Raw genomic sequence first — 144,179 nt, forward strand, 5'->3', positions numbered from 1 at the left:
CCATGGGGTTTCAAGAGTCGGACATGACTTAGCAAGGGAACAACCAACCAACATGATGAGAACCATCATCCAGCCATCTCTTAGGGAGGCAACCACATTTACCTTTTTTCTCTCATTCCTTTTAAATATGAATGGTACAATACATATGGTTGACCCCCCCATATCTGTGGGTTCCACATCCACAAAATTCAACCAACAGTGGATGAAAAATATTACAGTAAGTTCTAGAAATTTCCAAAAAGCAAAACTCGAATTTGCCACACTCTGGCAATTATTTGCATAGCATTTACATTGTACTTGCAACTATTTACATAGCATTTACATTGTATTAGGTATTATAAGTAATCTAGAGATGATTTAAAACATACAGGAGGATGTACATAAGTTACAAGCAAATATTACATCATTTTATATAAGGGATTTGAGCATCTGTGGATTTTGGTACCTACAGGGGTCCCAAAAGCACTCCCCCTTGGATACCAAAGGATGATTATTTAATACAAAATTTGCTGATTCAGCCACTTTTGAGTATACAGTTCAGTGGCATTTAATGCATTCACATTATGTGCAACCTCCACCACTATTAATCTCTGTAACTCTCAACATCTCATTTCACTCAGCATAATGTCTTCAAGATTGATCTACATTATAGATGGTCTGATTTTCATGTCTTATTAAGGTTAAATAAAATTCTATTGTGTATCAGTACACCAGATTTTCTTTATTCATTCATCCATCGTTGAACATTCGGGTTATTTCCACCTTTTGGCTACTGTGAAATGCTTTATGGACATGGATGTATAAATGTCTTTCCCTGAAGAAGTTCTGTTAATATTTTTTGCAATGTATTCTTCATTTCAGTTACAATATTTTTGACTTTTAGCATTTCCTTTTCACTCTTTGTGAGAGTTCCCATCTCTCTACTTATATTACCCAGCTTCCCAGGTGGCTCAGTGGTAAAGAATCTGCTGCATTGCAGGAAACACAAGAGACACTGGTTCAATCCCTGGACCAGGGAGATCCCCTGGAGAAGGAAATGGTAACTCACTCCAGCATTCCTTCCTGCGAAATCCCATGGACAAAAGGAGCCTGGTGTGCCACTGTCCAGAGGATCGCAAAGAGTCAGACACAACTAAGCATGCCTGCTCATTTAGTTTGTTTTCCAATTTCCCCATCTCTTCTGGGGTTTTTTTATTGTTGTTTGTTGATGTTCTTTATCAAGCCTTTATCAAGTGTTGTAAAGTTTTTGTATACATATATAAAAATAGTATGTATATTTTAGAAAATTTATGAATTTTTGCTTAACTAAAAAATTTATGACATTTTGATTCCACTTGTTTGACTTAATGTGAATAGAATGCTAGATTTCTAATTTTAAAAAGCAAATGTGCAACAAGCAACAAAGATTTACAGTATAGCATAGGAAACTATAGTCAATATATCGTAATAACCTGTAACAGAAAATAATCTGAAAAATAATATATATATTGATATATATTTTAATATTATATATATAATAAAATATATGCATCTGTAACTGAATCTCCTTCTGGTGCACCTGAAACATTGTAAGTCAATATACTTCAAACATATATATATATTAAGAAAAAAACCAGGGACTTCTCTGGTGGTCCAGTGATTAAGAATCCGCCTTGCAGTACAGGGAACATGGGTTTGATCCCTGGTCAGAGGGCTAGGATTCCATGTGCTACAGAGCAACTAAGCCTGGGCCACCACCACTGAGCCCACTGCCATAAGTAGAGTCCATGCACTACAACAAAAGATCCCACATGATGCAATGAAGATTGCCGTCCCACAACTAAGGCCCGATACAGTCAAATAAATAAATCTTTTTTAAAAAAACCAAAAACCCCCCAAATAATAAAATGGAATATTATTTAACCATTCAATGTCAATGTAGACTTATATTTATTGATGTGTGGAGAAAAGTACAGTATATTGCTCCATTAAAAAAAATACAGAGAATAAAAAGTATTCATAGTGTAAAAAAAAAAAAAAAAAAACTCAGAAAGGTTAGAAGGGGTTGGAAGGCTCTGGTAAAGTCTTCTCTCCTGGAAAGTAAACTCTTGTAATGGAGAATGTTCTGGGCATATTTCACAATGGCTGCTCTTCCTCTGTCTCTTCCAGAATCATAAGAGTATCTTCTTGGCTCTTTATTATGAAAACTTGGTGAGATTTTTGGAGGTAAAACTCTCTGTGGTGTGGGAGCACAACTAAAACTGAGGCCCAGAAGAGCTTCTCACCCTCTAGATAGTCGCCCCTCAGTCATTAGCGATTGTCAAAATGGCCACTGAAATGAGTGTTCCAGCCATTTAAGGCTCCAGAGTCTTCTGCTCCTCGCAGTCACCTCTTTGCTATGACTCTCTGCACCTGCCAGTCTTTTCAGACTTCAGGGTGGCAGTTTACCCTGCAACCTTAGTGTTCTAATGGTTTCAATAAAAGCCAATGGCTTTCCATTTGTTCAGCTTTTTCTTCTAAGAACTGTAGTGATAATGTCTAAGCTCTTCACATGGTGGTGGTTTAGATGGAAATTCCTCCCCAGGTTGTTTTTTATCTAGTACCTTATCTGAGGTGGGGGGTGTGGTTTCATAAGCTTTTACTTTGGTGTTCCTCACTATGATAGTTCTTACTCCTTACAGGCCAAAAATTCAGCATGGAAGGCTGTGCAAATACCAAGGACATCTACTCTTAAGTGTACATTTGTAGAGTGGGGACATGACAAGTGGTGTGTTTGAAAATCCAGTCAAACCACTACAAGCTGGACCTGGGCTAGACCTCCATCCCAGGCCCCTCTCTGCCCCCAGTCTAACAAAGTCCATAGAGACTGAGTCTCTCAGGATCAATGTCAGTTCAAGTTCTGCATCCAATTGTCCTTGAAATGTTAGGGTACTCTTTTCCCCCAAACATTAGGTACTCTTTCCCCAGCCATAAACAAATGGCTATAGATCCCTTGAGGAGAGGACTTGATTACTGGGGAATTATTACTGTGTATACTCTTATGGTGTTGTAGTCCTTTCCCCCAGGGACATGTTTCTCCTTTAACTAATGTACTCCAGGTCCAAAAATTGGTTGTAAATGCAAAACTAAAATGGAGCCACTTATGTTAGGGACAAAATGGAGCTGGCTAATTCAGGTGTGTTAAAGAAAACTGAAACTTATCTAACTTCACCTTACCTAACTTAACATGCAGGAATTCACAGCTCTTCTCAGAAATCAGCAGAGGATGCCAGCCAATCCTCAAATGCCAAGTGTGTTCATGCTATCTTCAGATTTCCTTATTCCTTGGACTCAGCTACCCTGAGCTAAGGCAGAAGACCACCAGGCAACCAGTCCACTAAAAGTGTCAAATAACTTCTGTACTTATTCTCCCCAACACCCCACCAAAAAATAAAACCTTTAATCTGAGCAACTTGAACTCATTTCTTGGTAACCTTGAGTGTCCCAGCTTGCAGGTCAAAAGCCTTTCAATAAACTCATCTTTCTGCTTTGCTTTACTCATTGTGAAGAATTTGGGTTTTGACATAGTTCAGGTCCAGAAACTGGGCAAGTTTTCACTGGGGCAACTTTCTTCAACTTCTTGATCTTCCATCCTTGATTTATTTGAGTTGTTCAGATTGAGGACTTCGTTTGATGGTTGTCCATCTATTTTGCCCTAGATGCTTTGTTCTATTTACCATCTCTATAATTTTGTGGGTCAGGCCCCTTTAACTGCACTCCTGCCTTGTAGCATCCACTTGGTTTCAGATATTTAAATGTCACCATAAGATCTCTGTATTACAGGGTCCTATTGTCTCTACCTTCCTCAGGAAGCCTAGTTCTGAAATGTCATCTTCTACCTGCAGTCCTGGACTCCAAAGAGTCACCACTGAATTTATGAGTGATGTTGTTGCCTCTCACTAGAAAATTCCTTTTTGATTTGATAAGTGGTTTATCCTCTGGACTTTTCTGTGAAATAAATTCTTCTTCTCAGTTTCTAGCTCTATATAAGGATTTTTGCTCTAGCATGTTCACTTATCTGAGCTGTTTAATCCCCCCCTTACACTGTCAACCACAGCAGTTCCAGCATTTCTACCTTATTTGGTATAGCGTGGGCCATTGTTTTTTCCCTGCTTCTAGATGACATCTTGAGTGTGTTCACGCCATCACCTGGGGTTCTTGCCTGAGTGTTAAAGCCTGTATCCTGGGAAGGTAACCCCAAATGTATAAAATTCCCCCTCATCTGACTTTACGTTCCACCTCTCTCTTCTCTTTTTATCCAGAACCTCCAGAATTCAATCCCATGCATACTTCCTTGGCTTCTGTTGGTAGTTGTCACCTAACTTCTACAACTTCTTTGGGATTGTTTTCCAATATTATCAGCCTTAGAATGTCTGTTACTTAACTCTAATCATTGTCTAGTGGTCAGCAGGGAGTGTGGGGGTGCATCTTGAGGGATATACATGTTATCTTGCACAGAAGGCCTCTCAGTATCTCACAAGGCAGGAACACTAGCTTTTAATAGACACAATGGAGCATTTTGCCAGGCCAGAAAGTTGTAGAGAATTTAAGATTTTTCATGTGTATTGAACTAAATGTCCTCATCCCATGTGTCAGGGTCCCACTCTTTCCCAAGCTTGAAATGGACTTAACCTGCCCAAGTGGAGAGTTAAATCTTCTTTGGAAGTTTCCACTTGGCCTTCTATGAGTATTACAGTTAAGTCCTGGGATGATCCTCAGTTTTCTCTGTCTTCCCACTGCAGGAGATGAGAACTTCTTTATATACTTCCAGAAGGTCTTCTGGGTTTCACACTGAGCTTTGAATTACAGATTAATCATCCTCAGCCTTTCATAATCTCTCTTCAAAGTATCAAGTCCACTTAGCAATAGCCAATCAAATCCCAAGGGTCTTATAGATACTATTTCTTCTATACTTTGGCAACAGTGCCTGATCTTCCCCTGTACACTGTGATTGAAAGCTTTAACAATTGTCCTGCTTTCTTGCAGTAGCTCTGTTTTACCTGCCATCATTGATTCATTGCCAGCCAGTGAAATTGGTGTCCAACTCCAAAATTCATTCATTGTATCTGCTTTCTTGGACCATTTCTGGTACCAAAGCTTATAGATCAATTTTCATGAAAAGTAAACTCTAAAGCAAAGATTAGTGTTCTGGAAGTTTATTAAGAAAACTAGTGCAAGGAAAGGCATAAGAGTAGGATCAGACAGGGCGAAAAATTAGGTTATGAGGCGGTTGCATAATAATTTGACTGGCTTTTTTCCCTGGTTCCTGGAAGATAACTTCTAAACCACTGGAATTTCCTATGGGACAGGAGTGCTGCTGCTGCTGCGTCACTTCAGTCATGTCCGACTCTGTGTGACCCCATAGACGGCAGCCCACCAGGCTCCCCTGTCCCTGGGATTCTCCAGGCAAGAACACTGGAGTGGGTTGCCATTTCCTTCTCTAATGCATGAAAGTGAAAAGTGAAAGTGAAGTCGCTCAGTCGTGTCTGACCCTTAGCAACCCCATGAACCCCCTACCAGGCTCCTCCGTCCATGGAATTTTCCAGGCAAGAGTACTGGAGTGGGTTGCCATTGCCTTCTCCGATGGGACAGGAGTGAGTTTGTTATTTATAGTGGGTCCTTGGACCACACCTGAGTTTATGTTAATGAAATGATTCAGGATGAAGGCTGGTCATGCCAAGAAAGACCAACCATGTGATTAAAGAGTTGAGACTTTTAGCTATGTCATATCAATCCAAGTTCTGGACGTCTAGGGAGGTGAAGGGAACTGGAGCCTGAGTTCCATCATGGGGCCAGTGATTCAATCAGTTATGGTTGTGTAATGAAACCCCAATAAAAAGTCAGGACACTGAAGTTCAGTGGAGCTTCCTGCTTTATGAACAACACATTGATGTGTCAGGATGGTGAGATGTCCTGACTCCACAGAGAGAGGGCACAGAGGCTCTGTGTTCAGGACCGTTCCAGACTTCACCCTAGGTATCTCTTTATTTAGCTGGTTCTGATGTGTACTCTTTATAATAAAATCATAATCATTAAGTGTAGCACTTTCTTGAGCCCTGTGAATCATTATTCCCTCAAATTACTGAACCTGAGAAGGCTGTGGGAAATCCCAAATTCGTAGCTTGTCAGTCAGAAGTGCCGGTGGCCTATGGGTCTGTGAGCCTGTGGATAACATCTGGAGTACGGGCAGTCTTATTGGACACTGTGACCTTAAATCGTGGGTTTTGAGCTAACTCTGGGTGCTTAGTGGCCAAAATAAACGGCAGTACAAGAGATAACATTCTAAATGATACCAGCCTCAGCTGATCCCACAGGGAGTTCTGATGCTCTGAAGCTCACTGTTGTTCCAAGTTGGGCAGGGGATCAGACGTTTATGCTTCCACAATGTCTTCAAGCTGCCCTTGGGCAGCTCTCTTTAACCAAGGAAATTCCTAAGAGAGCAGATAGCTGAGGGTTATCGCCAGGTAGCACTCCTAGAAACTGAGGGATGTTGTTCAATCTTGAAGCAGAATTACCAGGCAAGTCACAGTGCCCACTACACTTTGTAACTCTTTCTACTAAATGGTAGAGAGAGGACAGAGTGATTAAACAAAGTACTGAAGATTCTTTTGGATTTGTAAGCATTTTGCAGCTAAAGAGAATTCAAAGAGTCAAAGAGTGAGATTGGCTGGTTGATCCTGGCAAACCTCACAAGTGATCATATCGTTTTCCTAATTAAATCTTTTTGATGTCTTCCTATTGCCCTGGGGATGGATAGTCTTAACATCCTTAGCACAACAACTTAGGCTCTGTGTGAAACGGCCCCTTCTTGAATCTGCAGGATCATGTCTTTCTTATCTCATTGCACTCATGTTCTGTCTGTCTGTGGATTATGCTCAGTCATTAAGTCACGTCCGACTCTATGTGTCCCCAGGGACTGTAGCACACAGGCTTCCCTGTCCTTCACTATCCCCTGGAGTTTGCTCAAATTCATGTCCATTGAGTCAGCGATGCTATCTAACCATCTCATCCTCTGTCACCCCCTTCTCCTTCTGCCTTTAATCTTTCCTGGCATCAGGGTCTTTTCCAGTGAGTCGGCTTTTTGCATCAGGTGGCCGAAGTATTAGTATTTCAGCTTCAGCAACAGTCCTTTGAATATTCAAGGCTGATTTCATTTAGGATTGATTGGTTTGATCTTGCTGTCAAAAGGACTTTCAAGAGTCTTCTCCAGCACCATAATTCAAAAGCATTAATTCTTTGGCACTCACCCTTCCTTATGGCCCAACTCTCATATCTGTACATGACTACTAGAAAAACTATAGCTTTGATTATACAGACCTTTGTCGACAGAGTGATGTCTCTGCTTTTTAATATGCTAGGTTTGTCATAGCTTTCCTTCCAAGAAGCATGTGTCTTAATTTCATGGCTGCAGTCACCATCTGCAGTGATTTTGAAGCTCAAGAAAATAAAATCCGTCACTGCTTCTACTTTTCCCCCTTCTGTTTGCCATGAAGTGATGGGACCAGATATCATGATCTTAGTTTTCTGAATGTTGAGTTTTAAGCCAGCTTTTTCACTCTCCTCTTTAGAGTGGTATCCTCTGCATATCTGAGGTTGCTGATATTTCTCCCAGCAGTATTGATTCCAGCTTGTGATTCATCCAGCCCAGCAGTTTGCATGATGTACTCTGCATATAAGTTAAATAAGCAGGGTGACAATATACAGCTTTGATGTACTCTTTCCCAATTTTGAACCAGTTCATTTGTCCATGTCCTGCTCTAACTGTTGCTTCTTGACCTGCATACAGCTTTCTCAGGAAGCAGTAAGGTGGTCTGGTTATTCCCTTTTCTTTAAGAATTTTCCAGTTTGTTGTGATCCACACAGTCAAAGGCTTTAGTGTAGTCGATGAAGCAGATGTCTTTCTGGAATTCTCTTGCTTTTTCTATGATCCACTGGATGTTGACAATTTGATCTCTGCTTCCTCTGCCTTTTCTAAACCCAGCTTGAACATCTGGAAGTTGTCACTTCATGTACTGCTGAGGCCTAACTTGAAGGATTTTGAGCATAAACTTGCTAGCATGTGAAATAAGTGCGATTATTTGGCATTGCCTTTCTGTGGATTGCACCTGACTTTTTAAAGGTTTGGAGTCTTTTCACAAGCTGCTTCCTCTGCCTGCGAATGCTTCCCTATCTCTTTACCTGGCCAATTTTTACTGATTTTTAGGTCTTTAAATGTCTGTTTCTCAGAGAGGTCTTCCCTAACCTTCACTCTAGATAAGGGCCACCTGTTATATGCTCTCACAGTACTTGTTCCCTTTAGATGGCCTAAAAATACTTACTAGATATAGTTACCTGTGTGTTTAGCTGTTTAATGCCTACCTCTCTCCTTCTGGTAAGTGTCATGAAGGCAGGAACTATGGCTATTTTGTTCTTCCCCTTTTCCCAGCACTTAATTCAATGCGACATGGGAGTTTAATAAATATTTGTTGAGTGAATAAGTAAATGAAGTAATTAAGGATAGACAATATTGATGCAGGTTAGTGGCTAAAATCATATGGCTCTGGGAGCAGATGGGGTTCAAGTGTTTTAAATCCTGATCCCTCTATCAAGAGCTCTGTAAATAAGTTCTTACTTTCAACAATATAGAAACTTCAGATTATCAGTTCACATTGAGTTTGTCTGACTTGGGAAACCTAACTCAATAACCAAACTCTAGGAGAATAATGTGAGATAAGAATATCTATTTATTAGCAGCAGTACTGCATAGCCCTGAAGCACATGGACTGTCCTGGGGTGAATCCAAAACTGTCATCTTGGTCACAATATTCAGCCTCTTGATACATAAGTTTCCTCACCTGTAAAAAAAAGCACCTGTGTTTAACCTGTCAAGCCTGTCTAATTCACAGCATCCAGTTTAATGTTGCTGTAAGGATCCAATGGAATCTGATAAGTGCTTCATATGTGTTGGCTAACATTACTTATTAATTTAGGTTGAGAGACACCTCTGGCTTGACAGCTGGAGCTGGTTAGCTGCAGAAGACATTCCCTCTGGGTGAGTAAATTCAGGCCATAGACCAAATAGACTAGAGTTGTTTGGTAGAGTAAAAGCAATGGAAATATCCTCTGGCAACATTTCCAGAAAGCTGGAAGGGAGCTAGAGGACAGATCTTCTCCATCCCAAGGACTGTTTTGCCTGAAAATCCATGGCAAATCACTCAGACCCAGAATTCTACTCCCTTACAGAGAGTGTAAACACCCTGGGAGATTTTAGTCCTTTGCTCCCCTTGTAGATTCCAGAAAGGCCATTATCCTTAGGGAAATATGGCCTCTCTCCAGTCATTCAGATCACAACACCACTGATTAGTTTTCTTTAAACACACTAGACCTAAGGAAGAAGTCTTATCACCATGATTTCAGTTCCTCCTTTGCCAAATTTCCTTGCACATTCATGAGAGGCTGATGCCTCTTTTGGTGGAACATTTCTGCAGGTAGAATTCTAACTTTTCCCTCATCATTTCTGCAAAATTTTAGAGCACTTATATAGTAGCCCTCAAACTGGGAAACTGGAGACCTGAGCCTGGAATTGTGAGAGTGAGATGTGGGTTTTAATTCTGACTTTAACACTAACTAGTGAACTTGGTCATAACCTATGGCTTAGGCTTCTTCATTTGAAAAATGAAGCAGAAAGAGAAAATAAGCTAGATACCCTTTTAGGTTTGCAATTCAGAGATTTTGCACCATGCTCTCCAGCAAAACTCAACATATTGTTAATGTACTTTCAGGATAGAAATTTGTACTGAATATTTTGTAAATGAAGATATTAACTTTGTGCTGACCTTGGAAAGTAGATTTGGTACCAAAAAAAAAGATTACAATTCTGAGGATTGGATAAGAACCCAAATATGGTCTTCCAGGGCATCCATATGACCATTGCACAAAATATTGGGTTGGCCAAAAGGTTCATTCATTTTCTTCTGTAAGATGGCTCTAATAGTGCTTAGTTGTCTTTAGCATCACTCAAAACAGTTTTGTTAGATTGTATTGTGTCAGATCAGCATGGATTTTAAAAAAACTTATCAAAACTGATGAATTTTTGTGTAGCCATTTTAATATTGCAGATGGAAGAAAAAAGGCAACATTTTGGGCATATTATATTTTGTTATTTCAAGAAAAGTAAAAACACAACTGAAATGCAAAAATGATTTGTACAGTATATGAAGAAAAATGTGTTGAAGTGGCTTGTGAAGTTATTTATCACTGGACTATGCTCCATGGTTAGTTAGACCAGTTGAAGTTGATGGAGATCGAAACATTGAGAAGAATCAACACTATACCAAGCAGGAGGAAGCCAACATACTCAAAATATTCAAATTAAATATTGAAAATCATTTGTATCAGCTTAGTTATGCTCAATGCTTTGATGTTTGGGTTCCACATAAGTTAAGCAGGGGGGAAAAAACCTTCTTGATCGTATTTCTGCAAACGATTCTTTACATAAACATAATGAAAATGTTCTATTTTTAAAACAGATTGTGATGGGAGATGAAAAGTGGATACTGTACAATCATACTGAAAGGAAGAAATCGTTGGGCAAGCAAAATAAACCACCAACAACCACATCAAAGGCTGGTCTTCATCCAAAGAAGGTGATGTTGTGTATTCAGTAGGATTGAGAAGGGGTCCTCTATTATCAGCTCTTTCTGGAAAACCAAATTATGATTTCCAACAAGTACTGCTCCCAATTAGACCGACTTAAAGCAGCACTCCACTTAGTCAACAGAAGATGCATAATCTTCCATTAGGATAATGCAAGACCGCATATTTCTTTGATGACAGGCAAAACTGTTACAGCTTGGTTGGGGAGTTCTGATTCACCTGCCATATTCACCAGCCACTGTACCTTTGGATTTCCATTTATTTTGGCCTTTACAAAATTCTCCTAATGGAAAAATTTTCAATTCCCTAGAAGACTGTACAAGGCACCTGGAACAGTTTCTGCTCAAAAAGATAAAAAGTTTTGGGAAGATGGAATCATGAAGTTGCCTGGAAAATGGAAGAAAGTAGTGGAACAAAACAGTGAATACATTGTTTAATACAGGTCTGGGTGAAAATGAAAAATATGTCTTTTATTTATACTCACCTGGCTTGGGTTGGTTTACAGATCTTTTCCTTGTGCACATCTTCTGGGAATGAATGTAACTGAGCAAGCAGATAAGTTCTTGAGGGGGAGAGAGTCACAAAAGTCATAGTCATTCTACCCCAAAAGTTTGCCATGGCTTCAGAGACAGCTGTAATAGCTGTGTGACAAAACCTCTCTCAGCCTTAGTGCTATGTCTATATAACAACACCTACTTTGCAGGGTTACTGTAAGAATGAGAATAGCGGTAGAGTTAATACTGCAGAAGCACATAATAGTGCAGTTCAGTTCAGTCGCTCAGTCATGTCCGACTCTTTGTGACCCCATGGACTGCAGCACGCCAGGCTTCCCTGTCTATCACCAACTCCTGGAGTTTACTCAAACTCACATCCTTTGCTTCTCCTCCCACCTTCAATCTTTCCCAGCATCAGGGTCTTTTCAAATGAGTCAGTTCTTCACATAAGGTGGCCAAAGTATTGGGGTTTCAGCTTCGACATCAGTCCTTCCAATGAATATTCAGGACTGATTTCCTTTAGGATGGCTGATTGGATCTTCTTGTAGTCCAAGGGACTCTCAAAAGTCTTCTCCAACACCACAGTTCAAAAGCACCAATTCTTTGGTGCTCAGCTTTCTTTAGAGTCCAACTCTCACATCCATACATGACTATGGAAAAAACCATAGCTTTGATTAGACAGACCTTTGTCAAGGTTGTATATTGTCACCCTGCTTATTTAACTTATATGCAGAGTACATCATGAGAAACGCTGGGCTGGAAGAAACACAAGCTGGAATCAAGATTGCCGGGAGAAATATCAATAACCTCAGGTATGCAGATGACACCACCCTTATGGCAGAAAGCGAAGAAGAACTAAAGAGCACTTGATGAAAGTGAAAGAGGAGAGTGAAAAAGTTGGCTTAAATTTCAACATTCAGAAAACTAAGATTATGGCATCTGGTCCCATTACGTCATGGCAAATAGATGGGGAAACAGTGGAAACAGTGACAGACTTTATTTTTTTGGGCTCCAAAATCACTGCTGATCGTGATTGCAGCCATGAAATTAAAAGACGCTTACTCCTTGGAAGGAAGGTTATGACCAAGCTAGATAGCATATTGAAAAGCAAAGACATTACTCTGCCAACAAATGTCCATCTAGTCAAGGCTATGGTTTTTCCAGTAGTCATGTATGGATGTGAGAGTTGGACAGTGAAGAAAGCTGAGCGCCGAAGAATTGATGCTTTTGAACTGTGGTGTTGGAGAAGACTCTTGAGAGTCCCTTGGACTGCAAGGAGATCCAACCAGTCCATCCCAAAGGAGATCAGTCCTGGGTGTTCATTGGAAGGACTGATGTTGAAGCTGAAACTCCAATACTTTGGCCACCTCATGCAAAGAGTTGACTCATTGGAAAAGACCCTAATGCACGGAAGGATTGGGGGCAGGAGGAGAAGGGGACGACAGAGGATGAGATGGTTGGATGGCATCACCGACTCGATGGACATGGGTTTGGGTAGAATCCAGGAGTTGGTGATGGACAGGGAGGCCTGGCGTGCTGCGATTCATGGGGTCACAAAGAGTCGGACACGACTGAGCGACTGAACTGAGCTAAACTGTTGGCAAAGTAATGTCCCTGCTTTTTAATATGCTGTCTAGGTTGGTCATAACTTTTCGTTCAAGGAACAAGCATCTTTTAATTTCATGGCTGCAATCACGATCAGCAGTGATTTTGGAGCCCCCCAAAAATAAAGTCTGTCACTGTTTCCACTGTTTCCCCATCTATTTGCCATGAAGTGATGGGACCAGATGCCATGATCTTAGTTTTCTGAACGTTCAGTTTTAAGCCAACTTTTTCACTCTCCTCTTTTACTTTCATCAAGAGGCTCTTTAGTTTTTCTTCGCTTTCTGCCATAAGGGTGGTCATCTGTGTATCTGAGGTTATTGATATTTCTCCCAGCAATCTTGATTCCAGCTTGTGCTTCATCCAGCCCAGTGTTTCTCATGATGTACTCTGCATATAAGTTAAATAAGCAGGGTGACAATATACAGCCTTGATGTACTCCTTTTCTGATTTGGAAACAACAACCAGTCTGTTGTTCCATGTCCAGTTCTAACTGTTGCTTCTTGACCTGCATACAGATTTCTCAGGAGGCAGGTCAGGTGGTCTAGTATACCCATCTCTTTCAGAATTTTTCACAGTTTGTTGTGATCCACATAGTCAAAGGTTTGGCATAGTCAATAAAGCAGAAGTAGATGTTTTTCTGCAACCCTCTTGCTTTTTTGATGATCCAGCAGATGTTGGCAATTTGTTCTCTGGTTCCTCTGCCTTTTCTAAAACCAGCTTGAATATCTGGAAGTTCATGGTTCACATACTGTTGAAGCCTGGCTTGGAGAATTTTGAGCATTACTTTACTAGCATATGAGATGAGTGCAATTGTGTGGCAGTTTAAACATTCTTTGGCATTGCCTTTTTTTGGGATTGGAATGAAAACTGACCTTTTCCAGTCCTGTGGCCACTGCTGAGTTTTCCAGATTTGCTGGCATATTGAGTGCAGCACTTTCACAGCACCATCTTTTAGGATTTGAAATAGCTCACCTGGACTTCCATCACCTCCACTAGCTTTGTTCATAGTGATGCTTCCTAAGGCCCACTTGACATCGCATTCCAAGATGTCTGGCTCTAGGTGAGTGATCACATCATCATGATTATGTGGGTCATGAAGATCTTTTTTGTATAGTTCTTCTGTGTATTCTTGCCACCTCTTCTTAAAGTTTTCTGCTTCTGTTAGGTCCATACCTTTTCTGTCCTTTATTGTGCCCATCTTTGCATGAAAAGTTCCCTTGGTATCTCTAATTTTGTTGAAGAGATCTCTAGTCTTTCCCATTCTATTGTTTTCCTTTATTTCTTTGGATTGATCACTGAGGAAGTCTTTCTTATCTCTCCCTGTTATTCTTTGAAACTCTGCATTGACAATAGAGGATGAGCTAGTTGGATGGCATCACCGACTCAATGGACATGAGTTTGAGTAAACTCCAGGAATTGGTGATGGGCAGGGAGACCTGGCATGCTGCAGTCCTTGGGGTTGCAAAGAGTTGGACACAACTGAGCGACTGAACTGAACTTATTCAAATGGGTATACCTTTCCTTTTCTCCTTTGCCTTTCACTTCTCTTCTTTTCATAGCTATTTGTAAGGCCTCCTCAGACAATCATTTTGCCTTTTTGCATTTTTCTTGGTTATGGTCTTGATTACTGCTTCCTGTACAATATCGTGAACCTCAGTCCATAGTTCTTCAGGCACACTGTCTATCAGATCTAGTCCTTTGAATCTATTTGTCACTTCCACTGTATAATCGTAAGGGATTTGGTTTAGGTCATATCTGAATGGACTAGTGGTTTTCCATACTTTCTTCAAATTAAGTCTGAATTTGGCAATAAGGAGTTCATGATCTGAGCCACAGTCAGCTCCTGGTCTTGTTTTTGCTGACTGTAGAGAGCTTCTCCATCTCCATTTCTTCTCCGCAAAGAATATAATCAATTTGATTTCAGTATTGACCACCTGGTGATGTCCATGTGTAGAGTCTTCTGTTGTGTTATTGGAAGAGGGTGTTTGCTATGACCAGTGTGTTTTCTTGCCAAAACTCTTTAAGCCTTTGCCGTGCTTCATTCTGTAATCCAAGGCCAAATTTGTCTGTTACTTCAGGTAGTTTTTGACTTCCTACTTTTGCATTTCAGTCCCCTATAAGGACATCTTTTTTGGGTGTTAGTTGTAGAAGGTCTTCACAGAACTGTTCAACTTCAGCTTCTTCAGCATTACTGGTCAGGGTATAGACTTGGATTACTGTGATATTGAATTGTTTGCCTTGGAAATGAACAGAGATCATTCTGCCATTTTTGAGACTGCATCCAAGTACTGCATTTTGGACTCTTTTGTTGACTATGGACCTACAAGACCTAGAACTAAACACAATCACATAAAACTAACCAATCTGATCACATGGACCACAGCCTTGTCTAACTCAATGAAACTATGAGCCATGCCATGTAGGGCTACCCAAGACAGATGGGTCATGGTGCAGAGTTCTGACAAAACATGGCCCACTGGAGAAGGGAATGGCAAACCACTTCATTATTCTTGCCTTGAGAACCCCATGAACAGTAGGAAAAGGCAAAAAGACAGGACACTGAAAGATGAACTCCCCAGGTTGGTAGGTGCCCAATATGCTACTGGAGATCAGTAAACTAACTCCACAAAGAAGGAAGAGACGGAACCAAGGCAAAAACAACATCCAGTTGTGGATGTGACTGGTGATGGATGTAATGTCCAATGCTGTAAAGAGCAATATTGCATAGGAACCTGGAATGTTAGGTCCACGAATCAAGGCAAATTGGAAGCAGTCAAACAGGAGCTGGCAAGTGAACATGGACATTTTAGGAATCAGCTAACTAAAATGGACTGGAATGGGTGAATTTAACTCAGATGACCATTATATCTATTACTGTGGGCAAGAATCCCTTAGAAGCACATAACAGGCGCTCAGGAAAAAGTTAGGCTTTTACTGTCAACTTTCTCTCCCTATTCCAGTAAAAACATCAATAGACTGAATGCATATTTTCCTTTTCTTGTTTAAAAAAAAAAAAAGACAAAATGTTAACTCAACTATACTCTGATACAAATTTTTTTTTTTTTAATGGCAAAACTAATTAGGGTAAGTCTTGACATTTTCTCTCCGCAGCTGAGCTCAGCGGTGTCAAGTTCCAGATCTGGAGTTATAACTGGGTTCCAGTCCTAGCGCTGCCCCACCAGTGCCAGGGTAATACAGATAGATAGAACCACCTACCCAGGATTAGACTTTCTCTTTTCTCAATTTCCAAAATCAGAGGGGCATGAAAGACCCAAGGGCCCAACCCGCATAGCACCCACCAAGAGGGCGAAAAGTGGTGGCAAGAAGGAGGAGGCAGGCACGGAGGAAGAAGGGCGGGCCTACGAGGCAGCGGGCGGGGCTAGAGTTTCCGCCTCCACTGCGTGCGCGCGCACTACAGACGCACGCACGCACCACGCACATCATGCCGCGGAAGCGCGCGCGTAGGCCCAGCCCTCGTCGCCGCCGCCATTTTAGCTCCTGGTTCCGGCCGCACGGTGTAGGCTGTTGTAGCGGGAGGGGTGGGGGTCCTCCAGAGTTTAGTAGGTGCCCTCGACTGCGCCGATAGAAACGCCAGGGTTTCCTTTTTTCTTCCTTCATAACCGCCTGCTCGAAGAGTTCGAAAATGTCTAAGCGACACCGGTTGGACCTGGGGGAGGATTACCCCTCCGGCAAGAAGCGTGCGGGGACCGATGGGTAAGCCAGGCCGGGGGCGCGAGGCAAGGGTTCGGGCTTTGTTGGGGTCCTGGCGGCGGACGGGCAAGGGAGGGCCACGCCGAGCGGACCCCGGGGCCCGACGCTTTGTTTCTCTTTCGGCTCGGGTCATTGGCGGCGGGGCGCGGGAGAGCGGTGCCACTCCCGGCGTTTGGCCCGGCAAGGGCGCGGGGAGCTGAGTGGCGCGGCCGCCGCCCGGCCCAGTCGGGAGAGCGGAGAGGCCTGGCGTGGTCACTGGGGCGCCTCCTCCCCGGGCGGAGGCGAGCGAGAGTCACTTCGAGGGGAGCGGACGGGAGGGAAGCGCGGACCTCGTGGTCTGGGCTCCCGGTAAGGCCTGGATCCGGAGGAGAGAGTGGGGGAGGGCGCGGCAGGAGTAGTCGCTTCCAAGGGCGCTAGGTACTTGTCGGGCAGCGGGGTCTGGGAGAGGGCATTGGGGGGGAGGCTGAGTGCCCAGCAAGGGGAGAAGCGGAGGCCGAAAAGTGAGAGAAGCGCGTGGATTCTGGTGTAGGCGGGGGTGGGGGTGGTGGAAGTTGAGTGAGGCTTGCAGACGAGGAGTTACCGGGGGATGGGAGAGTAGAGGGCCAGCCGTGAGAAAAGAAACTGTGGAATATACCTTATGGGCAGCAGCTGGTGATTTGGGGCCGCTGAGTTTCTACTTTGGCGGGAGAGCGCGTGCCTCGGTCCATTCAAACACTTCAAAGTAGATACTAGGCAAACTTCCGCTCTCTGCCCATGCTCCCGCCATCTCCTTTATTTCCTGCTTTGGCCGAAACAGTAGTTACAGGGTTATCCCTGGGATAGATATTAGAAGATATTCTCTCTCTCTCTTTTTTTTTTTTTTTTACCTCCTGTGAGTTCTTGTTTTCTGTCCCTTTCTGCCCTCATTCGTAAGTAGCTTTTGAAACAAGAAGACCCTTTTCAAAAGTGTCTAGTACTTAAAACGGCAAAATGTCGCCCTTGGGGAGATTGCTAGGGAGTTGAAATACACAGGTTTTCAGATTTCTTTCTACTCAGCCTTTTCTTAAAGATTGAGAGGAATTTAACAGTTGACTTTCGCAATTGCATGAAAATAAGTTCTTGTCCAGTGTTTACTTTCTTTCCTGACGTACAGAGATTTATTCGAATAATTCAGGCAGAGATTTGAAAGTCTGGATATCTTCAATACTTTGCATAATTTTGCATATTGCGTGAATACTTGTGCAGAATCGCTGTGTCAAGTCTGTGTAACTTTTTTGAATTTCTTTTCACTCAAAGTCCTTCCTTCGTGTTGATTGAGGTGTCTGGGGAGTAAAAGCCAGGATAAGGTGTACTTTTTGATATCTTTTCATGTATTGAATACGGAAAGTATTAAGTATGTAAGATTTTAATCTTGTAAATTTTTTAGTTTGCAGTGTTACATGTCAGCTTTGTCTTTTTCGGCGGTGGACCCTCTCTCTCCCAACACACCCAGCAAAATTTTAGCTCCTTTGAACTACAAGTCACAAACTCTTTAGACCTGCAAGTGACTTGAAAGAGAGTATAATTGTTTACACTCAAGGGATGAGGAATGGAGACCCAGAGTTGTTAAGGTGGCTTGTGCAACCTTTCAGTTTACAGCTGAATTTAGAACCTTGATCTGTTGATTTTCACTTTGCCTCTTTTTCCAATACAGCACACAGACTATGATTAGTTCAGAGTCACTACAGCCTATTTTAATGACATTTATATTGGGTTAGTAAAGGAGGAAACACTTGGTTCTTTGTTCCTGGGAAGCAAAAATAAGTTGCTTGTCATCTGGCTAAGGTGCAACTTATCATCTTAATATCTCTTACAGAGTTGAAATTGGAAAAAAAAATACACTGTAAGTGAATGAATTCACTTACTCATATTAGGCTGTATGTGCACCATTCAAATGCTTGGGATTAGTGGTCCCATGATAGGGACATGGATTTGTGCCCCTTTTCTTGTAAATCTGGCATCTTGAGTAAAAAAATAAACTTTTCATGTCTTTGGTGGTGAACTTATGAGTCTCTTGGGTATTATATATGACATCTCCCTGTAGATGAAGGAGAGTTCATCTTTGAAATAAAGCTCAAGTTCTGAGATATTTTGGTGGGGCATTTGTATGGTAATTACTATGTCACCTGAATGTCATTTCTCATAGAACTTTCTCTAGCAGTGAGTTTACAGTGTTTATAAGTGCTTGGGATTCCCACCCCTGCCCCATTTAATAATTTTAAAAGTTACTTTTGTTGACTGTTACGCAGCTTTTTTTTTTTTAAGCCCTGCTAGTTATAGTTAACAGGTGGTTTTACCTGAGAGAGTGGGCCTGTCAGTCATTTGAACTCCACGGCCGAACAGGGATGTCCCATTTTCCCCATTCCTGAGAAGTGAAGGTAATTTCAGTGAGAGATTATACTCAGATTCATGCTCCTAAACTATATTTGGCTTTGTTTACTCGTACTATATTTTAGTTTTGGAGTCAGGTAGAGATGTTGAAGGTTTCTGTTACATATTGATTTTCTTTTTTCCATTATTCACAACCTTTTCTGTGTAAAATTATTAACGAAGAGACAACTTACTGTTGAAGTATGGGAAAAAATTTTGAAAATAGAGACTTTTTCATTTTGATATTTGTTTTTGTTATTACTACCTGATAAGTTTTTTTCTGTTAAAAATGTGAAGCAAATGTAGTGATAAAATAATATGTGTAGTTCCCAAAATATTTTAGGTACTATATGTGCATGTGTATATTTTTTTCACTGAAGTTCTGTGATGTAGGTGAGGTTAAGTAACTTGCCCCAAGGAACCCAAATGTCCATTCATAAAAATGTAAAGTAAAAGGCAAAAAATTCTCAGATGCCTTCATCCGCTTCTTTATTTAATCTCTTGATGAAAATTTGTTTTACTTATATCTCTGCATATTTATTCTCAGGTATGAACTATAATATTTGATAACAGTAGGATCTTTTTCTTTTTTATATTTTATTGGGAGATACTTGCTTTACAATATTGTGCTGGTTTCTGTCATGCATCAACATGAATCAGCCGCAGGTATACGTATGTCCCCTCCCTCTTGAACCTCCCTCCCATCTCCCACCCCATCCCACCCCTCTAGGTTGTCACAGAGCACTGGGTTGAGTTCTTTCTGTCACAGCAAATACCTACTGGTTGGCTATTTTACATAGGGTAATGTATATGTTTTCATGCTACTCTCAATTAATCCCAACTTTTCCCTCCCACACTGTATCCACAAGCCTGATTTCTATGTCTGCTTCTCCATTGCTGCCTTTTAATATGTATTATTTAGGCTTTGATTTTTTTTTTGATTCACCCAGAAATGTGTCATAAGCTGTGGAATAGATATACATTATTCTTTTCATTGGCTGCATAGTGTTCCACTTGTAAAGGAGTATCATAATTTATTTAACCAATTTCCTGTTCACTGATTTTTTGGGTAGTTTTCCAACCTTATAAGTAAAAAGTGTGATGAACATCCTTATGTGTACTTAGTAATATATCTTAGAAGTCAAATATATCCTTGGAAAGTGAGAATGCCAGATTAAAAGCAGTGCTTATTTAAAATACTTGGATAAACAGTTTACATCTTTAGAGTGTTTCTGTTACTCCATGTAGAATTTTAACCTGGTATTTTAAATTAAAAATATGATAACCAATGTTTATTGGATATTTATTATGTTCCAGGCACTATTTTAAGCACATTATATATATCAACTTATTCAGTCCTTGCATTACCCCATGAGATCTTTATCGATGAAGAGAGAAATGACTGGTTATATAGTTAGCGTAAGTGCTGGGGCTGAGGATTAAGCTGAGATAGAATACTGAATCCTGTGCTTAACAACTGTGTCCTGTTGTGTCTCTTCCTGTCAGTATTGTGGCTAAGTGATTGTAGTGCACTGCTTTGATAATTGGTTTTTTAAGCATTAGACCTCAACTAGTAAATCTTATAAATAACAAACTCCTTTATAGTAAAAGTACCTGTTTTAAAAAAGAAAACATGCATATATACAATATCCTACATATATTTATGAAGTGGTGAGTTTGAGCTCTCCTTAACTGGCCCTTTTATCTTCCCTGTCCTGTTGAAGGTAGAGAGTTAGAATCATAGGCAACATTTCAAGGTGATTGAATTTGCTTTCTTGTTTTAATCTAAGAGACTGTTAATACTATTCGCTTTGCAGTGAGGCTTATTCCTTTCCAGTGGATATGCAACTGTGATCTCGGTGCTCCTTTTACACTTATATCAGAGTTAAACCCCGGTATGTGGTCAGCAGTTAATCTTTGTGTCTTCAGAAGGTATTTTATCCTTCCTCTGTCGTGGTTGTTTTTGGTAATGAAGTTTCTGGTGAAGTAGGCCCCTGAAAAACACACCAGGCTTCCCTGTCCATCACCAACTCCCGGAGTTTACGCAAACTCATGTCCATTGAGTCGGTGATGCCATCCAACCATCTCATCCTCTGTTGTCCCCTTCTTTCTCCTCCTGCCCTCAATCTTTCCCAGCATCAGAGTCATTCAAATGAGTTGGTTCTTCACATCAGGTGGCCAAAGTATTGGAGTTTCAGCTTCAACATCAGTCCTTCCAATGAACACCCAGGACTGACTTCCTTTGGGATGGACTGGTTGGATCTCCTTGTAGTCCAAGGGACTCTCAAGAGTCTTCTCCAACACCACAGTTCAAAAGCATCAATTCTTCTGTGCTCAGCTTTCTTTATAGTCCAACTCTCACATCCATACATGACTACTGGAAAGACCATGGCCTTGACTAGACGGGCCTTTGTTGACAAAGTAAATGTAAATGTCTCTGCTTTTTAATATGCTGTCGAGGTTGGTCATAACTTTCCTTCCAAGGAGTAAGCGTCTCTTAATTTCATGACCGCAGTCACCATCTGCAGTGATTTTGGAGCCCCTCAAAATAAAGTCAGCCACTGTTTCCACTGTTTCCCCGTCTATTTGCCATGAAGTGATGGGACCAGATACAAATAAATGGCTGTCTGAGGAGGCCTGACAAATAGCTGTGAAAAGAAGAGAAGGGAAAAGCAAAGGAGAAAAGGAAAGATATACCCATTTGAATGCAGAGTTCCAAAGAAAGGATGATTGATGGTTTATTTCGAAGATAGGCCAGGAAGCTTAAATTCTGAACTGATGGGCCTTCATTTGTATGCTAGGTAGATTATCCTTTAGGCTCCTATGATTTCTTTCTCTTCATGCCAGATGGGATGAGAAGTTTCAATCTTAGCTTGTATATCTTATAGTTCTGTGAAAGGTGAACACTGGGATGGGAGAAGGGAGAAATCACTTTTTATAGATAAACACGTATGAAAAGATTTTATGTGAAAAGCATGTGTGTGTGAATATTTGTGTACGTATAGTAGGATTTTTCTCTCTAGGCAAGTTTCTGTAGAATAGAATTTTATCTTCAAAAGGACAAGAACAAATAAAATTGGTCAGCCTATCATTTTTTGTAATTGGGGAACCATCCTAACTCATACTGGGTTCAGCATTTTAGCTGTATTCTCCTAAGGGGAGTAACTGTTGCCCAGCCGATATGGTATTACAGAGAATGAATGGTCTTCCTTTGTCTGCTGCCGATAATTGGGGCATTGGAAATTCATGACTTTTGTGTGTTGTGGATAAGGAACAGTGACATATTTAGCAGCTTGTTTCATGATTCCATATTGCCTCACTGTTTCAAGTCTGAGTCCAAATACCTTGTACATTTGTCTGCTGTAGAATTTGGTCTGAAGTAAACTAGATTAGTTCCCAAGAGTTGGAGATGGCAACCCACTGCAGTATTTTTGCCTGGAAAATTCCATGGACAGAGGAGTCTGGTGGGCTACAGTCCATGGAGTCTCAAAGAGAGGGACATGACTGAGAACACACGCACACACTAGATTAGTAGAATGAATAAACACAGATAATTTTAAAATTCTTACTGTATTAGGGATCGTCTCTAGTCAAAGAGTTGGACCCAAATTAGCAACTAAGACACAACAGTTAGTAATTAAAAGTAGATAATATAATTGACTAAATGACCTAAGAAAAATATAGTGGTCATCTGCGTAATTTGAAAATTTTAAATAACTTAATAGTAACCAGTGATTTTTTTTTTTTTAATGGGCTACTTTTCACTTTATGGATGATTAACGTATACATAGGTTTTAGGGTACGTCCAATGTTTTACTATTGCTGTTAATGATAGATGCAAGAGTAAACAGTGAAAACCAGAGTAAAAAGTTCTAGTTTTTCTTATAGAGTAATATATGCTTTTTGAACAAAATTTGGAAACTATAATTTAAGAAAGCAAACTTACTAGTTCTTCAACTCATATTTGTGTGACTGTAATGTGAGGTGGAATTATCTTTGATGCAGAAGCAATAAAAGATTTATTTCTTGTTAAGTTTTGAATACACTTGTAGTGCAAAAATACATTTTCACATAACCTGAAGGAGAGTTTGGGAAGGACTGATGCCATTCTCTGCCTCATTTGTCCCTGCCTTTTTCCCACACTGCCTTTAGTCTTTAACTTCTAAGAAGGAAAGGAAAAAAACGAATTCTTGTGTTATTTCAGCTGATGGGTAAAGGTGGAGAGAGACTGTTCTTACCAGAATTTGAATCATCATCAAAGAAGGGAAAGATGGTTATGAACGAGGCATGGAGAATGCTTGATTAAAAGTTCTTTTTCGTTGTTTCTAATACTTTTGAATTTTATATCAGTTTATTTATTTGGTTGTTGGATGTTTACTTTCTTGTGACTATAATGCTGCTGTGAACATTTTGTGTAGAATTCGGAATCTGAATTGTAAGATATTTTTTTCTGTTTCTAGGAAGGATCGAGATCGTGACCGTGACCGTGAAGATCGGTCTAAAGATCGAGACCGAGAACGAGATAGAGGAGATAGAGAGCGGGAAAGGGAAAAAGAAAAGGAGAAGGAATTGCGAGCTTCAACAAATGCTATGCTTATCAGTGCTGGATTACCACCTTTAAAAGCTTCCCATTCAGCTCACTCAACCCACTCGGCACATTCAACACATTCGACACATTCTGCACATTCAACACACACTGGACATGCAGGACACACATCACTTCCACAGTGCATTAATCCATTTACCAACTTACCCCATACGCCTCGATACTATGATATTCTGAAGAAACGACTTCAGCTCCCTGTTTGGGAATACAAGGATAGGTTTACAGATATTCTGGTTAGACATCAGTCCTTTGTACTTGTTGGTGAGACTGGGTCTGGTAAAACAACACAGGTGAGTTACTGCATACCATGGTACGTACTTTATTAATGTTTGTGTTTACTAAATGTTGTAAATTTGGTCCTGGCAGTCGTTCTCATTGGCTGGGCTGTCAGAATATTTTGAGGCGTAGCTGCTTTCTGTATTTAGCACTTTTTATTGACTTACAGGGTTGAGATTCTGTAGGAAGTACATATTTTCCTGAGTCTCTTTGGGAAAACAGCAGTGCTGGTTTTGATTCCCCGCCCCCCCTTTTATTATGTAAATTATGGCGTTGATACTCTCCCACCCACTTTGAATTTGGGGTGATACATATTTGGCGGTGCCGAGGTGACGAGATCTGAACCATTGGAGTGATTTTTGTTTTTGTCATTTTCATTTGTTTTTGTTTTTATAATTGTTTTGAACTATGTGAATATCTATTCTTGTAAAAAAGTAGAAGAGCTAAGTAAAATCTCTTTACTTATGACTTCCATCAAGTAGTATCCCCATCCTCCCCACCCCTGAACTAAACACACATATTAGTGTTGTGTTAGTAATATACTTAGGATAGTTCTCAAACATGGATGAGCCCTTGTTTGCTAGGCCCATGTCATAGACATCTAGGCTATTTATGATGGTTGTTTTGCATGGGCAAGTATACATTTAGGATAAATTTCCAGACATTGCTGGGTCAAAGGAGGATTAATTGTAATTTTGGTACATACAGCCAAATAGCTTTCCATAGGCAATAGGCAACATATCAGTTTACCCTTCCATGAGCATATATTAGAACAGATGTGGGAAACCACTAGAGTGTACTACTGAACTTTTGCAAATCTGATAGGTGGAAAGTGGTATTTCAGTGTAATTTTTAACTTGCATTCTCTTGAGAAGTGAGATAACCATATTTTCAGATGCTTGATCCTGACCTATCAGAAAATTTCTTAGATTTTACAAAAGTAGCAGTCCTTGGCTATTGTAGAAAATTTGGAAAATTCAGGTAAATGTTGGAATGAGTTTTATTATTATTCGTCATGCTGAAATAATTACATTGTTTCCTACTGGCCTGTTTTTCCATATTTATTTATCTGTGATAGGTGTTCAGATTTGAGTGTACTGCATTTACAAGATAACCTTTTTTTAAGGTTACATAATGACAAATTATTATTTCTTGGAAACATTTTGAAGACTACAATAGCAACCTAAATTGGAAGTTTTTGTTATTTAAAAGACTGAGCTTTTGTGAATATGATATTTCTTTTAAAGTGGAGAACATGTAGTGTTGATAGACACTAAAACTGTTGGTTTATTTTTATCACCTTATGGAAATTTAAAGAATTAAATACATGAAAAGATATAACTCTGAACTTATTAGTTTCATGTTTTTAATAATTATTCAGTGGTTTATGTAGTTTGTTTGATAGCACTTGTTTAATCAGCAGTTGGGTAAAGCCAGGCACTGTGTACTTTGTATTATCTCATTTTTTTCAGCAGCCATGCAAGGAAGTTGTTAATTACCATTTTACAGATAAGCAAAAGGAGATTTAGATTTGTGAGAGGTTTAGTAGGTTGCCCTAGACTACATAGTAAATATAGTTGGGTTCAGTATTTAAAACTTTGTACCTTTGTCTCATAGCCAAAGTTACTTCATATTGCTCTTCTAGGGTCTTATATGGTTAACATTATTTCAGAGATGAGCTTATTTAGAAGCAGTTAGTGGAGAAGAAGGTCAAGTGAATTTAAAACAAGAGGCTTGTGATTATTTGGATTGGTATTTGGGATTTTTTGTTTGTTTTTAATACTTAAGATACTTGGATACTTAGGGTTACAGGGCATTTGGGGGATTTGAAGGGAACCCTTCAAATAATGAATTTCATGCAAATACTTTTTTTGGCATACTCCTACTAAATTTTGACTCAAAACCATTAAGAATTTTCAGCCATTTTGAGTAATTTTTGTGTGTGTATGCCTATCAGAAAATGAAGTTCTCCAAACAAAATCTACCGTAGTTTTAACTCTTGACAGAGATTCATAGTGAAGACATTGCAATTTGGTATGCATATACTATAGCCAAATAAAAAACTAAAGCTAATTCAGCCAAAGGGACAGCATAAGCAAGGGCATACTTTTAGAGAAAGTATATCCCCTGGCCAGAGTGTAGAGTGTGTGTTTGGAGAGGGAGGTGGGGCTGGGGAGACCGAAACAGTAGCTTTCTTGCTGTAGATGAAGGGGCCAGCAGAACCTTTAGGTTGAAGGGAAATGACAAGGAATTTTACAGAAGTGTCCTATCTAGTGAGAATGTTGATGACAGGCTTTGTAGGAAGTCATAAAAGTTTGATTTTGTATAGGGTGGTAGAATGGAGAATAAAGGACAGATTGATGACTTCTCTGTCAGTCCAGTGGTTAAGACCCCATGCTTCCACTGCAGGGAGCATTGGTTCAGTTCTGCTTACGGAACTAAGACCTCCCATGCAGTGTAGCCAGAAAAAAAAAGACAGGTTGGAGTTAAGATGTTACTATTGTTGAGTAGGAGACATGGAAGGGATTTTTAAGTATTTGGAGGAAGGTAAGAAGCGGTTTTGGTTTTAAACTTGTTGGATTCAGGATACCAAAAAATTAGCCATTCTTCAAGTGAAATGATAAAGTCATGTGTATGACTAGGGTTGGGATTGGCATTGGATGTATGTCAGAAGAATAAATAAATAAAATCACTCAGAATGATGTATAAAACAAGAAGACTGAGGGCTATGGATCAGTTTTTAGGTAGATGGTCACAAATGGAGGAAGGGAAGAAGCTGAGGGAAGGGATAGCTTAGAACTAATATCTGGCTTGAGCAAGTCAGTAGCATATTTCATGATGTACTTCCCTTCTTGATGCTATTCTTAGAAATATGGATAGGTATATTGATGGAGCCAGGCTCCAAATCTTGTCTAGAAACCCTTGGAAGTCCTGAAATCCTTTCAAAGTTCCTGAGATTTTTTTCATATACTTCAAACAAAACAAATATTGTAGCATATTCAAAATAGAAGCAGTTAGATTCTATCTTCTGTTAAGCCAGACATTAGAAATAAGCAGATCTAAAACAGTGTAATCTCTTGCTAAATTTTTTTTTTTAGGATGTACTTTCTTCATAGAAACTGATGAATTAGCCAAAGTTGTTCCTATCTTATTTTTAAAGTGGGAGTAAGCTATTTGTTTCACTAGAGTGAATTTAAAAATCTGTGAATGTTCTTGCCTTGAGAGTTCTGAATTAATTTTTAATAACTTTAATTGACCAATGAATGTTTATTTGAATTTCATTTTGTATCGTATGAAGTACATTTTGCCTTTGTAGGCGGTTTGCTGAAATGAAGATACATATAAAACTTTTCTGGAAAGCCACATAAACTTTGCTCTGTTGGTTTACAGGCCCAGAGATGCCCTTCTATTTTAGTTTAGTATTTTTGTTCATTTTAAGTCCTTTAAAGATATGTGTATTTACATTCCTAGAGAAGCAGCATAATCTCTCCTTTTCCCTTTCAGATACTTGTCAATGACAGCGGTTATCCCCAAATTGCAGAAAACCTGTCTACAATGCAATAATAGTACAACAACCAGTGTTCTTCAAATATCACTGTACAAATTCTATACCAAAAAACCTCCCATGTTTCCTGTAGCATTAAAACCAGATAGACTTCAGGGCTTTGATGGAGACCCATTGTGTCTTTGTAGCAGTGGGTTCCAGATTAATGTAGTAAGCAGTTAGATTTTTCCCATGGTTCTTTTTCAGGTAAATAGGTAGAGAAAAAAAACCATTAAATTAGAGGATCTCTGAGCTTCTGTTGATAATGAAACAGCCAGGAAATGCACTGTCATCATGTCAACAACCAGCTACTTGTACCTGTTGGTCTCCCCCTGCCCCTTCTGTACCCTTCATTGCACTCCTTCAGGGAAGTGCTGTTGCTGCTTCTCTAGGTTCTGTTGAGTTTGAGATTGACAATTAACTTTTAAGATCTTCCTAAAATTAACCTTTAGGACGTTACCGTTGTGTATACTTCTGAGGGGGAAAGGATAGGAGTTAGAGATTCTCTTGACTTAGCTTTTTTTTTTCTTTTTTTTAACCTTTTGAATGCTCTCCACAGCATGTAGGATCTTAGTTCCCCAACCAGAAATAGAGCTTGTGCTCCCTGCATTGGAAGAGTGGAGTCTTAACCACTTGGCTGCCAGGGAAATCCCTAACATAACAAATTTGAATTGAATTGAATATACGGCTTTATAACTACAAATAGATATGATTTCTACTTTTATGTGCGTTACTTTGTAACTTAAATTGTGTAAGAATTTAACAGTTTCTTAGAATATTTCTGGGAACTAACATTTGTTATAAACTAAGATTTGTTACAAACAGAATTTTCCTAAGTTGAATTTTTTCCCCCCATGTATAGAAAAATGCTTGGTGGTGGAACATTGATACCATACAGCATATTCAGCTCAATGTACCTAGCTCACTGAGGTGTGGTTTACATCATATCAGTGTTCTCTGTGACCTTTCCTTGCCTTGGAGAGCTCATGCTATTAAGTTTGAGTTGTAAATAATAATTGTGGTGTGCCTAAGTTGAATTTTGTCTTAAATTATTAGAATGAGATACAACACTTCATGTTAAACATACTCGATGTGTAGGCAGAGTAGAATTAATTTAAATGTGAAATTATTTGATAGATTCCACAGTGGTGTGTGGAGTACATGCGATCATTACCAGGACCCAAAAGAGGAGTTGCCTGTACCCAACCCAGGAGAGTGGCTGCAATGAGTGTGGCTCAGAGAGTTGCTGATGAAATGGATGTGATGTTGGGCCAGGAAGTTGGTTACTCCATTCGATTTGAAGACTGCAGTAGTGCAAAAACCATTCTTAAGTAAGTACTGTCTTTAAAAATGGACACTATTTCCCCTCTGCTTTTAGTTTTCTGCCACCAGATAGCAGACGTTGCTAGTGGAGTCTCAAGTTATCCAGATTTAGAATAGTCCAGATTAAACTTTCTTATGCTTACTAGATGACTTTTAATATGGATTCTTTTTTTTTTTATAGTAATGTATATAGCTGTTCAGTAGACATTGAAGTTCATAGGTCAGATTTTAGTTACTTGGTGCTATATCTTAGGTGAAGTGTATCATTTAAATATGACAGAAAGGTAGATGATATATCTTAGTAAAGGAAAAATATTTTTAGAAGGATGTGTGGGAAGGGATATGATTTATTTGGGGTACAGGGCTTTTAATACTAATTACACAGGTGTTACCATGAATCTGTTTTGAACTAAAAGGAGCAATCTTTTGTTCTGTAATATACTCTTATTAGAGTCTCCTCAAAAACCTCTTTGTTACACCGTGTTGAAACTTCTTTGTAATATGATTGACAACCATATTGAGCTTCTTTCTAATACTTTAACTTCCCTGATTTCTAACCTTCATCTTCACACTTGTATTCAGCATAAGTAGTGTGATGTTTGCTGCCTGATGGTAGTTCTTTTGAAAATCTTTTGTTTATTCCATGTGTATGTGTGTGATAATCCATTCATTTTTTTAAAATGAGTTTGTCTTGATACAGTCTTCTCCTTGAGGTTGTTTTTAAAAGAGTGGTGGGTAACATGTTACATAGACAGTGACAGGAGTCTTTGATGGCAGAGATACATACAGCATTACAGGGGAAGCTATGTATTTTACAGAAAACTTCGAATGTTATGTAAAAGTAGAATAATGCTGTAATGAACTCATATTTATTTGTCTTGCATCTTAAAACTTGACTCATCTTGTTTCATCCATACCTCAACCCATTTCTGTGTCCCCAAAATATGAAGCAAATCCTAGGCATCATACACTTGATCTGTGAATACTTCAGTACATCTGCCTGAAAAATAAGATTTCTCTAAATGTAACTGGGCTATCACAACTTAAAATTTTTTTCCATAATCAAAATCTTGTTACCTTTCGAATTCCATCTCAATTTCTTCTAGTTTCTTTGATGTATTGTTTTATTATAATTTCCAATTAATTGGTTTATTAATTAGTTAATAGCAATTGAACTTAAGCGTTTACTTCAGTCAGCTTGTCTTTATGACTTTATGAGGTGTGTTTTTGACTTAAACCTTAATCTTTATTGAATAAATCTTTAGTGACAGTCATGGTATTTATCCAGTTGTAAATACAGTATAATTGATAAGAGCGTGACATAAAATCTAAACTTATTTTTTATTACTTTAAGATTAGATAATGTCACGGAATTGAGGATAATAAAGTGCAGATTTTGCTCACCTTTAGGAGCAACAATAATACATTTGATTTACTGTGCATTGAATTTTTTTTTTTTTTTTTTAAGTAAGCCATAGTTGAGCAGGGAGAGCAGAATTTAGGAATTGGGAGATGAGAAAGTTACATGCAATGTTAGGGCAAAATGTGTAAATGTTTATATTAGGAAGTGGTAGGCTTTCAAAAGATGCATGCTTGTGAAAGATTTTGGTGCAGTTAATAGGGAAGGAATGACAACAGATTTGAGAGCTCTATCTTTGGCGTTGTGAAGTTTTCTATGGAATGGTTTCTAGAGGCTTTATTTAAATTTAAAAAGAAACCTTAATTCTTATAGGGTAAGCTTATTGGAATTTCTTCTGGAATCTTTTGAAGAGCTAGAAGATAACCTAGTATTGTCTTTTAAGTGATATCACATCCTATTAGTATGGAGTAAGTGGTAGTTTTAACTAATGGGAGTGCTTTATTAAGTGCAGTGTCTTATGAATCCCTAGATAAATTTTGTGTAGTCATCTATCAACTCGTTTCTTGAGAACCCAGATGTTCAAAATAGCTAAAGCTTTAACTTAATGAGACTTAGTTATGTAGTTAATTGGGTAGGAAGAGGGAATACATCAGACAACTATTTGATCCCTCCATTAACTGTTTTCATGTGTAGATATAAAATGCCTATGGATCTACTTTGTAGCCAGAAGAAGTCTGTAATTTTCACCTTAGAAGGATGGTAAAGAGAACTAACTCATAAAGATTCTGTTTGAGGAGCCGAGAATTTAACCATATCCTACCTGATTCATTGTGTACACTACATAAATACTGGTTTACTAATTAATTTGTTTGAGACTACTTTAGCTTCATTTTTATACAGCTAATGGTCCAAAGATAGTTTCTCCAGTGTTTGGGACGCAAGTGTGTCGACCTTCTAGGTCTTAATATTACTTTATTTAGAGAATTGGATCTAGTGTAAATTTGTGCACACTATGTTAGACTAGCCTTAAATAGCTATACAGTCTCAGTAGGCAAGTTACTTTTCAAAACCACCACTGCTAAATGGTTTCTATAATTCGTTGTGTGTTTGCCTGCTCCCGTCTTTTTTTTCTCCTAAAATATTGCTTTTGCAATGTATGTATGTTCCTTTGGCCATCTTGGAATGGAAATTATTGGGGGGGGTACCTCAATGAGATAGTTAAAATATTTAATATTTACATTATTATTTTAGTAGCTAATTTCACTATTATTTTAGGTGATATGCTTCCTTTTTGTTTTTTCCTCAGACTACAGAATTACTGCGAGATTGTGATACTGAGGGAACCTAGTAACTTTAACTTAGGCAAGTGATGCTTAGTCATTCATTCAGTCAGCTAATAACTGAGTACCTTCTGTGTGTTGGGCAGTTTTAATAGTAAAACTGGCCCCGTCCACATAAAACAAATACACAGTAAATATAAAATTTCAAATTGTGATTAGGCTCTGAGAGAATTTTGGAGTGTATTTGAAAGCATGATTTGAGAATTCACTTGAGGCTGGAAAAGAGAAGGCAGAATTTCAATCAAGAACTGAAATAAAAGTAATGGTTTGCCAGGCGCAGCAATAGGGGTACAGACTTTAGGCACGTGGAACATAATTTTTAAAAACCCTTTTTTCTGAAGAAAAAAAGCATACTTTTTGCTTGAAGGCACTGTAGTCTTCATGTTACTTCATGTTACTTCTACTGATTTGTGTAAGTCAGAATTTCTAAGGCAGATCAGTTTTGAGATGGTTCAGGACTAGTTTATAGACAGTATGGATAATCAAAGATTGGTTTCTTTTTCTTAACTTGATTGGAACATAAACCCATTGGAAAGGGAGTTTGTATACTTGTCTTGTGCCTGGATCCTTTTTTAAAAAAAGTGACATGGAAGGGGCAGCAGAGGAGTGTGAAAATTAGTCACTACAGTGTAGACTCTCAGTAAACATAATTGTGGAAGAGGTAGAGTTTTCACAGAAAGACATTTTCCCTGATTGTTTAAACTTGCCTTGGTGGAGAAGGTACAGTCATAGGTTGATTTGGTGTATGTGATTTGCCTTTTATTCTGAATCGTTTGCTTTTGAGTATCAGTTTCATTTCAGTTTTGGAATTTGTCAGAAGGCTAAGAACTCAATCTGGGATAATGTGTATGAAGCAGAAAGTGTTGCAGCTCTTTACTTGGACGACACATGATGTTAGCTCTGTAAGAGTAGGTAAGCATCTTGAGATGTTTATCTTGTATATAACTTAAGGACAAGCTGCTGGAAAATCAAGAACAGTTAAGATAGGACATAGTCTAAATCTAATTGAGTGATGGGGAGAAATAAACAGCCTGGGTTTTAAGATGTGATAAACCCTTTGTAAAACCTGAGGAAGAGATGTTTTGAAAAAACCAGCTAAAGAAGTACTATTTCACAGAACATGGTTCAGAAACTTGGGGAATTTTTTAATTTCCAAAAGGCAGTCGAGGTGAGAAGATGAAAGAGAAATCTAAAAAAGTACATAACAAATATAAGAGCCTAGTATAACAGAACCTTTAAAGTTGCTACTTGGGGAGGATTTACCAGCCATTGCCCTAGCTTTTGGACCTCAGGAAACAGTTCGAAGGACCAGCTGCATGACTACTTAGAGTTTCCAGAGTGGATTTCTAACAAGGCAGTCTTGTTCTAAAAACTTGACTTGAGAAAAGAATCAAAATAGATTGTAGAGCACAGACTCTAGGATCATAGTGCCTAGTTGTGTCCTAGTTCTGCCACTTACTGGCTGTGATTTTGTCCATGTTAATTAACCTCCTTGAGCTTACTGCTTTTTCAGAAGATGGAGCTGATAGTAACAGCTACAGCTTAGGATTGTTCTCAGATCAAATGTGTAATTTGTGTGTGTCCCTTAGAATAATACCTGTAACACAGCAAGTGCTAAGTCAACATTTCTTCTCTTGCTGCTGCTGATAGTGGTGGTAGATTTTCACTGTGAGAAATTACTGTATTTTATTAACCAGTTAACCCGGTTAATTTAAAATGGGCTTACAAAGCTAATTTAATAAAGTCCCTTTTAATACAGTATTTGAATTACAATTTGGGGGTTTTAGCTTGAACTAACATTGATATTACTTGTCAATATGAAATGAATGAATGAATCCAAATATTCTTTTAGGGCTGAAGGTAAGATGTGGAAACAAATCTGGTCTTTAGAGATTGTTAATTATATAAACATCAATTATAAATAATTTATCGAGCATCTGTTGTATGGTGGGCTTTGTTCTAATTCAAGTGTATCTCTGAATTAGGGAAAGGTAGTTTTACTGGATCTTCAGAAAGGAGTAGGTCTAAAGAATAAATGTGGTTATTTACCACTTCAGCAGTTCCTGTCATAGAAACTAAAAAAATCACTGTTGTCACCTTAGACAAAATTCTGTTGACTTTTAATTCATACAAAGCTAACTTGATTTCCTAAAGGTCTGTATATAGTATTACATTTGACCTTTTGTTTTATTTAAAGCACTTGCAAGGGATTAGTTATAGACGTCTCTCTTTGTTTATGGTGCCAGCATCTTTTAAGAAAATACTAAGAACATACATGTTCATCCTAGCTTTCTCTAAATTCTGTTATAAAGATAAGAGATCATTTCCTTCAAAAGTTATGAAAATTTGAGGAATAAGCAGTATATTTTGAAAAAATGATTTAATTTCCTTGTGTGCTCGGTGGCTCAGTCGTGTCCAACTCTTTGCAACCCCGTGAACTGTAGCCTGCCAGGCTCCTCTGTCCATGGGATTTTCCAGGCAGGGATTGTAGAGTGGGTTGCCATTATCATTTCCTCATTTCTCGTTAATTTCTTAGGTGTTTCTTTTGCTTAGATCTCTAACTCTGAAACACATACCAAGTGTATTTTGGCTATTTGCCAAAATAAAGCTGTATGCTTAGGCTGCTGATCTTCAGCATGTAAGTTAATAAATAGGAGGCTATGTATTTGATAAATAGATGTGATGTTTTTCTGCTTGGCTTTTTTTAAGTATTAGAATTGCATTAAAGCATTTTAGATTGCAAATTATTTGGAGTACTATATGGTACCTTTCCATGCGACTGTTTACATCTAGTAGTAGTTTGTTCTCATTGTAACCAATATAATGCTATATATAGTGTTGTGGTTATAGTTAGATTAGTGTTAATCATACTGGGTAATGCTTTTGCTGAGAATGTCAAATTAAACTTGAACCTATATAAATCTTTATCCCTTTACAAATGAAAGGAGCATTGTGTATATTAAGGAACTATGTCAGTGTTGTTGCCTCTTTCCTGACTTGATAGAGGAGGTATGCTGTGAAGCCGTTAAGGTAGTTAGAATGTCACATGAATCGTGTAGATGATTTCACAGAAGAGAAAGTGCCTCATTTGAGCTGAGAATGATGGAGAGACCTAGATAGGCAAGTTAACTAGGTGGATAAGTTGGATATTAAGTAGAGTAGACATTCTCATGCTGCTTTGGTTTGTAACATGCTTAATGTCAGGAGTTTTTCATAGCACTCTAGGCCTAAAGAAATAACTCAAAATTCTAATAAGAATTTATGTTCTAACAACTTAATAGCCCATTAAACAAATTTTGGACATTGAAAGAAAAAGCTCAGTAATTGATTTCATTCTTGTTCACCATTATTTAATAACGTGATGTCTTTGCTGTTGGAACACAGCAGTTTCTTACACCTTCGAATCAGATTGGATGCTGCCACCTTTATTTTTCTACACAGTAGTGTAAACCTAGATTGTGCTAAGGGATTGTATGTGAGCTCTGTAAGTTAGAGATGAGTCCGGAAATAGCTAGATCACTTGAAAGAGGTGTGTTAGTTGCTCAGTCGTGTCAAGCTCTGTGACCCCATGGACTGTAGTCCACCAGGCTCTGTCCATGAGATTCTCCAGGCAGAAGAATACTGGAGTGGATTGCCAGTCCCTTCTTTAGGGATCTTCCCAATCTAGGGATTGAACCCAGGTCTCCCACGTGGCAGGCAGATTCTTTACCATCTGAGCCACCAGGGAAGCCCTCTGAAAGAGGTAAAAAAAACTTTATTTTTTAAACTGACTTCTATATATACTTAAAATATATTCTCAACTCTTTGTACCCATGTCATATGGAAGTACTAATTGATACAAGAAAACAGTCGTTTTGATGGATGAAGGTAATTTGATGAGTTTTATCAGTAGCTGTTTAGTAAGTATAACAGCTTTCACTCTAAACATGTTTAAAAATTGTTAGCTTTTGTGGGGATGATCAACCATTTCATAGTGTTGACATTGTGAAGGATGGGTAGGGTGTTTAGACTCATCATATTTGGTGGTGAAAGGAACAATATTTTATAAAATCACTATATGTGGTTCTGTCTTCTAGTATTATCCCTGATAAATGCAAGCTGTTCTAGCCTTGTCATCTGTCTGTTCCTTACTGTTGTCATTCAGAGAAGTATTCTGCTGATAGGGGCTTTAAACAAAAGTAAGTTACATGTAGAAAATTGCATTAAGTGCTATGTTTGGTCATGGTCTCTTTCAGAAGTCTTGATCCATTATAAGTTTGAAGAAATTACCACACACAAACCTGTATAAGTAGACGTTTTATTGTGGGTAGCTTTTCTTTAATAGAGACGTCACTTGACTGGATTATAGTGGATTAGTCTAAAAACTTAATGGTAAATAGGAATTTTATGTGAACTTTAAACATTTTATTTTAACCTAAAACTTACACATTCATTTATCAATCTGTTAATGTAGAACCAACACCATTTCCTTGAGTATGGGCCCTTTGTAGTTCCATTACTTAGTAAAATGTCTAGTTCTTAAAGTGAGATTAAACTGAGACACTTGCAAAATACACGGGTGTTGCTTTTCTGGAATTTTAAGAGTTCAGTCTTCTGGAATTCCCCTTTCGCTCCCCTATAGTTATCTCACATTTGATGGGTTTTTTGTGTGTGATTTATCTTTTTCAAGCTTTTCTGAAGCATATCACTCAGGATACGTACATACAACTCTCTTTTCTGCCCTAAAAGGTTATCATTGTGTAACATAAGATTATGTTGGTCTAGTTGGTAGGGACAGAAGTGTGGTTATATTCTAATATGTTTGTATAGTAAGGTTGATTTTCCCAAGGATTCATTCTTTAGGTGAAGATTAGTTAAGAGTGTAGCGTACAGTTCTACTATATTGAATACTCCAAGTGCCAGGCAGTTGGTGCACTTAGGTGGTTTATATATATTGTTTTATTTAATTTGAACGATAGCCACCGTATTCTCATTTTTCAAATGGAGTGTTAGAGAAGTTGAACTTGTTTAAGGTAGAACACCAGTAAGAAAGCAGGGACTATAAGGTTTGTCTTGCCAAAAGGATATGTCCTTAACCACTGTATATGTTGTTATTCCTCTCTATCCTCATTCTTCAGCTCCATATAATTATTTCTGTGTAAGTATTTGTAAGGGAGTAAATCTAATTACTCAGGTTGTACTAGATCTGTGAAATAGATACCAGGAATTTCTTTTGGTCATGCTGAGCAAATTTTGGATCCTCTAGAAATAGTTTTGATTTATCTGCATGTTTAGTCATGCCAGAGTAAAGCCTATACTTTGAAAGGTAACCAAAACCCTAACAGGATTGGAATAGCAGCACATAACTAGGATTTTCAGAACATGTTAAATTTCAGCTTTAATAGTAGGGCTGGTTCAAGACATATGGCTGCTAATTTCACTTATATTTTTCTTGGAGATTGTTCTAGAACAGTGTAAAGTTGCTTCATTTGTTTTGATGACTGCATCATTTAATTCCTTAGATGGACATTCAGAATTTACAGTTTCTTTTATTAAAATCAGTTGGTGTCCTTAGTATTCTCTTATAATCTTGTACACACATTTTTTCATACATGTTCAGGTGAGTATATCTGTGAAATGAGTTTCTTAAAAATGAAACTGGTTGGGTGAAAGGGTGTGTTGGAATTTTATTAGCTGTTGCTGTATTTTAGCTACTCTGACTAAGGGATGAGCAAATGAGTATCTGTTTCTATGGCCTTGCCAGCACTTTGTTGTGGAACCTTTTTATGATTGTCTGTATTGTAAGTTAAAAAGTGAAATCTCATTATGATTTTAATATGCATTTCTTTTATATGAAATTGAGCATCTTTACATGTACTTATGAGCCATTTGTATTTCTTTTTGGAATCGAAGATGCTTTTCTCAGCTTTCCAGACATATTGCTACCTGGTTGACAGTCATTTTTATGATACTGTTTTCAAATGCATATCTTAAACAAGGTCCTACTGTATGGCACAGAGAACTATATTCAATATCTTGCGGTAAACCATAATGGAGAATATATATTTTAAAAGTATGTATAAGTGAATCACTTTACTATGCAGCAGAAATAAACATAACATTGTAAATCAGCTATGTGTCTGTCAGTCTCTCAGTCGTGTCTGACTCTTGGCAATCCCATGGACTGTAGCCCGCCAGGCTCCTCTGTCATTGAAATTCTCCAGGCAAGAATACTGAAGTGGGAAACTATTTCCTTCTTCAGGAGATCTTCCCAATCCAGGGATTGAACCTAGGTCTCCTGCAATGCAGGTGGATGCTTTTACCATCTGAGCTCCTTCAGTTCAGCTCAGGTCAGTCGCTCAGTCATGTCCGACTGTTTGCGACCCCATGAACCTCTGCACGCCAGGCCTCCCTGTCCATCACCAACTCCCGGAGTTTACCCAAACCCACGTCCATTGAGTCGGTGATGCCCTTTAACCATCTCATCCTCTGTTGTCCCCTTCTCCTCCTGCCTTCAATCTTTCCCAACATCAGGGTCTTTTCAAATGAGTCAGCTCTTCGCATCAGATGGCCAAAATATTGGAGTTTCAGCTTCAACATCAGTCCTTCCAATGAACACCCAGGACTGATTTCCTTTAGGATGGACTGGTTGGATCTCCTTGCAGTCCAAGAGACTCTGAAGAGTCTTCTCCAACACTACAGTTCAAAAGCATAAATTCCTCGGTGCTCAGCTTTCTTTATAGTCCAACTCTCACATCCATACATGACTACTGGAAAAACCATAGCCTTGACTAGACAGACATTTGTTGACAAAGTAGTGTCTCTGCTTTTTAATACGCTGTCTAGGTTGGTCATAACTTTCCTTGCAAGGAGTAAGCGTCTTTTAATTTCATGGCTGGAATTACCATCTGCAGTGATTTTGGAACCCCCCAAAATAAAGTCTGCCACTGTTTCCACATCTATTTGCCATGAAGTGATGAGCTAGGGAAGCCCTAAATCGACTATACTTCAATTTAAAGGATCATGAGTGGAAAAAATAATTTTAAAAATACCATTGCAGTTTCCGACAATGAATTTTAAATCATTGCAACTAGGCTCAAACACATCTTTATTAATAAATTTTCGCCTACAAGAAGTAAGTTTGTTTATTCAAATTTGGCTTTGGGAAGTGCTTTGGAGCTGCTTCTTGGTCTAACCACTGAGCTAGTCGGTGGTTGTAGTATAAAATCCACTTTTTGTCGCATGTCACAATATGATTGAGAACTGGTTCTCTGTTGTGTAGAATAAGAGAAGACAACACTTGAGAACGACAATTTTTTTCATTTGTGGTCAGCTCACGAGGTACTCATTTACCAAGCTTTTTCAGCAAACCTTTCCAGTTTGCTTCAAATGCTGAACGATCATAAAATGGTCGTAGTTGAGTTCTTTGACAGTTTCTCATGTAGTTATGAAAGGATCAGCTTCAGTGATTACTCTCATTTGGTCGTTGTCAACTTCCAGTGGCTGGCCACTGTGCTCCTCATCTTCAAGGCTTGTCTCCTTTGCAAAACTACTTGAACCACTACTGCACTATATGTTGTTCAGCGGTTCCTGAGTGAAACACATTGTTGATGTTGCAGGTTGTCTTTGCAGCTTTACAACCCATTTTGAGGTTGAATAAAAAATTGCTCGAATTTGCTTTTTGTCTAACTTCATTTCTGTAGTCTAAAGTAAATATAAACAGCAAGTAATAAGTCAGATGGTAAAGAATCTGCCTGCAATGCAGGAGACTCTGGTTGGATACCTGGGTCAGGAAGGTCCCCTGGAGAAGGGAATGGCTACCCACTCCAGTATTCTTGCCTAGAGAAATCCATGGATGGGAGAGGCTGGTGTGCTGTAGTTCATGGGGTCACAAAGTGTCACGACAGTGACTTAACACTTTTCCGCAGCTTAGCAAGCATCAAAATGTGAAAATGTGAAAGCAAACACAGGTTGCTATCTATGCAAATTTTTTGATCAAGTAGATCCCAAGTGAGGCCAGTTCTGTATTTCTAACAAGTTCCTAGATGATACTGATGACCTTTTAAGCTAGTATTTTCCCAAGACGGTTAGAGAAACATTGTGGATAATAGGATGCCCAGTAAAATGTAGAGTTTGGCTGTCCTGGGAAAGTTTGGTTGCTAGTCCATTACTAAAACTTCAAAATTATGTAATTGAAGCTTATTATTGTGGCACCCTATTTTTATGGCTCACCCCTTAGTCTGGGTAAATATTTAATTGCTACTATGAAAGGTAGTCTCCAGTACTCTTGCCTGGAAAATCCCATGGACGGAGGAGCCTGGTAGGCTACAGTCCATGGGGTCGCTAAGAGTCGGACACGACTGAGCGACTTCACTTTCACTTGTCCCTTTCATGCACTGGAGAAGGAAATGGTGACCCACTCCAGTGTTCTTGCCTGGAGAATCCCAGGGACGGGGGAGCCTGGTGGGTTGCCGTCTGTGGGGTCGCACTGAGTCGGACACGACTGAAGCGACTTAGCAGCATGAAAGGTGGTAAAACTTGAACTAGATGAAATAGTTAGGGTCTTTATAGGGGTATCAGAACCTGGTTCTGTCTTTTTTGTATTCTATCAGATTACTTTGGCTTTTTGGGAAAGGGTTTCATATATCTAGCAAATTATCAGGTGATAGCTTTCTCCTTTTTTTTCTGTGCTTGTTTAAAATTTTTCTTCGTTGTGCACGAGAGCTTTCTCTAGTTGTGGTGAGCGAGGGCTACTCTTTGTTGTGGTGCTCTGGCTTCTCATTGCAGTTGCTTCTCGTTGTGGAACAAGGGCTCTAGGGTGTTCAGGCTTCAGTAGTTGCAGTTTATGGGCTCTGGAGCACAGACCCACTAGTTGTACTTGGGTTTATTTGCCCCTGGGCATATGGAATCCTCCCGGACCAGAAATCAAACCTGTGTTTCTGCGTTGGCAGGCGAATTCTCAATCTTTGGATCACCAGGGAAGTCGTGGGACTTTGAGGAGAGTATGTCAGTGTCTGAGGGGCCTGGGATTGGGAATCGGTATACTGATACCTAGTCTTAGTAGGCTATTCCATTGGTTTTAAAGCCCTGGAAAAGTTAACTGCTAATACTCCCTGGGAAAGCAGCAAATTTAATTATGTTAATTCTCATTCTAGAATCTGGAAGTCCGAGGATTTGGGTTTAGTTGACCATTTAACTTGGTTCAGGTGATAATGCATAATTGTTAATAAAAGAGCAAATAATAGTTCATTAATCTAATTATAACTGTAAGCTGCCATTTGTAACTGTTCCCCTCTTAGAAAAATAGGAAAGAATGAGTATTTGGGTCAGCTCTGCTTTTGGATGCCATCATCATGTTGTGGTGGTCTGAAACTTGTTGAAGAAAGATCAAAATAAAGGGGTATTGTTTTTAAAAGGAGTTTTCAAGTGAAAGTTCGATACTTAGTGACTTTTTAATCACAATTTAATATGTGACATTAGAATGCATTTTACAGTCTGTTGAGGGTCTTACAGGTGGAAGTTAGGTGGTTGTTAGTGATTGAACTTGATCTAGCTGTACATGTCGTCACTTCACATAAGAAATACGTATTTCTGGAACTACATATGTTGAGTTTATTTGTTAATTAACAGTATTTTCAAAAATACTACACTAAAATTCCATGTTGAATTGAGTAGGCTTGGAAACTGAGCAACATGGTATAAATTTGATAGTGTTTAAGAAGATATTGTTCAAAGAGCGACCAATCCATGTTTTATGCCTTGCAAAGCAAAAGACAGTATTGTTGAAACTAAGGAAATTATCCACAAGTAGATGAAACTGTATTAATGTTTTGCTACTGAGATAATGTGCAAAAGGACTGCCTAGCTTGTGTCAGTAATAACACCTGCAGGCAGGAGAGATTACCAAGTGTCCTGATAGATCAAGATATTTCAAAACATCTAGAGACTAGAGTAGCTGATTCATGCACTGTGGTTAAGGCATTGAGTCATAGTTTAATTGGCTCTGTTTTTGCTTTCATGGTCTTAATATAAAATAGTCTTGCAAAAAAAAAAAAAATCTTGCAGGTAGTGCTGTGCCAATGTCAAGAATGTGATCATTTCCTATTTAAAATAGGACCAAAGAAGAAAGAAGCATAAAATATATCAAGTGAAGATGTATTTCTTTGCCAAAAGTCTTAATTTACAACTAAGTTTAGACAGAATAAAGACAAGGCTTCACTTGGGTTGTACACTGTCATTTTGTTGAACTTAGTGCTTCAACAGATGGTTTTGGCTAAAAATACAAAGTTGGTCCTTGAAAGATTAATTTGTGAAAAATAGAGCCAGAATAGTGAAGTCATAAATGATGACTTCAGATTTTTATACTTGTTTTAATTATGTAAATAAAACCATGGATTTGTATTTAACTGAATGGCCTGTGACTTCAGCATTTGAAAGCAGACTTCCTTTTGTCCAAGTGCCAAATGCAGGATGTTTTGTATTAGTGACAGTAGCAGCCAGAATGGAATAGACAGGAGATTCACTGACCCATACAAATCATTCTTCAAACCACCCTTCATCTGAGTGTCTGGATTCTGTATTAGCTGTCTTCTCTTAAACCATCCCTAAACCTAGTTTTCCTCTTTGGTTCAGTGATACAGATAATGCTATATGCCTTGTCCATAATTTATCAGCATTTCCGCAGTGTAATGTTGCTCTTCATTCCATGAATGTATTCCTTTTTCTGATTCTTTACCATCATTTTATTGATTTAGATGGGGCTGAGGAAGAAAAGATGGTAGACTCATGCTCTCTCAGCCCTTTTGAACCTGTTAGCTTAAGTGGGAAGTTAGTGCAGTTTTAAAGAAATACAACATTTTAGTGCTGTAATGTGATAAAGCAATTTAAAATGGTTTCTTGGTTTTGTTTTGCAAGTTGAATATTTAAAATTTTATTTTGTTTTTAAGAAATTTATTTGAGTGACCATTTTCACTTTGGCATTTGTGTGAAATGTGTTTAATTCTGTCATCATCAGATTAACATTGTTTCTCAGTGCATTTTGGTATTACAGTCTCATTTGACAGAATTTGATAATGTATAACTTGTTTGACACATTCACTAAAAAGGTTTTCTGGAAGCTTAATTTTGTAATTGATTATGAAATAATAATTGTTTTGAACAAGGGTTTAATTTATATTTATCTGATGTCTTTGCATTTCATATTTATGTCTTGAACTTTAAATGCACTAAATAACCAACATGTTATTTGTCAATATAGGTACATGACTGATGGGATGCTACTTCGTGAAGCAATGAATGACCCTCTCTTGGAGCGTTATGGTGTAATAATTCTTGATGAGGCTCATGAAAGGACATTGGCTACAGATATTCTCATGGGTGTTCTGAAGGAGGTTGTTAGACAGAGATCAGATTTAAAGGTGAATTAGTTTATTTGTTTGGTTCTTTAAAAATCCTGTATATGAATATATGTATATATTTAAAAGGGAGTACATGCTGATCACTACAACTACAAAAATAATCACCTTATAAAAACAAATAAGGAAAGTGCCAGCAGTGGTTTTATACTTTCTTTTTAATTTCTCTTGCTGTGTCTTTGTTTTAGATTCTAAATATACTTCCACTTCTTAGTAATATGTTTTTAATCATTTCATTATATAGTGCACCAGTTTTTTGTTTCATTTTAAATGATTTTATGTCATGGTGTTTTTAAACCTTGTGCTCACCCTGCCCTTTATTAAGTAAGGGGACACCTTCATTAAGGATCAAATCTTTGTTCTTGTCCTAACACAAACTCACTCAGTCTAACTCATAGTGCTGGAGAGTGGAATAACTGTATCCAGAACATACTGCTCCTCAGAAATGCCTTCCCTTAACTTAGGGTCTTGGTTCTGCACCTCCACCCCCCCAACTCCCACCCGCTGTCCATTATACCACTTACACCCTGGCCAGTGTTACTGTGTTGATAAGAGCTTAAAACTAACTGACTTTGTGGACATTTTTGTCTCCCATTTTATGAAGTTCCCTTTTTGCATTGTATTTGTGCAGTTCATTGGAACTTAGTATTGAGTGTATTGTATGTGTTACAGAGGTTTGTACACTGGAGAGAAAGATTCTGGGTCTTAAAAAAGTTGATGCTGAGTTTGATTTGACTTTAAAAATTAAACTTATACTTTTAAAGAATATATTTGAATAACTATAAGTACTATTACTGATTAAATGTTATGAGCTATTGAAATTTCAAGGGAGGAGCTCAAAGTAGAAATTAAGAACTCTATATTGGAATGTTTAATGGGAGAGCTTTCTATTTAATGGGTTTTGTCATGTGTAATTTAAAAAAAGAGAGGGTGACTGCACAGTCATGAAGCCTGCACCTGAAAAACCTTTTGTCTATGAAAAAGCTGTGGCTTTTTCAGTAGTATAGAAAACCTCTTGTTTGTTTTAGAAAATTTTCTGAAGAACTTATGCTTAGTAAAGATGATTTGGAAGAATGGATAAATATTTGTACCACTGATTTAATTTATTTATTTTTCTTTCTTTGTTTTTCCCTGTGTGTGAGATTGTCATTTTTTTTAATAGCATAGTAACGATTATATTACATATTGATGTCTTTTATCAATTCCTTTTATGTAATTTTATAAACTTCGGTTTTTAAGGTGTTGCGTCATGAAAATACATGGTAGTTTATTTATTGGATATCAGGTTTATTCCTACTTTTAAAAAATGTAAATTTTCTGTAGCTCAGCTTTTCTATATTTGATTTTTTTATCACAATTTTTAAGGCATAATCGATATATGAAAAGTGAAAGTGTTAGTTGCTCAGTCATGTCTTGACTCTTTGTGACCCCATAGACTAGCCCGCCTTGCTCCTCTGTCCTTGGAATTCTCCAGGAAACAATACCGGAGTGGGTAGCTCTTCTTTTCTCCAGGGGATCTTCCTGACCCAGGGATTGAACCACGGTCTCCTGCATTGCAGGCCGATTCCTTACTGTCTGGGCCACTAGAGACACTGTGGATACATATGGAGCAATAAACGTTACTCATCTCTTTACAGTCTTTGAAGACAGCTTCAAATAATTTACTGTTTTCTTTTCAGGTTATAGTTATGAGTGCTACTCTGGATGCAGGAAAATTCCAGATTTACTTTGATAACTGTCCTCTCTTAACTATTCCTGGGCGTACACATCCTGTTGAGATCTTTTATACTCCTGAACCAGAGAGAGATTATCTTGAAGCGGCAATTCGAACCGTGATCCAAATTCATATGTGTGAAGAGGAGGAAGGAGATCTGCTACTTTTCTTAACTGGTCAAGAGGTATTGTCATTATTTGCTTCCTTATTTATATTGTTTCTATTAGGCAGCAATTTTAAACTTAAGAACCCAACATATATTAACCATGTATTTCTCATTCCAATGTCTATAAAGTTTTTGTTCAGTATGATTGTATTTACATGTGATATATATAACTCTTGTTATCTATGTACTCGAGGAATATACCTTTTTATGCCATTGCCTTTATGTTCTAGTTTATATCCTGAGAATATTAAATGCTTTTAGAATTTCAAGATTTAGCAGTTTTAGTCTCAACTTTGGAGAGACCTGAGTGGCAAGTGCTTTTGTGCTAATTTGCCATTCTGCTGAGGCATGAATGAAATCTGGTTACTGTAGGCAGTAATTTGGTTTGTAAGTGAATTTGGGTAACTCAGGTGCCCATCTACCATCAGAACAAGTGTTTGTGTTTTGTTCTAGTCTTCCTGCATGTTGTTTACTGAGAATTGGAAGGAATCACTTGAAATTCTTTAGTTAGAATTTACATCATTTTTAAGATAGGTATTTTATTCTCAGATGCAGCATTTTCTAAACTCATTTCCATCAGGATGTTAACAGGTGTGCTATGAAATTCTTGATGGCTTAAATAAGCTCAGTAAGTTATCTGGATAAAAGAAACTCTTCTAGAGGTTTTCTGAAAGCTTGTCATTTGTTGTAATAGGCTTTGTGAATTTTCTACAGTGTCCTTCTCAAACTAATACACATGTCAGTCATTTGGAAATTTGCAGATTTTTATTCGCTAGGTCAGGTGTAGGATCTGATCTGAGAGTCTATTCCGAGTAAGTTTTTAGATCTTCACATCTGGAAGTGTTTTATATCTATACTGTTCAATATAGTTGTTGCTGTTCAGTTGCTCAGTCATGTCTGATTCTTTGCAACCCATTGGAACGCAGCACACCAGTCTTTCCCTGTTCTTCACTATCTCCCTGAGTTTGCTCAAATTCATGTCCATTGAGTCAGTGATGCCATCCGACCATCTCATCCTCTGTTGCCCTCTTCTGCTCTCAGTCTTTTGCAATCATTAGGGTCTTTTCCAATGAGTTAGCTCCTCTTCACATCAGGTGGCCAAAGTTGGAGCTTCAGCATCAGCCCTTCCAATGAAAACTCAGGATTGATTTCCTTTAGTATTGACTGGTTTGATCTCCTTGCAGTCCAAGGGACTCTCAAGAGTCTTCTCCAACACCACAGTTGAAAAGCATCAGTTCTTTGGCGCTCAGCTCTTCTTATAGTCCCTCTCACATCCATACATGACTACTGGAAAAAACATAGCTTTGACTAGATGGACCTTTGTCAGCAAAGTAATGTCTCTGCTTTTTATTATGCTGTCTAGGTTTGTCATAGCTTTTCTTCCAAGGAGCAAGTGTTTTTTAATTTCATGGCTGGAATCACCATCTGCAGTGATTTTGTAGTCCCCCAAAATAAAGTCTGTCACTGTTTTCATTGTTTCCCCATATATTTGCCATGAAGGGATGAAACCGGATGCCATGATCTTAGTTTTTGTAGCCGCAGCAATATAATGAACTTGAGTATTTGCATTGCAGCTAGTGAGAGGAGGAGCTAAAATTTAATTTTATAGAATTTTAATTAATTTAGTTACATGTGATTGACCCTCTTGTTTTAGTTTTTGTATGGTCTGCTAGTTAAGAATTGTTTTTACATATTTAAAGGGTTGTATACGAAAACAAAGAATATGCTTTAGAGGTGGTATGTGGATGCAAAGCCTAAAAAATTTTGGCCCTTTATAGTAAGAGATCTGATCCCTGCTCTAGAACATTTTTTTCTCAATGTGGTCAGTGGATTGTCTGCCTTGGGTAGGGGAATTTGTTAAAGCAAGTTCTTGGCCCTGTTTCAGGCTTGCTGAAACAGATGAAATTTGCGGATGAAATACTGTAAGAATCTGCATCTTTAACAAGCTCTAAAGGCCATTTTTCTGTTCCCTTAGGTTAAAAATCACTCTTCCAGGTGAATGTTTTAGCTATTATAATGCCCATGGTACATTAGTGACACCACCCAAAACAGTATAGTGAGAAATTGCCCTAGTTCTTTCACATAACAAAATTAGAGGTCTGCTATGTGACTGCCTAACCTCCAGGAGAATGTGAACTCTAACAGGTGTTCAGATTCTACAGGGATGCTTGATATATAATATTTAATTAAATATTGTTGCATTAAGAACTATACATGTTGAGTAATTTTTTTATCCTTGAATTTTTTTCCAGTATTGTCCGTATATGATTTGTGCCCCATTGGCTCTTTTTCTGTAGAGCAGGGTTTTTCAACCATAGCACTATTTATGTTGTAGCCTGATTAATTCTTTGCTGTGGGAACCCCATGTGTACTAGGGTGCTTATTGTGTCTGTGGCCCTTACCCATTAGATGTAGATACACTCCCCCAGTTTGCAAACATTCCCAGTAAAGAATCATACTTGTTCTTTTGGGAAATATGATGTGTTGCAAATTCACTTTTACAGATAAACCTCTCTAACTATTAGTCTGTGTATACATTTTGAATGGAAGAATTTTTTTATATTTTACAGTGTTGAGGCATTTGTGTTCATTTTGTTTTTTGGTGTCTGGTCCCTAGTTTCTCATTTTCTCCAGAGTGAGTAGCATGTTTTTTTTAAACGGCTATTCAAAATAGTCATGTTCAGATAATCAAGCACATTAGAATTTTATAAGAAATAATCAGATGGCCTTACGGTGAAGACCTGAAATGCTTTTCTGTGAGTTGAATTTCTGTGGCTGATACTTTGGCAGCTCTCTCACAGCTGGAGAAAGGAAAGGAATAAGCCCCAGTTAGCTCATGTATCCTGTTGCATTTTTAAGTTTCTTTTATATGGCTAGCTAGTCTTGAGGAATTTGAAGACCTTTGAGGAGAAGGTGGCAATTCTACTATTTTCCTCATGTCTGTGAGCCTGTTATTTTTATTTGGTCAGTTAAGTGATAGACTCTGGGAGTTCTGTACCCCATCTCCATGAATTTGAATAGTATCCATAAAATTTAGCTGTCTTGAAACTTAAAAATGACAACCATATTACCATTTTGACTATGTAGACAATAGTGTTTCTATAGTCCCTTGAGTTAATTTGGGAGGGGAAAGACCAGTTTTGATTAGTGAAGTTTTGGAAAACGTGAATGTTGATTTTTTTGTTGTTGTTATTGTCATTAATCCGTTAAACCAAGTGTTCCTAGTAGAACTCCCTAGAGGAGCTGTGCTACCAAGTTAGATACCAGTGATTGTAATTGAAATATGAATTGTTTTAAGTAGATAACTTGATGAAGTTGAACTCTTCATTCTTTAAGCAATACATTCTTTCATCTTTAATTTCACTGAGTAAAATTAGTCTTTTCAACATGTAGGAGTTTAGATTCTTTAGTAGGGTCTAAATTAATTTGCCAACATATATATTGATGCTTTTGGAGCTGAAAGTCTTTTGCTCAATTCAGAAACTCTTGAACTTTTGTCTCAGTTCATGACTAAGCAGAAGATTGCATTGTGCTGATGAATGTCAATGAGCTTTCTGGTCTTTCGAACTGTCAATGTTGACTGAAAATTCAGTTAAATTTAGGGAAAATTTTGTTGCCAAGTTTAAAAAAATAATGTTTTAGAATGTTGTCTACATAAAAACATAAACAGTGTGGGGTTTTTTTTTTCTCTTTAGAGTTGTCTTTATATCACATTGCAGTAGTGATTTTGTTTCAGCTCCATACATGCTTAGCAGATAGTTTCAAATAATTTGGAATAATCTTGTTAAAATTTCTAGAGTCTGCAAATACATGATTTGGGGCTCTTAATTTTCTATATAAAATCTGCTATTTGGTGACTTATGAATTAACAGAATTGAAAAATATTCTGAATTTGGCATCAGTTTTTCTATAGGAGATATACATATATATACATGTTTTTAAGAACTATATATATATATAGTTTTGGGTTTATATTGTGTTTGTGGGGTTTTTTTTAAGATCTAATTTTGTTTTTTTATACCAGCAGGGGGCATTCTAATCTAGATACAGCATTTGAAAGCAATTTTTTGGTAAAAATATTTGTTTCTTTTTTTTTTTCAGTGAATAGCAAACTTTTAATTTCTTTTGGAAACTGTATACCTCAAAGGAAATTGGTATATAAGATCATGAGTAATTTTCTGTGTCGCCGTTTTTAAGACCTTATCAACACTCCAGAAAGCTGATGTGTTTTAAATTGATTAAAAAATTTTTTTTGTTCTTATGTATATTCTTTTAACACGGAAACAAAGTTGCACTTCAGTTAAGAAATCATTTTAAGGAAAATTATTCTAGCTTGATTATAATATACAATAAGTTTACTTGGTAAATTTTTAAAAATTGTTCTGTCTTTTGAATAAAAGATAATTTGTCAATAAGGGTAACTCTGATTGATATTGGCCATACTGCCAAATCATTTAGCCTACTTCTGAGTTTAACTGAATATAGCTCCCTTCCCATGTTAAAATCCCTTTGCCATCCCCTAGAGCCTTCACCTACCTCTCTTGTCTCTCACACCCTCCCAGTATTCATTGTGTCCTCTCTCGAAACCTGGAATTAAATGCAAATGCGTTGGAATTGTTTTGTGTATTAGGGAAATTTTTGAAGAGGCTTTAAGATATTTGGGTTAACCTAGTTCTTAAATATCTGTGTTGATACTGTGGAGGTATGTGTTCTCATTAGGCACAATGAAGCAAATCTTCCATATAATTGCATTAGTGATACATGACATTAAAGCCTAATTGGCTTATTTAAAATATCTAGCACATCAATTTCTTGTAGATTGTGAAAATTGAAAAGGTTATGAGTGCAGTTAAATATTCCTGAGTGAGAAATTTCAATTTTAGTACAATTTGTTGAGAATTAATTAGGACATTGACTCTTAAGAAAAAAGGGTGTGGAATGCCAGTAAGGCAATTGTGTGTTTATGTGACTAGAGAAATCAAAGTTTCTTGGATTATTTTTGAAATCCCAATGAAATTTGCTGAATTAATTGTGATTACTAACATAAGCTGCAAAGAACTAGGATTATGGTAAATACTTAAAACGTTTCAGTGTGTATTCATTTTGTTTGCACACTTAAACTTTTATTTTGTAGGAAATTGATGAAGCCTGTAAGAGAATAAAGCGTGAGGTTGATGATTTGGGCCCTGAAGTCGGTGACATCAAAATCATTCCATTGTACTCCACACTCCCACCTCAGCAGCAGCAACGCATCTTTGAGCCTCCACCTCCGAAAAAACAGAATGGAGCAATCGGAAGAAAGGTAACATTGAAATGTTCTCTATAAACATTGCATTGGTCCTGAAAGATTTGTCTGTGAGATATCAAATTGTATTGAATTATAAATCAAGGAGTAAGTTACAGGTGATTGTGATCTGAATTGTATGCTACATAGTTATCTGTATTTCCAAAGTAAATAGAAGTAAATGTATTTGTGTAGAGTTCTGCATATCTTTTGACAGGTACTGCTACCCTGTCCCTGGGAAATTCTTCCTTAGCAAATGGAAGGTTGCTTAGGGTGAGGAAGGTGGCCAAATGTCTTTCTCCCCATTAAATCACTTGGCACAAAGTACTTTTTTCTTCAGTTCCTTGGCTTCTCCCTAGAATTTTTGTCACACAGTCAGTCCAGTTGCTCAGTCGTGTCCTGTTCTTTGCAACCCAATGGACTGTAGCACGCTAGGCTTCCCTGTCCATCACCAACTCCTGGAGCTTGCTCAAGCTCATGTCCATCGAGTCGGCGGTGCCATTCAACTATCTCATCCTCTGTCATCCCCTTCTCCTCGTGCCTTTAGTCTTTCCCGGCATCAGGGTCTTTTCCAATGAGTCAGTTCTTTGCACCAGGTGGCCAAAGTATTGGAGTTTCACTTTAAGCATCAGTCCTTCCAGTGAATATTCAGGATTGATTTCCTTTAGGATTGACTGGTTGGATCTCCTTGCAGTCCAAGGGACCCTCAAGAGTCTTCTCCAACACCACAGTTCAAAAGCATCTATTGTTTGGCACTCAGATTTCTTTATAGTTCAACTCACACATCCATACATGACTACTGGAAAAACCATGGTTTTGACCAGACGGACCTTTGTTGCAAAGTAATGTCTCTGCTTTTTAATATTCTGTCTAGGTTGGTCATAGCTTTTCTTCCAAGGAGCAAGCATCTTTTAATTTCATGGCTGCAGTCACCATCTGCAGTGATTTTGGAGCCCCTCAAAATAAAGTCTGTCACCGTTTCCCTGGTTTCCCCATCTGTTTGCCATGAAGTGATGGGGCCAGATGCCATGATCTTAGTTTTCTGAATATTGAGTTTTAAGCCAACTTTTTCACTCTCCTCTCTTTCATCAAGAGGCTCTTTGATTCTTCTTTGCTTTCTGCCATAAGGGTGGTGTCATCTGCATATCTGAGGTTATTGATATTTCTCCCAGCAATGTTGATTCCAGCTTGTGCTTCATCCAGCCCAGCATTTCACATAATGTACTCTGCATATAAGTTACATAAGCAGAGTGACAGTATATAGCCTTGACGTACTCTTTTTCTGATTTGGAACCAACCTAAGTGTCATGTCTGTTGACTGCACAGACTTCTGATAACAGTAGCACTAATAATACTGAATAAAATACTTGGATTTCTTGAGGGTAGGAACTGTGGATCCCATTGGTATGGATATCTGCCTATCACAGGAACAGAGGCCAGGGGTATGCCAGCCTTGTTTCTGGGTGCTTTGTTGGGGAATGGATATGATGGAGATTTGAGTTTGATACAGGCAGCCATGCATTTGTTTTTTGAGATGGGGATTCTGATAGATCCTTTAAGATTGCATTGCTGTAAAAGGTTTGAAAACCACTAGAACAGTAGAGTCGTCTTGGTTTTTAAAAATCTGAGCCATTTATATAAGATTACTTAAAGTTGCATGTAATTTTTGGTATGATTCATAATCTGATTTTAAAGTTTGAAATCTGTATTTTAAAGTGGGTATAAATGATTACCTTTTTTGAAAGATGGTAACGATAACCCTATATGCGAGACAGAATAAGAGACACAGATGCATAGAACAATTTTATGGACTCTGAGGGAGAAGGTGAGGGTGGGACGTTCTGGGAGAATAGCATTGAAACATGTATATTATCATATGTGAAACAGAACACCATTCCATGTTCGATGCATGTGACAAGGGCTCAGGGCCGGGGCAATGGGATGACCCAGAGGGATGGGATGGGGAGGGAGGTGGGTGGGGGGTCCAGGAAGGGGAACAGATGTAAACCCATGGCTGATTCATGTCAGTGTATGGCAAAAACTATTACAATATTGTAAAGTAATTAGCCCCCAACTAAAATAAATAAATTTATTAAAAAAAAATGATTACCTTTATCACCTTGGAAGATGATTGACATGGATTAAACTGAGTGTATACAGGGTACTAGCATTTCTAAAACAAAGTAACCCCTCATGGCGACCACTATACACTTGAGTCTATTCATGTAGGAAAAAACATTGGGAAATATTACGACTTATTTGTCAATCAAATTTGGGATTTATTGTTTATTTCTGTATACAGGCCTAAGAGAGTCAAAATTTTTTTTTTTTTTTTTTGCTGGGTTTTTTCAGTCTTTTTTCTTAACAGTTTTGATGATTGTTGAAAAATTATAAAGATATTGAAATATATCTTGGTTAATTATTTACTTGGCTGTCTAAAAGTTAAATGAACCAGATACATTTTTCAAACTGAAAGATCTTACTGAAAAGATAGGCAGCATGAGCCTGAAAGTGAAAGTGAAGTTGGTCAGTCGTGTCCGACTCTTTGTGACCCCGTGGACTGTAGCCTACCAGGTTCCTCTGTCCATGGGATTTTCCAGGCAAGAATATTGGAGAGGGTTGCCATTTCCTTCTCCAGGAGATCTTCCCAACCCAGGGATTGAACTCGGGTCTCCTGAATTGTAGGCAGATGCTTTACCATCTGAGCCATGAGCCTAGTGGAGTATAAATTAACAGGAGGTTGATAGGGGGAAAAAAATCAGGTTTTGAGTTAATCATAAATCAAAAACTGTGAACATGACTTTTAAAAAAAATGGTCTGAATATAGCTTCATTATGTTGAATGCAACTGTTTTTGTCATAGTACTGTCTCTAGAACATGTTAAAATATTTTCTGTTACTTTATTTACATTCAGAACTTTGGGGGAAACTTGAAATGTTAAGTGATAACTTTAGTATATAATTTTGAAGGTGATTTGTTGACTGAAAAGTACTTATTCTCTGTAATTTTTTTTACTTCATTCTGCATCAGTGGATGTGTATAAAAGTAGTTGTTTCTTAAACATTTCTATAATAAAGTGGAGCTAGTGCATCTTCCATGCAGATGATCTAATTTTTCTTGAAATCATGGGTACTTTGTATATCTGCTTTTAATTTTAAAATGGTGATTTTATTTTCTTGGAGTAGATACAGCAAGGTTTACCATGTTTGTCTTTTCATGTAGTTCTCTTCATTCCATTTTGAGTTACTTTGATGGAGCCCACCTTAACTTCATATTTGAGCTCTTCTTTTCTCTGTTAATACTAGTATACTGAAAATTTAGGTTTAGTCTGGTGCCAGTTCTGTACATAGTACATTTTGTAGACTCTTAACAGTTTAAGCCCACGGAATAGAATTAGTTGTTGTTTTGGTTTTTAAGCTATTGCTTTTCATGTTCTTGTAAATCCTAGAATATTTAGAAGAATTTTGTCTTTCTAAAAAGAGTGATTCAACAGCAGTTGTATATGTGTGTGATGTTGAGGCCACTGGAGTTTCCAGGGCTTTGGCTTACCTTGGGATCTCGGGCTTTTAATTCAGAATCAAAACATAGAGCCACAGTGCTACTTCATCATCCACTAATTATGTTTTTCATTCAGCTAAAGCTATAGGATCTCTTGCTGGGAAATCATGTTATCTCCTGGCATGAGTCAGCTTCATCTTAGAAGTCAGAAGGAGCACTCTCATAGCCTCTCTGGATGACCCCAGTGGAAGGGGGAACTTCCCTTGGCAGTGGTGCATCATTCTCTATGAGGGAAGATACTTTGAAGCCCAGCATGTTTAAGGGAAAATGAACGATTTTTATAAAAGTTTATAGAGAAGGGTTTACTCATCCAGTCATATATTTTGAAGCTGGTCATGGGAGATAGTACTAGTTGAAAACCCGAGACCGTTGAAATGCACTACAGCCAAGCACTGACTGGCTGGCAAGATGAGTTAAGTGACCATCAGACCCAGGGCCTGGCAGGTCCAGTTAAAGTAGGAGAAAGGATTGATGGGCTTGTGGGGAAAGAGGAGAGGTAATGAAGATGCACACAGGTTATACGAGGATATGGAAAAGAGGAGAAACTGGTATTCAGTTGCTGCTTTCCTGTTCTCTTTTTTTAAATGCTATAACTTTGGTAATATCCTATTTGTGTTATAAAATAAAGGCCAAGGCTTAATTCTTCTGTCATGAATTCATTCATTAAACATTACTGTGCCAGTTACTGGAATGAGACTTTTCATTCAGGAATGCTGTCACTGATTGATACTCACAATTAATTTAAAACTACAGGAAGGGATAAATTGGGAGATTGGGATTGACATATACACACTACTAGATATAAAATAGGTAACTAATAATGTCCTGCTGATTCACTTTGCTGTACAATAGAAAGTAAGACAACATTGTAAATCAGCTGTACTCAAAAAAAAATAATAACTGACCAAAAGCACAAAAATAAATAAAATTACGTAGAAGGAGTTAGGGATTTAAGGATTACTTCCAATTACTTAAAATACTATTTGATTCATACTTTTGTTAAATTACATTGGATCACATTTTGTAAAGTAGTACTTCATTTGTTGTCTACTCCTCATTGTATTAATTTATGCAAAATAGTTTCTGATTGATTGTGATGAAACTAACAAAACAGCCTTTTAGTACTAAAGTTTTAAAATGTAGGCTGTATTAAAGGTAAACTTTTATGGGCATTGGGTACTTAACTAGCATTCCTTTTACAAATAGTTACTGAGATCTTTTTGCGTGGTGCTTTAACATAGCATCAGTGGTATGCTTCAGGCTTTCTAATAGTCAAGAAAAGTTAAGAATGCAATACATACATTTTTGAGGGTGGATACTTTACCTGTTTTGATCATTCTTGATATTTAAGCTAAAGCTGCAGTTGCTTTGTACATGCATTAATATTTACTCATCAATAAATTACGTATGCATTTTTTTGACTGAGACTTATATTTGCTGTTTTATAGATTTGGTGTTATTAAATCCAGCAACTATTTTTATTTTTATTCATTTTCATTAATTTTGCCCATACAGATAGCTGATTTTTCTGTATCTTATCTCAGAGTTTACTAATTAACATGGTTCAGAGCGTACATTGCTCAATAAAAAAGAGAAATGGCCCTTGTGGAGATGTCTCTCTAGTTTTAAAGAGAGGCTTAATGATCCACTATCTGAAGATAACTTAGTGTGGTACTGCTGAAATATTTACAAACAAATAAGCTAATGTCCTCACTGAATTAGAGACCCCACTGAGTTCCCTAGGGACTAAAAACCCACACTTCTTTAACCTTAATGCATTATTGTGTCCAAATAGAATTCAAGTAGAGCATCTCAAGTACTTTGAAATGGAATTATTAAAATAAATCAACGTGAATTCCATTAAAAAGCAGATTATTGAGGGGGGAGGAGATAAATCTAGATGAGAGTTTATTCTTAACACATTTAATATAAAAAGATTAGAATTGGCATTGTCTTAATTTTTTTATTATAGAGTTTATTCTATATATTGGGCTGTTTATCTGAAATAATTCCTTTGTCATTGAGGTTTGAACACTCTTTAAGGCTCTTTGAACACTATTGCCAAGCTGTAGTCTAGAAAGCTTTGTAGCATACGTAGCATACGCATTCTTTGACAAATTCAGGACCACTTCGTGTTGTGACCGCTTCCTAAATAGATACTTGCCTCACCCCACTGTTAAGGTTCCAAGGCAGCTAGATAACTTGTATCATTTATTTGTCTTTTTTTTTTTTTTTTTTTTTTTGCTGAGTGTGTATGCGTGCATGTTTTCTTTAGCCTTAGAGAGTATTACATCTGCAGCTCAAAGTTGTACAGTTTAAGAGTTTTTTCTTTTTTGTCCCAAAACCCACTTCTCATGGGGCAGGGAGGTCCTACTCAAAAAATTATTTTATCGTCTTAAAGCTTTCTAGCCCATTAATTTTTTTAGTATTTGGAGAAAACCTAAAAGCTGTGCTTCTCCAGGTCTTTTTTAACACTTCGGATTTCAGAGTTTAACTTTTGGGTGGCAGTTGACTCAACAGTAATGACACAGAGCTTGCCAAAGTTGGTGTCATCACCTGATTCTTAATATCTGCAGAATCACAGATCCACACCTCCTTATAGATGTTGTACAGTTTGTCACACAAACTCAGAGAGAACATGTGAAAACCAATATTTATGGGCAAAATTTTAAAGAGTTTGCATCAGTACATTTTTATTACATTGTCTGTATTTTGTTCTAGAAGAAATAGGTGAAGTGTATTTTTTTCCCCAAAATATATGTTTTAAACTTCTATTTAGATGTACATTTTCCAGAACTACAGTTGTTACTCCAGAACTCCAGAAAGCCACAAGACCTCTTATATAATAACAAGCATGTGGTTTGTGATTCTGTATAGTTTATAAAGGCTCTGTCTCAGCTGACTAGTATGCAAGAGTTATAAAACGAAATTGAAGTTTGAGTGTGTTAAAACCTCTCCATTCTTACTTAGCTACTTAGATTTGATTCCTGGCTTTGATACCTACCTGTTAATTCATTGCTCTTTCCACTGCAACACACTTGACTTTGTAGAAGAATATTAAACTCTGGTTATACTTATTGAAGCTCACCTCCTGACCTTGTTTATGCTTGCTTCAGCTCTAATTATTGAATGTTCATGTCTGTGAATATTCTGGAAAATATATTTCATTAACATCAGACCACTTACAGTTTACTGCTCATTTGCTAGTTAGTGTTCTTTTCAGCTGATCAGTGCAAAAAGGGAGCATTTTAGTTTTAGACATGTAAATAATTGTATAATAGCATCCTGTTTATGATGTTCTAGTAGCCTTTTAAACCTCCAAGATTACCTGGCAATGTGAGTCCTTTCTTTTATGTGCCTAAGGGCATTCTTACCCACATGCTCTTGTTTAAGCAGAACCTTCTATTGCTAATGCTCTTCACTTCTCCCTTGTGGGTAAATCCCACCTTATCTTCAACAGCTCTCCTAAATGCCATTTTCTGAGTAAGTTTTCCTTGTCTTTGCTTGGGAAATAAACCCTTTAAAAATCTTATGGCATGTTTTTTATGTCATTGTACTTCCATTCCACCTCTAATCTTTCTTTACAAATTTTAAAAGCTTTAAGAGCAGACTGTGATTCATCTTCTGTGTCAACTGCTTGCATATTCAGGCATCTCAACCTTAATGGCAGTAATCTTCCTCAAATCAGATGCTCTGAGAAAAATACTAATGAAGATCCCATTTTTCCATTGCTTAAAAAGAAAAATTATGTGACATGTCATTCTCAGGTCCCTAATTTTCAAAAGCATAGTTAAAATACAGTACAACACCCACATGAAAAAACAATCATGTTAGTATGTAAATGCTTTGAACCTTATTCACGTCAATTAAAAGTTCAAATCATTCCTTAAGATTCCTTGTATGCTGTGACACCCTCTGAGATTTCCAGAACATCTGTGTTCAATTCTGATGATATGCCAAATTCTTACTCGATTGTAAGTTGAGATTTTCACCACCGTGTGCCATTTCATTTAAAATATTTAGTTGACTTTTGGTGATATAGTTTTCCCTTGTAAATATTGCCTGAAAGTATTGAAACATGTACATGTTGTACAGTTTGAATATTAACCAAAGAGTGTTTTCTCAGGAAGACTTTCTGTGAGATAAGCTTATTGCTTTATCAGTTATTTTCTTTTGATTTTGTTCTGCTGTTTGAATAATTAAAACCTAATGTAGTCAAGTAATAACCTGAAGATTTTTTGTTGAAAAAGGAAGGTGCTATGATGAACTAAATGGAACTTTGAATTCTTAAATATTAATTTGTCTTTATATAGCATTGGTTATTAAAGATTAAACCTAATTCCTGTTTATTTACTGGTTTGTAATTGATTGTTTAGTATAAGTTAATGACTAATCTTATTATTTGGCTTGTAGTTTAAGTTAAATACTGTTTATATCTTAACAGGTTGTTGTGTCAACTAACATTGCAGAGACATCTTTGACAATAGATGGTGTGGTGTTTGTAATTGATCCTGGATTTGCTAAACAAAAGGTACATATTTTAGTACTATAGCACTTTATAAATTAGTGTTCATTTAATAGTACTTATTGCTTACTTGTTTCATGCCTGAAGTTTACTTTTTAGAATTATTTTCCAGTTTGTGTTTCATTTTCAGAAGTCTGTGATTTGAGCCTTTGGTTCTAGCTGGCTTTCACATACTAAGCCCATGTTTATAATCCTATTTTTTTTTTCTTTCTTTTCATTGGTTTCTTTGTTTCTGTATGGTGATCGTGAGTTTTATATGTGAGTGTATATTCATGTAAGGAGTGGTAAAAAGTACAGGATTATCATCCCTGCCTATTAGTCACTCAGTCAGCTAAATTAGTTTCTATTATATGCCAGACATAGTACTTGAAAAAAAAAAAGTATTATGTTAACCTCTAGTTCAGCAGTACTGAGTACCCAAGCACCATAGCCAAATTAAGGGATTAAGGGATTACTCAGTTAATAAATAAAACTGTTTTCTTACCTAAGATCTTTGATTGCATTTGATTATGTTTTATAATTGGGAGAATTTGTTGTATATAGTATTCACGTTTTTGATGGAAAACAATTCTTTAAATTGGCAGCATATAACTGACTCCTTCTGGGCTGAGTTCAAAATATTTTTCCTGATGTCCACACGGGACATTGGGTGTTGAAATTGACAAGTTTTGTTTTTCAGGCAAAAACCTTCAGCACTATCCACCATATAAAAGTAAGGTAAAACTGAAAGTATTTTAAATTAGGAAGAGTAGAGTTATCTCTGTATTAAGTGACTTTTCATGTTAGCTTGAGTCTCTCAGAATGCTGGAGTCAGAATACCGGAAAGAAAGTTAAGGAATGATGAATTTTGTTTGTGTCCCAGCATGATTTATGCTAGTCATCAATACTATTTTGTTTATTTTGGGGTTAACTTTGAGCTTTGGATACTTTTGTTAGATCACAGTTTTGTGTTTAACTGGAGGACGAATTGTAATGTTATTACATTCCAATAGGTGTATAATCCTCGAATCAGAGTTGAGTCCCTTTTAGTGACAGCCATTAGTAAAGCTTCAGCTCAGCAAAGGGCTGGTCGAGCAGGACGAACCAGACCTGGAAAGTGCTTCCGACTTTATACAGAGAAAGCTTACAAAACAGAAATGCAGGTAAGGGTTTTACTGTGTCCTTACTCTATTTTTGGAAGGTTAAGTTAAACTTGTTACCAGAAGAAAATTACTTCACTTACTTTATCTTGTCTTTTGGCACTATAAGCTGTTTAGGTTTTCCCTGAGATTATGGTGTAGTCTACCAATACAACCCTTTGTTACAGTTCTAAGTCGAAGTGGGCACCAGTGGTAACCTTTCGAACCCTATAAAGATAGTTTACAGGAAGTATCTGATTCCTTTTTAGTCCAACAAATACTTTTCTCCTGTCTAAGTCAGTCCTTTAGAAGAAATGCCAAAGTAAATAGCTAAGGAGGAGAACAGATATTTTTTTTTTTTCTGGAGCAAGAAGATTATGGGATATTTAACAAAACAAATGTTTTTGTATTTTTCTAGGATAATACCTATCCTGAGATTTTGCGTTCTAATTTAGGATCAGTTGTGTTACAATTGAAGAAACTTGGAATTGATGATTTGGTGCATTTTGATTTTATGGATCCACCAGGTATAAAGTCTCAAAGCATGTTTTATCAAACTTTTTAACCAAAATTGACTGTCCTATTCCTTACATATATTAAATACATTTTACCTTTCCCTTACAATACATCAAGAGAAATTTTGTGTGTTGGCATTAAAACTAAAAGAGTGGAAAAATAGCAAATTCTCTTTTTTTTTCCTTATCTTTCAGGGTAACTGAATTATTTGGGAGTTACTGGCAGGGCATGAAAATGTGAAAAATTTTCTTTTTTTTTGAGGCAGAATAATTTGATAAACATTGTTGAGTTAACAGTTAATGTACTTAAGAAGGTGACATTTAACTACTGTATAGGCAAGTTTTGCAGTTTTATATGATTCATAGTTTGCTAGATCTCTGTAATTGAATTTGATGGCAGTTTGAGTTTTACATTTGGTCCACTGTAGAATGAAAAATGAGATTGCTTCTAATAGTTTGTGCTTTGTCACGGTTTTGCTTATTAAGGCAGCTTGTCTTAATAGATTGCCTTTTCCTCCTAGCTCCTGAAACTCTGATGAGAGCCCTAGAACTTTTGAATTATCTGGCTGCTTTAAATGATGATGGAGATCTGACTGAATTGGGATCCATGATGGCTGAGTTTCCTCTAGATCCACAGCTCGCTAAAATGGTTATTGCAAGTTGTGACTACAACTGTTCTAATGAGGTCCTATCTATTACTGCTATGTTGTCAGGTAATAGAGGGAAAGGAACTAAAAAAAGCCCAGCTCTTCAAAGTTTGGGTGGACTTCACTTTTGGGTTTGTTTTTTAATATTTAGTATGATAGTGAATTTTGTAGACGTTGTTAAGGGACTCATTTTGTTTGCTAAATATCTTGAAAAATAGCTTCATGATAATATAGTATTTAGAAAAGTAAAGCATTGTGCACAAAATGTAGTAAAAAACACTGGCTCAGATTAAAATATCAATAAGAAAAGACTAGGTCCAGGACTTCTGGTGGTCCAGTAGTTAAGAATATGTGCTTCCACTGCAGGGGGGTGTGGGTTCCATCCCACAAGCCTCGCATTATAGCCAAAAAAATTAAAAAGAATAAGTCTGAAGATACTATAACTGAGTTCTTTGGTAGGTCCATCAGTTTTGCAGTTCATTGCTGAAAGCTCAGGAAGAACTTTGTTCTAGTAGCTGGCACTATTTAGGTGAGCCTGAGACAAACCAAGCTATCATTTAAAGAGTAAGCTTTTTCTTCATGTATAAATTGTATTGCAGTGGCAGTCTAATAGTTATTTGAAACTTAGTATCAAATAAATAGAAGTAGTAATGTATAATTTTAGGTTTAAAATCTAATCTGATGGTAATTCTTTTACAGTGGCAGGAAAACACTTGATAAAAGAAATATGTTTAATAGGTAAAATTGCTTAATTTTAAAAATCGGAACATTGAGCTGAACGAAATACTACTGTTTTTTATTAATAGGTGTAACACTTAATTCACAGATAGTAACTTGGAATTTAGATTTTCCAAAACAGAGAAATATTATTAACATAGAAATGTACACTGATTCTTAACAGCTAAAAATAGAAAGCGTATTAAGTTTTTACTGACTGTCAAAGTACTCTATAATACTAATTTCAGTACTGGGGAAAATTGACTTCCAGTCATAGAGTGGTTTATTGGTCTTATTTATAATTAAATACTTCAAATAATTCAAACTCTTACATGAAATTAAAGGAAGAAATTTTTGAAATTTCTAAATATAAAATTTTTGGCTTAGTTTAGATGTATATTTTAATGATGTGAATTTTTAATTTAAGAACTAGCGAAAATGTTTTTTTTTTTTGCAGTTATTGATTGATCAGACTCAGAGCAGATGGGCAGGGCAGTACTGAATCATTTTAATGAAATTGTAGTTTCTTGCGGAGGTGGTGGTAGGTTGTTGTCTGCCTTTTCTTATATATGTGATTTTTGTTAGATTCTCCTGGTTGTAGTTAACCCAACATTTTAGCTTTAGAGAATGTGGGGTAAGAGTTAACAGATTGTGTATTTGTTACCTACCTAGTTTTTATTTTTCTAGGTTCTCTTTTTATGGGGCATATTACAGAGTTAGCATTGTTCAAGTTTAGAAAACTAGCTAGTCCTTTAAAAAATTGGTAATTATGATGCAGAGCATGGGGATAACTAGTTGTCTTTTAGCACATCAAGAGAGTGAACATTTATGTGCATTAGTTATTAAGCAAGGCATTTGTGGGGGGAAATGTTAAAGGGTTAAGAAGAAGTCACGCAACTAAAACAGTTTGCTTAGTTTGTAATGCTTTGTTTACCATTTAAGGAGTTTCTGGAGTTTGGGGGTCCTGCTACAAATAGTAAAAAATCAGAGGCCTTATTGAGTGCTTCTTAAACCCAATTATTTAACTCTGGTAGCTAGTTTACATTCGTTCACAGCTATGAGAGATTTCTGTATTTATATCTGTTACCTTGCTTCAGTTACATTAAGCAAGACTTAATATTTACTGTGATCATGTGTCATTGTTTCTATTTGGCTTCTTTGGAATCATTTTAAAGGGGAAACTGTATGGATGGCAAAGAGTTTGATACTGTATTTGATCTTGTTGATTATTCCTATTATCTTCTATCTGAACTGATGATTTATAATTTTTTTTTATTGACAAGGTTTTAAGAGCTTTAAAAATGTGTTGACAAAGTCCCAAGCTGTTAAGTTTTTTTATTTTCATACTGCTTTTATAACTATGGAATTGCTAAAGTGAATTAAGGAAAGTTGTATTTCAAAAAATGTAGAACACACTTTGTAACAACTTCAAGTTTTATGTGATTTAATATTGAGGCTCTAAACAAATATTGTAGTTCATTTTGATGACCCTGACATAATGACTGTTTCAGACTAATTGTCAACGTTTAAAATACTGGATTCTGCTTTTATATGAGGACTTCGAGTCAAATAACAATTTTTAAAAAGAACTTGGGACTTTATTTGCTAATCTTTTTCTTAAAATGCTGGAAAACTAGGCTGAATATTCCTAGCCTTTTTGAATTTTCTTAATTCAAAGGCGGTTTAACCTTCCACCACTACTGCTATCATCAAAACCCAAGATTTCATGATATTTTTTATGTTACATATGCTTCTGCTCACCAGTGCTAATAGTGATACCCACCAGTTGGTAATAGCCACAGCACTAGGGAAGAATTACGATAGAAATGTGGCAGTAGACTGGTTGGAAAGTTGTTTTTAGTCCTGCAGTGGGGAATTCAGCGGATTGAATGGATGACCTTTTGAAAAATTGTGTTTAGCTAAAAGGCTATTGACACCATAATTCTGGTTATTGGTAGAGCTATCGGCACTGGTTTCTTCAATAAGTTGAGCTTTTAGTATCTTGATGGCCTTCAGAATAGCTGTTTTTGATGCCTACTTTTAGATTTAGTTAAAAATAATCAGGTACTCTGTAGCTTTGAAACCCTCTTGTCTTACAGATGTGGTTAGGTGTTGATGTACCAAATCAAGGTAGTAAACAGTCCAAGATGCAGTTGGAGGCCATCCTGCCCTGCCCTATGCTCTGTGAACTGACCTAGCTAGGCCTTGTTCCTCTGTCTGTGAATGCGTGACTCATCGATATGGGCGTTTGTGTTGGGCCCATACCAACCTTGTTTAGTCCCACAGTGTTTTGTTCGTCCCACGGAGGCCAAGAAAGCTGCAGATGAGGCCAAGATGAGATTTGCCCACATAGATGGAGATCATCTGACACTGCTGAATGTCTACCATGCTTTTAAACAAAGTAAGTCTAAATTAGATTGAAGGCACTCTTTTGTCTAGACGTCACTTGCAGCATATAGAGTATTTCTTCATCTCACTTTCATTTATTATCTGTGACAACTTTACATTAGAAACCCAGAGGTACTTGAGAAAAAACTCCTGACTAGCATTTAAAATAAAAATTGCCCGTCTTTTCCAAAGTTGTTTATTTTTATAATCAGGAGGAAAGCACTAGAAAGCTGGAAAATACAGAGCAGTAAAAATGAAATGCTAGTACAAAATTTACCACAAAAATACAGATTTTGATGTTTTTTTTTTAAACTTTGCCTTTTGTGTGAATAGTTTTGTATTACTTACAGAATTATTACTAATATTTTTCCTAATAAATAGCTTTTATGTGAAAGTAAACTAACGAAATAGGAAAATAGGCTACAAATGTGAATGACCAGGCTGTAAATGGTTCATAAACTCGAGTGGGGGGCTATTCAGCATTACTTGCAGTTCAATAAATGTGCATTATTATTTGAGAGGTACCATTTCCTCACCTATAAAATTGGCAAAGGCTAAAGAAAAATAGTCTTTAGCTGTGTAGGAGTGTGTCTAGTGCAGTGCAGCAGTCTTAACACCAGAGGTGGGAATAGAAATACATGTTATCTTTATGAAAAGCAGTAGATTTGATGTTACCAAGAACCTCAACAAATTCATACCCTTTGACCTATAGAAAATCTGTGAAATTTTCTTTTAGTATTCTTTGGACAGAGATACAATTCAAGTTTTTTATCTCACAGTTATTTGATAGTAAAGAAAAATGAAAAATACCTAAATGCCCACCAGTAGAAAGATGGTTCAGTGTGATGCTATCGCTACATGATGAAATATTCTTCTAGCTTTATATCGTATTTTCAGAGAATATTTAGCAACATGAAAAAACATTTTCCAGTTATTTGAACACAAGGAAACAGTGATAATGAGGAAAGCACTATTTATAAAAATTAAATGAGAGGAAAATGTGACAATAGTCTCTTGAGGTTCATTTTTATAACTTTTAAGTTGCATTTGAGAGTCTTAATCTAAGCCTGTTTTTCTTTGAAAATGAGAAAGACCTGGCATTTTTCCAAATTCTCTCAATCCACCCCTGCTAAGACTATCGACCGAAAACAGCCAGGTAGATTTTCATGGGTAAAATAACTTAAAAATAGTTTTTCCAAAATTATTGTTTTGTCATTCAGTAGCCAAAAACCTTAGTGCTGGTTTTAATTTTGAGCTTGACTCCAGATTTTTAGTAAAGTTGATTAAGACTATGATTAATTTATAAAAATGATGTGGTTTAGTTCCCTTTTTGGTTTAGCTTGCTATTTATACTGATTTTATTTTTTAATTAGATAATGCACCTATTTGGGTGATTCATGTCCCCTCTTATTTTCCCTCTTTCCAACTTTGTAGATCATGAGTCGGTTCAGTGGTGTTATGACAACTTCATTAACTACAGGTCCCTGATGTCAGCAGATAATGTACGCCAGCAGCTATCAAGAATTATGGACAGATTTAATTTGCCTCGTCGAAGTACTGACTTTACAAGCAGGGACTATTATATTAATATAAGAAAAGCTTTGGTTACTGGGTATTTTATGCAGGTATGTGGACAGTACAGGATACGTAATTAAATGCTTACTTAATATTTGTTTTCTATAAGCAGTGCTTGGAATCCACTTAAACACAAAATTCAGTTAAAGAATGCCTATAAATAATCTTTAATTTTATGTCCAGATTGTTGAATGAACTAATATACTGAGAAGTTTTTACATGTCTTAAGTTGACCAAATGGCCTAGTTAGGGATCCAGTTATGTAGAAATCAATTTTACAAGCACTTTTTTAATAATGGAGTCTTTTTATACCAAATAGATACATTGACTATTTTCAGGTGAGTTTTATTAGTTATTTCTTCAATGCAAATTTTGACTTTGGATAAATGTATCAAAGAGTTTCTTTGAATCTTGATCTTAATTGGAGATGTATAATTGCACTGGACTGCTGAAAGGAAGCAGTTTTCTGGATGGATCCAGAAGTACAATTCACTTTCCTCTCTTTGTGGAAACTAATCACCCTAAAATTCAAATAAGCAACTGTTACATGCACAATCCTGTAGAGTGATCTTTGGTATTTATAATAAGACACTTGGGTGCTGGGAAAGTCAGATATGGATTAACGCTTTAAGATGAAAAATAATTTTTAAATATTTCTTTTGGTTTTAAGTGTTTTGTATTGGAGGCTGAATTTAAAACTTGTCAGGTAATTCTTATAGTTTAAGGGACATGAAACCAATTACGTTTTTCAAAATGAAAGTGTTTCTGGTGAAAAAATGAAAACACATCAGTCCCTTATTGGAGATGAGATTGATTTTATTATCTTTTAAATATCCCACTTGTTCTTTGATTCTCTCCTTTGGCTATGTATAATAAGTAAGATGTGGCCTGCCTTAAGGCCAAGTGAGCCAAATACATTGAGTGGCCATTAAGTGCATGGAGGCAGAATGAAAGGAGATCGGTGCCTTGTCTGTGTGTGAGATCAGAATAACAGAACGTTTATTGTGGCATCTTGTTCTGAAGTTTCAGTGCTTATCAGAGTTAGGATTTTCACTCCTAAATCTACTACTCAAGCATTATGGATTTCTGATTCTCTCTTAAAACTAAAATATATGAGAAATGGGACTTACATTGTAGTGCCTGGCACCTAGTAGGTGCTTAGTAAATATTTATTGAGTGAAATTGAGTTTATTTTCTATTATATGTTAATGATTATGAATTGCTCATTTCTATTTTTCATATATGTTCTTTGTTACTAGAGTTCTAGAATTGGAAAGGGCGTGTTGTCATCTGCTTTGATATTTGTTAATTAACTATTAGATGATATTGATCCAATTGTTATATTTGATTATAGATAGAAATACAGACCAAGAAACACATGCATCTTCTCTCTCCTCTCCCCACCCCCCACCCCCCAATTCCTTTTCTTATTAAAGCTCTCTTTGTGGGTTACTTTTGCTCTATTTTTCTATCTTCCATCTTTTAGTAATTGTTCATCTACTACATAGTTCCCACCTGGTATTAAAGAACCTACTCTAGATAGTCTTAGGCAGAAAGACCAAATATATTAGGCTTTGTGGGCTCATTAGGTCCCTTATTGAAAACGTTCAACTCTGCCTCCCCTTGTTGTGCAAAAGCAACTTGAGACAAAGGGGCATGCTGTGTTCCAAAAAACTTTACTTACCATTTTGAATTTCATGTGATTTCTACTCCAGTATCACCAAGTGTTTCTCTTTTTGATATTTTTCCCCAGTTATTTAAAGGTGTATAAACGATTCTTGGCTAAGAAGCCTTAAAGATGTAGGCAGTGAGTTGGATTTAGCCTGCTGTAGTTTGCTGCTTGCTGCTTTTATTGGGCAGTGGTAAATAAGTCTAGCCATCAGATTAAAAGCAATAGGTGAGGCTTGCCTTTCCCTGATTATATAGGTAGCTTTACATCACTTTTGTTTTATAACTAGCACGTCAGAAGCATTGTATTAATTTACTGCATTTTGGTTTCAGGTGGCACATTTAGAACGAACAGGGCATTACTTAACTGTGAAAGATAACCAGGTGGTTCAGTTGCATCCCTCTACTGTTCTTGACCACAAGCCTGAATGGGTGCTTTATAATGAGTTTGTTCTTACAACAAAGAATTACATCCGGACGTGTACAGATATCAAGCCCGAATGGTAAGCTCAATGTCTTTCATTCTAAAAGTTTTCTTTACCATTTTGCTCAGAATGGAATCTGAAAAGAGTCTTCTCTTGTTCTTCCTTTCACTCTGGGGAACTCGGGTGTTCCCCAGTTAGGGTGTATACTCATGTGTATAGACTGGGGGCACAAAATGGTGTGATTATCTCTTAAGAATAATTGCTTTGTGAAGAGGATGGTAGAATTGTTAGTATACACATGGGCAATTTGGGGACAAATAACCGTTATACTAGACTAACATGAAGAGTATCTTTGAAGCCATTCTCTTGCTGTTGTGATTAACTTGGTCTCCAGGTTCCAGTAGTCAGTCAGTCTTTGTGTTTCAGCTCTCAATTATTGTTTGTTTATATGTTGGTGCTTTTAAGAGCAAAGCAAGCATTAAAAACTGCACCTCTTTTTATACCATTGCATATTTGATTCACAAAATGTGATCAGAACCGACTGACTTTAAGCAAAACTACCCACCCACTTCAGTCCTCCTTTGTGACTTTTTTTTCAGGGACCAGAATCTATTCTGTAACTTAAGATAGAAAATGTCAGCCAAGAATGGTGGGACTGAAAGCACTTACCTTAGTTGATGTCACTTGCTATATATTTTGAGGCTTCTTTCCTACACTGATGTAGTGACTTTTGACACTTAAATTGTGTAGGACATTACCATTTTATCTTCACTGCTTTGTTGAGAAAAAAATTGTATGGCTAAATGTTTAAAAAGATTCAGTCAGGTGTATTCTTTGGGGTATAGAGTTACATTTATGGTTATTAAAACTTAGAAAATGAAAAGATCCAGTCATTTGAATATCAGGGAACTTATTGTAACTTTAGAGAGGTAGATCAAAATAGTGTTCAGAGTGAAGAAACTTACAACCTTATGTTAATGTCTATGTAAAAGAAAGTATTTTTTTTACAAGAATTTATCTTGAGTGGTTTTTTGTTTTGTTTTTTAAGTTTATGAAAAGTCCACCATCAGAAAATCTGCAGCTTACTAAGAAGTGCACATTTCAAAAAGTGGTGTTTATAAGGATTAGGCATTTGTAATTTTAACATTGGCTTGGATTTATAGGTTTGCATTTATCAGTGTATTAATGAGTAATGCCAGTCCTATCAGCAGCTCCAGTACTTTGTTAATTTGGTGATTTTTCCCCTCCTTCTGGACAGGTTGGTGAAAATTGCCCCTCAATATTATGACATGAGCAATTTCCCACAGTGTGAAGCAAAGAGACAGTTGGACCGCATCATTGCCAAACTGCAATCCAAGGAATATTCACAGTACTGAAATTCAATGCTTAGAACTGAAGTTATTCAGAGGACAGCTTTAAAAGATGAACGAACTGAAAAGTTCAAGTTGTGCTCTTCATGTTGGTTCAATAATGGCCTTTATTTGAAAGCTTTTTAATTTTTCTTTACAGTAAATATTCCATTCTGATTTCATAAATTAAACATTTATGCCTCCCTTTTGTGTTGACACTGTAGCTCATACTGGAAAAGTCGATCAATGTTTTGCAGTTTATTGAAAGTAGTTCTATATATAACAATGTTATAAGCATTTCTTTAGAAATGGTTGAAAATGCTTCTAAAATGTGATTATCGACCATGGTATGCATGATCGTTGTAATTGTTGACATTCCTTTTAGAAGTTGTGAAATGTTACAACTTGTGCTTATGTAGACACAATCTTCTGTCTCGGTACAGAGGCACTGACTTCAATAAAGTCTATTTATACTAATTTCGGCCACAGCACTTTAATATTTTTGTTCTAGTCTCTCTTAAGTATGGCTTCTCCCAAGTGTGGGGCTTTTTTTTGTTGGTTCCTTAAATTGTAAGTGTACTATGATTCCATATTCAGCATCTTTCCACAGGGGCTGCTCTTGGACGTAGTCATTAAAGTGGTATGTTTTAAAGAACATACCGTAGCACTTTGTTAGGTTAGTTAGGATCTGATCTAATGGGATAAAGTATGTAGTTTTTAACTCAGAATTGGATCCCCAAAGACAGAATGATAGTTTTCATCATAAAGTTCATTCTATAAGACTGATTATTTATTTTCTTACCAAATTTTTAGCAGATCTTTCTGTTTTACTTAGACATTCTGTGCACTCTAGTCACTGAAACAGATGTTTGTGTTAAATAGACAATAGGAAGTGATATTGTAGATCTTGGTCAGTTTACTGAATTCTTAATATTGTATGTTTTGTGCAGTGTACAAAGTCATTAGTATAGTGTGTTAAAATGTGAATTTCCTTCCCTGTGACAGGTGTAGACGTGTTAAAAATATTTTATCTACAAATGACCCATCAGAGGGTAGGTGTGACCCATCTTTAGGGTCAGCTGTATTCTTCAGGGTGAGTCCTATCAAAGGGTCCCTAGTAAATCAGTTCCTTATATTAAAGCATGCATACTGTACTCATTAATGCCTGAACTCACCTCTTCTACCTTTCCCACTCATTAAAAATATTAAATGTTAAAGTAAATTATAGGTGTACATAGTTGGAATTTAAACACTAATTTGAGGCATATATCTAGTATGGTTTAAGGGAATTAATTGGGAAAGTTAAGAGTTTTTCACACTCCTGGGATGCTTTTATTAAGTGCCTAGTTTTGTTCCTATGGAGTAATTTATGTGCTAAAATAATATTTTAGGTTTCATTTAAATTGGTTACAAATTTATCCTGGGTTTAACTGTTGGCAATATCATATGCCTATGTTGTCTGTTAATCAAATTACACCACAGTATACAGTTGGTAAATCAGTTGCACATCTTTATAATCTATCCGATTTTATAATAAATAGGTTTCTAGTGTATGTATTGTTTAACCTTGTACTTTTTGAAATCTGGAGTTTGACCATTATGTTTTCTTACAGAGACAAGTTATAGAGCAATGTGTAGAACAGTGTTGGTTGTTTATTTGGCGGTTTCTAGGAATGGCCAGTATTCTTTGTTATCTTCTAAGTGGTGAATATGTGTTGGTAGTGGCTATGGAATCATCAGAGCAAACAGTTTTTATTCTCTATTATCATGCCTACCAAAATATTAAAATTCCCCCCATAATATTCAGAAAAATCTGTTTGGATGATTTCTTGGAGAGATCTCCTGATCTCTCAAAATAGTAAAATAGAACTATCTTTTTGTTGTGAATATAGTTCTTAGTATCTGTGAGGGGTTGCTTCTAGGGCCCCTTGTGGATACCAAAATCCGTGGTTGCTCAAGGCCCCTGTATTGAATGGCGTGATGCAGTTGGCCCTCTGTTAACCTAGGCCCCACATCCCTGGATTCAACCAACAGTGGATACAGATCCCCTAGATACAGTGCAGACTGTGTAGCATAAGGAAGGAAGACCAGCAGCAAATAGAGCCTTTGCTTGTAAACGGTGAGGGAATTAAGACAACTTGGGTATAGGACAGGATAAAATAAACATATCCTGTAATCAATCCATTCAGCTAGAATCCCCCAAAATAAAAGCTGTAAGATTTAGTCCTAGGATTTTTAGGTTTGTAAGGTACCTGCAAACAATTGCACTTTTCTTCTCAATTTTAATAGCCATCCCTTCTGCTCAGATACTTTAGAGACACCATTACTTTAGAAGACATCTTAATAGTTCTGTTAGAAATGCTGAGCTGAATACTGTTTCTCTGTAACTAATTATTTTTAATTCTTCTAGAGTAAAGTTAAATAAGTCCAGCTGTTCTGGGTGATGCCATTTAGTTATCTGAGTTAACTGTCATCTTTATTATTTAGGCTGAATAGCCTGTTTCCCTTCAGCCTTCTTCTTTGAACAGCTTTGAACATTCCTGCTTAACTTCTGCTAGGTGTTTTCTGGATTATAGTCAATACTATGGTCTAAACTGGGCCGAGTGTAGTGGAACCTGTCTTTTCCAGGGGACCAGACATGCCATTGCTTCTGTTAATGCAACTTAAGATTGTTACCCTTTCATGCAACCATAACCTACTTCTAGCTTCCAAGAATCTCACTATAAATTTACGGTGTCTAGTTATTACATGATAGTTTCAGATGTGGCTCAGGGCTCACAGTGTTAATATTTGGAGACCTCACCCCTTGTTAAATGCATTATAGCCCATTAAATAACCTTTTAAAGTTAGAATTTTAAAAATTGCTTCTTAAATACTGCTATCAGTCATATGCTAAGTTTAACCCAAATCTGGGAGTTACTTGTATTTGGCAAGTTTCTTGCATTCTTTTAATGTGTGGGCCTATTTTATTCTTTTTGAAAAGATGCTGGGTTTTTTTTGTGTGTGTGTGTGTGGAGTCTTCATTTCTAATTACAAATAGACTGTAGTAAGTGGAACCAGATTGAGAATTCATGATAAAGATTAGAAAACTACATTTATAACTAATTTTTTTTTTTAACATTTCTCTGTAATAGACATTTTCGTGGTATTCCTTCAGAGAATTTCTATATTAATTGCTTAGCAATACTGATCATGTTCAGTATCATGTTTCATTTTATTAAGTACCAACTCTGGAAGGTGTTGTGTGAGTCTATAAAAATAGGTTGGTAATTCAGAGGTTGTCTTGAATTATGGTTTGGTTGAAGTTTTAAAAGTGTGTTCAAAGATCTATAATATAAAGCAAGGTACAATGAATATGGTAAAGATGAAAGAGCTAATAGGTATCAGAAAGGAAAGACAGTTTAAGGATTAGTTGAGTATTGAGGAAAGAGAGGTAAATAAGCAGCCCAGTAAGTTAAACGGTTAAGTGTGAGTCACTGGAAGTGGTGAAGGCCTGGGATAAATAAGCTCACATCCCTGGCTCTGTCTTGTGACAGTGCCTAATGGTATTTTGAACCAAGCTGAAAATTGAAATTTATATGCTAAATCTCCCTTTTCGAAGTTTTAGATCTTTTTTTTTTCTTCACTCAGAGCTGGATTCTAGGCAGCCATTCACAGCTTTGGGGTTAATAATCAAAATTTTGTGGCGGACATTTTGTTGTGTATCAAACAAATACTAGGATTTCAACAGGCACTGAGTATTTTGTAGACAGACAAATTTATATACAGTAGATTTTTTTAGGTGTAGTTTGATGAAGCTTAACAACTCTATACAGTTGTATAACCATCACCACAATCAATACTCAACATTTTGACCACTCCCGAAGTGTTCCCCCTGTCCCTTTGTTCACCAGTCCCCTTACTCAACTCCCCAGAGTTTTGCAAACCAACAGACTTTCTGTCCTTTTAGTCTATTAGCCTTTTCCAGAAGGCCATAAACTGGTTGCCGTTTTGGAGACTGGCAGGCTACAGTCCATGGGGTTGCAAAGAGTCATATACAACATTAACACTTTCTTTCATTGGGCATAATGCTCTTAAAGTTCATCCATGTTGTGTATATTAGTATATTCAGTAGTCCATTATGTATGTATCATATTTGTTTATGCATTCACCTGTTGTTGGAATGTTGGGTTATTTCCAACCTTTGTATTATGAGTAAAGCTATTTGCATATAGGTGTTTGTATAGCTATGTGTTTGTGTGCTGAGTTGCTTCAGTTGTGTCCAACTCTTCGCGACCCCATGAACTGTAGCCCACCAGGCTCTTCTCTCATGGAGATTCTCCAGACAAGAATACTGGAGTGGGTTGCCATGCCCTCCTTCAGGGGGTCTTCCCAACCCAGGGATCAAATCCTTGTCTCTTAGGTCTTCTGCATTGCGTTCTTTACCACTAGTGCCACCAGCGCAAGTTTTACCTAGGAAACATTGCTAGGTTGTATGGTAAGTGCATGGTTAATTTTATGAGAAACTGATAAGCAGTGTTTCGCAGTGCTCATGCTATTTTGCTATACTACCATCAGTGTGTGTTGCTCTGCATTCTTGTGTTTTGTAATTACCCATTTTTATTTTAAATTTTAGCCATTTAGGTGGGTATGTAATTACTCTGGTTTCCATTTGCATTCCACTAGCGACCAATCTTTAGAGAGGTTGAGTATCTTTCTACCTGCCTATTTGCCATTCATGGGTCTTCTCAGGTGGTGCAGTGGTAAAAATCCACCTGCCAGTGCAGGAGACGCAAATGCAATCCTTGGGTCGAGACTACCCCTGGAGTAAGAACGATAAATAGTATTCTTGCCTGGAAAGTTAGCATGGACAGAGGAGCATGGTGAGCTACAATCCGTGGGGTTGCAGGGAGTCAGATGGAACTGAGCACACACATGTTTGCCTTTCATATCTGGTGAAATGATTAGTTACATCATTAGTTCTTTTTATAACTAAATTCATTGTTGAGCTTGAGTTTTTTACATATTCTGGATCCAAGTTCTCGGTGAGGTATGTAATTTACACGTTTTCCAAGCCTGTTGACTTCTCTTATGTTCTTAAGTGTTTCTTTTGAAAATCAGCAGAACTTGTAAATATTGTCGAGCACACCCTCCCCCCCATTTAACCTCTTTTTCTTCTTTTCATGATTTGTGCTCTTGGCATTCAGGGCCAGTTTCAACCGTGTATTAAGGGAACAGCAAGTATTCCGTCTTGACTGGAACATAATGTCTGTTACTATAGTGAGGACAGATGAGTCTATGAATTTAGGTTGGGAGGGCTTTGAAAGCTAGGTTAAAAGTGGATTCAAGTTCACTATAGCGGATAGATTGGAAGTGGTGGGGGACACTGAAAACCACTTAGGAAATAATATTATAATCCAAGTAAGAAGATTGAACCCAGAGGAATAAGAGTGAAAGGGCACAAGATAAGGTAATGATAAAGCAAAGAAATCATTAAAGATAGCTGGTTAGGGACTTCCCTGACTGTGCTTCCACTCTGTTAAGACTGTGATCCCACTGCATGGGGGCTCCAGTTTGATCCCTTGTGGAACTAAGATCTCGAATACTGTGTGGTACACCCCTGTACCCCCCAAGAAAGCTGGTTTAGGGTACAAGTGAATGAAATGGCTCGGCATGCCAACTGTGAATCTAAGCTTCATTCAGGTCATTTTATTGAGATCCCAGTTGCCACCTAAAGAGAGAAATGGCAAAGATTACAAGTATAGAACATTTGATCAAGGAGTTGGGGAGTGAGAGACCAGGAAATAAAAACAGTTTGGATAGTGCAGTTACGGGTAGAAAAGAATTGCGAATCTACAAAGTTGTTGGATTAGTCAGTTTACATACATTTAAGTGAAAGACTGCAAACTGGTAGCCCAAAGAGCCAGGTTTCTGTCTGCTCGTCTGTTTTGTGTGACCTTTTAGTGTTTCAAGCCAGCTAGAGCCATTGTTCAGAAAGGTTTTTCAAAATATTCCGAAGTGAGGCAAGGACAGGCCCACCTGAGGTTTAGCCCGGCACTCAGTAATCTGCAGTGGGGTTGTGGCTGTTCCCTGTAGGAAGACTCATTTTCTGTCGTTTGCACGCCCCACCTGGCCTCTGTTAGTCATTGTTGAATGAGAGAGTTTTTGAATTAAGAATTATTTCCAAACCAAAGTGAATCATATTCCCTCCTACGTATTCACAGCAAACTGCTTTTCCCCATCATTTGGAGCCATTATGATGATTATCTTTCCCATTTCTCTCCTTGGAGTCTCGAGTATTTTAAGGCTGTTTTTCTCTGATGTGCTGTGAGTTCCTTAAGGTTGAGGGCCTTGCCACATGTCACTGTCCCTGCTACCTAACACTAGGCCTAGTATGCAGCAAGGTATCAGCAGATATTTTAAAAATCTAACTGCTGTGGCTTTCTCATGTTTGCAATGTTCCTTCCTCACTGGTGGTGGGGGGACTTCCTAGACTGCCTTCTCCTTTTTTAATCACCAGGCTAGAAATCCAGTTGTCCAAGGAATAAGGGCTGGGGAATATGGTGCAGTGAGCTGATTGGGTTTGAAGTAACTGGGTGTGACTTAACCTAAACTGTTCCCTCATTTATCAAGGGAGAACTGGTTATAATACTTCACCAAAGGGTTGGGTTGACTAAATGAAATGCCTTGCCTGTAAGGAGCCGCTTTTTCTATTCCATTGCTGTTAGTCTCAGTTCAATTCAGTCGCTCAGTAGTGTCTGACTCTTTGCGACCCCATGAACCGCAGCATGCCAGGCCTCCCTGTCCCTCACCAGCTCCTGGAGTTCACCCAGACCCATGTCCATCGAGTTGGTGATGCCATCCAACCATCTCATTCTCTGTCGTCCCCTTCTCCTGCCCTCAATCTTTCCCAGCATCAGGGTCTTTTCAAATGAGTCAGCTCTTCGCATCAGGTGGCCAAAGTATTGGAGTTTCAGCTTCAACATCAGTCTTTCCAATGAACACCCAGGACTGATCTCCTTTAGGATGGACTGGTTGGATCTCCTTGCAATCCAAGGGACTCTCAAGAGTCTTCTCCAACACCACAGTTCAAAAGCGTTAGTACAACTATAATTGGATATTTTGTGGGTCCTGAGTAAAGCTCCATTCTTTACTTGAACTCGAAATATTTATTATGACCATCTTCCAGAGGTCTGTCTTGCTTAATCCCTGACTCTTAGGATTCTTAAAATCACCTGGAAAGAGATTCCCTGTGTAAATATTGATACTACTGTGACTATAACAAGATGTAAGTAACATGAATGTTCTCTTCTTATATGCCAGAGGATGTTTGCAGGGAAGTAGCCTGAAAGAATGCATTGAATGTTTTGAAAGGAATAACAAACTTTTCGTGGACAATCCACATTATATTTAATAGCGCAGTGTCTGTGATAGTGTTTCAGATCCTGTGCTGTCATCTGCTGAAGACAGTATCTGATTACAAATAAATGACCAATGTATTTGTCTATAAGACAACTTGGGGATGTTGTGCACTCTCAACAAATGCAGTTGAAATGTCCAGGGAAAGGCCTTGTTTTGATCTTCCTTTTTTTAGTCTCTTGACAGGGTTTAGACACAGCCAGGCAAGGAGGAGACAGGTGTTTAGAGTTACAGAAGACTTTTTGAACTGTTAGGCAGAAACCAGTTTTTCTTCTGTAGCATTTCCCCCCAGTCCCATAAGGGAAGAGAGGAAAATAATATTTAAATGTTTAAGTAAGGAAATTAGTTTATTTTGTATTAAAATTAATACTCATAGCTTTTGTATATGTCTTATATTTAAAGAATCATCTTTTCAAAACTTAATTGTGAAAGAGAATACTGTGTCTTTCACCAAATTCCCCTTATTAGTAAATGCAAGTTCTATTACCATGTTCATGTGTGTTATTAAATTATGTCTGAGCAATATAGCTGAACAAAGACCTACAGTCTTTGCGACTGTGGACTGTAGCCTGCCAGCCTCCTCTGTCCATGGGATTATTGAGGCAAGAATGCTGGAGTGGGTTGCCATTTCCTTCTCCAGGGGATCTTCCTGATCCAGGGATTAAACCCAAGTCTCTTAGGCCTCCTGCATTGGCTGGCAGGTTCTCTACCACTAAGCGCCACCTGAGAAGCCTCATTCCAAGTTCTATCATCATGTTCATTTGTATTATTAAATTAAGTCAGAACAGTATGGCTGAACAAAGACCTCCTAGTAGTGGTCTAGAAGTTTCCCATGGCCATTGGGTTTCCCACAGATTGTCTTAAGTCTGCTAGATTTATTTTTGCAGTTAGTGTTTTAAGTTTAGTTTTGCTATTTATTTAAAAATAGAAAACTTAAAAACCAGATAAGTGACAGTTCCTCAATTTTCCCTGTCTCCTTTTTTACTTCCAAGTCCTTATGTAGTTTCTAAATGTGTCATTGCAATCTTTATTTATTTATTTTACTGTTCTGAACTAAGACTTTTGAGATAAGTCCTTCGTGATGAGGATATCCTGAATCCTAGTGCGGGGTTTGGGATAGGGGTTAAGAAATACAGTGACAGGCTATGAAATAGTGTTGTCATAACTTATCAGTGGCTAGTAAATAGGGTAGTTGCCTTCTGACACCATTTTGAGTGAAGGCAGCTTAATTGCATTGCCTCTGTTTAGATAAGCATTTAGAATCTACCGTCAAATGTGTGAATGCTGTGCTTAAAGTATTTCTATTATAAAAGATTTGATTTCTTAAGTGATTTTTCTAAGTTCCACTTTACATCAAAAGTTATTTGGACAGTGTCTTTCACTGTATGTGGAGAAACATCGCTTACAAATGTATGTAAATCTGGTGACTAAAAAATTGAAAATTTTGCAAATACATGATTGACGGTGATTTAAACTCATGTGTTACCTGTCCCCTCCCCCCCAAAGATTAAGAATCCTGTGAAAAAACAATTAAACCTTTTGATAAGAATTTGTAATTTTTTAGTTGTGTTATTTTTACTTGGAGGAAACTCCCTGTTGAATGAAGATTCTATTCTAGTTTCTAGGCAGATTACATTCATGCTTCCAGCCTCATTGCTTTCTGCAGCATAAACAATAAACACTTAAAACCACTAGGCATTTACCAGGGTACTCTCTATAGAGGCAGTCTTCAGCTATTTGAGCTAATTTTTGCATGCTTTGTCAATTCAGATTTTCTACTAAGTTGAAAATCCACTTTGGTTTGCAGTGGTGATGGGTTTTATCCTCTGATGATTCAACCTTTTCGATTTTTGAAAGAGAGGAGTTTTAACCTTAGCAGTCATGTAGCACTTGAAAATTCAAAACAAGAATTGGACTCTTGACTCTTAAAATGATACTGTGTGTTTTGTTTTTGTGGAATGGGAGGGCCAAATGGATAGTTACTTTCTGTTACAATTGTAACAGCTGTCAAAATCAGGAAAGGACCTCAAAAGTCATTGATTTCAAACCCTCATTTTCAAAGAAAATCAAGGCCCTGAAGTAACCAAGTTTGCTTCAAGGGTATTCAGTTTGTTATTTTCTTTTCTCATTCCAAGTGAGGGCTTCCCCCTCCATGCAACTACATACATGCTGGTTTTATTTTTATAATTCCTTTTGATTGTTTTGCCTTTCCCAAACAAAAACTGTTTTTAAAACTATGCCAGTGGCATTAAGAGAACTTGGATGACAGTTACTAAAACATTTTGTGTGTTTGTTATTTTAGTAATTTCATAATGGAGGTAGTAGTTTCAAACCTTTGCTAATTTCAGGCTGTGTTTTTCTAATTATTTGATTAGCATCTCATAGGGCTGTGGAATCTTGGTCCTTTATAACTAAAGATGGAGTTACTTCCTTTCCAACTTTCAGATAATGCGTATCTTTTTTTCTTTTTACTTAAGGAGAAATCTGTGGAACTCTGGAAGAAAAACACATTTCCAACATATTTTGATTTGCCCTACCATTTTTGAACACTGCTTTTTTATGTACCAAGTAGTATGCTAATTAAGCACTTAAACTAAATTTATCAATCATTCACCAAAGCCTAGCCAAGGAGAATAAGGTGCTGTGAGGTTATGTAACCTGCCCGAGATTTCAAACCTAATAAGTGAGAGCTAGGTTTTAAACCTTGAAAGGGGAGGTGAAGGATAGGGAGAGCAGGCCCCAATGTCTTGTTTCTACAGCATTGTTATTTCCCTTAACACCTTACCCTACCCCCAGCCAGTGCAAAATGGAGCTTCCTTGTCTTAGCTGTGCCACTTGAGACCTGCATTTTTGGAGGCCAGGGCTTTATGTGGAAATCACAGTTGTGTTCCACCCCTTAGTCCCATTTCTCCTGTCCTTGTCTTGCTAAATTTGCCAGATGTCAAAGCTACCCACTCTTGCAATCTTTACTTGAGTTGTCAGTCGCTTTGTTTCATCCCAGCCCCATCCTGGGGATTTCCCTTCTTTCCTCCTAAACTTGGTTATGCGTTGAAAAAGATGTTAGAGTACTTTTCTTCTGCATTCCCAGGTGTTCTGTTGCAGGAAGCTTTCCAGTTACCTGTCTCTAGAATTGCTTCATATATAGAAGTTGGCCACTCCCCTTTAGTCTTTAAATCAAGAGAGGATTAAGGTCATACCACTATGCTGTCAAATGAATTATCTGAACAGATGTAGAAAAGATATTTATTGATTTAATCAGATCAAGAAAAGTTTAGTGAGCATTCCCTGACATATTGACATACTTGGGCCAGCTGATGTTCTGTCCTTTAGAAAATCTCACTTGAATTCTATTGGCATAATTAAGTGGAGTTGAGAAACCATCTCTTATTTTCCTTTGCCCCAGAAGCCTGATACCCAGTGGTCAAGCTTTGAGACCAAAATACATTCTTGCCAGGATTAACTAAGAAACGTGGAAATTATTCTTAGCTTCCTACCTGATACATTTATCTTCAGGGTAGACAAGGTGGCTGAGATACTGAGCCAAGTGGCCAGACCCAGAGAGCCACCTGGTTCTGGAGATGGAGCTAAGCAATCCCTTCACAGAGGAGTTGTCTTGAGGAGACAGGGATTTTAGCCACTTCCTTGCTCAGGGTTCTTGTTACTTGACTATTGAGCCTTTGTTCATTCTTTCATCTTTTGGAGAGGGATAAAATGGAGTTTCATCTTTCACCCAGGGATCAGACTGAAGTCAAACTTTAAGGCAAAAATCATTATATAGTCCAAGTTAAATCCAAGTTACCCTGTTAGAAATGCACACCGAGGGACTTACCTGGTGGTCCAGCAGTTAAGATTTCATCCTTCAGTGTAGGATCAGGGAGCTAGGATCCCACATGCCTCCTGGCCAAAAAACCAAAACAAAACAGAAGCAATACTGTAACAAATTCAATAAGAGACTTAAAAAGAAATGCATGCTGGGCTATTTCAAGGAGAAATATTGACCAGTTTTTCCTACAATATTGAAAGATCACAGTTTTTAAGCTGAGAATTGATACGGTTGGCCTTCATTCAGGGACCATTTACAAAACAATATCAGAATAAAATGAGAATCTCATTATCAAAGACATACTTCAAGAGGCAAATACTTCTTGAGATGGGCAGACACCTCTTGAGGTGAGCAACACTTTCCATTTCATCTGTTCCAGGTACTTTGACTCAGAATAGTAGGCTGACTTGCCCAAACTGTTTATTCTGGGTTTTCTCTGTTTTTGTTGGTATTTACTGATGGCTTATCATTGAATTATCACGTTTAATTAATTAATTTTTACCTTAGATATTGTGAGAATTGAGTAATCATTGTGATGAAAGCTTTGTAAGATCCTTCTGATAGTCATTATACCAAGGAGCCCTATACCAAGGTCACAGGACAAAAATCTCTGGAACTGACCGAGCCCCATAGCAACTATTGCTGTAATTTAATGTGTATTCTCAGTTGTGTCTGACTATTTTGCAGCCCCATAGACTGTAGCCTGTCAGGCCCCTCTGTCCATGGGATTCCCCAGGCAAGAACACTGGAGTGGGTTGCCGTGCCCTCCAGGGGATCTTCCCAGCCCAGGGATGAAAAGCGCCTCTTAAGCCTCCTGCATTGGCAGGTGGATTCTTTACCAGTGTACCACCTGGAAAGCCCCAGTCATTAATGTGATTCTCCAGATATTTCTGGTTCCAGTCATGTGGTAGTTTTTTTCATCCCCCTTGGAGTTAGGTTTGGCGATGTGAGCAAAACCTGCTCTTTAGGCCAGGACAGAAGTGAGACTGGAAGCTGTTAAGAGCACATTTGGTGTGCGAGTCCGTTTCCCTCTGCCATGGCCCTGATTCAGGGTGAGGCCACACAAAACAAAGCTCCCAGCTGACCCCAGATGCAGATGAGTGAAGAATGAAACCTTTGTGTGTAAAAGCCCCTGGGGTATGGGGACTCTTGGTAAGTACAATATAATTTAGCTTCTCCTGCTCCTATCCACACAAAACTTCCAGATCTTATTGTTACAGGGGAAAATCTGTTTCTTTTACTTTAACCTTTGCTTTCAGTTGCTATTGTTCACTAAAAGGATACTGGCTACATAATGGTCTGCCTCAGGGAACCCTGCCCCTCTACCTGAATGTTAACACCTCCCCTCCCTGAGGATTGCCATTCCAGGAGATATTTGCAAGATTAATTGCCTTTAAGAAAAACTTTACTTCCTCACCTCCTCTCCCTCTCTGTTCTGTAAAAGAAACTGACATCCTGACCCCATAAAATGGTTATTATGAGACATTAGTCTGCTATCTTCTTGGTCTGCCAGCTTTATAAATAAAGTTGTTATTCCTTGTCTCAATACCCAACTTTTTGGCCGGTTGTGCAGCCAGCAGAGTGAGCTTGGATACAGTCACCGGTGAGACTGTGCAATTTGATACACAAGCCTAATCTAGTCAACAAGGCTTATGGTGAAGCCCTGAGGTTGTATTTAACAAACTTTTGAACTCTTAATAGGAAAAGCTAGCTCCAAAATCCTTCAAGGATATTTTTGAATCACGCCCTATGTCCCCTAACTGAGCATGACCATTCATGGGAAAGGTGGAGAACTCCTATTTGGTGAGGCCCTTCTTTGTTCCTGTCACTGTGCTAGACTGATTTGCACAAATGAACACATTGAGTCCCAACAGCAACAGTGGGAAGAACCCTGAGTATTATTCCTATTGCTCAATATAGACAGTAAGGCTGAGAGATGCTGAATGGCTTGGGTCACATAAGCAGGTGAGAAAATTGTTTTTCAGAGTACAGAAGGCTACTTTAATGTACAGTGACAATTTCAGCTTTGTTGTTGTAATTCAGTCTCAGTCGTGTCTGACTCTTTGTGACCGCATAGACTGCAGCCAGCCAGGCTTCCCTATCCTTCACCATCTCCCAGAGCTTGCTCAAACTCATGTCCATTTAGTTAGTGATGCCATCCATCCATCTTGTCCTCTGTTCTCCCCTTTTCCTCCTGCCTTCTATCTTTCCAGGCATCAGGGTCTTTTCCAATGAGTTGGCTCTTCCCATCAGGTGACCAAAGTATTGGAGCTTCAGTTTCAGCATGAGTCCTTCCAATGAACATTCAGGGTTGATTTCCTTTAGGATTGACTGGTTTGATCTTGCGGTCCAAGCGATTCTCAAGAGGCTTCTCCAACACCAAAGTTTGAAAGCATCAATTCCTCGGCACTCAGCCTTCTCTGTGGTCCCAGCTATCACATCTGTACATGACTATTGGAAAAACCATAGCTTTGACTATACAGGCTTTTGTTGGCAAAGTGATACTCTGCTTTTTAATATGCTGTCTAGGTTTGTCATAGCTTTTCTTTCAAGGAGGAAGACGTGCTTCCCCATCTATTTGCCATGAAGTGATGGGACTGGATGTCATGATCCTAGTGTTTTGAACATTGATTTTAAGCCAGCTTTTTCACTCTCCTCTTTCACCTTCAGGAGGTTCTTTAGTTCCTCTTTGCTTGTAAAGGGTGGTATCATCTGCCTATCTGAGGTTATTGATATTTCTCCTGGCAATCTTGATTCCAGTTTGTGCTTCATGCAGCCCAGCATTTTGCATTTCGCATGATGTACTCTGCATATAAGTTAAATAAGCAGGGTGACAATACACAACCTTAAACTCTAGGTTTAAGCCTAAATTTCAGCTTAAACCTAGAAATTGGCTAGGAGTATCTACTTGCCCAAGTCTAGTTGCTCAGCTTAAGGGTTAATTACTCTTATTCTGGGTTTAAAAGGGAAAGTGTAAGTCTCTCAACTGCACCTTGACCTTTCTCACTGACCTTTGCAAAAAATCACCCTGAGGTAAAGTTCAACATAACAAAACCCTAAGGGCCACCCTTGCAATTTGGGACTCCGGTATGGGTGGGACTGTTGACTAGACTCTGTTTTTATCACAGTCTCTTTTTATTGCTTATTTTCCTCATTTATATTACTATATCTTTCCAAGAGAGTTCCAGAAAAACATCTATTTCTGCTTTATTGATTACGCCAAAGCCTTTGACTGTGTGGATCACAATAACCTGTGGAAAATTCTGAAAGAAATGGGAATACAGACCACCTAACCTGCCTCTTGAGAAACCTGTATGCAGGTCAGGAAGCAACAGTTAGAACTGGACATGGAACAACAGACTGGTTCCAAGTCAGGAAAAGGAATATGTCAAGGCTGTATATTGTCACCCTGCTTATTTAACTTATATGCAGAGTACATCATGAGAAACACTGGGCTGGAAGAAGCACAAGCTGGAATCAAGATTGCCGGGAGAAATATCAGTAACCTCAGATAAGCAGATGACACCACCCTTATGGCAGAAAGTGAAGAACTAAAGAGCCTCTTGCTGAAAGGGAAAGAGGAGAGTGAAAAAGATGGCTTAAAGCTCAACATTCAGAAAACTAAGATCATGGCATCCCCTCCCATCACTTCATGGCAAATAGATGAGGAAACAGTGGAAACAGTGGCTGACTTTATTATTTGGGGCTCCAAAATCACTGCAGATGGTGATTGCACCCATAAAGTTAAAAGACGCTTACTCCTTGGAAGGAAAGTTATGACCAACCTAGACAGCATATTAAAAAGCAGAGACATTACTTTGCCAACAAAGGTCCATCTAGTCAAGGGTATGGTTTTTCCAGTAGTCATGTATGGATGTGAGAGTTGGACCATAAAGAAAGCTGAGCACCAAAGAATTGATGCTTTTGAACTGGGGTGTTGAAGAAGACTCTTGAGAGTCCCCTGGACTACAAGGAGATCAGTCCTGGGTGTTCATTGGAAGGACTGATGTTGAAGCTGAAACTCCAATACTTTGGCCACCTGATGTGAAGAGCTGACTCATTTGAAAAGACCCTGATGCTGGGAAAGATTGAGGACAGGAGGAGAAGGGGACAACAGAGGATGAGATGGCTGGATGGCATCACCGACTCAATGGGCATGGGTTTGGGTGGACTCAGGGAGTTGGTGATGGACAGGGAGGCCTGGCATGCTGCGGTTCATGGGGTCGCAAAGAGTCGGACACGACTGAGCGACTGAACTGAACTGAGAAGATCAGGTTATCCTGGATTGTTTGGTGGGTCCACTAAAACCATGAGTCCTTATACAAAGGAGGCAGGAAGGTCACAGAACAATAGATTTAATGACTGAGCCAGTCGGAGTTTGGAGTGATTTGAGGAGGGATCCAGAAGCCAGGGGATGCAGGCAGCTTCTAGAAGCTAGAGGAATCCAAGGAACAGGTTTTCCCCTGGAACCTACGGAAGGGATACAGATCTGGTGACACTTTGATTTTAGCCTGTTAAGACTCACTTTGAACTTTTGACCTCTAGAACTGGAAGATAATGTATTTCAGGGGAATGGGGGGGGGTGTTTGTTTTTAATATTTATTATTTATTTGCCTGGATCAGGCCTTATCTATGGCATGCAGGACCCTCATTGTGCTCATGGGCTTAGTTGCCCTGTGGCATGTGGGATCTTAGTTCCCCGACCAGGGACCAAACCCGCGTCCCCCTCATTTCAAGGCAGACTCCCAACTACTGGACCACCAACGAAGTCCCAGTAATGTGTTTAATTTTACTAATTTTGTAGTAATTTGTTACAGCAGTAATAGGAAGCTAATACAACCATCATCACATGCTTTATGCAAAAGCTATAAATCAATATAATAATGTCTTCCTGTTCCTTCTTGCTAAAATGTCCTTCCCCCAGTTATCTGCCTGGGTTTCTCCTCCACCTTCTGCACCTTCCTGGGTCTCTACTCACGCCACCTGCCCAGAGAAGTCTATTCAAATTACACCCTCTTATCACTGTGTCTCCCCTTTCCTTGCTTTATTTTTCTTCATAGCACTGATAACCTTACAATATATACATACAAATGTATAATTTATTTATATATGAGAGCAGAAGCTTGTTTTGTTCACTTTACCTGGCACAAAGTAGGGACTCCATGAAACGTATGTTGAATGAAGGAATGAAGGGAAGATCATGCGTATGATATGAATCCTCTCAAGAGCTTCCTAAATGGCATTCCCCATTCGCTTGTATTCTTAGTGTAGTTTGTGGATTTCTTCCTTGAATCTTTCCTTAAGATGAGGGTACTCTGCTTAAATCGAGTGCTTCAAACACACTGTGGGTTTCCACAAGAAATCAGCAGTAATTCTATTTTGCAAATGAGAAAGAACTACCTATCCAAGGCTAGCAGCCTCTTAAAACCATAATTGTGAGGATTTGGGCCACTGTACTGGGCAGAGGACAAACGTGAATTCAATGGCAGGTGATCTGATGGCTCACCTGGGCTTCCCTGGAGAAGCAGATTTGTTTCCTTCTAATTCATCCTCAGAGATCAGCAGAGCTGGTAGGCAGCTAGGGAGCATCATCTGGATTCACTCCCTGCCTTTGCCATATGACTCCTGAAACATTCCCTAGGTTCTAGGGTTAAAAAAAATAGTACCCCATTCCCCACATCCCTTCTCCCACTCTCAGCTGGCCCCAAACTACCCAGGTTTCAGCACGACACTTGACAGGTTTTATGATACCACTGGGGACAGAATCCTGGCTGTCCTGGCTCGATGCAGAGGCAGTCAGATGGAGTAGTGGCTGTCACAGACCTGTGGGACTAGCACTTGTGCTCAGCTGCCCAGGCTCTTCCTCATTTTCCAGCAGCAAGGTAATGGCCCCGAGAGCAGCCTTGAGCTAGTATGGGATGGCAAGTTTGCAGGTAAATACTTCTGCCTCCCTCCTCAGCTGAGGTGATTCTCAAACATGTTCCACACTGGAGAGAGCCCCAGTGCCCTTGCAGTGATGAACTTGATGGTGACCCTTTCACCGGCTTCCTTCCTTTCCCTGACCTCACTTTCCTACCAGTGTTTCCAGGAATCATCTTCCAAATAAGACACACGCACTGCATTGTCATTTCAGCATCTGCTTCGGGGGTCTGCCACTTCCGTTCTTTCCTGCCCAAGTCCTATTCTTTTAGCTGCATCTTTCCTGTGCTCCAAGACCCAGCCTTACCTTCTCAGGCCACTCCAGCCCATTCCTTACTCAGCAGTGATATCCCACCTTACATTCGGTACATACTCTCTGTCTTGCAGCAGTTCTAATATTATGCAACATCTGATGGAGTCAGGGTGGATAGGATGGGCATATCACTCCCACTGAGAGAGTAAGTTCCTGGTTGGCAGGAAGTATGTCTTTTTTTAATTTTTATAAAACATTTATTTTACTTATTTGATTGTGCCCCATCTTAGTGGCTGCACATGGGATCTTCGATCTTAGTTGTGGCATGTGGGATCTAATTCCTTGACCAGGAATCAAATCCCAGGCCCCCTGCATTGGGAGCACAGAGTCTTTAGCCTTTGGACCACAAGGGAAGTCCCGGTACTGTGTCTTACACTTGATAATTTCCCTTTGAGCATATAGTTTTGGACCAGATACGTAATAAGTTCTCAACAAATACTCATTCAATGATCAAAGTATTCAGAAAAGAGACTGTGATTAGAAATTTTTTAATTAGAAAAAGTTTGGTTGTAGATGACAGAACACTCAGCTCAAATAGGGTTAAGTAAAACTGGGACTGTTTTGGTGCGTACAGTGGAAAAATCGAGGGGTACATTGGCTTTAGGTAGGGCTCCAGCCAAAGCTCAGACAATGGCCTTGGGACTTGGTCTCTCCTCTCCTCTTGCTCTTGCTTTCCTCTCCCTGTTGGCTTTTTCAGGCTTCTCTTGGGTATGCCACCGATATCTCACCAACTTCATTGCCAGCTGTCTCAACAGAAAAGATAGTGGCTCTTCTTGGGATCCCTGGCCTCAGGATGCATCCGCTGGGATTCTCCATACCCTTCCCTGAGCCAATCACTGTGGCCAAGGAGGTGAAACCCTGCTGATTGTCTGGACAGGGGTGATGGTAGAACATGAGGTGAGGGTAGTCAAGCCCCACATGGCTCATGTGGTCTCTGAGTGTGAGGGATTCCTCAAAGAAATCAGACCCTGCAGCCAGATGCTGTGACTAGGCACCTGGGCTCATAGTGTCTGTTTCCTGATCTACAAAATAGGAATAATAACACTGGTATCTGGAACAAAGCAGAGGATTAATGAGTTAACACACTGTGTGCTTAGAGCATTGCTCGATCCATGGGAAACACTCGATAAATGCTTGCTAGTATTATAGAAGCTGAATATATACATATTTGGCTGCATCACATGTGGGTATCCCAGCATGTGGGATCTTAGTTCCCTAAATAGGAATCAAACACACACCCCCTGCATTGGAAGCATGGAGTCTTAACCACTGGACCACCAGAAACTCTCTGAATGCATATTTTTGATACGGCAAATCTCTTTCCAACAGAATCTCCATTCGAAACTCAGTTGGTTCATGAAATGATGGATCTTTAAAAATGTTATATCCCTTCAGTGTTTTACTTTAAAACATACATAGAAAAAAAATAAATAAATAAATAAAATAAAACATACATAGATCTGAGACCACCTGGCAGGACTGGTCCCAGGGGAAGGCGAGTGAGGTACTTAGGGCACAAAATAAAAGGGGGTGCTCACTGTTAGGTACCAACCCTGGACTTGCACAGTGTTGAAAGCAAGTCCTGTTGTAAATCTGCACCCTGGGCTCCTCACTTGCCTCACCAGTTTCCCACCAGTCCCGGTCTGTTGAAGTCATCTCTAACTTCTGTTTTCGGTTTCTTTAAAGATCAGGAAGAACTCGAATACACCTGCAAAGGCGAATCCTGGATTTTCACCAATTCCGCTAACACTATCCGATTGTCTGGTCCACACCAAATTCAGTAGCTTCCCTGGTGGCTCAGCGGTAAAGAATCTGCCTGCAGTGCAGGAGGTACAAGAGACATGGGTTCGATCCCTGGGATGGGAAGATCCCCTGGAGGAGGACATGGCAACCCACTCCAGTATTCTTGCCTGGAGAATCCCATGAGGAGAGGATCCTGGCAGGCTACAGTCCATGGGGTCACAAAGAGTCAGACATGACTGAAGTGACTTAGCACACATTCTTCTAGCAACTTAGGTCTCCTCAGTCATGGCAAAACATTTCAACTGGTTTTCATAGGAAAAAGAACTTCTTTTTCTCACTTGTTTTTCATTAGTTTCCTACTTTGTGATTAAAGTATGAAATAAAAGAAGTATAATTGGAACAGAAGGTCCCTGAGGGCAGGCCTTCTCTGTCTTACTCACCAGAGCATAGAACAGTGCCCACACATCACAGGTGCTTGAGTGTCTGTTGTTTGAATAAATTAAACTGGCATCCACAGATCTTGGAAACAAAAGATTGACTCAGTTTTTGAGAATATGTGGGTGAACCCAAGCAGAGCAAACCAGCTCTGAGCAGTTCATGGGCCCTGGGCATTGTCAGCATGCTTTACAGAGGGACTGGTTAGCCTCAGTCAGTCTGGCAAGTTAGGAAAGAAATGGTTGAACAAGAGAGTAGATACCACATTATGTGTAAATAGCTAGGGGAAGAGTCTAGAAGCGTCTACTTGTTGTCATACATAGTAGGCAGGTGCTTCCCTGGGCTGACTTCTTTCTCCTCCTCTTCTCCCAGCTCTTTATCCTCTGCAGTATCTTCCTCCTTCTCTTCAGAGCTTCTGCTTTTGAGAGTTAGTAATGTATCAGCCACTATAAGAGATATGTATGATTTCATTTAATCTCCGGTAACTCTATGGAGTTATCACTTTGCTAACAAAGGTCCGCATAGTCAAGGCTATAGTTTTTCCATAGTCATGTACAGATGTGAGAGCTGGACCATAAAAAAGGCTGTGAACGGAAGAATTGATGCTTTTCAACTGTGGTGTTGGAGAAGACTCTTGAGAGTCCCTTGGATAGCAAAGAGATCAAATTAGTCAGTCCTAAAGCAAATCAACCCTGAATTTTCACTGGAAGGACTGACACTGAAGCTCCACTACCTCCACCTGATGCAAAGAGGAACTGACTCATTGGAAAAGAACCTGATGCTGGGAAAGATTGAGGGCAGGAGGAGAGGGCAACAGGATGAGATGGTTGAATGGCAGCACCAACTCAATGAACATGAGTTTGAGCAAACTCTGGGAGATAGCAGAGGACAGGGAAGCCTGGCATGCTGCATGCAGTCCATGGGGTCACAAAGAGTTGCACATAACTGAGAGACTCAACAACTCTATAAAAGTAATAGAATCTCCATTTGGAAAGGTTAAGACCTAGCCCAGAATTGCATGGTCAATACTGTAGTAAGGACTGGGTGATTCCACAGGTCTTAACTCTTCTTAACCACTTAGACATACAATCCTTCCATCCTTCCATGCATGTATCCATCTGTCTATCCACCCTTCCCACTAATGGTGCTTGCTCTTCTCTCCAACCATGGCACTTAGGCTCTTCGTATTTGCAAGAGAAGCTTATAGACTCATGAAGGAGACATGCACGTGCCATTACAATGCAAGCTGTTAAGTAAGAAAGCAGGAGGAAATCAGCAAGCTAGTGGGGAGAGGGAAGCCAGGAAGGATCATCTTCTCAATCACATAGGTGGTGCCTGATAAATATTAATTATCTATTGATTAATTTGGCCCTGTTTGCTCCCCAGGAAAAGCATCTGCTCTCACGATGAAATGAGCATGCGGGTAAATGTAGTTTGTGGACTCAAAAGCACTTACAGATGTAGGGAAATGTGCCTGTGGTTACCTGACAGGTGACACGCCTGAAGCGATGCCTATAGGTAGTAGGTGCTAAATGCACGGGTGCTGTTATTAAAGACAAACGTCAGGGCACAGTTGGTGTGCTAGCCTTGGTAATTTAAAGGGAAAAAAGTTTTTAATATTGTGCAAATATTCTCTCCCTCCATTTTTCTATTCAGTCGCAGAGAGGTGATAAAACTGAAGCCAGAGGGAACACACGTTTTCATGAAAATTCTCCATTGCCTACAACTTTTATTTGAAGGCAGAATCTGAGGTGTATTCCCTGCTACCCACACAAATTCACCACTCACTGCTTGTCTCCCACCTATTATATCCCTAGCATATTTCATGGATTCTTCCCCCAAAGAGCTTCCTATCATTCAAGATTTTCAAGACAGAAAAAACAGGGTGCCTGTGTGACTCTGGGTGAGTTTCTTAGTTCACTCAAGGCCAAAGTCTTAATTCTCACATATTTATGATTAAATATCTACCTCATGGAGGCTCCAGTGAAAATGTCAGCAAATAACATACAAGAGCACTTATCTATTTTCATACCTGTCATATAGCAGTAGCTGAATAAAATTGTGTTCCAGTTATCTATTGCTCTTTTATAAATGACCTCAAATGCAGTGGCTTAAAACAACCATCTTACCACATTCCCTGCATGAACGGTCAGGTTATTTGGAGGGAAGGCTTGGCTGGGTGGTGTGAGGGTGGTCCATGGCTGAGACAACGTGACTGGGGCCTGCAGATTCCCTCCAGGGTGGCGCTCTCACATGGCTGGAGCTCAGCTGGAGCTCCACGTGGCTGCATAGTACTCACCGTAGAGGGGCTGGGTTCTAAGAATGTGTCCCAAGAAACTGACGGACGCTGCAATATCTAGCCTCAGAGGTCCCACCACAGTCTTGCTGCTGTGTTATCTTGATCAGGCAGGTCACGAGGGCCAGTTCAGATTTACACATACTGGAAGGAGGATTTATGTATAGAAGAATTTATATTTAACCCGCCAGCAACAGCAAGTTGTAGTTGTTATTATATGTGTGGAGGCATGTGGTCAGCATAGGCTGCTGGGCTGTGGTGCTGACCACAGGTCTACTCGGAGGCAGTCCTGCACGTCCAGCTGTGGGGCAGCAGCTGGCTCCCTACTTGTCTCCTCTGGCCTCTTACTGACCTGGAGAAGGCAGGGTTCAGGGCCAGCCGTGGGTCTCACCATCTGTCCCTGTGGACTCTTTCTTTCCTTCCTTCCTTTTCCTTTTTCTCCCTCTTAACTTTTTCCTTCTTCCTTTCTCTTTCTTTCCTTCTTTCTCTCTCTCTTTTTTTTTTTGGTGTGTGTTTTGATGAATTTATTTCAAGTTCATTTGAATTTGTTTTACTGAGTAATCCTCTATATACTGGTTTAAATTCTTTTCAGTTTTCAGTTCATTTCAGTTGTTCAGTCGTGTCCAACTCTTTGAGACTCCATGGACTGCAGCATGCCAGGCCTCCCTGTCCATCACCAACTCCCGGAGTTTACTCAAACTCATGTCCATCGAGTCGGCTATGCCACCCAACCATCTCATCCTCTGTTGTCCCCTTCTCCTCCCACCTTCAATCCTTCCCAGCATCAGGGTCTTTTCAAATGAGTCAGTTCTTCGCATTGGGTGGCCAAAGTATTGGAGTTTCAGCTTCAACATCAGTCCTTTCAATGAACACTCAGGACTGATCTCTTTTAGGATGGACTGGTTGGATCTCCTTGCAATCCAAGGGACTCTCAAGAGTCTTCTCCAACACCACAGTTCAAAAGCATCAATTCTTTGGTGCTCAGCTTTCTTTATACTCCAACTCTCACATCCATACATGACTACTGGAAAAACCATAGCTTTGACTAGATGGACCTTTGTTGGCAAAGTAATGTCTCTGCTTTTTAATATGCTGTCTAGGTTGGTCATAGCTTTTCTTCCAGGGGGCAAGCATCTTTTAATTTCATGACTGCAGTCACCATCTGCAGTGATTTTGGAGCCCCAAAAAATAAAGTCTCTCACTGTTTGCATTTGTTTCCCCATCTATTTGCCATGAAGTGATGGGACCGGATGCCATGATCTTAGTTTTCTGAATATTGGGTTTTAAGCCAACTTTTTTACTCTTCTTTCACTTTCATCAAGAGGCTCTTTAGTTCTTTACTTTCTGCCATAAGGGTGGTGTCATCTGCATATCTGAGGTTATTGATATTTCTCCCGCAATCTTGATTCCAGCTTGTACTTCATCCAGCCCAGCATTTCACATGATATACTCTGCATGTAAGTTAAATAAGCAGAGTGACAATATACAGCCTTGACGTACTCCTTTCCTGACTTGGAACCAGTCTGTTGTTCCATATCCAGTTTTAACTGTTGCTTCTTGAACTGCATACAGATTTATCAGGAGGCAGGTAAGGTAGTCTGGTATTCCCATCTCTGTAAGAATTTTCCACAGTTTGTTTAATTTTCAGTTTTATTGAGCTATAATTGACACAGCACTGTATGAGTGTAAGGTGTACCACATAATGACTTGATATACATATATTGTGAAATGATTCCCATGGTAAGTTTAGATAATATCCATTACTTCATATAGTTACAAAAACTTTTTCCTCATGATGGAGAACTTTTAGGATTTACTCTTTTAACAGCTTTCAAATATACCACACAGCAGCATTAACTGTAGTTATTATGTCATTGTACATGACCTCCCAGTATTTACTTGTACTTCCAGTTATAACTGGAAGTTTGTACCTTTTGACCACCTTCATCCAGTTCCTCCAACTCATGCCTGCTTTAGTAACCACAAATCTCGCAAAAACTTTTTCTTTGAGTTTTATTGTTGTTGTACTTGTTTATTAGATTCCACATACAAATGAAATCATGCAATATTTCTGTTCCTCTGACTTATTTTAGTTAGCATATTCCCCTCAAGGTCCAACCATGTTGTTGCAAATGACAGGATTTCCTTCCTTCTTATGGCTAAATGGTTGTTGTTTAGTTGCTAAACATGAGTCATGTCTGACTCTTTTGTGATACCATGGACTGTAGCCCGCCAGGCTCTTCTGTACGTGGGATTTTCCATGCAAGAATACTAGAGTGGGTTGTCATTTCCTTCTCCAGGGTATCTTCTTGACTCAGGAATGGAGACCACGTCTTCTGCTTGGCAGGTGGATTCTTTACCACTGAGCAATCTGGGAAGCTTCAGTCAGTAATGTGATTCTCCAAATAATGGTATCCCACTGTATGTATGTATGTATGTGTGTGTGTGTGTGTATTCTTCATCCATTCATCTGTGGAGGAACACAAGTTGTTTCTGTGTCTTGGTTCTTGTAAATAGTGCTGCATGGACTGAACTCTTCTAAGCAACTCTGCTAAGTCTTAGCAAACATCTGATCACGTTGGTGAACACAGCAACTTTATGAATAAACTCTCATTCCATCCAAAGATCTTAGCTCTGAGCATGAGCTAATAAAACACAGATTTTGTACCCCATGGTATGAAGGAACCTGACTGCCATTTTGTTTTATCTTCTGGGTTATATTAATATTTGGGAGTCATCCTGAATGCGGAAATGGCTTTTTCATATCATAAAGACTTTATGTTTCTTAATGGTTCTGGTTCTATTTGTTTCATAATTCAGACTCTCTGTGAATATCTTGCTAGGACACATTTTCCTCTGTCCATGAGACATCTATGTCAGTTCATTATCACGTGGGTCAAATTCCATTTCTTCACTTTCATTATGTCTCTTTCACATCATTACGTCTCTTATTTGCCAAAACCAGCATTTCTCAAAGTGAACATTAACAGATGTCATATGCATATAAAAACCCTGATGTCAGGTAGACCAGGGGAATGCTGATGCTTAAAAAAGTCAAGCAAACAATGTTTTTGACTGCAGGACTTATCAGAACCTTTAACAAACTAATGTGTACATTGTACTTCAGAGAGAATAGCAAATGCCACAGATTTGTATTACCCCAGACTTATTACAGAGCACGTCCCAGGACTTAATGTTCCATGGAACACACTTTGGGAAACAGGCCTAATCCTGTGCTCCTTTTAGGAGGAAGATGCTTGTGCCCACCATGTGGTCAGTGTCTGCACACCTTCCCTTCCTCCTGTATGGAGCACTGGTAGAGTAAGAGAAATCTAGGTTCCCTTGCAGTTTCTCCTCTCAGCTCTGTGCTTCTGGGCATGTTAGCCTCAGATTTCTCAGGTCTAATATGTAGTTAATACAACTTCCTGAGCTGAGGCAGTGGGGGATTATAGACAGTAGTACACACAGAGAAGGGGCTGGAGCTGGTGCCAGAAACATGCCTGCTCTCCTTCCCTGGTTCTGGGACTGAGCCACCATAGGGAACAAGGAGTGAGCGCACTCGCCCCCTAGTGGGCATTTCTGCCTCTGCCGCCTGAGTCGACCCCTCCTTAGCACTGATGGCTTCTATTGGCTTGTTAGCAATTATTCAGAACTAGTGTGTGGGCGATTCATTTTAGATGAACCGAGTTGAGAAATTATTTATATGGAGGTGATAGATCTGAGAACGGGGATTTGGGGTGCTTTCCCCAGCAAGAGATGACGCATTCTTCCCATTTTACACATGCTGGCCTCGAGGTCACCCAGAGGAGCCATTCCACACCCCTGAGTCCTTGTGTAGAAAACCAGGAACAAGATCTTACTGCCTTTATCATGTGTGGTTCTTAATTTTGAGGGGAGGGGAGAGAGATGATTTGCCTGATTCTGTGATCCAAGGTAATCGCAAATCTGCAAGTCTTGCAAATAGTAGGCAGGCAGTGATAACAAAAGTGCTGTTTATTCAGAGCTTGCTCAGCCAGGAACCATCCTAAGTGCTTTAGTTATTTAACCCTTGCAACAAGCCTTGGAAGATGGTAGAAGGATTCTTCCATGATAGAGCTGAGGAAACTAAAGCACAGACCATTTGAGTAATTTGCCTGTGGTCACACAGCTAATATGGGCTAAAAACCAGTATTCAGACCAATCCACACAATCAGATTTTGCACATGTGTACTTAAACATTGCATCACCCTGCCTTTTGAAAAATCGCCTGTGGACCATCCTGGTCACACCAAGTGTTTACAGTATTTCTGCTGTGTGCCTACTCCTGTGTCAAGTTGGTGGAGGATACAAAAGATTCATGAGACTATTTTATGTCTATGATTGCTCCAGAATTGGTTTTGACTTCTTAATAAAGGGTACAATCCCTGAGGAAAAAACTGAATGATGAAATTTAAAAGAGCAAGTTTTTCAAAGTAGGAAGAAACTGGTTAATAGCAGGCTGAAGGGCAAACATGTTAAAAAGAACCAACGCAGGGAAAACCAACACTGTATTAGTGACACATATGATTTGTATGCCTGTAAGCAGGAAAATGTAAAAGGGGGAGAGAGCTGTCTTCTTGAGTAAATGAAGCATAGAAGTTCATTAGGGCTATAAAGAAGTGTTAAAAGAGGAAGCCCTGCCTTAAGAGCATCAATGGATTGTAATATAAACCATGTCAGGTAGGTGCAAATTGGAAACTGGAGATGCAGAGGCATGATCTGAGGAATACATTTACCAAAATATCAGATAAATAATAAATTATTAAATATGTTAAAAGCTAAAAGGATCTTTGTGTCTGCAAGGCTCTTAAATTCAAGAGAAAAAAAAAAAAAAGATCGGCTGGTCTGGTCTGAGAGGGTGAAGGGAGGGGAATGGAGACGGTCTGGCTGGATTAGTCCTTCATCTGAAGACACAGAAAAACACACCCCTGGTGGAGTTTTCACAGAAAATCATTAGACCCAGGCCACACGCGAGGCCCTGGGGAAATTAAGGAACAAGTTAAAAACAGGAGGGCGGCTGACAGCTAGGAGGTCCTCTATCAGCATCCTGTGTCCAGGAGCCTCAGGCCTGGTGGAAGACCCCATTGACCAGGGCAGGGAGGTCTGGCCCACTGGGCTCTTCTGTCCCCTCTGGAGTGCCCTTCAGCCCCTCTGCTGCCCACTGCTTGGGGCCCGGGTGCAATCTGCACGGTCCCTGTGCGGGGCTGGTAGGGGAGAGGGTGTGAACATGGGCCTCCCTCGGAGCTTCTGTGATGCCCCTGCCACCTCTCCCACCTGGACTGTGGACTTTTACCCCGCAGACAGGAGGAAAGTCCCAAAGGCCAGCATGGAGTGGCCACATGGGGCCATGCACAAGACTCAGAGCCCCTCCCCCAGTTGGGTGAACGTGGGCTGGAGTGTGAAATGGGATGATGATCACGATACCTCGCTGAGTTCCCCAGATGCTGGCTGCAGGCCTGCTCCACCAGGTCCTCCTGCCCGGGTGGAGCCTGCAGTAGGGAGGTCAGCGTACCAGGCCCTTCCTGTGGGTGTCAGGTGAGACTTGTGGGGCACTTTATGCAAACACAGAGGTAGCAGCATCGGTTTATTTCATCATCAGGACTGTCACCCTGTGAGATCATTATTCCTACATTCTTCCTGTTACAGCCCAGGAAACTGAGGGGGATGGAGGCTAGAGAACTTGCCCAGGATGCTTGCTTCAGTCCCACGTGCCTGATGTGCAAACTGGGCTCTTAACCCTATGCGGTACAGGAAGCTGGTGATCGCATGGACAGTGTGCAGTTGCGGCTCTGACCGGTGGTTTAGCGCACCCATGATAGGGGCATTTCACTGAGGAAGTGATGTCACTGGAATCTGAGTGAAGTCAGAGTTAACCAGGGAAAGACGAAGGGAGTTGGTCCCTGAAGGGGACTGGTCTCTGAGGGGGAAGGCTGAGCCCCTGTGGTGAAGACCAGCCTGCGGTTGCAGCAAAGAGCTAGATGCCCGGCTGCTGTGTGGCCTTGACCAAGCTCCTTAGCCTCTCAGAACCTCAGTCTCCACATCTGTAAAATGGACAGAAGAGATCGGAAGGGGATAAAGCTAGAGAATGGCTGTAGAGTGTCTAGCCCACAGTTGCTAGTATTATTTATTGTCAAGAACAGCGATATAAGAAAGAATCCCGTCACCCCTAACCCCCCACCATGGAGTCTCTACCTCAGCAATGACACCACCTGAGAGCCGAGAGAGGGCACAGGTGGTCAGGGGAGCCCAGTGAAACCAAAGTCAATAGCCCAGATTTGACCCTTCAAGGGGCCAGGCCAACCAGACACTCAGTGTCAAGGTCAACAGCAGTTCCAGCGTCCTGTGCCCCCCATGTTACTCCATTTCATGTTTGCAGCAGACCCTCCCTTGGGTAAGTTCACAACCCCGTTTTGTAGATAGGTTACAGATAGGCCTCCTAAGGCCTCATGGAGACAGAGCAGGGCTGGGCCCTCCAGCTCTGCTGTCTCCTCTCTGTGCTCTCTCACACGCTCTTCAGGAGAATTTCGTAGCTACACGATACTCTTGAGTGCCGTTCCCTAAGGTTGCCATTAAGCTTTTGTTCTATGTTGAGAAATTTAAATAAACCTGACTCTAGATGACCATGCAATTCCTTCCTCTTGTCAGTTGGGTATCACTTCAAATCTTACCTCCTCAAACAGTCTTCCTAAAAGATCCCCACCCTTCCCATGCGCTATATCACAGGGTGGAATTGTTTCTCTAGCAATCATCTCACATCATCTCATCCACGTGTTCGCTTACTGACTTTACTGTATGGCTCAGCTCATTGGACAGTGAGGGCCACAAGGGTAAGAATCCTGTGGGTCCTCCATTCTCCAGTGAGGCCAGTGCATTCCCTCCATGTAGCAGATGCTCAGTGTCTCTGTGTCTAGACAGCATGATCAGGAGCACAAAGGCTAGGCCCCCAGGTGGGCATGATTGTTCTCCTCACTGTCTGCCCTCTATTGAGCAGCCAGGCCTCACTCTTCCCATCTGTAAAATGGGCAGCCACCTAAAATGATGTGCAAAAATATGAAATGACAATGGATAGATATTCATGATGTGGTAATTGGGGAAAAAACCAGGCAGGGTGAACCTACCAAGGGTGCAGAATATAGAATTAAAGGCCCAGCTGGGCTTCCAGGCTGCCTAGTTTCCAACCTGAATTCCCCATTGACCAGTGTATGACTTGTGGTAAGTGACACTCTGAGCCTTGCTTTCCTCATCTGTAAAATAAGGCTGCTAAGAGTCCATGTCAAAGAGTTGTGAAAATGAATGAGTTAAGGCACTTGGTGTGCGAGAGTGGTGTTTGGCACATAGAACATTGCTGTTGTTGATATGATCATTATCGTTTCTATTATTACTCTGATGTAGCAAGTGAGAATGAAAGCTTGCAAAATGAGTGGACAATATAATTCCATTGTTCAAAACTGTGTGTATACATGACTGGAGGTATGGAGACAGGTCTTTTCTTATTCTGTTCTTTCCTCCTTCCTTCCCTCTTTACCTCCCTCCCTATCTTCCTCTCTTTCTTTAAGTATTACTTTTGCAATGAAACAATAAAATCAAGAAAAGTCATTTAATTCTAAGAATAATAAAGTGAGCAGGACACACTTCCTGGGAAGGGGGAAGGTGGGCTCTGGCCTCTGTTCCTTCACTATGGACATGCCAGGCATTACACTCAGCCCCTCACCTGCATTCCACAATTTAATCCTCTTGGCCGACCTGCCTGCTAGGTTGCTATCATCACTGTTAAACAGATAAGGAATCCAGAGCCTACAGAGGTCAAGTAGTTTGCCCCAGAGTGCCCAGCTACCAAAGAGGTGGTTCCCAGCCAGGCCTAACTGACTTGGAGCCTGAGATCTAAACCTCATCATTTGAATTGTGGGCCCGGGGCCAGCACCATCAACATGCCCAGGAGCTTGCTGGAAAATGCAGAATCTCAGGCCCCAGCCAGTCCTACCAGACTCTGCACTGTGACAAATTCCCTGGGTTGTTCACGGGCATGTTCAAGTCAGAGAAACCCGGGTCCACCTGGGGTGTTATGCTGTGTGCCTCAGGCTTCCCCCAGCACCTGCCTGCCCTCCTGCCTGGCCCTGATGCTTCCTGCTCCTCACTGGGATCTCACTCTCCAGATCTCAGTGGGGGAAGCCAGGAGAAGCGACCTCCACACCACTCTCTTTACTGACTACTTAGCATCTCTGAGACAAAGGTTTGAAGCCGGGGGTATAAAAAAAGATGCTTGAATCCACAGAACTGATTTGAGGATTATCTACAGAGTATCTGTATCCATGTTATCTCTTTCCAAATAGTGGACTGTAAAGAGGATAGTTTTGGTATTTAAGGAAAAATAAATACTGCAGGCTTCATAACCAGAGGCCCTTCTGATATGCTTAAATTTGGCCTGGGTGGCCTGATTTAAGGGGCTAGCTCTAGAACGGCAAAGGTAAATTATCCTGGCCTGAGGGTGTTTACATATGATGATGGAATGCAAACAAGCGTTGTTTGGCTCTGGAAGCAGAACCGGGGAAAACTTCATCTAGGTATTTAATTATACAGGGCAGAGTGGAAATGGTCTTTTGTTTCCTCACTGGCCGGCCCATGGTTGGAAACCCATAGGTCACTAGGAATCAAAAGGCATTAAAATGTATAGAAAGGAACTGGAACATAACATGTAGCAGGAGCTTTCTGCATTTCTGCTTGTGTTCTTCACTGCCAAGGCTGTTTATACCGTGAAATTTGTGGATAAAGTCAGATAACGTGGTCTGTACACATGCTTATGTGCAGGCCCATGCACACACGTGTGTACGCACGTGCGCACACACACACACCTCTTTAGAATATATGAGAGAAAATACAATGATCAAGTCTGATAATTAGGCATTTAATTCTGCGTAGGTAGAAGAAGGGCTGGAGATGAACATTTCTCCTGTGTGTGTGTGTGTGTGTGTGTGTATGTGTGTGTGTGTGTGTGTGTGTACATATGTGTGTTGTGGTCACACAACCACATACAGTCAGGGTCCTGGGCTGCAGATTTTGTTTTTGCCAATTTTTTATGAAATAGCCGGGTTTCGACACCAGTGCTAGGGCCAAGGCAGAGACCTAGAAAGATAAATGATTTAATTCGGGCTGTCAGGTTCTGTTTGTTTGGAAGCAAGGATTCACGGAGGAGAAAAGCGCATTAATTGAAGTCTCAAGGTGGTAGTAGAACACATTTTCTTTATTACTGCTCTCTGTGGAGGGGGTTGACTTTCTTTTTAAGTTGATTTGGTCTTGTTCAGTCAACTTTTATTGAGTTGGTCCTGGGAAAATCCATGTGAATAGGGCCTGCCTGTGGGCAGTGGGCTGTAGCAGTGGCATGAGCAGGGCTGAGAGAGACATGTTGTTTCCTCTGGGGCCCTTACAAAGGGAATTCTCCAGAAGGTGACTCCTAGCTCCATGCTGAGAAGGTGTGTCGGCTAGGCAGAAAGGTGGGAAAGGCATTCCAGGAAGATGAAAGTTTAGGGAGAAACCATAGGGATTTCTATGCCCACATGGCATACCAAGGCTGCGTGTGGCTGTGGGGAGGAGCAGAGGAGAAAGGGGTTCAAGATGAGGCTGGGGAGGTAGGTGGTAGGAATCTGATCCCCTTCAGGGCTCCAGTGGCTTCTTAGGCCACATAGGATCAAAGAAAATCATGCCAGACTTGGAGATGGTGAGGACTGCTAGATTGAAGGAGTTGGAAGGGGTCTTTTTAAGGATCTGGGTTTTTTTAAAGATAGTAATTGTTATTTTTTTTTAATTGAAGTATTTACAATAGAAACATTTACAATGTTGTGTTAGTTTCAAGTGTACAGCAAAGTAATTCAGTTATTCGTTTTATATATATATATATGTGTGTGTGTGTGTGTGTATGTGTATATACACATACATACATATTCTTTTTCAGATTCTTTTCATTATAGGTTATGGCAAGATACTGAGTGTAGTTCCCTGTGCTGTACACCAGGTCCTTGTTGCTTAGCTATTTTATATATAGTAGTGTGTGTATGTTAAGGGATTTGGGGTTTGATCCAAAGAGCAGTGGAAGCCACTGAAGGAAGGCTGCAATCAGACTTGTGCTTTGAAAGCTTACTCTATTTGAATGGCAGGTATAAGCGCAAGAATGGAGACAAAAAGAATGGACAAGCATATACTGTAAAGTCCTGGCAAGAGAAGAAAGTAGCCTGGCCTGGGAGGAAATGGAGAAGAGTGGAGGGTTTACAGGGAGGACACACCGTGAAGGCAGGAGTTGAAGGGATGGAGATGTCAAGGTGGTTCTTCATCACAATCCATACTTCTTCCTAATTGCCTCCCAGAGACAAACATGATGTGCCACCACCTGTCTTCAGATGACACCCAGGACTTGCAGGTATGGTCCAGGAGTGGTCTGAAGAATACAGGCTTCTGTGGACATCTTACCTGTTGGCATCGAGATTCTCTCTTTTTTTTTCGTAAATGTCAGAACCAAGTCAGACAAACCAGTGTGACAGGTGAACTGAGTCCAACCTTTTTTTTTCTTCTCTCCTTCTGAGCTCCTGTCATCTGCTCTATAGCAGGTATTGTAAATTCATGCAGTATCCATTGCAACACCTCCTATTTAACCTTTTGGTACTTAGAAGCCAGAAAGTGGGAAAACTACACTTCCCAGACTCCTTTGCAGGTAAGGGGCCCCAAGTGAACCTGCTCTGGACTGACAGGTAGAAGTGATCAGGGTGTGGTGGCTGCCAAGTGCAGGAGATCAGGTGCTCTGGCCAATGAGGTGGCAAGGTGGTGGTGTTCTTCTGGGACAGCAGGTGGTCGAGTTTTCTGATGTCCCAGGCCCTACTGTCATATCGCTTCTTTTTCTGGCTGCTTTGTTCCTATTTGTAGTATCCGAACCCAATTCTCTGGCCCTCCCAGGAATGATATGAATTTCCTCAGATTGTCTGCTTCAAGTATAGAAAAGTACCTTCTGTTGCCTGCAAATAACAACCTGCAGTTCACTTCATTTATTATCACATACTCTTTGTTGTTCTACATGCAGTGTTCCTTTCTGAACATAGCATGAGCTCCTTAAAGACAAAGATGAGGTTGTGAGTCCTCTCTGATGTCAACCACAGTGCTGCTGTGGATGACTGCCATTTCTGTCTGCTGGACAGCCAATCATCAGTCTGCTAGCAGAGGAGATTAGTAGTTTGTGTCCCAGCTTTCCTCTGGGGAACCCTATCTTCTCCAGTGTCAGTTCATATGCTTTGATAGGGTAACTCCACCAAGAAAGCCAAGAATGGCTGTGTGATTCAAATCTGGTCAGTCAGAGCATTGCGTCCTGCTGGTGACCATGATGAGCGTAAAGATGGGTGTGTGATCCAATCAGAGCCAGTGACTGCAAATCTCAGGGTTTTTGCTGGGACGGTTGAGAGAGAGGGGCATCTGTCTACTCTCTTTCTGTTGGGACTACTGATAAAAAGCAAGAGGTGAGCCAGGAGCTGCTGGAGGCTCTGTGCAGGATTGACAATGAGGTCAACCCAAAGGCAAGTGAAACCAAGAAACTGTGGTGCTGACACAGGTTGAGCCTTGCAGAGATCCAGCTTTTCCTGAACACAGCCCTACTCTTGGCCTTTTTAGTTAGGTTAGTCAATAAAGGTTTTATTTGTTTTTTCCTTCAACCAGTGAAGTGGGGTTTTTGTCACTTAAAACCAAGAGTCATAATTAAAACAGGAATTGTCCATTAGTAGCTCCTGCCTGGCTCACCAAAAAACTGAAGGTCTTAATTCTCTGTTTTCTCTTTAAGCTTTTTGTCATTTTCACTCCCAGCCTTTAAGTGACCATCATTAACACATGTTGCACTTTTAATGATTTGATGGAACAAACAATTCAAATGCAGCCAAGATATACCCTGATCCATTATCCTCTTAAACAAATTGGCAGCTGTTTCTGGAAGGAAAGAGGTTCCAAGTGAGGGCCAGACAATGAGAAAGGTGCTGTGGCTCTGAGCTCTGTCCTAGGTAGACACTAATTGCCACCACAGCGCATGAACTAAGAACATGGGCCATAGCACCAAAAGGAATTAGGGTTACTTGGGTTTGATTATTACCTCCACACTCATTAGAGGTGTGATCTTGGCAAAGTTACTTAACTTCTATGAATATAGCCCCAACTGGCTTAGAGTTTATTGGCTTATATACTTGGAAAGTCCAGGATAGTGTCTTTGGCTTCAGGCTGGGCTGGATCCAGTCGCTCAAAAGATGGAAGTCAGAAATCTGTGGTGTTTCCTTTCAGTGCTGGCTTTCCTCTGCACTGGCTTCATTTTCAAGCAGTTGGGTTCATTCTCGCGGATGGAAGATGGAAGAGCTCCAGGCTTATATCCTCCCAACTTTGCTCTCCTGGAAGAAAGAACACACCTCTGTAGTTCCTGCAGCCCTGTAGGTGCAGTGAAAATCTGAGGTAGTTAGATTTTATCAGGTCAACTTGGTTCACCTGCATATCCCTGGAGTGAGGGACTTAGGTTGAATCACTGAGATGGGGGAGGGAATGTTTCTCAAAGGAAAAGCAGGGGGGCTGGGCTGTTGCCAGAAGAAAGGACTGATACTAACTGGGTGAAAACAACAGAGGCCCCTTCTTACGTGTTCTCTCAGGAAGAAGTAGAAATGCGCCCACTTCAAAAGGTTTTGGTAAAATGAAATGAGTTTATGTCTGGGGAGCAGATGCTCCTAGTGCTCCACCCATAGTCCAACAGCTCTTACCGTTTCCAAGTATGAGGTCCCAGAGTCTAACAACAGCCTCTGCATCCCTTTGCCTGAGAACTTTCTCTGGCTGCCAGACCTCACTCTGCCCATGTATGCCACAGGTTGGATGTGCTGGGGGGAGGGTATGGTTAACAACACCTGGGAACAGCCTTCAGCTGCTCAGCCCCCTCACCCGTTGAATGGGGTAACTCTGAAATGTGCCTCCTAAGGGTCCTCAGATAGGATTAAGCTCCAGTTGCCCACAGGTACACCCTTTAATCCTTCCTTCACTTCTCACTTCTTCTACCTGCGTTTCCTACGATTCCCTCCCAAATAAACATCTTGTACTTGAATGCACTTCCCTTTGGTCAGGGAAGCCCAAAGTAAGACTGTCCTATGTTTAACATCGTTCCTGCCATACTACAAGCATTCGATACATATTTGTTATTACCACTGTCATAGTTACTTGAGGTTCACTTTCTGCTGCAGTTTGGTTTTGCATGAACTGCTGCATCCTTCTTCCTGCCCTCATCTTTCTGCACTTCCCACGGGGTCTCCCTTTCTCTCTCTTGTTACACCATCCTTCTGCCCTCTCAACTTTTCCTTGTCTATTTCCTAATTTTAATCTCTCCCCAGGATAATTATAATTTTAATGAGTGAATGTAAATTTTTAAACAATTACAAAGAAAACTGGCAACTAACACAATTGGTAGACCAGACAACATGTGTTGAGACTGTCCACTTCATGAAGGTAGGAATGATGTTGGTTTTCACTGTGCCTGGAATTAACACATGAGTTTGTATTCAGAGGGCTTTTTAAAAATAAGACAGATTAGCAGACTTTATTTTAATAAAGGAAAAAGACTGAATGAAATCTACTTCCTCTGTACATTACATCTGCTTCCCATCTGCAGTTTTCGCCAAAATGATCATTTTTTTTTTTTATCCACATCCACAACAATTTGGCCTCCTGCATCTGCAGAGCGGAGCAACCGTTCACTAAATGATACCCTAGTGGTATGAGAGTGTTAATGCATCTCATTTATAAACAAGGAAAACACCCCAGCATCATCTGGACTATTAACCAATTTCCAATATGAAATTAATGCAAAACTTATTTCTTAAGGGGAAAGTATTTTCAAATAAAGATGGATTTTCTCATTAATAGAAAGATATCAATTTAACAATCATACATTTGCAGTGTGACACATTGTGACTTGGCAGTATGACAGAGGAACGCATGCAGAAGAAAATTTAGTTTATCTTGAGAGAACAGTGGATTTGGAAATCAAATGTGTTGTGTTTGGGGTTTCCATCTTCAGATCTCTGACTTCTGTACAGCAAAGAGCTGGCAAGGTGGCTGGGGCAATCTTTTCTCAAAGAGCTTGTGGCTCCCTCAGCTTCCCAAGGGGTTGTTTCCATCTGTTCTGGGTCCCAGTGGGGGTAGAAGGGGTAGCTTGTTTTTATGTTGCTGGGAACTAGCAGACAAATGTCTATGTTACTGCGGTCTGCCTGGTGAGAAACCTATTGAGGAAGAATTCTTTCAGGATGTCAGGGCTGCCCTGGGAGAGGGACAAGCTGGGCAGAGAGGGAAGGTGTTTCATCAGAAGTCTATCCAGGTGGCCCTCCTTGGGCCTACCCTGTTTGAAAAAGAAAGAGCTGGAGATTTGAGGGCAGCCAAATGTTTGTGGCTGGAGGCCAGACTTCATTTACACAAGTGTTCTCTGGTTTGCTGCTCAGAGGAGATTCTTTCCACCTGTTCCTGACTCTTCCTTCCCACCTCCAATGTCTGTAGGTCCTGAGCCTGCTCAGTGGATCCCTGTACCTACTTTCCTGTGTGTTTTAAGAGAAAAAAGTCATGAACCAGAAATCTTTGGCTCAGGACCTAGCTCTGCTATGTACTAGCTCTGGATAGGATAGGGAGTTGAGTCTTTTTCCCTGAGCCTTAGTCCCTTCATCTCTAAAACAAAAATAGTAATAGCTTCCTAACAGGGTTCCTAGGGCTTCCCTGGTGGCTTAGTGGTAAAGAATCTGCCTGCCAGTGCAGGAGACTTGGGTTTGATCCCTGGGTCAGGAAGATGCCCTGGAGAAGGAAATGGCAACCCACCCTAGTATTCTTACCTGGAAAATCTCATGGACAGAGGAGCCTGGCGGGCTATAGTCCATGGGATCACAAAGAGTTGGACATGACTTAGCAACTAAATAACAACAACAACAGGGCCCCACAAAGAGTGAACGAGCTAGTGAACATGCAATCAACCTTTAAACGAACACATCTCATAGATGTTTACATACCACAAATTTGGGCAGTTAGAGCAAACACTGACTTTGCTTTTGGGGGGATGAAAGATATGGTCATGGAACAGCAGTGCTCTGATGGGCTCAGATTTTTATGTGAGAGGTAGGTGGGGGTTACAAAGTTTGGGTTTAACTCCCACTACTTTGTAGCTGGGTGATCTTGGGCAGGTTATTTAGCACATCTGAGCCTATTTCCACATCTGTGAAATGGGTTTATAGTCTTTGACTCTTCCAGGATTGTCATGAGGAATAAATCTATTCATTCAAATAGGAAAGGGGATCACAGAGACAGGATTAACTTGTCCTAGGGTGGAGGTGGGACCTGAGCCCAAACAGGGAAGCAGTAAGTGGCTGCAGGAACAGAATGTAAACTTGAGCTAAAGTGTATATGAAAAACACTTTACAGTACTCTGTAGAAATATTATCTAAAGGACTTTGTTTAGATAGGAAGACTAAGAAAGCCCAGGCATTGGGCCTAATTTCTATTTTCTAGCCCCTTTATGTTTAATATGGATAAGCATGAGATTGTACAGGGCTAAAGGCAGGAGGGCATGAAGAATGTTTCCCTCCTTCTCCCAGCCCAGAGCTCCAGGAAACAATAGATTGAATGATGAATGTTCTATTCAGCATCTTGACAATATTGAATAGAAGCCCTTCTATTCAATATTGGCAAGATTAGCACTAATTTTGATAACTGAATAGACTTTTTGAGGGTCTAACACTTCTTAAAAACAGTTGTATTTTATGAAGCCAGGTCATTTGGCATTGTTTGGATCTGAAGTTAGTACATTAAATTTTGTCTCTCAATGTTCATTCTGATGTGATTTTTTAGGAAAAAAAAAAATCTTTTCCCCCTTTTTATTAAAACCTCTAGTGGTCAGTGTGATTAGGTACCACTGATTTGAAACACCATTCTTCATGAACACAGGAAAGAGGATGATGACTTTTTTTTAAGGATCATTTGATGTTTCTTTGAAAAACGTTTGATGTTTCTTTCAATCTCAGAAAAAGAAAACAGGTATTTAGCCAGAAATCGAGTCTTTTCTCAGTCTCTATTAGGAGCAATGCTATTTGCAAGAAAACAGAATCTGTCTTTCTAGAGAGATCCTTTTCTCTTGCTTTATTTCCCCTCTGAAATTAGGAGCCAATGTTTGTGACATCACTGGGTTGCTGTGGAAATGTTTATTTCACAGAGAATTTCGACCTCAAGTGGGGAATTTAAAAGAGGAAGTATGGAGTCTTGGAAAAACACAACTGGTTTGCATAAAAATGGGTAGCATTTTTGGAAGAAAGATTCGGAAAGAAAACAGTATAAATAACAGGTTGTTCCAAGTTTTCCTGAAAGGATTCAAACACTTGTAGGAGTACCTTACACTGATACGCTGATTTTTATTAGAATTCTACTTACTGTAAATATCTGAAAAATGTTGGAGAGAGCAGGCTTTTTGCAGGGGGGAAATAATTTGGCTATTCAATTATTAAAATTGAGAGAAAGGTTTGGTTCTAAAATACCACTTTGGGGGCGGAGTTATCCGTTTACAGTTTTATAACATACAATAGACTTAAGAAAATAGCTCCATTTAAAGAACTATGACTCAAGGGGCCTGAGTTTGAATGCAGAAACTACAAAATCCTTCTGCGTTTTAAACTGTTAAATCAACAGAATGCCAAACTAGAACCTTTCTTCCTGCTGGGGCAGTATTGTCCCCTAAATCCACTTTCCAGTTCTCTCAGCCTAGCCTAGTTTGATGTAGCATTGACTTAGCTTAACTACAGCAACCGGCAAAAGGAAGTGGGTTTGCATTTGGGGTGGGAGGAGGCGGCCACGGGTGTGTGTGTGCCTGCGTGATTGCGCGCGCGCGCGCGCGCGCGGGAGACGTGGGGCAACGGGAAAGGAAAAAAAAAAATCGAGACGTAGCAACTATGTGAAAATAATTTCCCCGTGGCTGTACGAGTGGTCTCTGCAAGGGAAAGCAATTTTAGGAATTAAAAATAAAAAATCTTCAAAGAGGCTGGGAGGAAGGCTGGACAGGAGGGTGCGGGGCATAGAGGGGGACATGTGCCTCCTCGCCGGCATCTTTTCCTTTCCTGTACAGGCTTGAAGCGACCCCCTCCCTAACCACCCACCTACCCGCCCACCCCTGCTGTCCTGGGGCCCGCACGCCCCGGCGAGGAGGACTGGCCGCTGGCCGTGGGGGGGGGCTGCAAAGGTCTGGCGGAGCGGGCTGATTTAGTGGCCGGGGCTGTAGTACAGGCTGTCCCCGGCAGCCGGCGGAGTCAGCGCGCCCACGTGACGGCCCCGGCTCTCCGGTGAGCTCCCCAAACAGACGCACACCCAGCCACACGCGAGCGCGCGCGCGCACACACACACACACACACACACACGCACGCACCCCCGCGAGCACACGCCCGCCCGCTCTGCCTCTGCGCCCTCCATCCCGGCTCGCTCATTCTCTCGCCCTCTCGCTTCCCCTGCGGTCTCTCGCTCTGCGCGCACACACCACACACACGCACACGCACACACACACGCGCGCATACACGCAGCCGGCACAAGCAGCAGCGGCGGCGGCGGCGGCTGCTCAAGTCAGGACGAACCTCTCTAGGTACCTTCTTGAGAAGGCGGCGGCGGCGGCGGCGGCGGCGGCAGCCGGAGCATCCCTCCTCCGCCGGAGAGGGAGCACCGCCGAGAGTTTCCATTCCCTTTGCCATTCCCTTCCCCCTCCTTTTATTTTTCGAGAGAATTTCTTCTTCGCTTATTGGTTTAATTTGATTTTGAAAATTTTTGGTTGCTTGTGTGTGTGCTTCCCCCCCCCTTCCTCATTTTATTTGCATCCAGAGCATGGCGGGCTGCGGGCTGTCGGAAGACACCTTCTTATCTTCCTTCTTTTACAACTACGGCTCCTCCTGGGAAACCCCTTCCAACCAGGTAAGGGGTGGCTCGGTGCCTGGCGGCGTCGCGCCCCGTGCCCCTCGCCGTGCGCTCACTTGGCACTCGGCGGGGAGGCAGAGGCTTGGGAGGGGGTGGGGAGGCTGGGGGGCCAAGTGGGTCGCACCGTCTGGGTCAGTGCCAACCGGTTAGAGGAGGTGTCCCCCTTCCCCCAGCACTAGCTCTTTGGTCTTCAGGGTCTGTCGCGTCCCTCCCTTGTCCAGTCTGCCATCCAAACCTTCCCCTTCCAACCTCCCAACCCAGCGGGAACCGGAGAGAGAGGCAGGAGCCGGCACGTTACCCCGAGCAACTCCAGGCAAAACCAGGGAACTCGAGCGCAACCTTCCCCAAGTCGCCGCGGGCGCCGCGCCCCTGTGCGCCCGGCGCCTGCCCGCCCTCCAGTTGCGCCGAGGGGCTGCAGAGCTGTGAGTCCCCCGCGACGTGCTGTTCCCCCTCCACTCCCCCCCCACCCCACGCCGGGCCCCGAGCCACCTCTTTCCCTAAAATGGCTGCAATCTCAAGTGGAGGCGTCCCCTGACCCCGAGCAGGGGGTGCAGAGTGGATGCTCCGGTGCCCATGACCCCACGCCTCCCCCGGCGCGCACAAGCACCCCACAAACACACACACTTAACTTTGATGACTGTGCAATGCAGTCCGGCTGCATCGTGCCCTCGACGCTCCCCGCCGCCGGCCTGCAGGTGTGCTTGTCGGTGTGACTTGGGGGGCGCGGAGAAGCTGAGGGAAGACGCCGGAAGGGGGGGGGGGCGTGGAAGATGAGTGTTAGCGGGCCACGGGTAACCTGGAGAGACAGGCGTGTGCTCAGGGTCTAGGGGTGCAAAAGCTATTCTGGGAGTCAGAGCGAGAAAGAGAGGGGGGGAAATGCCTTTTAATTAAATAACTGTTGTAGTCTGCTGCCCCCACCGCTTGTTTGGTGAAAGTCTACAGGCATCTGTCATTTCCAAACTACACGGGGAAGTGGAGCTGGAGTCGAGGGAGGGGAGAGGGTGTGTGTGTGTATGTGTGTCTGTCTGTCTGTGTGTACGCGCACGAGTCCAGGCTGGGGAAAGTTAGGGCGGGAGGCGAGGTGAAGGAGCAATGGTGAAAGGCAGCAGCAACTCGGTGGGCGGTCCGGGGCGCGGGGGATTCCCGGGCCCGCAGAGCGAGAGCTGCCGGGGGAGCGGGCCGGAGGGGCGGGTGCCGGGGCGGGGGCGTCGAGGAAAAGAACTCGGTTGTGCCCGTCTCGCCCGGCCACCGGGGCGTCTCTTTTCCCCAGCTCGCCCGCCAGCCACGGCGGTTAGCCCGGCTGTCCGCTGCACTCGCTGGCTCTGGCGCGCTCCTTCTCGGGCCCGGGGCGCAGCGCGCTCCTGCGAGCTCCGGGCAAAAAAAAGCCAACCCGGCAAAGCAAAACAACCGAAAAATGAGCTCCGCCGACCCCGCAGCATCCCGTTTCCAAAAAGCTGAAATGGCCGAATTCGTAGTCGCCGGGCGAAGACCTCGCATCTCTAGCATGGGCTTTCCAGAAAGCGCCGTGGCCATCGAGTGAATAATACATAAGGGTGGCCCGGGAGCCTCGCAGAGGCTCCTGTCGCCGCGGCAGCAGCAGTGGGAGACGGCGGCGAGCTCTGGCCAGACTGCCGGGCCGCCGCCGCGGGTGGGGGCATCTGGGCAGCTCCGGGGAAGCGCGCAGGTCCCTGACCGGGCGCTGAGCTACGGAAGGCGGAGGGGCGGGGGGCGGCCCGGGGGCGTGAAGTTCGAGGCTCAGGGTGAGGCAGCTGGGAAAGGGGAGGCCCCGCTGTGAGTAGAAACTTGGAGGAACTGCCGAGGTGGTCGGGCGAGCGCTGGGTTTGGGCGGCTCGAGGGGGGGCCCGCTGCCCGAGGCCGGCGCTGGGTGCTTTCTCCAGGCCACCCTGCGTTGTCTGGTTGGGTTCGAGTGCTCTCCGTGCCTTCGCATGCTGGCTCCGGATTTGCCGAGAGCCAACGACCCCTCCGGCTCCGCAAACTCCAGGTCTCCAGGAGCAGGCGTCCGGGTGCCTCCGTGTGTGTGTGTGTGTGAGCGCGCGTGCGTGTGTGTGTGTGTGTGTGTGATTGTCGATGAGTCAGAAACCAACCCCAGCTGGTCTTTGAGGACCGAGAGGTGTAGGAAAGGCTTGAGCCACTGTGCATCCCGCACAAGCCCGGCCGGGACTCGGGATTCCTTGGCCGCGCCGCGCCTTCCCCACCCCCCACCCCGCCTCCCCCAGTCCTGGAGTCAGATGCATTAGGATAAGTTTCCAGGCGCGTACCTCCAACCTGCACCTCCGGGCCGCGAAACTCAGGCACTTGGTTTTCCTCCCAAGGAAGAGAGAAAGGAGACTTGGGTGTAGGGAAGTTCACAGTGATACAGCTTTACAGCGATGGGAGGTTTGGCAACATTTTTAACGAGATAGGAAGCAAGTCGTTTGAGAGCGTAGCAAAGGGCTACGGCCGGATTTTGCAAGACAGGCAATCACGTGCAAACTCCTTGGAAACCGAAGGAGGTGGGCGAGATGGGGTGGTGGTGCGGGACAGGATTGGAGTAAAGGAAGGAGAGAACCGGAGAAGGGGCGGGGGTGGCATTTTTTTTAAAAAAGAGGAAAACTATCGGTCTCTTCGGATGAAGTTAGTTTAACTTAATTTGGAAAAACCTTTCCCCAAAAGGCAAGATCTTTCTTCTGGAAAGGGAAACTCATGTTGCTAAGAAAATCGGAAAGAATTTCTGACAAAGCAGCTGCTGCTTTGTGCACGGTGATTAGCTCGCGGGCCGGTACTGGGTGGCGCGCTACCCTTAGTGCAGTGAATTGCACGGTGGGGAAAGGGATGTTATCTGAAATATTGATTGCTTCTTCCAGTGGTGCGGTATGAACTTTAAGATAAAGTACAGAAACAAATGAGAGATGTACATCATTAGAGAAAGGTGCCCTCAAAGTGCTACCGAGGCTTTAATATCTGGTGGTAGGGGCAGTTATTCAGGCAGTGCATCCTACCAGGATTTGAGGCTTGTATCGCGGCCCTATCACCGTTTTCAGGGATGAAGAATATATAGGTATAAGGACCTAGTCTCTTATTGATCGCTAGTTTGCATTTTCAGCGTTGGAATATGGGCAAAGGACTAAGAAACCTGCTCCTTAACTGTACCTTCGGAGAAAAAGGATTAATTAAACAAAGGCAACCCTAACTCCTATCTTGGACTCTGGGCAGGACTGCTAGGGGGAGGTCTGGGCCAAATTTGAAAGAGTGAGACTTATTCATGATTTTTACCTGAATTGCTGCCAAAAGGCTTACAAATCCTCCATTACCTAAAAATAGCAATGTTCTTCAAATATAATTTGTTTACTCCACCTCAATTAAACATAAAACCCTGTTCCTAGTGTTAGAAAGTGCTTATGAAAGTAAGGGTTCACTGTACTAAAAAAAAAGTCAAGCTTTTTATTTCTAGATCAATATGATATGCTCTCAACATTTAATACCATGTAAAAGGAGCTTTTTTACAACATCAATAGCAGGCAGGCATGTCTCCCTAAGAAGCTCTTTTCCTGGAATTACAAGGCATTTTGATTGCTTTCATTTTCACAAGAAACATGATTATGACACCTCTGGTTATAAACAAGCAAGTGAAAAAAAATAATGAAGATGGGGGTTCTTCATATAGAGACCTGGAAATTTGGGGACAACGGGGGCGTTTATTCATTACTAAACACAAAAACCCAAACCCGGAAAACCCAAACATGAATCACTGCTGATTGGAAGTGTTTTTACTTATCCTGTGACATTTTGTTATTAAAGCAGGGGGAGGGTGGGTTGGGGTGAAGTTTTTGGAGAGAGCCCAGTGTGTATTAGAGCTGAAACTGCATCTGTTACCATTTAAAAACTGGGAAATTCCATCTTATATCTGAAGAGACCATGTTGCAGAAATTTTGCACCCACTTGCCAACGTGCAAAACATACCGTAGTGAGAGTGGGGGCGGGGGAGCATCTGCTTAGGTGGAATTTATTTCTTCAATTAGAATGAAAACCCCAATTAAAGTGTGTATGTGAAATGTCTCTGATTTGGCTCAGTGTAGCAGACAACAGACCATTCTTTAATTTACAGTTTCACGCCTAGGGATGGCAGTAGTGCAAGCTTCCAGAACCCAACTCTATCTTTCTAGGTTGTGCTTTTTCAACCTACAAGTCTCTCCCACAGTTGTTCAAGCTTTCCAACTCCATCATGAAGCTGACCGTGCACTGGTCGTTCCTGCTGGCAGCTTGGACCTGGGTCACCTTCTTTAGCTGTCCTGCTATAAGAGGGCCAGGTCTGTTATGATATTGAAGCAATCAACTGAAAGTGAAAAATGAAGCCAATTAGCTGACTGCTTGGGTGTCCACGAGGACAGACATCTGACTTTATTCACCTGATTGACCGCCTCTTTGGCTACTGGGTAGCTTAAACCTGAGTTTGCGAAAAAAAGCATCATCACCAGCAGACTTGACTCTGCTTTTTAACTTTTCTTTCTCTCCTGTCCCCTACCCCCACCACTCCTTCAAATTGCCAGACTAGAAATAGAAAATGGCATCCTTATAAGGACACACACTATCTTCTCAGAGTTGACAGCGACTGTTTTGAACTCAGCCCTGGACTTTTGTTAGCTAACACCTGTAATTCTTTATACTCACTCTATCTTTTCAAGCAGGATAAACGTGTCAGTGCAAAATCATTAATGGATTTGGGTAAGTTGTTGAACCCTTGTGCAGTCTATTTTTTTGGTGGGGGAGGGTGCTTGGCACTCCTTCCATGAATACGGATAGCTGAAGCAGAAGCTGTCCACTGAGGAACATTTCTTTTATTCAGTCTATGTACTATAAAGAACTCAATATCCCTCCCCCCTCCCTTTTCTGGGTATTTCTTAATTCCTGAAGTGATAACACAGCTGGGATTCACTGAGATGAGCCAGAGCTTGGGAATGTCCTCCATTTGCAAGATTGTTAGAAACCCAGTATCTTACAGTTGAAAAAATGTAAACTTGGCTTCTTTTTTTTTTAATTTAATTCTCCAAAGATGAATGTATGAACTACAAACTAGTTTTTAGGTACATTTCTATAGATTTACCTTAAATACACTTTTGAAATCTACCTCTAAATCCAGCTCACCTAATTCCAGTTTTTCCATTGTTGGATGGATTTCTCCTTTGTAGACAGAAAAGTAAAAGAGACTTGGAATAACTTGAGTTTGTTGTGGATCTTCGCACCAGTTTGAAAATATTGTTCTCTTTTCTGTATAAGGGCTTCCCTGGTGGCTCAGAGGTTAAAGTGTCTGCCTGCAATGCAGGAGAGCTGGGTTCGATCCCTGGGTTGGAAAGATCCCTTGGAGAAGGAAATGGCAACTCACTCCATTATTTTTGCCTGGAGAATCCCACGGATGGAGGAGCCTGGTGGGCGACAGTCCACAGGGTCGCAAAGAGTCGGACACAACTGAGTGACTTCACTTTTCTGTATAAAGTTAGCCTAAAACTTGGAAACCAAAGTACAGTGACAGTAGCTACCATTTATTAATACTGTTCCAAATAAAGTATGTGGCTTATTTAATCTCCACAACATATGAGTAAGATGGTCTTATTATTGTTCTCATTTTATAGATGAAGAAAGTAAAGCATAGAGTTAAGTGCCTTGCCTCAGACCTCAGTGCTAGTTAGGGACAAAACTGGGCCATCTTCCGCCTGCAATGCAGGAGACCTAGGTTCGATTCCTGGGTTAAGAACATCCTTAGAGGAGGGAACAGCAACCCACTCCAGTATTCTTGCCTGGAGAATTCCATGGACAGAAGAGCCTGGCAGGCTACAGCCCATGGGGTCACAGAGTTGGACATGAATGAGTGACTTTCACTTAATTAATACATAGCCAGATACAGTTCTGTTTGGGAATGAGGTGGAGTCTTCTCTTTTGGTGAAATCAGCAATCAGCCACCATAACTACCCGATGCTTTTTTTTTTTTTCTTGGCGATAGACTAAATGCTTGAGCTTACCATTCCTTTTGGTTTGAATAGTTGATCCAGGTTGAGAGATAGACAGGGTCTTCAGATTGCCAGCTCCCAATAGCAGATAATTATGATTTAGTGGAGGGCTCCTTCTGAATGTATGTGGGCATCAGGAAAATATAACTTTATAGAAGAAATGTAATTCTAAGATACTTGAATACAATAATTTTATAAATAATCATTGAGATGCACCAAAACCCTAGCTCATAATATATATGTATAGTTATGTATGTGTGTGTGCACATATTTTTGAGGCATAACTCTCCTTTTATAAGCAAACTCGTATCATTTTGGGTTTGTTCTGTATATAGTTGTGCTTGAGATTAAGACTGAGATTTACCTTTCTGGTCACGGCCATGTTATAACAGGTGTCTTCTGTACCAATTCATGCACCTAACATTTATGTCCATCATGAATTAATGTCTTTTAGTGGTTCATCCCTTGTATCGTGATCTTCCAAAATATAGTTGTGGGAAGGGGAGGGAAAACATTAAATGTCAGTAGTTACAGCAAGACAATCTCAACGAAGAGGGCAAAGAATCTCTCTCTAGTTTCACGTTCGGCAGCCCTGGCGGAAATGTAAAAGTGCAGGGTTTGCATTGGAATGAGAATGGGGTCACCTACCCTTTGTAGTCATCATCAAGGAAGCAGAACTTCCTCCCAGAGAGAGAGACCATAGGAAATCAATGATCACACTTTGCTGGCGGAGAGGTAAATGTGGACAGCAGACGGCATTAAATAAAAAGGCAGCAGAAAAATGATTTACTCCAGACGGCAGTGTGGCTTTTTGGTTCCTTCAAAGAATTCACATCTTTGACATATTAAAATCTTTCTTTCGAGTTATATTTTCATAAAAAAAAAAAAAAAGGAAAGGAGAAAATACCATTAGGTGATGCTGTCGTCTTTTCACTTGAAGATTGTTTTTTAAGGAAAGCAGAGTGTCTGGAATAGGGGAACTATGTCCCTTCTCCCTTCTTTTTGGTTTAAGAATTGACCTGGTTTATTACAGTTGCCCAATTTCTGTTTGTTTGTTTAGTCCGTGTATTCCTTGACACAGAAGGGAAGTTTGCCATGGGGCAAGGCTCACCTTGACAAGATGTTGCAAAGGATGCTTATATGGGAGAGGCGCAGAGAAGGGGGTGGTGATCACTGGGGTAAAGGGCAGTGTAGATGTGGAAGCTTAATGAAATATGCAAAAGCAGATGTGGGGTTCTAACATGCTGGCCCTCTTTAGCTTGTGCTTCTGATTGCTTTGTGAGCACATCTTCCTGTAGATTTGAAATATCGAACTGCAGGTAATAGCTGTGGGGCTAAGAATGTCTGGCTTTTATCTGGGAGGAGATGAAACATCCATGTAATCTCTTGCCTGAAAGCGTATTGGAAGGTGTGTTAGTTGTGTAACACCGAAACAAAACAAGTCAAAAAAGCACAAAGAAAAGGAAAACTCGCACCAACATCCCCTACCACATTTTGATCCAATTTATTATTTCCAGTAGCAGTTCAGTCCCTAAAGTTAACAATGAATGATTATGATTCTGTAGTTTCGTTTACAGCATAAATTAGCATTTTGTTTTCTGTTACAGCTTTTGAATGAGGAATTATAATGTATAATTTGCTGAAAATAGATGTTATCATCTCTTAGGATGAGAACAACCACATAAACTTGAACAAATGATAAAAATGGAATCAATTACATTTCAAATGGAAGTAGTTTACAAACCTCCAAATACAAAGTGGCAGTAGTAGCTGGTTATTGTAACAAATAATTAGTTTTTTTAAACAACATTTATTGAATTCCATTGACAATTTGGTAATTGTTCACAGTCAACCGTAGCCCTCCCTCTTCCAAAATGGAATGTGGCATGGAATGACTGTATTTTATAAACCACAGTTTTGCTCATTATTTAGTGTTGCAACCAGAATGTATATTTATTTGCAGATGTAACCCTTTCTGAGTAATAAGAAAACAGTGAATTGACTGAAATGATGCCAGCAAGCCTGGTTGGTGGCTTAAGATAAACACCCAAGGGCTCATGGGTGAGAGTGTTTTCCGTTTGCAAAGAAAGAAAAGAAGCATACTGTCAGAATGGACGTGTGTGTCTCTGGGTGTCTGTGTGTAAGGGGAAACTTTTAAAATGTTTTATCAAATAATAGATGAGTCATAATTTTACATCAGCAAGAATTCATTTCTCTGTCCCACTCCCATCACTGTACTTCCCATACCTTTTCCATCCTGACTTGTTCTTTCTGTGTAAATCTCACCTCCCTTGCCACTTCAGGAGCTCCTTGTGGGAAGGAACTGTGCCTTCTTCACCTCAGGATCCCTCATCATGCCTGGCCTGTCGTAGACAAAACAGATGTGTTAGAAAATAGTTGAAATTTCAGAAAGCTTTTATACCATTATGTGTCCCTTCGTTTATTTTTTATTTCATTTTTTAAAAGTCTTTTTTGAATTTGTTACAACATTGCTTCTGTTTTATGTTTTTGTTTTCGGGTGCAAGGCATGTAGGATCATAGCTCCCTGGCCAGGAATCGAACCTGCACTCCCTGCATTGGAAAGTGAAGTTCCAACCACTGGACCCGTCAGGGAAGTCCCTATCCCTTCATTTATTGTTCTTTGTTCCATCTCTTAGGATGATGAGGACAATTCTACAGTGTCATTTTTGAAAATGGGAATTTGACTTGGAGAGTCAATGAATCCTGCCTTCATTGAAGCGTCCCCAGGGAAGAAGATGATTGGTTTACCGAAGGCTCACTAGACCTCTTAATTTTTAAAATGAAAAGTTATGAAGTATATACTTAAATTAATAAATTCAGAAAAGATAAGGGCAGAAAAGTGGGAATCGGAGGCATTGTAATTTTAATTTTTTATTTTTTGGTAACTGCTACATGCTGAGTGGATCATTCATTTTTGATTATTTCTAAAAGATTAATCTATTTCTTTAAAGTTAATATGCAGAGAAATATGTTCAACGTCACTTTATTTTTAGATCCCACGATTTAGTCTGAAACAAATCAGTGGTGCATTATAAACACACAAGAATGTATCTAATGACAGGAGTCAGGCTGAACAGATGCTAAAAAAGATGCTTCATGTGAAGTCGAGGGAGCTGCAGGAGGGAACGGAAAAAAATCTCTAGAAGTTGGAGGGCTTGTGAGGTGAACCCTATAGAGACTTCTCACCCATCAAATACGTGCTTGTGTAGTTCAAAGCAGAAGGGACTCCATTTGCTTCTGCACAAAAGAAGGAATGATGACATGCATCCTCTAGGATGGTTGTTAAAATTAAGTGAGACCTTCAACCTGGAAAGACCTTTGCTATTGACTAATAAAGAGCTGAGTCAATGTTCAGTCTTATCCGTCAGTCCTCAAATATTTATAGAGTACCTTCTGAGCACGCACTGATATGCTAGCCCAGCAGTGTGCCTAGCACAGAGGAGAGCCTCAATACATTAGACTGAGTCCATAATAATAGAGTTCTTGCACTGAACACTTACTATAACATTTCAGAAACCTTTCAAAGCGCTTTACGTAGATTAACTCATTTTGTCCTCAAAATAACCCTAGAGGTAGGTACTGTTATCAGTGTTGCATCTTACCTATTAAAAATGAGAGAGCCGAGGTTCAGAGAGGTGAAGTGACTTAACCAAGATCACATAGCCAGTAAGAGCCAGTAGGCGGTGCAATCAGGATTTGTATCTATCATGTCGAGCTTCTGAGCCCATGTTTTAATTTTAACCACCATGCTGGGCTGCCTTAAGTTGGATGAATTGATGGGTGACTAGGAAATCAAAGATGAGTAAAAACCTGCTACCTTCAGCGTAAATGTGGGTTTCAGGTAGAGCCTCACTTCTATGGAGAGTAGGCTAGAAGATGGGTAGTACTTTGAGAAGAGAGCAGACAATGTGCTGTGGTCACCTGGATGATGAGGAGTTTCCTTTTGGCTGTAAAAATTACAGAAAATTTTGAGGAGGCAGTTGCATTTGGTTTGGGCTTTGGAAAACGGAGAATTTGGGCAGGTGAGAATGAGGTAGAGGGGACATTTCAGGTAGAAGGAAAGCACAGGAGGAATTTGTCAAGGTTGGGTTTTTTGTTGTTGTAGTTCTTTTTTCATTCAACGAAATTTATTGGGTACCTGCACTTTATTGTGCTTGTCCCTGCCCTCAGGAGCTTTAATTTAGTAGGAGAGATGTAGATCACATGACGTATGAGATATATATATAAAATATATATTATATATGTAATATATATTACATATAAATTATTTTGTATCTGTCTCCGTATGTATACACATACATCAGTCTATCATCTATCCTTCCTTCCTTCCTTGCAGCTATCAAGCATCTCCTTTAAACTGTGTGAAGTGCCAAGAAAGGAAAATAAAGAATGTTATATATAGAGAAGAAGGGGTTTGCGGGGATCTGCTCTACTCATTATTTCAACTTTAGAAATTCGCAAAGCATCTTCCAAGGGTGAATTCACCTCCTCCCACCAGTGATCTTCCTCCCTCTCTCTTGCTTAGCAAAGGGACAGGGAGCTGGCTGAGTTGGGCTGATGTGAGTTAGTGGTCTAAAAGAGCTGCTTTCCATTCTGTTCTGTCTGGAGCAAGCAATAAAGCTTTCAAATTTAGTTGAAAGTTCAGATCTTTGTATCAGTTAAGATCTGCTCTGTTGACAATGTCAGGAGAACAGTTTAATTAGTAAACCAAACATGCAAGTTTTATTTTGGATCTTATTGCACTTTACTAGATGGCTAAATTTTTCCTGGATTAAAATTAATCATCCAAGCTAGAAAGTGAAATAGCCTCTGAAGTTGGGAACGCATTCTGAGGCCCATGTCGCAGTGCTAATGAAATCCTTTACTTCTTTCTCCTTGTGATGACAAACTAAAAGGGTTGCATAGTGTACAAAGAGCCGAAAAAAAAATATAAAAGAGAATGGAATCATCTTTACAATGTCAAATGCTTGTTGTTTTAGGAAGTAGGACTCCATTGCTAATTGATATTTTTACCCTGCTAGTAACAGATTCATTAGGAATCATTTTAAAATTATTTCTCCCAATTAAACTGATCTTAAAAAAACAAATTGCTAAAAAAAATTCATTGAGTTGATTCCTATTTATGTGCATTAAAATAAATATTGGTTCATCTTACCAAAATTTTCTTTCCCAAATTCATTCTTTTACTGTAAGTAGTAAAATTGAGTATGATGATGTTTTGGGGAGTGTTTATAAACTGTAAAGTGTTCTCTTAGTCGTTATCATTATGATGGAAGGAGAGCTTGCCTTCTGAAGCCATTTCTTTTTATTACAGTAGCGTTGAATACACACCCAGAAATAAAGTAAATGTTAAATAATATGCATTATACTCACTTAGGTAGTTATTTTTTAAATGTTTGTTTACAGTGATATTAAACATTTGCGTTATAGGGCCTCACTCCAGGAATAATGATGAAATCTGTTTTAAATCTCTACCTCTTTTGTAACTGATTCTGTCATGTGACCTCTGAGGGTTTCTCAGAAAAGCATATACGGAGGTCATTTTAGGCTAAAGAGTCTTTCCCAAGCATTACAGAGTTGTTTAAATAAAGTAGTGAATGTCCTGCAATATGAGAGCCTTTAGAAATACTCAAATATCCCTCTTTTCAGGAGAATTTTGGGAAAATGTCTAATCTTATATTTGGGCATATATGGTATTTAAGAAGTCTTCATAAATAGTAAGCACTGCTTGAATGCTTGTTGTTCTTATTAGGGCTTATATGTCTGCTGTATTTAAATAGCTGCAGCTTTTTCTTAGTTGATTTATAAATGCCTTGAGTTTAAAAAAAAACATTATTTGGATAACCTGCATATTAAATACAGTGCAGGGCACAAAATATGTGCTAAAATCTTTATTGATAATTTGAAAAGAAAAATAACCTTTGACTCCTTCTGGGAATTTACAGATATCAGCCCCTGTTTCAAAAAGGATCAGAACATAGAGGTAGGAACATTCCTTTAACCACCAACCCAAAAAGGACTTTTGCTAAAAAGAGAGTTTTCTCTTCAAAATGAGGACAAATACTTCTTTTGTTCTGCATTTTTAAGAACAGGGAATACTTTCTTCCTTTATCCTTCACTGCCTAATTTAAAAAACGTATTTAAACCCAATTTTCTGAGGTACTGTTTTGGAATATCTTACATCTGGAAACTGATAAAAGCAGGGTATTAATTTTTCTTATTACGGATATGATACATTTTTGTTTTGGAGATTTTTCTTAGGTTCAGAGAAAAGAGGAAAATCAAAACCATATATATTGCAAATATCTAAAGATAATCACAGATACTATTCTAATGGATATCTTTTCAGTCTTTGTTCTAGGTCTACATAATATTTCATTTTAAATTGGTATCATGTATAAGAAATTTTCTATTTTTATTTTTTGTAAGCAATTTTATAGTCTGATTTTAGGTCAATAAATCATAACTAACTTGCCACATAATATTTATTTCATATGCCTCTATGTCCCTTTTACTGTCTCTGTAGTATTTCATTGTATGATTATTGGACCATTTATTTAACTGTCTTCCTAAATACTTGGTTTTTGGGTTGTTGGCAATTATGGCTAAACCTGGGGCATATCTATGATTATTTCTTTAGGATAACGCCCAGTAATAGAACTGCTGGGTGAAAGGGCATGCCTTCTTTAAGACTTTTGTGTTAATTGTTTCTTGGAAGAGATGCACTAGCTTATACTCCCAGCAGCTATGTGTCAGATGGAGGCTATTAGGAGATGAGTCCTTGTGGGACAGTATTGTCTTTGTCGATTTGAAAACTTCAAAATAAACCTTTTGAAGGACCATGTCAGTCAAGAGGTCATGCTTATAATAATGATGACTTTTGTTCATCTTTAGTTTTTCAGATTCTTTGGGCTGCTAGAATAAACCTCTGGTTATCAGATGAACATTTGTCCCTCTCTTTCTAGGGCATATTATCTCTGTAAAACCTCCTGGCTTGTGTTCTGTTGTGATCTACAGAGAAAAATCTTTCTTGTTCCACTCATGGAACTACTTAAACTTCAAAACAAGGAATAAGTCTGGATGCTAAACAGTTTCTCTGGTCATGCCTGAGATAATTCCAAGGAAAGAGGAATGTTGACTGTATCCTAAGGCATCATTATTGCTGGTCTGGTCTGGACCCAAATATGACAAACCTTAGAGATATTTGTGAAAACAAAACTCCTATACAAAAGTAATAATGATTCAGTTCCCCAGTGAAGGACATTATCATTTCTCTCTGACTCGCCCCACTGCCTTTATCTGTTGATCTCCTTACAACCTTTTTTCCATAGGTTTCTTTGGAGCCTTTATTGCAATATAAATTCCCTTTTCCTAAATCTTGCCTTTGCTATAAGTGAATTCCTCATTAAGGAAATACAATTTTTGGGGGGCAGTAGCTGTTTATTTGTTCACACCCCTTAGACCCAGAGGAGCTGTGGTCATTGTTACTTCCAGTACATTACTTGGCCACTATAACACAAAACCATGCAGTTCCTATAGCCCCCAGGGAAATTCCCAGAGACTGTATCCTACCCTTCTTCCTGGCCATCTTATCATCTCCCTGTTCCTTCCCCCTTTCTCCTGAAAGCTCATGCACTTGGCTAATGTCTTCTCTCTCCCCCAGCTGTCATCACCAGGGTGATCTTCAGCATTTGTGCATGGAGGATGGACCCAGTGGAGTCTCAGAGTTGCAACACTTCACCTCCCACAATGCTTTGGTGACCCAGTTATCTCGCCCACACCCTGCCTGGCCTTATCCTTTGGAATAGCTCTGCTCCTGGAACCTTAAACTCCAGCGTCATTGTACATGACACCAGCCTCATGGCTTTCTGCTCCCTCACCCACTTATCTCCAAGATTGCTGATCCCAGTACTACCCTCCCTTTCTCCCAGCTCATCAGTCATACTTTCCCTCTCTCTCTTTTTTTTTTAAGCCAGCACAGAAACCATGATACATCACTTTAACCTCTCTCTTGCCAGAATCTCAAAGCCCTTAATCCCTTGTCCTTCTATATTTGTCCTCAAAATCCCAGTCTTAGGTCAGTCCAACCAACTGCCTTGTTTGCTTCTACATACAAACTGTTGCCTGCTGTTGGAAAAACCCAGTCTCATGCTAACAAATGTGATTTTTATTGTCCTCAAGCTCAGTGCCACTCACCAAGCTCGTCTGGGTCATCACTGTCTGTATCTGCAACTCCAAACATTACCCACTGTCCTCAACTCTGCCTACCACTGGTTCCCTTCCCAGGTGAGGATTTGTGGCCACCCAGTGTGAATTCCCTCAGCCTTTTGTCTCATATCTGGACATCTCCATCTTTTCATTCCCCTCTCATTTTCTCCAGGACTTTGATCCATAGTTGTGGCTTCGTGACTCCATACACTTAGGAAAAAATTTGTCACTCCCGTCCTGAAAAATTCCTCCATCAACCCTTCATTTCCCTTTAGACGGTGCCTGTCTCCTTCTTTTTTTGGGTGGCTTGAAGAGCTCAGATGATGTGACTGTACATTTCAAAGTCATGAATTCACATGACTTCGAGGTTGGTTTCTGTTAGTGGTTCACAGATTCCTGGAGCAAAGAGGCAAATAGTGATCCAGGGCAGATAACATATCTGCCAGCCTCAGCAGGAACCTTGTAGATAAGCATTGTTTCCAAATCCCTCCCTCCCCTCCCACTCTGTTTCTAGTGACCTCTGATAAGGGTTCCACCATCACTACCATTATCCCCTCTCCTGGGAATAACTTCATAATTCCCAAATACTGGGACTCTTATTAGTTATATGAAGTGAAGTGAAGTGAAAGTTGCTCAGTTGCATCTGACTCTTTGCGACTCCATGGACTATGCAGTCCATGGAATTCTCCAGGCCAGAATACTGGAGTGGGTAGCCTTTCCCTTCTCCAGGGGATCTTTCCAACCCAGAGATCAAACCCAGGTCTCTTGCATTGCAGGTGGATTCTTTACCAGCTGAGCCACAAGGGAAGTCCAAGAATACTGGAGTGGGTAGCCTATCCCTTCTCTAGCGGATCTTCCCGACCCAGGAATCGAGCCAGGGTCTCCTGCATTGCAGGTGGATTCTTTACCAACTGAGCTATCAGGGAAGCCCTATTAGTTCTGTGTGTATATAGACACACATATAGATATTTGTGTGACTCTGTTGAGAAGTTCCTTTGACTTCTATGGCATCTTCCTGTCCTTCATTGCATCTCCTCCTCTCTCTCATTGATTCTCGAGCTTTGCTTGACCTTAAATGTGATCTTCCTGGGATCCCCACCCCGATCTCCCCTCCCTTTACTGTATTCCTGCTCTCCTGTGGCAATCTCCTCACCCGTGAAAATCAGTCACATACTTGTCTTTCAGATTTCTATTTCCAGGCAACATCTCCTCCCTGAATTCCATAACTGTTTAACCAATTGGTTACTTGACTGTCCCAAACTTCCCTGGTGGCGCAATGGTCAAGAATCCACTTGCCAACGCAAGGCGTGAGTTTGATCCCTGAGTCAGGAAGATTCCCTGGAGAAGGGAGCAGCAATCCACTTCAGTATTCTTCCCTGGGAAATCCCAAGGACAGAGAAGCCTGGTGGGGTATAGTCCATGGGGTTGCAAAAAGAGTTGGACATGACTTAGTGACTAAACAACAATAACTTGATATTTTAAGCACGGTGTGTCAAAAGATAGGATTCTTCATCCATATTGTGTTGCTCTTGAATTCCTTATTTGGGTGAAAGACAGTTATACTCATCCTGTATATCAGTTAACTTTTGCAGTGTGCCAAACCACCCAAAACCTTGTGACTTCAAACAACAACCATTTTAAAGTGCATAATTATATGGATTAGCAATATAGGGTGCGATCACCTGGGTGGTTCTTCTGCTGGGTCCAACTAGGTTCACTTATGTCTGCAGTCAGCTAAGCTGTGGATGGCCTCGCTCATACATCAGGCAGATGGCTGGCTGTTGGTTGGGGATATGGGGATATGATCCACGTCTCCATGTATCCATCTTCCAACAGGCTGGCCCAGGCTCATTCCTATAGTAGTGACCACAGGATGCCCAAGAAAAGCAAGAGAGAGGAAGCTGCAAGATCTCTAGAGGTATAGGCTTAGAACTTCTAGAACACATCACTTCTGTCTTATTCTGTTGGTCAAAGCAAGTCAGAAGGCCAGCCCAGATTCAGGGAGTGGAGAAGTATATTCTGCCTCTTGATAGGAGGAGCTTCAAGGCCATACCACAAGAACATGCATGTGTGTGTGGGTGTTGGAGGTGGGGTGAGTGGAAGGGAATTAGAGGCCACTTTTATCATTACTAATCTCATGACCCAAGTCAGCCAACATCTCTTGCTTTCCTTCTCCTTTCACTTCTAGTCAGCCATCAAGTTAGGCTGGTTATGCCTTTATGATAACACTCTAACGTGTTCCTATCTTCAGCTGCTGGTCTACTTAACTTGTAAGCTTCACCTCTGTGTTAGTTGGCTAGGGCTGCTGTACCAATGTACCATAGGCTGGGTGGCCTAAACAACAGAAACTTATTTTCTCATGGTTTTAGAAGTCCAATATCAAGCTGCCAGCAGGCTTGGTTGCTGCTCAGGACCACGAGTGAAGGACCTGGTTCAGGCCTCTCTGCTAGGCTTCTAGATGGCTGTCTTCTCTGTGTCTCTTCATGCTATCTTCCCTCTGTTTGTGTCTATGTCCAAATTTTATTCTTCTTTTAAGGACACCAGTCATATTGGATCAGGGCCCACCCTAAGGGCCTCATTTAACTTAGTCACACCTGCAAAGATCCTGTTTTGGATCTATGGTCACATTCTGAGTTACTGGGGGTTAGAATTTGATTAACATTCTGAGATTAACATTTAATATGGTCACATTCTGAGTTACTGGGGGTTAGAATTTCATCATGAAATTTTTTTGGTGGCAGACACAATTCATCCCATGTTAATTGCCCCAGCATCCTCTACCTCATTGTAAAACAGCATTATGATAGTGCTAGGGCTGAAGTCTCAGGTCCTTTGTTAGTGCTATTCGTGCCAAGTGATATATTTTTTGCCATTTTTTAAAAATGTCTCTCTTAATAGACTGAGCTTCGTGAGGACAGCACACCTTGTCTTTGTGTGTCCAGCACTTGGAACACAGTAGACCCCCAATCAACAGTGGTAAATTTGAATGTGTGACTTTCAGTTTATGAAAAAAATAAGTAAAATTATCTTTTAATTCGAGACCCTGGGGGAATGGTCCTCCAGAAACGGTGATCTCAAATTTGTAATTTAGAAAAGAATGGTGAATGATGTGACTTTAGTGCTTTTTGGCTGACCGTGAGCAAGGGAGTGAGACAATTCTAGCCTCCACCCAGTTAAAGTCATGTTATAACGACTGAAGAATGACTGAAGGATGTGGTTGAGAGAACAGAACTTGTTAGACCCATGTATGTGATTATAATACGTTCTGTTAACTAAAGAAAGAAGCTGGGACTGTATTTCAAATGACAGCAATGTCAGACGTTTTTGAAACAATATGTATTAGGGTTTTCCAGAGAAACAGAACAAATAGACAAACAGTGTATGTATGGGTGTGTGTGTTTTGAGAAAGAGAGAAGTATTTTAAGAAAATGGTTCATACAAGTGTAGAGGCCTGGTAAGCCCAAACTTTGTGGAGTAGGTTGGCAGCCTGGAGAGTTGCCATTGGAGCCCCAAGGCCATCTGATGGCAAATTCTTGTACAAGGAGGTCAATCTTTGTTTATTAGGGCCTTTAACTGATTGGCTAGGACCCACCCACACTGTGGAGGGTAATCTGCTTTACTCATGGTTACCAGTTTAAATGTTAATCTCATCCAAAAAGCACCTTCACAGAAACATCCAGAATAATGTTTGGCCAAATATCTGGACCAGCCAACTTGACTTATAAAAACTAACCTTGTTCCATGAATATAATGACCAGAATGTAGGCAGAGGATTGGACAAAAATAAATAATAGGAGAGACTCTTGTTGAAAATGCCATGACGGTCTTGCCTGATTTAGATGTTAGCCAGCATTTTAAAAAGATGTTCTGTAATCTAAAAAGGAGTAGTTATATGATTTTCTATAGCTTGAGTAGAAAATATGATGAGCCCTGAGTGTTTAAGAAAACTTTAAAATCCTTATTTTATGATGAATTTAATTCCAGTTGATAAGACATAACATAAATATGGCTACTGTATTCATTTTTATGCAAACATGAAATCAAAGTTTATGCTATATGCTGAGGAGGAGTATTATAGATTAAACAAAATCATGAAAATCAAAGTATTATTTGCTGAGAAACCCAAGTTGGAGTGCTGATTATTATAGCTTAGTTATCATCCTTTACTATTACTCTTAGATCTATTTGTGATGCTAATCAAATCCCCTGTAGCTTCTTGTCTTTAAACAGACTCAGAAGAGTTATGAAAAGAAATAATTATTTTCTTAGACAGTTTTTGGATTCTGAGAAAGTCTCTCATAACAGGAGAGGCCTTTGTGGGTGGTCATTTAAGAGGCAATAACAGGCATGAAGCTATATTTCCATTAAATCTTAAAAACATTTACAAGGGTGAGGAATTTGGAACAAGCTATTTTTTTTCTTCAAATGGCCGAATATTCAGATGATGAAATACTGTCTTCAAAGATGTCTGTAGGCATCTGGCCCAGACTTAATATGCAGTGTTTATGAAATCAAGGGAAGCGAGAAAGGTTACTTGTAATGATGAATTCCACACCATAGTTATTAATTCTGTCATCATTTTTACTAGTGAGTATAATTCAGCCTTCAGAGTTCTCCATTTTTACTGGGAAGGAAAAAAATCTCTGCAACATTTGTATCTTCTCAGGCAGATTTGTAAAAGGATTCTGTGTGGCTTCAAAGTTTTGACCGCTCCAGATTGAAATCTATCCATATAGAAGCTCTCTAAAAGGAAACCTAAGTAGAGTGGAATGGTGAAGGTCTGGTATTTTATAGTCAGCTCTGCAAGTTTTCTGATCTGTGAAATGGACATTATAACATCTGCTTTCCGAGGTTATTGTAAGAGTTATGTAAGATAATACAAATGAAAAGCTTAGTGCTCGTGTGGGATACATCAGAAGCTTCAATGGTGATGTTAGTATTTAAGAAGACAGAGAGAGACAAGCGCAGCATAGGTGAACAGATGCTAACCAGGATTACAAGAGACAGTTTTGGGGAAACCATCATATCCATTTGACCCTATTTTCTCTGTCCCCTTCTGTATTTGTCTCCACAGAACATGTTGGTAATGGTAAGTTTCAATAAAATATTTTCTAGAGACAAACATATTTAGTCTTTTGCTGAGAAGCCTTATGCCCTAATAATACATACGAGTCAGATCAGGTCTAGAAGTTCTGTTGTCTTCTTCAGATTTTCACGTTTTGTTTTTTTTTCTTGTTTGCAAATAAAATGGAAAAAAAATTGCTCATTTATTTTCAGGAAATAAAAACATGTAATACCAAAGAAAATTAGAAGGTAAAACTCCAGAATAACATGATTCTTCAGAAAATACAATCCAATTATAAGAGACAGGTAATATCCAGTTCTTTTTTTTGGTTGACCTATAATAAATGCAGATTGCGTAGGTATTTAACACAGAGTGGTATTTCAAACCCAAATGGTGACTATTATTTCCATTATCAGGGAAAAAGTAATGTTAAAGTAGAAATTAGTATTTTGAACTTATAAATGGGAAAAAAATTTTTTTGAACAAAACTACCTGAAAAACTGTAACTCTTTCCATCTCAAGTTAGAGGATTGTTCTTGCCACAGATATTTTTGGAGGCTCGATCATGTTCCAGACACTGTTTTAGAACCTGAATAGACAGCAGTGAGCAAGAAAAAAAACAAAAACCCAGGCTTGGGTGGCATTTATCATCTTGCAAGTGGAGATAGAGTAAAAACAATAAAATTACATGGAGGCACAAGATAATTTCTAAAGCGATAAGTGCTATGAAGATGGTAAAGGAGAAAAAGGACAATATGATGGGATCAACAGTGATGGGGACACAGTGTGTGAGAGATGGAGGGGGTGGTCAGGCTGTGGATCATCAAGGGAAGACCCCTGTGGAGCTTCTGTGGGCTGGCCTCCCATGGACAGCACTTCTGATGTGGCTGCAGCTAGGTGAATGAGGAGATGTGGCCAGAGATCAACATAGAGGAAGTGAAGCCTGGATCCCACCAGACTGCAGGTGGATGTGAGTTTAGAATCCATCCTAGTGACAGGAGAATTCACTGGAGATGTATAAGCAGGGGAGGGACACAGCATGATTTAAGTTTTCAAAAGATCACTCTGGCCACTTCGAGGAGGAGGAGAAGGGGTCTCTGGCAGAGACAGGGGTGAATCAGGGGCAAGAACGAATCGTTGGTGGTTCTTGTAAAAGATGGTGGAGGCAGGTACTGAAGATGGAGAGTCGTTTTCTTAAACAAAGCAGAGTTTGGGCAGCTGCCTCAGTTTCCCAGCATTGTAAGGACATCAGCGTGTCTGGTAAGTAGTTGGATGATAAATCTGAAGTGGGCTCCTCAAACATTAAATGGTGGGCAGAGTTTCAGTGGCACCTTCAGGGCAGATGCCCATGGATCTCTCCGATTGGCTGGATTCAGAGAGATGAGTCGAGTGCAACTCCAGTGGACACACTCTGTACCCTTGTGAACCCTCTGGGGATTTTAGAAACAAGTGTTTTAAATGTTTAAATGAACAGACCTCTGTGCTGTCGGTTCCTGTGGAGAGCGATTGCCCAATTTGAAGAAGGGCTTGGTGCTGGAGTCTTTAGAAGCTGCCAGTCATTGCCTCAGATGTTCTGTGGGGAAAGGTGTCTTCTGGGGCTGTTTCATGCCAATGTTTCCTCCTTTTGTTTGCATGGAAGAAAACCCGCTCAACACACACAGACACACTCACTCACTTACACACACACAAGGCTTTAGTTGGAAAGCAGATGTATGGCAAGGATCCAGACACATCATGGGATTCAAGGTCAGAAAGTGAAGTGAAGCCATGTGTTGTGTGAAGCAGGACTAGGCACTTCAGTGTTGGGACAGGGGCCACATGCCCTCACTGTCTTAGGAGCCCCTTTGTTCCTTGACGTATGTGGCCTAAGATCCTGCCTAGATGGCTGCCAGTCCTGATACAGTGCTCAGCCCCAGTGCCCCATCCCAGTTGATGTTCCTTCTTTGCCTCTTGGTTTGGTTTTCCAGGGGAGCAGTTCTTTTTGGCTCAGGCCCTGGAGTCATCTGCTTGGTCCTGGTTTGTGGTAGTGGCTGGGGGCCAGCTAACATGGTCCCTCGTCCATCTACTCAGCGGTGCTGGGGGGGACAAGGACAGATGGGTCCAGGACTGCATTTTTGTGAAGAGCCATCTTTGGTTTCTCTGTATCCTTGGGCCACTTGGCAGGAAAGGAAGGAGAGTGTTTCTAGTCATGTCATGGAGAGGGTGAGAAGGCATTGTTGGTACTGGGATGGGTGGCTGCCTCTGGAGAATTCATGATTGTCTCCAAGAGAGGGTTGGAGGGAGGTGGCAGCGGGGAGCAACAGGCAGACAAGAGATTCTACCAGTGGCTGAAGGACCTACTCTAGGGCAGTGTTTTATGTGCACTGGTCAGAGTTCCATTTGTAAAGTAAGATAAAGATGTGAGACAGCTGATTAATAAATTCAGTTTCTCTCACTTGTGGATGACTTACAAACGACAGAAACTCATTTCTTACAGTCTTGGAGGCTAGAATTCCTGGATCAGAGTGCTGCATGGTTAGGTACTGGTGAGGGCTCACTTCTTGCTGCTGACTTCTCAGTGTGTGCTCACGTGCCTGAAAGACACAGACTTCTGGTCTCTTCCTCTAGTTACAAGGGCACTAGTTCTGTCCTGGGGGCTTCATCCTCATGACCTAATTAACTCCCAAAGGCCTCACCTCCCTATACAATCACACTGGGAATTATATTTCAGCAAATGAATTTTGAGGGGACACACACAAACATACAGTCTGTAGTACCACTTTGTCTATTGGGAGAGTTTTACCTTCCATTTTGGCAATACAGCCCCATCCTTAGCAGTCTTCTGTGTGGTTATTAGGTTAAAAGTGTCTTTATCTCTTCCCTTTTCTTGAGGAAATTAAAATATGTAAGGAATTCCAACAACTCAATAGCAAAAAACCAATGACCAGAGTTAAAAAATGGGTTAAAGACTTGAACTGACATTTCCCTAAAGAAAACATACAAATGACTATCAGATGTATCAGTGGCTCAGTGTCACTAATCATCAGAGAAATGCAATTCAAAGCAACAATTAGATGTTATAACACTTTGTAGGATGGCTATTATTTAAAAAAAAAGTGTTGGTGAGAAATTTAACTGTTCGCTTTCTTATCCCAGCTTTGGTTTACTTCAGGTTCCAAAATCAGGTGTTATTGGGACATAGAAGCTATGTAACAAAGAGGTGTTTCACCACTGCCTTTGTGCATTCAGGGACTACAACAAAAATACAATAAACAGGGAGGTTTAAAAAACGTTTATTTCTCACAGTTCTGGAGGCTGGAAATCTAGGGTCATGGTGCTGGCAGGCTGGTGTCGGGTGGAGGGATTGGCTTGCTGGTTTATACTTGGCCATCCTCTAAACATGTCCTCATGTGATGAAAAAAGTGAGAGAGCTCTCTGGGGTCTCATTATAAAGGGCACTAATCCACCCTCATTACCTAAATCACTTTTCAAAGGCCCCAGCTCTAAATACCATCACATTGGGGGTTAAGATTTCAATATATAAATTTTGGGGAGACACACACATTCAGATCATATCAATATGGACTGAATCATTTCAGTGATATTGAATGAATATCTTCTAACCAGCAATATTCTCCAGATTATCAGAATGTATTTGGCAAATGTGGGCAATCTTTCCTTGCCCGGTAAACTCAGAAACACATAATGCTGAAATTTCCTGATAGTTCCATATCCCTTTTACTCACCCAGGTATGAGGACCTTAAAAGAGCTACAGATGCATTCATACCTCTGAAATGCTTTAAGTTCAGGGCTTAACAAATATCAAAACCTTCTTGAGAGGTTTGGAAGAGTTGAATTCTATGGATGCAAATTGTTATGATTTTATATTGATAAAACCCACTGCTGGTATTTTGGACAGAGTCCCCACAAAACATAGTAATCTGGTACCAACAATCTGGTTGTGTCATCAGAGACAAAGAGGAATTGTGAAGATATTGATTTTATATCAACATGGGCCTATGGACACATGATTCAGGAAACATTTAAATAAAAGGCCAGTTGGAGAAAGGGGATTATATGAAGCTTCACGATAGAGACATTCAGTCTCAAGATCTTATTTAATCTTCACACCTGTGAATGCCACTGTCTGCACAGGGTTTGGACTTACACAATTGGAGCAAATGTCTTAATATGTATGGGGGCCTTGTGTAGAGTAAGTCATTTGATCATGGGGTGTTTTCTGGAGGGGTTCTTAGTAGAAGGCTTGCTGAGCTGACTACTGCTCCCACAAGCCTTGGTGCAGACCCCGAGACCTGGCTGGGCGGTCTGAACTCTCCCCTCCGACCTCTCACCACTTCTGCACCATCCTTTCCCCAGTGCCACAGCTGTTTCTCAGTGTTCCAATGCAGTGTGATCTCTTATTCCACGGAGACTGCTTTTACTCATCCCTAACCTAGTGCTTCCTTTCCAACTCATACTGTTCTGTAATTTTTAGCATATTATAAAAAAAAAATGATGTACACTTTGCAAACTAAAATAGTGACATTCAAACTGAGGAAGAAAGGCAAAGAATGTATGTAATAGTGAACGTTATTTGACCAACCAGACAAATATATAATTTGTGCAGGTTAAAAAAGCATATTAATAACTTCATGAGGTTAACCAATTTAGGACTCAATTAGAAATGTGATCCGAGGAACTACATACAAATTATTATAATTATGGTGACAGGAAATGGCACTCCTAGGAAATGGTAGGAGGCAGAAATTTAAAGGAAGAATATATTATTTAAAAGTCAGGCAGCTTGTCTTTGCAGCCCTAAGAGTTAAATTGGGAAAATTAAAGATCTCAGATCATAAAACTACCAGCAGAATGAAGCACTAAGCTAATCCACTCAGCAGAAAGCAGTTCACCACCATAATTGGAAATACAGACTTGTGGTTACTTAATAGAAGTGAACATTTAATCATGTCAGGGCCACTATGTGCCATAGATTTAACATACCATCACTAACATATTTTGCCACTTGGACAATTAATTCCACACCTGTACTGTCCCTTATCCAGCTTTATAAAACATGTCCTCCCCATAAAAGTAAATGTTTGTGGCAAATAGCCCTCTCCCTTGTTTCCAAAAACCAGATTACTATCAGGAAGGCCAAAATATCACCTGCTGTCAACAAACGAATTACCCAAGTTCAGGTCATTATCACTGCTGTCGTTATCTTACGTATGAAAGCTGTTATGTTTGAACATAGAAATGAGATGGGTGATCTTGAATTTATCTGGAGTTTTCATTAGACCTTACAGAACTTCATTTTGCATGTTCGTAAGATTACGGCTGAAAATTGTTCATGCAGCCCCACGTTTTTAAAAAGAGAAACTGCCTCTTTAAATGAAGAATTTTTTCCTTACCACTAAAGGTTTTAGATGAACTCAGCCTCCCATGAACCTTTTCATGTTGCCGTCTACTGACATTTTTCTTTCTGGATTTTTAGAAACATAATACAAAATAAAAATTCACTTGCAGGTGAAACAGCAAGCGGTACAGATAACAAGAATATGTATTAAACTTACTCTTTGGCTTTTATTTTCCCCTTATTATTTATGTAATTTATGTTTCTAGTTTTTTTTCACCTTTAAAGTCTGCTTTTGTGAACGCTGACTTCCTTGATTCTATTTTATTTAATTAAGCCTTTTGAAGACTTTTTCCCCTACTCCATTTCAATGAAACATGACTGAGGAGAGAGTGAATATAAACATCTTTGCATAACTGATACACTGAAAAATGCATGACTGCTTAAATGTCACAACTCCACCAAGCATTTCTTTTTCATTCTAGTGCTACTGAATTTTAAGGACAAGCTGAATTTTGCATTTGTAGCTTTGCTAAAATCAGGTAGTGCCACACTCCTGGGCTCACAACTGTCTCCATGATGAGCATGTTTTTGGGACCTCAGAATTTCTCCCTCTCTCCCCTTTCCCCACATTTCCCCTCTAGTCTTCCTTTCCTCCCTCCCTCCTTCTCTTCCTCCCTCCCTTTCTTCCTTCCTCCCTTCCCCTCCCTTCTTCCTTCCCTCCCTTCTTCCTTCCTTCCTCCTTTCCTTTGGCAAATAGCCAGGGCTGCGGGCATAACAGATGTGAGGCAACCTTGGGCTGAAGCAGCGAAGTCCACATCCAGGGCAGCTGCCCCTCCTCCCCTTTCCTATGCCTCCTGGTCCTGTGACTGCGTGAGGTTCTAGTTCTGCCAGGTCCCGCAAGCCTCGGGAATTAATTCTGTTCTGGGCGGTGTAGCTCTTCCCTGACTGGACTGCTCATTTACTTGCTCTCCAGCGGTCAAGCTGCGGTAGATGAGACTCCAAGAATGAGGTAAGGTCTGATTCTAATGTCCTACCAGCAGGATCCCACAGGCAGAAAGGGGCAGGGGAATACAAATCTGAAAGGGAAATAAAAGGACACAAGAGAAACAATTAGGTTATTGAAAGACAGAATACATCAGAGCTAGAAGACGAACATAAGGGCAGGGGAAGTGGGTCAGGAAACTACTGTTTCTGAAGCACCTACTAAAGCCGAGACACGCACGTGACTATAGGCGCCAGGCAAGGATGCACATGGATGAAGTGCGCCAGGTGGGTGGTGACGAGAGCTTGTCCTTGTCAGTTTGTCTCAGTCTCCACCGCTCCACACTGTCTCTCTGACAAATGAGTGATGACTGATTTTAGGAAACAAGACTCCTTACGTTGTCTCAGATCTCCACTTAACATTGTGTCAAATACCTTGTGAATGGTGAGGCCCCTGTGAACCAAGAAAACCTCTGCTTCTTCAGAGGAGACTGTTGCTCCTTGCACTCATGCGTGCTAAGTCATGTTCAACTCTTGTGCAACCCTATGGACTATATATAGCCCTCCAGGCTCCTCTGTCCATGAGATTCTCCAGGCAAGAATGCTGGAGTGGGTTGCTGTGCCCTCCTCCTGGGGATTTTCCTGACACAGGGATTGAACCCACATCTCTTAGGTCTATTTGCATTGGCAGGTGGGTTCCCACTAGTGCCACCTGGGAAGAGCTCACCAGTTGTGGCCAGGTAGGAATGCACATAGAGTGATGAATTCTGATTTCTCAACAAGTAGGCATTCCATGTTTGATTGCTTATGTGTGTGTGTGTATGAGAGACATCCCTGGAGGTTTGAATGTTGACAACAAAATTTAAAAGTTTAAAGTTGATTAACACTGTCAAATGCATCTATGAGATGAATGTGTCTGAAGCTGGTAGTTTCTGACTTATGGCCTGTGCTGGGCTTGAGCTGGCCGACTCACTTCTTGCCTGGCCCCACCAGGTGGGTACTTCTCTTCCTTTTCATAGGATTTAAAGGAAACTGACAATAACCTTGGAAGCACGTGGAATTCAGCAGGTTTCTCCTGGGAACCTCCTCTGTGCCAAGTGCTATGTTGTTCCCTGTGGGAAGATGTGAAAGAGTGCCTGCTCTGCAGATACTTATGGTGTACCTCAGGATTCAGGAAGGATGTATGAAAACTTTACCACCACCACAATAACAGTTCAGGGCAACAGTACAAGGCCTCCCAGGATTAACTGTCCAGGGAATCGCACAGATAATCATTGTTCTAGGAACTTCTAGAGACCGCTCTTTGACTTTGCTATTGGGCAAGGAATTTGAACAGGTATCCAAAGATTGGGAAGATGCTCCAAAACAGGCTGGAGAGAAGAGCGGAAGTCAGAGTGAGATACAGCAGCAGCTCCTCTTTTGGAAGAATTCCTTCTGGAGAAAAAGTTTCCATGGAGGTACGGGATTTGACCCAGGGGGCTGAGTCACCTGCCCATGACTGGTTGGTAAATTCATAGCAAATCGACTTAGAACTCCAGGGTCTCTTTGAGTAAATGGGTCATTTTATTGGGGTCTATCTTGGATCTTTGATGAGAAAGTGAAAGTGAAAGTTGCTCAGTCATGTCCGACTCTTTGTGACCCCATGGACTATAGTCCATGGAATTCTCCAGGCCAGAATACTGATGGGAAAGATCAGAGCAATTATAACAGGATTCTCTGAGTGACATCGGGGTCCTTGTGCCTGCAGGTTAGAATCTATCTAATCCTGTCTTGGAAAGTTTCGTATTTTCTTCTGGAAATCTTTTTTTTTCAAATGAAAGTGGTTATGGGAACACCCAGATTGTGGCCATATCTGACCACATCCCTAGGTTTGAGTGTCTGCCTGATACCAGTTGAACACTTAACAGGTCATCATTGGAGGCTGTTTTAGTGACTCCAACCTGGAACCTGGAGGAAGTCAAGAGGGAAACAGGAAGAAATGACAAGTAAAGAGAATGGAAGGACCCATATGGATAACTTATAACTAGTGTGCCCAAGGAGTCTTAGCTGCTCTGCAGAGGGGTGGCTTTCAAAGTTGATCTTATGAACTGCAAAGCCCTTTGTTCAGTTAAACTTCTCACTCAAAAATCTCCCAATTTAGAACAGATGAAGATGGTCTTCCCACATCCCCTGCACCTGAGCCTTCCCTGAGAGAGTGAAGAGGCCAATTCCTAACCAGTGGACCACCAGGAAATTCTCAATATCTTTTTATTTTGTATCTCATCCTCTTCAAGTTCTTTTTGGTTCATAGGCTATAATATATATAGTATATGAGTGCAGAAGTAATGTATAATTAAATTATAAATTTAAAAAATTCTGGGGATTTGTGCTCAATTTTATTTTTTACTTTACTAGTGGAAATCATGTTTGGAAACCTCAGTCCTGGTCTGTGAGTTTCAAGCTTCAGTATTTTAATTCTCTTCTACTAATGGGGCTAGATCCCATTGTGATATAAACAGGATGCCCAGCTCTTCTGAGAAGAGAGTTTAACTGCTCACAGGCATTCTGCAATTTGTCATTTATGGCAGGTTTTGAGGACATCAACATTGCAGTGGTATTTTTGAGAGGAAATTTTTATCATTATAGCTCCAACACACATCACAAGCAGAAACAATAATTTCATTAGCAGCCAAAAATTGTAATAATGCTGTTGAATATAAATTTCACTGCTATGGTAATTCTAAAATACAAGTATGGTGAATAAAAAAAAAAACTGCAGCAGTATTATTGGGAATAAACTTTATTGCCATGAGTAAGACACAAGTGGGAGGATCGATGGAGACTCAAGTTTTGGATGATTATTGTCAGCCAGTGGTGTTCAGCAGGAATGTAGGTTTATTTTCCCTCCGGTGTCATACCCTCATCTCTGGTGGAAAATCCCTGCTCCATAGAGAATGGAATAATGCTCCCTTCCCTCAAACTGCAACTCACATCTGTCTTTTACTCAATCTTTTATTACCTCAGTCATTCTATCCTATTGCTTAAGACAGAACCCAAGAATTGTCCTCTCTTTCCCTGTTTCTCCAAATCCATCACCAAGTGCCATCAGTTCTAACTCTGAGTCAGTTTGTTCCTCTTCATCTTCTCTGCCTCCCCCCTGATCTAATCCTGGACCTCCTACTAAACTACCCACCCTCTCTGCTGTTCCCTTCCAACCAGCTATCTGTCATCCAGGACCAGAGTGAATGTTGCCATATGGTCACTGGATCAATCATCTTCCAGTTAACTCTCTCTTGTGGCTTTCCCTTATTGACACATTTCAACCCAAACTCCTTACCATGGGTTTCAAGATCCTGCAGGATGTCCAGTCTCATCCCCTGCAGTCCTCTCCCTGGGTCACTATGTCTAACCACTTATGTCTTTCTTCTAATTCTTAGACTCTGCTCTGGCCTGAATTGGGTCCCTTTACCCACTGCTCAGGTTCACATGTTGAAGCTCTAACCCCCTAAAGGTGAGGGCCTTTGAGAGATACTAAGGATGAGATGAAGTCATGAGGGTGGGTGGTTCTCATGACGGAATTAGTGTCCTGATATAGAGACACCAGAGAACCTGCTTCTTTCTCTGCCGTGTGAGGACACAGAAAGAAGATGGCCTGCTGACAGCTGGGAAGAGCACCCTCATCAGGAACCTATCAACTAGCACCTTGATTTTGGACTTATCAGCCTCCTGAACTGTGAGAAATACATGCCTGTTGTTTAAGTCAGTATGTGGTATTTCGTTATCGCAGCAAGAGCTGATTAAAAGAGATACCAAGTGCTTGCCAGCCCTGGTGCCTTAGTTCCCTCAGCTCTGCGCTGCCTACATCTAGTCTTCAAGTTATGTGTGTCCCTTCCTTGAAGCATGCCTCCTTGACCACCTAGCTAAAGTGGCCACTATGGGCCTAGGTTACTGCCCATCTCTGCACCTGAGATGTGGCCTCCACTCCTCTAGGGGGCACTGTTCACATAGACTATGGTAAGGGTAAGGGTAAGAGTAAGAGATGGCCTTGGAAGCTGTGTAGTGAAAATGGTCCTTCCTCATCTCCTTTTTTTCTTTCACAGATATTGACCTAATCTGACATCATCTTACATGTTTGTGTACTGCTGTGATAAACAAAAGCTCAGTCTTGAAGTGTGAATCAAAATTAATGAGGTACCACCTCATATCAGTCAGAATGATCATCATTACAAAGTCTACAAATAACAAATGCTGGAGAGGGTGTGGAGGAAAGGGAACCCTCCTGCACTGTTGGTGGGAAAGTAAATTGGTAGAATCACTATGAAGAACATGATGGAGGTTCCTCAGAAAACTAAAAATAGAGTTGCCATATGATCCTGCAATCCCATCCTTGGGTGTATATCTGGAGAATCTCTAATTTAAAAAGATACGTGCACCCCAATGTTCATTGCAGCACTATTTACAATAGTGAAGACAACACAACCTAAATGTCCATCAACAGAAGAATGGATAAAGAAGATATAGTACATATATACAATGGAACACTACTCAGCCATAAAAAGAATGAAATAATGCCATTTGCGTCAACATGAAGGGACCTAGAGATTATCATACCAAGTGAAGTAAGTCAGAAAGACAATACCATATGATATCACTTATATGTGGAGTCTAAAATATGACATGAATGAACTTCTATGTAATAGAAACAGACTCACAGACATAAAGAACAGAGCGGTGGGGGGAGGGTGGGGGAAGGGTGGGTTGGGAGTTTAGGATTAGCAGATGCAAGCTGTTATACAGAGAATGGCTAGACAACAGGGTCCCTCTGTTGGGCACAGGGAGCCATGTTCAATATCCTGTGATAAACCATAATGGAAAGGAATATGAAAAAGAATATGAAAAAGAATATATGTGTGTATAAATGAATCACTTTGCTGCATAGTAAAAATTAACACAACATTGTAAATCAACTATACATCAATAAAATACATTTAAAATAAAGAGCTCAGTCTTTTAAGAGAGCTCTGATAATTTTCAGCTTTGTAGTTCTGATGGGGAGGACAGATACCATCACATATTGGCAAACAAAATGCCAGGTGTTCATGTCGCTCGGCTGAGTTCTCCGTGAGGTAAGTCAGGCAGACGTTCCTCGCCAGGCAGACACACTGTGGGGTGGCAAGGAGGTGTCAACTCATCTACCACCTCTGCTCGCCTGTGAGGGCTGCAGAGAGCACTGCCTTGCTAAGCCACACTGAAGCCTGAGGTGGGAGAAAGATTGGTAGTACCCATCCTGCCTTGACTTACAATTTTGACTTTTTGCTCATCATCAACTTTTTTTTTTTTTAACATATTGCATTAAAATATTATCTTGGTTACTGAGTGGGTTTTTTTTTTTTTGGCTGCACTGAGTCTTTATTGCTATGCATGGGCTTTTTCTAGTTGTGGCAAGCGGGGTCTAATCTCTAGTTGGGGTGTGCAAGCTTCTCATTGCAGTGGCTTCTCTTCTTGTGGAGCACAGGCTCCAAGGCATGTGGACTCAGTAGCTGTGGCCTGTAGGTTCAGTAATTTTGGCTCCTGGGTTCTGGAGCATAGGCTCAGTAGTTGTGGCACAGGGTCATATTTGCCTGAGGCATGTGGAATCCTCCTAGACCAGGGATCGAACCCATTTCACCTGCATTGGCAGGCAGATTCTTAGCCTGCCTTAACCACCAGGGAAGTCCAGTTACTGAGATATTGAAGCTCCCTTAACTTTGGCACCCAAGGAAAGTGTGTCACTGCCCCTGTCCTAGTCCTGGCCCTGGCTGGGAGCGTCATATCGATCATGATTATGTAAGTGTAGATAAGGAATCAAAGGCCTTACTTTGCTCAGTGAAAGAGTGATTGATTGGTACTGTGGGCAGTGGTGCGCATGGAGTTGGATGGATGCAACCTAGGTGTCCACCCTGCTGAACTGACTAAGGTATGTCAGAAGCTAGGAAATTACCTGAGACTCTCTCATAGCCCAGCATTGACTGAGGCCTGGGAGCTAGGTCATATAAAATGGTAGGAAAGAGCAGGGCTTGGGAGTCTCATGGCCTCAGCTTCCAACCTTGCTTCTTCTTGCTTCTGCCAGCTTATTATCTGTGTGGTTTAGGCCAAGTGCTTTATCTTCTCAGAGCCTCAGCATCCTCAGTAAAAAGGAGATTAAAAAAATCACCTCCTTATTGGGTTGTGAATATTAAATAGGGTCATTGCTTCATTTGATACGGACCTAGGAGGTGCCCATGACGTATGGGCTCTGTGCTCAGCCCTGGATTCAGAGGTTAAGCAGAGAAACAAGGATGCTGTTTTGCCCTGTGGGGGTCTGTGGTCCACAGGGGGAGGTGGACATTAACCCAGGTCACACATGCCAGTGTCTGTGCTGTAGGGGCACTGGTACGTGTTGTCCTCCTCAGAGAGAGGAGAGGAGAATCAGTGATTTAGGTGAGATTTGAGGGAAAAAAAAATAGGTGTTCAGGAGGCATAGCAAGTGGGAAGGGCTTCCAAGAAGAGGAAACAGCTTGTCCAAAGAGCCAGCCTGGGGAAGGGCATGACCTGCGTGCAGAAATGAACACATGCCAGGGTGGCCACCATGCAGAGTGTTGCTTTATGTAATTTATGTTGTCATTTTTACCAGTATCAGCCACTCTTCTGGGTTATACGGGGAGAATGGGATCCAGAAGTTTCACTGGCCTACTTGTGCCACCTGCCGGAAAGACCATGCTGCCTGCCTTCAAAGCAGAAATTGAGTTCCAGGTCTGAGGAACCTTTTAGAGAAGGTTCCAGTGAGAGGTAAGGGGGAGGATAGCTTCTCAGTAAGGGTGAAGAAAGAGGGCAAAGAGTTAAACCCCAAAGAGCTGACCTCAGGATGGACAGTGGATAAACAAGAAGGGACGTTTCTGTGTCACCAGCCATATTTCTTTGGAAATAAGAATTGTTTTTCCAGAAATAACTTCAGTATTCAGCAAGAAAAGGTCCTGAGCTGAGAAAATTCCCTGGTGAGTTAACATTTCTGAGCAGAGCGTGCAGGCAGCTCTCAGGAGCTCTGCCCATTTCCCCCACATGGGAGTTGAATTTGGGGGGAATCTTAAAAGTTTCGGCTGCTAAGCTATTTCCACAGGCCTGTCACGAATGAACAAAACTTAGGTGAGAGTAAAACTGTGGAAGTGGAAAAAGGGAAAATGCTCAGTTGTGTCTGACTCTTTGTGACCCCGTGGAACAAAGAGGCTCCTCTGTCCATGCTGTTCTCCAAGCAAGAAAACTGGAGTGGGTTGCCTTGCCCTCCTCCTCCAGGGGATCTTCCCAACTCAGGGATCGAACCTAAATCTCCTGCATTGGCAGCCGAATACTTTACAGTCTGAGCAACCAAAACTGTGGGACGTTAAAGTAATTTGAAAAACGGGTGGAGGAGGGATTTGCATTAAGATCATTTGGTGTTGTTGGCAAAGATCACGGAACAGGTGGAAAAGGGCTGCTACAGCCTCAGCTTTCAAGCCCGTGTGACCTCAGTAAGCGTGAGTTTCCAAGCTCTTCCCTGAGATGCTGTGTAGTGAGTGCTTGTCACGCGAGCGTCATTCGTGGCAGCTGATAGTGCCTGAAAACATTCCCAGGGTCCATGGCAAGATAACGGCTCTCCATGGCCTTTTGCATTTGAACCAGTGACCTGGAGGTGAGAAATTCTGTATTCCATTACTGACTCCCTCAGCTCTTCCGGGCGCCCTGATGTAGCCCGACACTCAGAGTCATGTGTGGCATGCTGCAGTGGCTCATGATGAAAAACTACACCGACAGAAAGCGAGTCCTCCATGCAAATCCCACGAGGCCAACTTCGCAATTAACAGCTCTGACTTTCCTGAGAGTGGCTGCTGAGAGCTTCATCATTGCCAAACTGTTCAAAATCCCGAAAGAGGGGTGGTGAGTTCCTAGCAAGCCCCACTCTGTAGTCTGTTGTTTATGCTTCTCATTAGCTTTGAGCGCTTGCTTTGGCTTTCTTTCCTTTTGTGGGGGAGAGAATGGTTCTTATCAATGCCCTGCAAGGGACTAGAGGACATGAGTGAAGATTCAGAGCAACTCGGAGGTCAAGAGATATTTTGACAATAATGACAAGCACAGCAATCAACAGGTCGTCTTCCCATCCAGGGTCTTCCGTGGGAGGGAAAAGGCTGTCATTATGGAGGCCAGTGAGGCTTAGTGTCATTTTGTTAATAAAGGCTTTATAAGAATCGGGAGAACACCATCTGGTCCTGGGGCTCTGCCAGGTTGAGGAGACTTTAATAGCTTCTTGAGTTTCAGCAGTAGAAATTGGGCTATCCAGGGAACAGAACACGTGCTCAGGAATAGGAGGAGTTAGAACTTATTTAAAAAGTGAGGGGGCCCTAAGATCACCCTCTGTATTGGCACAAGAGAGAGATGAGCTGTGTGGTCAGAGCAGCTGCTCCAACGATGTAAGAAGGAATAATTCATGGCTGCAACTTAGTGTCCCAGGTGACCCTGTTGTTTGAAATCTGTGAATCAACAGAGGAGGAGACTCGTTATGTAAAAGGTTGCCAATAATCCTTTTTGGAAAGACACCTCATTCATAAACTTAGTGTCTATAGACAGGAACATTTAAGGTGAGGGTTTATAGGTTCCTTTTGTAGAGGATGGTGATCAGCGCTGGTTAAAGGAGATATGGATTTCCTAGTTTATGAAACTTGTGGGCCAAACTGAAACCCAGTAACCTATTTCATGAAGTAAACTGTCGAAGAGTTGCCACCAACATTCCAGAGAATCACTTGTCCCCCTCCTAGAGTGAAGGCAAATAATATTTATTCATGGTATTAAAAATTTAAATTAAGTTATCCAGTAGCAGCCTCCTGAGAAAGAAATAATAATGTACAGGGACACTGGTTAGAAATGTTACTATAGATTAAGACTATGGAGGCAATTAATATTAGGAAAAAGTCAATCTAGCAAGGTAAGGAACTGAAATATTTATACAAAACCTTAAAAAAAATCCCATGAGCTATTACCCAGGTGGACACATCTCCATGTAATTATGGAGTTCGCTAACAAAAGCAAATTTCTCTCTTCTTGGTTGTATCTCTAAGGCATTAGAGTTGGCCGAAGTTCTGTTCATGGGGAAGTAATTTAAATAGATACTGAATGAGTTAACAGTCTACTATGTAAATTGTCCATATTCTATAGGTCAGAGGGCTTCTCAGGTGGTGCTAGTGGTAAAGAATCCACCTGCCAATGCAGGAGATGCAAGAGATGCAGGTTGGATCCCTGGGTAGAGACGATCCCTTGGAGTAGGAAGTGGCACCCCATTCCAGTATTCTTGCCTGGAAAATCCCATGGACTGTGGAGCCTGGTGGGCTGCAGTCCATAGGATTGCAAAGAGATGGACACAACTGAGCAACTGAGCACTGAGCACGCAGAGATCAAAAACAGGACTCCCAAGAGGCAGGGGAAATAGAGAGAAGGAGGCTGTTAGGTGCCTAGTGGGTGTTCAGTACATCGTTGTTCAGCTATATTAAAAAAGATGGTACAAGACTTATTCTGAAAAGCAGCAAGGTTGTTGACTTCAGTATTACTTAGGAGTTGGCAAAAGTTGTTCAGATAAATTTTCCTAGTTAGGCCCATTCATACGTTGGTGAGACTAGAACAATACTATGATCCACAGTTATTGGTAAGAAGCTCACAGAGGTATGATGATGTGCTCAGGACCCAGAAACCTTGATGGGACAGTGAGACTAAGACAGGGACTGCTCCTTTTAGTAGAGGAGGATAGGCTTTCTTCCAGAACAGTCCTCACTAGTCCACCCTGTGGATGCATGGTGAACCCAATTTTTTTCTACTTCTGCTCTAGGCTTTCAGCATCACAAAAGGGAGATCCAAAACCATGCTAATGGACACCATAACCATGACATTATGGTTTCCAGTTTTTGTTAGATGTTCAGTGCTTCTTGAAATCTCTTTGCTTTCCCCAAATTAGCTGCCTTTGGATTCCCCATCTCAGCCCATTCAAAACAAGCTATTCCTCACCTTATGCAGATCATGCAGTTAATCTTACCTCATCTTTCACAAAGGAAAAATGAACCCAACTAGGGGTTCCCTCATTTTCTTTGCATATATCTGAATATTTACCTGTGGCAACCCACTCCTTCTCTCTTTTTCTGTAACAGATAAGGCTTATTAAAGCCAACTTCTGCTATGGTCTGAATGTTTGTGTCCACTCAAAATTCATATGCTGAAATCCTAAAACCAATGTGATAACTGTGATAGTAGTAGGAGGTGGGGCCTTTGGGAGGTGGTTTGGTCAGGAGAGTGG

The 144,179-nt window shown here is 40.3% G+C and overlaps 1 protein-coding gene across 2 annotated transcripts; it reads left to right on the top strand.

Moving 5' to 3' along the window:
* Positions 1-16,234: 16,234 nt before the first annotated feature.
* On the top strand, positions 16,235-68,819 carry DHX15 (DEAH-box helicase 15). Of its 2 annotated transcripts, none has more exons than XM_081544808.1 (14): positions 16,235-16,466; positions 23,312-23,747; positions 28,415-28,608; positions 42,537-42,696; positions 44,373-44,591; positions 49,708-49,875; positions 57,860-57,946; positions 58,933-59,082; positions 59,477-59,585; positions 60,095-60,286; positions 63,216-63,338; positions 64,760-64,950; positions 66,902-67,071; positions 68,252-68,819. In XM_081544808.1, the coding sequence occupies exons 1-14, from the start codon at positions 16,396-16,398 to the stop codon at positions 68,367-68,369; spliced, it is 2,388 nt and encodes a 795-aa protein (XP_081400934.1). In that variant the 5' UTR covers positions 16,235-16,395; the 3' UTR covers positions 68,370-68,819. The 2 variants fall into 2 exon arrangements, with proteins under 2 accessions (XP_081400934.1, XP_081401016.1); XM_081544890.1 differs by having other exon boundaries at positions 16,387-16,811.
* Positions 68,820-144,179: the final 75,360 nt, after the last annotated feature.

This window comes from Giraffa tippelskirchi, chromosome 1 (genome assembly GCF_054371585.1).
Source record: "Giraffa tippelskirchi isolate mGirTip1 chromosome 1, T2T-mGirTip1v1.2.pri, whole genome shotgun sequence".
In the NCBI taxonomy this organism is placed as follows: domain Eukaryota; kingdom Metazoa; phylum Chordata; class Mammalia; order Artiodactyla; family Giraffidae; genus Giraffa; species Giraffa tippelskirchi.

Bases quoted from the DNA above. Each gene is read 5' to 3' on its own strand.
- DHX15 (XM_081544808.1), top strand. From the start codon at position 16,396: ATGTCTAAGCGACACCGGTTGGACCTGGGGGAGGATTACCCCTCCGGC. The intron at 57,947-58,932 runs GTACATATTTTA...ACATTCCAATAG, and splicing joins CTGGATTTGCTAAACAAAAG to GTGTATAATCCTCGAATCAG. The intron at 60,287-63,215 runs GTAATAGAGGGA...AACCTTGTTTAG, and splicing joins TATTACTGCTATGTTGTCAG to TCCCACAGTGTTTTGTTCGT.